Below are 144,179 nucleotides of genomic sequence, written 5' to 3'. Positions count from 1 at the left end.
AAAAAAAGAAAAAAAAATGCAGGAATTTCATAAGGGAGAAAGGGCACTCTGGAAAATGGGCTTAACATTCACCTTAGCCTAAGTGATCCTTTAATCCCCCCGTGTCAGCAAGCATCCGCCCTGCTGAAGTGCCCTCGAGCAAGACACTGAATCCCCTCAGCTCCCGGGGCGCTGCGGTGCAGCTGAAGCTCATCTTATAGTCAAACGTAACATAAACATAACGTTAAGTACGAATGCGTTTTTATACTCCTGCGTTGATGTGAGCATAGCATGTCGTTGAAATCCCGAACACCAAAATGAAACATAGAAGAGAGGAACAGGAAGCAGACGTGACGACAATCACCAGTAAAAACAAAAATGGATGCAAATATAGCAAGCTGCAGCTGGAGGAATGGGATGTGTTGGAGCAGCTGGATCGCCCCTATCAACCAATCAGAGTGTTCGACTCCGCGTAGACTCGATGCAAAGTGGAGATTCTTGTGCAGGTACGCAACACCTACACAGAGACCCTTTCCAACCCCAAATACGTGTCAAATAGTGTCAGATTACACGCAGAGACTCTGTTTTCATTAAAATATAATATGCGCTTGACCCTGACCTCTGACCTAACGAAAAGAGAATCTGTCCTTCAGGGATCAATAGAGCGTCACACATTATGGAGTGAGCCGGGGAGTGAGGTGGAGCACGGAGAGCATCTGGGTGCCGCAGCGAGGGAAAACATTACATTACAGCCACTAAAATATTTACTAGCCTCCGTCGGCTCCTGGGCCTCCAGTCTTCATCAAGTGCCAGGTCCTGCCAGCCGGTGTGGCCCCTGCTGTTTGTTAATGGACTTCATTCGCCGCCACGGCCTCTGACTGCAGGACGGCGGCTGCGTCGTGCCCTCCAGGCCGTGTCCAACCGCACACGCATGACGAAAAAACATGTTAGGGCTGTTGTGTGCAAAGCTGGATCGAGAAGAAGGGAGAAAAAAACATGTAATTCATTAAATCACTGATGAATCACATGAAAAACAGTGATTTAATAAATGAAGCGTTTTTTCTCCCTTAGGTGGGAAGTAACAAAGTAAAAATACCTTGTCACTGTACCCAAGTAAGATTTTCAAGCATCTGTAAGTTTTTCTTTCACTTAAGACTTTTTACTTTTACTCACTACATTTCAAAAGAAAAATCTATGCTTTCTACTCGACACATTTTCAAAACAGACTTGTTGCTCTCGGGGAAATCATCAACTGATTTTTTTTTTTTTTTTTTTCGTACCAGACAGCTTCCATCCCGGAAGCAGCTGATCAAGAGCCAGATGTGATTGGCTGCTTGTTCACCAAAGCAACACCAAAAAAAAGGAGGGAAAGGGATGGAGAGAAGCAACAGGAGAGAGAGAGTTAACTTTAGTGATTTGAGCTGCAGACTCTTTCTCATCTGGGATTCAGAGGAACGCTCAACAGAAAACCAGTTCAGAACATTAGAAATGACTTTTTTAGAGGACTATACTTTTACTTTTATACTTTAAGTAAATTTAGGACCATGTACTTTTATACTTTTTGACTTGAGTACAGGATTTAAAATGGCACTTCAACTTCTACCAGAGTATATTTTTAGATGAGTAATTGCCATTTCCACCTCTGCTCAGTGGTTATTTGCAAGCACGGGAAGACAAACCTCTGCAGTAAGGGAATTAGGGAACGCACACACTGCATAGACCGACGTCCACACAATGAAATGGAGATTATTTACAGCGCTAAGAGACTGTGTAGACTAAAAGACCGGCAAATTAGGGTTAATGCCGCGTGGAGACGCAGTGTCTGTGTCGTTGCTATTTCTAGATGTCTGCAGAAGGAAACTCACTGCCTCAATAGATGTTCAAGCCTTCGAGTCTTTTTAGGTGCAATTGTCTCGATTGATACTAGTGAGGAAACCTGCACGCTTTTAGCACTTTTGTTTCAATTCAGCTCCATTTAAGTCAAACTTTTATTGTCTTGTAAGGGAAATCTGGTTTGCAGGCAGGGTTTATGATGAAAAAAAAAACTCATAAAAAGGCGTTTTAAATGTATCACATGGGGGGAAAAATCGTATGGGACGGAGTCAGAAGCTCGATCTAGTGCAATAACAAAAGTGGCTCATCAGTGCTTTGAAACACAGCTGACCTACATGTCGCTTGAGAGAAGCTCTCTCTGAACATCACATGCTGATAAGACAGCTCCCATTCACCTCGCCGCTCCCATTCACAGACAGAGAGCGAGCTTCTCATTCAGACCAAGGACAGGCTCCGTCTGTCTGCCTCCCTCTTGCCTTTTTTTTTTTTTTTTTTCTTCCATTTTAAGCCTCTGCCGGCTAATGGTCGAATATGATGTGTATTTATTTATCTTGCTGCCGCTGTTGGCCTGGCAACGGAGACGCAGGATGAGTCAAACTGCTTTAGAGGACGGACAAAAAGAGACAGGGGTGTCTATATTTACCTCTTTTTCTCTGAATAAGGGCAACATTAAATATGAGAGATACTGATGATGAGGGAACAGAGGCAAAGAGGAAGAGGGCGATGGTAGGCTAGAGGTTACAGAAGCAGGTTTTCTCAGTCCGCCTGCTGTCTATTCATGTGGTGTCTTCATTAAAGTCCCCATGAAATGACCTCCCATGCTCCCATGCTGCACTAGTAGGCGTAAATATAAATTTCTAACTAATAAAACCAGCAGAACATTTGAACAATCTCACCCCTCCGCACCCCAAACTGCCTTTCTCTCCCTGACTCATTTTCCATTGGTTTAGACTTTTGAATGACCCCTCACTGCATTATGTCCCGCCCCAACATCCTGTTTCAACAGGAAATGCATCAAATCCAGGAAGTAAAGATGCCATTTCACGGGGTCTTTAAAGGAAGATCCACCCTCAGATCCTCCTCCACTGTTAAATATCATCAATTTGTGTTAAATGCCTTCCAGGAGTTATTTTGTGATGAAGTGTTGTGATTTACTTGTTTGGTAGTGTTGGGGATAACATGTTACAACGTAATGCGTTACTGTAATCACATTACTTCTTCCTGTAAAGGAGAAAATTAAGGCATTGCTGTTCCAATTTCAGTAATCACATTACAGTTAGTGATCTAACAGATGGGCTGTTACTTGTTTACATTATTTAGACTCTTTAACCTCTTTATTGGCATGGGCTAATAGGGTATCTATCGAAATATTCCCTTTGTCTTATCCTGCCTTCATGTCGAAAATAACGAAATAACGGAAATGTACATGAACGAGCCAACAAAGTGGTAAAAAACGACTCGGAAAGTCTGAATGTAATGCTGTAGGCTCTATCTTTGTTAAAAATCTTAAAAGGAAGATTTTGTGTCTGTCATTATTTAGACTGCTGGTAATGTGAGTTTAGCTCTACAATATTTATTGGCCCAATGCTGAGCACAGTCGTTTTAGGGTGTAAAGCAAAAGTAATGTAACGAGTAGTCTAACTAATTACTTTATCTCAGGGAGTAATAAGTAAAGTAATTCATTATTTTTAAGAAAAGTAATGAGTAATGTGTCATTTATTACTTTTTTCCAGTAGTGACCCCAATACTGTCATTTGTCATTTCCCTCAACCTGTCTCGTCTGCTTATGCTTCAGTTAGCGATTTCCTGCGTTTCCCAGAATGCTATTCAACAACCCCCAGAGAACAGACGCCAACTTGTTGGGAGCAATAGCCACAGCATAAAAAGAGGAAGAGAGCAAGAGTTTTTCCAGTCGAGAAAAAGTGAAAGTCACGCACCCTTCATTAAAATGTCTTGTAGCTGCATTGCATTCTGGTCTCTCTCCTGCTCCTGTGGGTGGAGAAATCGGTCTCTCTCCTCTTCTATGATGGATTTCTCCCTGTATGATTGTTGAACGTCTCTTGGTGCAAAATGGCGGCTCTAGAAAGAAGCCCTCGCTCTTTGATTCTGAGGGACTGACACCAAAACCTGACGTTTACCGCTGATGTTTTCGATGAAATGCTGAAACATTTTCTGCTATAAAACTCCATTGTAGCTGCTGGAAATACCTGGATGTGACGTCAGGTCGTCTACTATTGGACCCAGAAATGCAAGGTAGCCTACATCACCAATAGCTGTTTTTTTTTTAACATTGTTTAAGTGTTATAGGATGGATTTTTCCTTTAGGCCCAGTTACAACAGTGTTATTATAGGGGTAGCATCAAGCAAAAATCTGAGCTACATCTGTGTGCATGTTAACAATCCTTTGAAGTATTCTGTTTATCACAGTAAATGGCAAAGTGTGTTGGGATGCTGAAGTGCTGTTTCCTCCCACTGGCTCCCTTATTAGCTCTTTCCCCTGTTCTGTCGCTGAAGTGGCACAGTTGTGTCAGCAGTATTACTCATACCTGGGCTGGATACTGGGCAGGCAGGCCGGCTTGGATCTGCCTTAATCACCCACTTCCTGTTCCTCGGCGTGCCAGCGACCCGCTGTGGGCGGACACCGATGACGGGAAACAACGTAGCCAAACCAGCGAGGAAGAGGAGGGAGCCAGTCAGAACGCTTGACTGGGATATTATTATGCCTGCACAAATAGAGGAGAGATAGACGGGGAAGAAAGGAACTCGCAACGACATCAAAGTACGTAGACGCAGGATCTAATCGACCACCGCAGCACCTCTAAACTCTGTTATAATAATTAACGGATAGTATGAGAAAGATAGAGCATAGCAGACAGAATAAATGAAAGAAAAAGTTATACACAAAACCCTAAACCCTAAACCCTAACCGTAAACCCTAAACCCTAACCCCTAACCCTGCCCAGTCGTTGGACGAAGCAGGGAGAGTCAGAGGATATAATTTTAAAGACGTAACCTTAACCCAAAAGCCAACATTTTGAGCCAATTATTAAAATAAAAAATAAAATAAAAACCATTTTCATGCCCAAAAAAAATACCCCCAGAATGTTATTCTTGGCAGGGTGAAAAAGCCTCTGAAAGCCTCTAAATGCCACAACATTTAGACCAGTGGTTCTCAATGTGGGGTCCGGGGACCACCAAGGGGTCCTTGAGGGGGTTCCAGGGGGTCCCCAGCAAATTGATTAATTGTTAAACTTCAGCATTACTTCATTTAGAAGTTAACACAATTAGAGAATGTAGAAGAATAACTGTTTTGGTCACTGTTATCTCTCTACCTACAATACAGATAGTCATGGGATTCTGGACAAAATCATATCTAACAATAAAAATATTCTCAGATTTGGGTTTGAGAGACAAAATTTTATCAAATGGGGTCTGGGGCCCAAATGTGGACAAATTAGGGGTCCTTGATATGAAAAAGGTTGAGAACCACTGATTTAGACCATGATATGATAATAAAACTATCCATTGAAACCAAGGTTAACAATAATAATCATCATTAATTAATTAATTTATTCATTCATTCATTGTCTTTACAAGCTTATTCCTATTCAGGGTCACAGGAGGTTAGATGACATTATAATAACAATAATGATGACCTATTTATGCATACTTGTGTGGAATCTGATCAAAAGGTCACATTAGAATAATGTTAGGGCTTCATAGAGAACTAGTGTAGATCAATTCCACATTAAATATGTAATCAAGCAAACTGTCCATCATATCAGAGGTGGACGACACTGACTGATATCCAATTTTTAATGTATCGGCCTTGCATATTGGTAGTAAAGTAGTATCGAACTGATGAAGCTAGGGTGCGTTTAGAAGAAAAGCATCAATTATTTTCTGAATGCTGATCATTAAGTGGAGGTCACAGCTTATCCACCTTCTTATTTACGGCCACATCGCTGCTCACTAACAAATACATGTACGCTGTCACCCCAGACAACCGTATTCAGAGAGAGAGCGTTGAATACAAGAGACATTATGGAGTGTAAATGAGAGAGGGAGGCCAGTGGGAACAGACAACAGAGTGGAAAAAACCCTGCATCAGTGAAGTGGGCCTAATACCAGGTCTGCCTGTGTGGGCTGGATGTGCTGTTTTCTCGCCTTGTTCTCTCATTTTGTTATTTTTAAACGGCTTTTAAATGATAATGACTATTTATACTCCTCTTCAGTTGGCCGCGTGGGCTCGATGGAGACAGCAGGGATGATTCACAGCCGTTAGAAACCGCCTTTTGTCAACCACTGCTTCTCTCTCTCCTATGGCTCTCCCTCTCTTTCTATCTCTGTCTGTCCTTCTCTCTATCTCTTTCTTTCTTTGTCTCCCTCTGTTTCTCTTCCCTTTGTGTATCTGTCTCTCCTTCCATTGCTTGTCTCCTTCCAGAGCAATAATAGAAAAATCATTGTAGTCGGTTCAGGTAGCGGCTGCGTGGGGGAGAAGGACACGTCGACTCAAGGTTTATGGAGGAGCCAAAGATAGTCTTCGAAGGAGACGTTTCATAAGTCTCCAGTCTGACTCACGCTGGATTTAAAGGAACCAGGTTAAGTTGTCATTAAAAGTTTTTGAAATAGAAGGTGCCATAAAATGCCCAAAACCACAAAGACTGTGTGCAAGCAGTCTTTTATCCCATATGCTATAGAGCTCAACAGTGACCGCCCACTTTTGAACTGCTCCGGTTCCAGGAAGTGAATTTCCCATTCATTCCTCCATTGACATTTCAGAAAATCCTTATATAAAGAGTTTTAACCCTGGAACCAAGCCAACCAACAATCGTGACCATAAAACATTTGATTCGGAGCAAAAAATAAATAAATTGGAAAACGGAAAAAAAGGCAAAAAAAAAAAAACCTTTGCATTTTTTTCTGTTTCCCAATTTTTTTTGCTCCGAAACTCTTTCTATAAGGATTTCTGAAATGTCAATGGAGGAATGAATGGGAAATTCACTTCCTGGAACCGGAGCTGTTCAAAAGTGGGTGGTCACTGTTGAGCTCTATTACCTTTATAGGTTTTCAAGTGCAACGACACACCCTCTGGCAGCCATATTGGAGGTCCTCAGCTCTTGAAAAGAACGGCTGAGAAAAAGCTTGTTGCATTTCTAAATTTACTTTGCCATCTCAACAGTATGGAACAGACATGGTACATTTCTGTGCTGTTTTTGACTGGGAACTATATGATCATTTCATCAATAATAGGCTACATCTGGCTAATCAGCTTGTTAACCTGCCTGCACTGCCTTGTTAACACATCTGATTTGCACAATAGCTAACGTTATTGCTATTGCTTGTGTTAGTAGTGGCTAGTAGTTGCATGTTACCAGTTGTTTCACTAATTTGGCCTGCTGGCTAGTTAGCTAGCTAACAAAGCCAAAAACTGTTTAGTTTCACTGAGCTCTTCTCAAACTACAGTTCAGAGTGTTATGGAGTAGAGACAACTCGATCTCACACAAATACAGAAAATGAACACGAACTCTGGACTCGTATTATGTGAAAATAACATTTCTCCACCGCAAATTGAATTACGTTCCAAAGGTCGGCTAACAGTTAAGTTTAGGCAAGTAAAACAACTTGGTTAAGGTTAGGGAAAGGGCTTGGTCATGGTTAAATAAGAACAACCTTTGCTAAAAATGAAAATGTGACTCACGGTAGAAATGTCCTTCTTAAAGGCTGGGAATTGAACCCAGGTCACCGGCATCAAAGACAAACTCATCCGCCCATCCACCCCACCCCCCCACCCCCCTTTCCAGTGCGCTACTTCAATGTGACACTACTTCCTGTTTATAGTTGTGTCTCCTTCATGTAACAGTTTTGTGCTGGGAAAACAATAATTTTAACACTTTACGTGCCACCAACACGCAATTTGGTGTTAAGTCGCATTTATTTCACGTTTTTCTGTGAGATCAGGTTGAGTAGAGACTAGAGCTAAAGGAAGCAAATCTACTTTATCAGACTATTCACTTTTACTTGGAACGTTAATGAATTGAGCTACAGCCACACCACAACAATCATTTTCAAGTATCTCTCTCTTTCTAGCCTGGTTGTATTCAGACATTATTTGCACACAGTCAGTTCTCCTCCGGACCTCCATCATGCCAGCCATGGTTGCTAGGAGATTTGTGACACTATTGCTCCTCTTGCACTTGAAGTGGAATATTTGCTAGAGGCGTTGTTATGTTGTCCTTGTGTCTTCTGGTGTTTGATTATGTATTTGCTGTATCGTGTCTGGATCTGCACGCCTGCTGTGCATCTCACTCTGTTCAGTAGAGCTTTGTGAATGTCAACACTGGCTGTTCACTACACCTGACCCACTGAAGATCTGTCAAACCTGTGAGTTTCTGTCAAAATAAATGGTAGGAAGGGGGCAGTTAGAGGAGTTTGGAGGTTAGAGGAGCAGATGGTTGCTCAAAACTTAGACAAACTTGGGTAGGGGAAGTGAATGAGCAGTGCTATCCTCCCTCAACTACTACTGTTGAGGTGCCCATGATCAAGGTACGTAACCCTCCTATTGTGTTGCAGTCAAATCTGACCAATTTACAATTCTTGCTGTCATAAATATGCTTTTTTTGATCTGATTGCCATAAGGCTTCCTGACACCCTCTACACTAGGTATCAGAACACAACATTTTTGTTAGTGAGGGCTAGGTGTTTTATTCGAATTTAGGACATCTGTGTTGTTTCTGGTCAAATCTGGGCGGCCATAGAAGATGAAAGGGTATGACTATAGTAAAGAGCAAAGAGCACCTAATTCAGAGTTCAGAGTTTAGTTTTGTAACCATGTCAGCTAAGAGTAGCTACATTTCTAACAGTATCTGACATCTGTAATAGTAGAAACACAACATATGTCATTATGTGGGGCCATACAACATATGGCACAGTTTCAAAATTAGTATCCTGGCTAAATGTTTGTTCCCAATACTGCAAGTGTTGCTGGAATCTATTATTTTCCAGTGTTACCTGCCCATTCCATGCACCTTGTCAGTAGGTGAAGTTGTGCCAGAATTCCCTTCCATTACATGGATAAATGCCAGGTTGTGATAACAGATCAATATTTTCCTCTAGTCTTTACTACATTCATAATAATACATTAATTGTGGTTATTTTTCTTAAAAACGAGTGGAATAATTTCAGTTAAATGTGGGCTAGAGATTATAAATTATGAGAATAAGTGTATATCTTGTTTTAATGATTAGAAATTAAGTTTGTCCAAAGGTGTAACACAGCATGAGGCAGGAATCTAATGTTTAATGGTTGCTACTAAAGAGTTTTAAAGGCCTGCCCGAAAAAAGGGCGAAGCACCATAAGTGGGACCATGCCGTTGATAAAACACATGGTTTAACACCTCAGTGGCACCAGTGGAGTTTCTTATTGGCCGACAGTGGAAGACTGTGGCTGTACTGGGAAGCTCCTATAGGTGTGAATGTGTGGATCTGTATGAGGATGAAGCAGCTGGTGGTGCTGAAACAGAGCATGTGTCTTCTGTCAATTTTTTCTTGGATTCCCGGGATCGGAACCAGCAACTTTCCCGTCACGAGCCCGCTTCTCTAACCATCCAGACTGCTGCTGCCCGGATGCTCATGATAGTAAATGCTTATTATGGTATAAACCGTGGAAATCGGATGTTTCCCCTATCCCTTTGCCTGTATCTAGGACAGCTCACAGTAGCACGTGCGGCACTTGACAGGCAGCCATATCAGCACCCTGCAAATCCATCTGACTCGCACATGGATCATTGTGGGAGATGGGTGATGGGTGATGGGGCCCGGGGTGTTTTGAGGAAATGGAAGCATATTCACAACTTGTAAAGAGGCAATTCCAGCGTTTCGAATGGCCTAACTATTTTTGTCACCAGCAGCAAAGCTTGTCAGGTGAGGATTTGGTGGTTGTGATGGGATATCTGAGAGAATTGAGAGCACATCCACAATGTTGTTAAAAAAAAAGGCAATCCTTGCAATTTGAGCTTTGTAACTATTTTTGTCACCAGCAGCTCAGCCTGTCAGGTGAGGATTTTTATCCCTGCTTTTGTCGATTTCGGCGGCAGGTGACATCACTGTCTGGTGGAGTTATGGAGGAAAGTTTATTTATACCCGGGTTAGACTGGAAGCATTCTGCCTCAGGATCCTCTGTTTAACCCTTATTCAATAATAATAATAATAATTGCAATAATAATTACATGATAATGTATTCCTCACTGTAGGGAGGATCCACAGGGAGGTCAGAGGTCAGTCAGCTACAGAACAAACGCCCCTGGAGCTGGATGGTTTGAACATGGGTGCTCTGGTTGAAGCTGGTCTCCCTACACAATACGCCACCCGGCTGCTTTAACTTATTTAGAGGGAAAGCTGTCTAGGGTGCGTTCAGATGACACCTTCTGCACGTGTTTATGTTTGCTCCTTTTGTTTTTCTATGGCGCTCGGGGGATCGGTGCTCTCTCCTCTGACAAAACGATGCGCCTCACGTTCTTATGAGCGCACCATAGTTGAAACTGCTTCTACTTCTGCGCAGAATGATTGTTGGTCAGTTCTGAGATATTTAGCATAAACGATTTGACAAACAAGCTGGCAAAACTGTTTTGTACTTTCTGTCGTTTTAAATGTTTAACCTCAATAGGTTCTTTAAAAAGCAAAACAAAAAAAACACCACACAAACCTAAAATATCATTCAAAGATCATGAATATTTGGATAACTCAATGTCGATTAAAAAACAGCAAGAGAAAACCCTTTAATTCCAAGTTAAAAATGGCCAGGGTGACTACCTGAATGGGAAGGGAGGGTTTTTGTTTTTTTTGTCTGCCATGTAATAATCCCAGTAGTTGACTCTTCTTTTCCCCTCCCTTCCAAAAACCGAATTAGCTCATTTCCATATGAAAACAGGTGATTAGAAAGTAGCAACAAGCTCATAATCACATCACATGAGTGAGCTGCTCTGCAGAGTGTGTTATGGTAAACTTCAGACATCGTCATGGCTAAAAGTTGAATTTGCTGTCCATATGTCCGCTGTGTGGACTATTTTTGGAAAATTAGACAAGGTAAGCATGTTTTTTTTGTTTGTAAACGTGTTACAGTTCTCTGCTTGGGACAATAACATCTAAATTCATATTTGCATAGATGAAAACAGAAATTATTTGGAGTGTGGACCTGTAAGTCCCACAGTTAAATATGTGGGCAATTGCGCATGTTATGTTGAGTGTCCAGAAATAATTGGTAATATAATTGGTTGAGTGAAGGGCTGTAAGTCCCACATCAATGTGGGCATTTCAAAACCAGCTGAGTGTCGCATTTAGGTCGACTTCTAGCTGCATGGCATGACCATGACACGTTTTATTGCTGTCATTTCATTATTCACTGACATTGTTTCCTACGTTCAAAATAGATATCCTATGAAAGTATTTGTGTTGAATATTAATGCGTAACTACTCAAGCCAGAATTTGTCTGGTAAATGGTTGAAGCCATTGCAGTTTCCTTGATGTGTTTATGTATGATTAGGATATCTCACAGCCAAGTATGTGTGCATTTTTATGTTGTGCACAGTGCAGTGATATCTTTAGTCCACTACTTGAAGGGCAGGTTTGTAAAAACCCATCGTTTTGGACAAAATGAGCATTATGTAGCCTATGCAATAATCAAATATTGTTTTAGGTCCCCAGTAGTCGGAGCTCTAAGGTCATATAGTCGGTCATTTAGTAATGTTTAGGCTGTTAGGTCTACAGTAAGCTGTATGGCTGCACTGAGCACCACCGTGCCTCCAATGCGCTCGTTGTCTTGATATGTTCCTGAACCTTCCCCGACTCGCGGGAACACCGACCCCTCGGTGTTCCGGGACCTCATCATTTACAAATGAAGCACTGCATACCACAGCCACGGTCTGCTGCAGTAATCTGCCGCAGTAGTTGAAGGCGGGGTGCCTTGCTCAGGGGCATCGCAGCAGTAGTTACTGAGGGAGAGGAGACTGTTCGTCATTCACTTTCTCCATCCTGAGGAGGAAGAACCAGACTGTCTCAGGCTTCTCTGTACAACCAGACAGATAAACCTCTCAGACAAAGCATCTCACATTTACAGCTGTAAAAATGAGTCAAATTAATTTAATTTTTTTTTTTTTTTTTAATCGAAAAATTCATTTCTGTAAAAGTTGTACTTTTACAGAAGTTAAATGTGTTTTGCCAAAATGTCAGACTGTTCTGGAGCAAAGTCGAGGCCGTGTTGACAATATACGCCTGCCTCGCTGTGGAAAGTGCGTGGGCTGTAATAGAGAACACTGTGTATTACACACATACAGAAACACACACACACACACACACACACACACACACAGAGCAAAACCATGAGTCCCAAAACAAAGCTCTTCATTCTGGCCTGCCCCCCACTCCAGACATTCCTTCCCAGAATTCCAGAGGGCGTAGGTGGGGTCAGAGGTCCCAACGACACAAGTGATGGTTTTAACAGCAGGGAAGCATGTTAATGAAACCCCCTTCCACACACACACACGCACACACACACACACACACACACACACACACACTGAAGGTGGTGGCTGCTATGAAACAGAGACAGGGCTGTCAGTGATACAGATAAGTCCGTCCATATTACATTCAGCTATCTAGCCCACCAAAGATCATTGTGTGTGTGTGTGTGTGTGTGTGTGTGTGTGTGTGTGTGTGTGTGTGTGTGTGAGAGAGAGAGAGAGCGAGAGAGCGAGAGAGAGGCCTGACGAAGTGAAACATTGCCAGATAATGCATTTATTTACTATGCAAGTGTAGACAGTGTTAATTTTGAAGAAAGATAAATCTTTTATGATTAAAAGTACATTTAGTACATAGTAATAATAAGTAATAAAGTACATTAAAAGTACTCATTCTAAGTTGCTTTGGACAAAAGCATCTGCTAAATGATGTAATGTAATGTAAAGTACAAAATGAAAGCAAATGATGGCACAACAGATAGTAACTTGACTTTAGTTAACTTAATGATAATAGCAATTTTTTGCGGGTTGGATCCTTTATATTTTAGAGACATTCCAAAATGAGACGGTCACTATTTGAAAAAATGAACACGTACTCTTACAACATGATTGCTGCTATGAAGGTAAATCACATTATGGGAGACTATTTATAGTTCATCCTAAGACATTTGCTTGCAGAATAGTTCTGTTTTGACACCAGAATCATGTTTGTTTTCGAAGTGACGACTGATGAATTGAATTTCAGGTCGGCAGTATTTCTGAATGAAGCCCTTCACATGAATCCTCCGTTCGCAGTGTGAGGAACAAGAGAGCGGAGGAGTCTGGGGCGTCCGGGGCGTCCGGAGGCTTCGTGTCTGAGCGCCACACACTCCACCGGCCACCGGGGAGGGAAAACTCTAACAAGCTTTTTGATTAGCCGTCCGTCTGCCGGCCAATTAGGAGAAAATTAACCACCTGCCAGCTCACAGACCGTCGCAACTCTATCTCTCACTCACTCTCTCTCTCTCTCTCTCTCTCTCTCACACACACACACACACACATATGCGCAACACCCCTCCCACATCCTCGTCCCTCACTCTCACACAAACACACACGCATACACACCTTAACACATCACACACACACTCTCTCAGACAAATATACAGCTCTCCTGTACCAACTCTCACTCATACAAACACCAACCACCAACCCCTCTCACACACACACACACACACACACACACACACACACACACACTTAAAACAAGTGCCATGTTTGTTGGAGGAGTTGGTTTCACTCTCTCCCCCTCATATTTTTTCTAGTGTCAACTTCCACTAAACCCTCCCCCACCCCCCCAACACATACACACTCACACACACACACACACACTTACACACACATCCTCCAGGATAACAACATTTGGAGTGAGGCCAAACCTCATTATTATAATCATTAATGGGAGGTGTTATGGGGTGAGGAAGGTGTGTGTGTGTGTTGCCATGTGTTTCTGTGTGTATATTTCGGTATGTGTGTGTATGTGTGTGTGTGTGTGTGTGTGTGTGTGTGTGCATGAGGGTAAAGTAGGGGCGGGTGTGATCACGCTGGCACATCCGCCGACAGGAAGTGTTTTTTTGTTTTTTTTGTTTTTTGCGAGCCGGTCCATCTGTTGCTTCCGACGAGGTTCGGTCACAGCGTGTTCCCTGGGCAGGATTAATAATCTGGTCAGAGAGATAGAGGGAGAGAGAGAGAGGGAGAGAGAGAGAGAGAGAGAGAGAGAGAGAGAGAGAGAGAGAGAGAGTTGGAAAGTGTGATGGTGTAAGCAATGAGATTGTGGGGATTGGCAGTGGACATGATAGCATGGCTGGCATGCAAGAGGGTGTGTGTGTGTGTGTGTGTGTGTGCATGAGTGTGTTGTGCACAAGTTTGCACCCTTTTATGTCTATGAGCGAGCCTGTGTGCTTGTGGAGGCAGTGTGTGTGAGTGTGTGTGTGTGTGTGTGTGTGTGCAATTTTGGAACTTGTAACACGATCTGCGAGGGCAACAGGAAATTGCTGGAGTGGATGGAGGGGGAAGCAATGTGACATGAGACGGGTGGGTGTGGGGGGGAGGATGGGGGGTGATGGAGGGATGGATGGCAGAGGAGGAGGAAGAGAGGGGGGGGGGGTGGGGGGGTGGAGGGGGGGATGTGGAGGCTGCTGTCAACGCACTGTCGCTTGTGGGTAAGAGGGACAGGAACCGTTAGCAGAGGATTAGCGGCTGCGCCAAGTTTAGCCCCGCAACCTGTTGCCTTTATTTGCGCGGCCCTAAGAGCCTTACCAAGCGGCCGGAGGCCAGTGGGAACTGGGGCAGCAGCGCTCCGCACGCATCCCACACCCGGATGGGATGCCCATATTCGCTCGTATAACGGATGTGGCATTGTCAACAGCGATGTGTGTCTAGTGGGACGACATATATCGGTGTTAGTTTCCAACGTGTATAAGCGGAAATAAGTACGATTTTTACTGTCCCATAGCATAAAGTACGAATAATATATCAGAGGGTGGTTGATAGGGTTGCTGATCAATACCAGTGACTCAACATTTACTTCACCAGGTGCTGATTTCACGCTTTTAAAACTCAAAACTCACTTTCTGGCCTGTTGTCTGCTTTGGAACAAAAACTCCCCACGCATTGGCATTTGCAACTGCAAGATGGAGGATGGTGCTATGAGCGAGCACCTGGCGCCGCGTCGTGACACATTTCAGCTCCAAAAACTAAAAAAAGACTAAAAAGCCTTTACTTAATTTGGTTTAGTTTACTTTTTAATTGAACATGTTGATCTATTACCGCTTCACTAGATATTTCCGTTGGATTTCAGCTGTAATTAGCTAGCTTACTCGCCGCTGTTGTGAACATGTGACTTTATTGTTTGTGTCTATTACAGGCCACCACAGATCAAGAGGGTGGAAGAGGTGTGTGTGTGTGTGTGTGTGGGGGGGGGGGGGGGGGGGGGGGGGGGAGTTCTATCGATATTGTTGTAATTCCTACTGGTTGCAAATACAGCATGTTGTTATCAGCATAGGGCTTGTTACTCAAAAAAGTAATGTATTACTCATTGCTCATTTCAAAAATATTTTGCTTTACTTATCAATCACTTGGAACTGTGTTTTGTTGCATTACTTTTCTGTCACCAAAATTTGCATTTCCAAAATTCACAAATCAGGAAGTCAGTTCTCTATCGAGTGAATCCTGAGAGAAACCAAACAGCGTTGATGTCTAGTATTCATGTCGTTCTTTCGCTCAATAAAATCAAAGTAGTGAGAATACTTCTACCCAGAGAAAGTCAACTTTTATGCCATTTCTCATCTCATTTCTCAGCTTAGTGTGAGCGCTCGACTGCTAATTACGAGGAAAATGAATCTGGTCATGGTGGTGGGATCTGGTTTTTAGATCAACCCGATATTTAGAGGCGGTGCTAGCAAAGTATCTGTGACGTTTCTGCAATGGAACTGCAATCAGTCTGACATGGAGCCCGGAGACAGATAACAGTGGGACGGTAGGACATTATAGTCCTATAACCGGGGGTCAAACCGTGGGGTCACAGGTTTGACCCCTACAAAAGTCAATATCAATGTTGAAGTGTCCCTTATCAAGATCGGTGGCTCCCTACCTGCTCCCTGACCTCTGACCCCTGCGGTTAAATGTGTGTCTCATCAGGAATAAATATAGCTTACCAAGAGATTGTGTTGCATTTTGGTCACACCTGATTCAAATCCTGTCATATCCGTTATCATGGTGGGACATTTCGAGATGTGCCAGTCTCTGTGCTGAGTGGATGTAGAAGTTTCCTGGCCTGGTGCTGGTGAGCGGAGGATTACACGTCTAAAAATAACAAAACAATAGCACAAATACACAAGTGCTGTATCATCTCTAATGCTCACTGGCTACGTTTACATGCAGACTACTAATCTGATATAAACCTGAGTGAGGCAACACTCTGACTGTAGGAAATGTCACGTAAAGGCCTTAAGTCTGATTATTGTAAGGTAAGTAAGGTCATTATCAGTGTTTGTGTTGGTGTTTGTTTACACACATGACAATATGGCAAGTGGTGGCGGCAAAAAAATGACCCAAAAGCCCCCAAAAAGGACAACAACATGTTTTTATCTGATATGTAATCTTATTGTCATGTCCTTGTATGAGTAAATTAACAAGTAGATCCATGTAAACCTGGATTCCTGGAGGAAATCATGTTACTTTGAACCGCGTAAATAATTTATCGATCCCCATAGGGAAACTCTCTTTTCTCTTGCTCTCCTCCAGACAGAGGTCAGAGGTCAGGATCAGATATAGAACAGGAACCCCGGAGCTGGAAGGGACTCCTCAGCGGGGCTGATGCCTGGCGACAAGAGGACATGAACCTGAGATTATTCTAACTTTAACCCTCTCCTTAACTGATACTGATATTGGATACTGATAATCCTGTGATTGTAACCTTAACTTCAACCCTAACCTTAACCTCACTGGAAACCTTATGCCTCCTCCTGATAGAGAGGAAAACAAGATGTGTCACTAGTTTTTGAAAATACTGTGTTTTTTTTGACATTGTGGCTTGGCAAGAAACTGAAAAAGGGAGCGGAAGGTGTGGCTGCTCAGACTCAGGCGGCTCCACATTACTCCAGACGCATAATTAAAGCAGGAGTTGGGTTGACAGCGTCTGTGGGAAACGGCTGATGTTTGACTGTCAGCGGTGACCTGGCAATGAGGCTCATGAGAACAAATTAAGAGTTCTGTTCCAGTTGAAATATGCACCGCATGAAGTGACACCTACTATTACATAATGATTGACAGCACAGCATTAGAGCAAATTATGTAACATTTTAACGCATGAAAAAGCTAACTCAAGTCCATGTTTGACAAAAACATTTTTCACTGACTGAAGTCTCTTTATATTTTAGAGATACTGGATGGATGATGAACTTCAGGTAATGATTTTTTTTTCTTCCAAAGGATAAATAGCATTTTGGAATAGAACTCTTTAATAATGGAACAATGTAATATATCCCTCAAAGTATATACAAAGTGAAATAAAGCCTACAGCATTAACCATTCAATAAAATATTCATATATGAACTGTTTAAACCTGTTCTAGGCAACTTCACACGTTGGTGGCTCCAAAAATTTTAACTTCAATACCCAGAAATGCACACAGCTCGCTCATGTTCACCAACCGGCCGGTCTGTGGTGCTTTATACCGAAGGAAACCAAGGAGACGAGAGAGGAGAAGATCTAACGTTGGTGAGTCCGGCTTTCTCTGGACACTGGAGTGCTGCTCACTGCTGTTTAGGAGACAGTTGGGATTTCACTCTTAAGTTTTGATTCATCACTTCCCGTGGACGGGGCAGTGTCCATACCCGACACCATGATCTAATTTGGGCTAATGGGGCGAATCTACAGAGTCTCAGTTAGCAGGGATAGGATGCTCTTCTCTACTGCAGCCTCACTGTGCGATTTAGGTTCATAACAACTCGTAATTTGAATCCCTAACCAGGAGGCATATCAGAATCAGCATCATTTTAAAGTATATTTGCACATACAAGGAATTTAGCTTAGTGGTCGCTTGTGTACTTTGCTAAAAGACAGAGAAGAATAAAAGACAGTAATAAACAATATAGAAGCAGTAGCAGAAAAAGATCGATTGAGACTCAAATACAGAATGTAAGTAATGCACTGTAAGTATTCGCACTGTTTCGAATATTGCACTATGATGGATAAATAAATAAATTCAGTGTAGGAATGCAGTGAACTCCAATTCGTCACAGTGTTGTACAGCTAAATTCATAACCATCTCAACCCCGAAAATTATTACAGATGAACTACTGGTGTGAAGCTTTGAATCTTTGCTTTTACCTCCAGGCCTCTCAGTCCTCTGACCACACGTCCGCATGCCCTCACCTCCACCCGGCCCTCTCCAGCTCCCTGTATGGCCGGCCCTGTCACAGCCGAGGTGCGGTGGCGCTGAGGGTGCTGATGGGGTCTGCCAAACCCATCTACATGCCGGTCTAAAATTAGCCCCGGTAGTTTCCTGTGCCCCATAATCCCGGGCATTAAAAGTCGCGAAAGGCCAGGCCGCGGACAGGAAGAGCGGACATGAGACCCCCGGCGTGCCGCGCATTCCCCTCCCCGAGCTGTCGGTCACAGTCCTGCCGTGACATCACAGCGGCAGATTCTAAGTATAACCCCTTCCCCCGGCGCGGCTATAGTTGGCTTTAGGTTTTGACGGATGATATGGGGCGGCTGGAGAGGCCGGTCCCTTCGCCCGCAGGTTCACATGGTTTCATCCCCTACAGCGGCCAGTGTGTCCGAATCTGTCAAAGAGTCCCAGAGCAGGACGCTGAACTTCTACACTGCAGAAAATCTCCATCTTAATTATTGAGTCCTAAAAATGTAATTTTCTTAAAGTAAGTGAAAAACTCTGCCAGTGGGGTTAGATAATTTCACTTGTTTCTAATGCAAATCAACTTGTTTCAAGATTTTTTTTTAGAATTAAGTATCATTTTCTTGATTGCAGTGCAGTGATCTGCCTTATTCTGACTTGTTTCAAGATATTGACTCTCATTTCTAGGAAATTCCTGAAACAAGTGAAACTGCATTTTTCAAACTGTTCATGTCAAAGGTCACCAGATGCAGTAACCCAGATACTACAGTATTTACAAAGCAAACAACATGGCGCAGTGCAGTAGCAGTAGACTGATTATTAAATGAATCCATGTAAATCCCATTATAATCAATTGACGCCCCATGTATAGAGAAATTGCACTACTCCGAACCATGTAAACATTGTAATAGAAATATTGCCTTAAGCTGATTTCTCCCAGTAATCGGAGTATCAGTGTGCATGTAAACAGAATTCCCAATTTTTACTGCATACGTGCTGAACTGCTGCTGCACATTGGCTCCATATCCAAGAGGAATTATTTGGGGAAAAACGTTTTGGTCTTTTCAGCTGTCAGAAGTGATAAGGAATGGTCTAGCAACGTGTTGGTTGAGAGGCATTAGATTTCCTCTTCAAATACTACTGCTTATATAATCAGATTCTACTGTGGGCGGTGCAGTGGGTCAGCGGTTGGCGCTGCTGCCTCACACCGAGTAGAACCCAGATTCTATTCCTTTCTGTGTGCAGCTCGCATGTTCGCCTCCTGCTGCAAGTCAGGTGGATTGGAGACCAAATTTCCCATAGGTGTGTGATTGTCTGTCTATCTGTGCCTCCCTGCACTTCCACCCAATGCATGCTGGGATAGGCTCCTGCCCCCCACCATGACACTGAAAAGGATTTTAAGTAGTAAGTAGAGAAAATGAATGAATGAAAAAAGGGAGATTTGTGTGCAATATTGATGCAGGATAAACACATGAATGGGACTTGTACAGTGACTACCACTGTATACAGTAGTAAAAGAGGATATATGCTTTAATGGAGATTTCTACCATGGCTGCTGCTGTCTGTTTCCTATTTCTTTGCATCTCCCTTAGGGGCCTGATCTGTACGACTCCATGAACCAGAACAAACATCCGTCTTTAATGTGCGTGGTTGCTCTTACAGTTGGTTTTTGAATTGGTTTGTGAAATGATTACCCAGGAAACGGAAACATTCACCTGCACTGGATAAAGGGGGGGGAGGAGGGCAGCATGCTGGCACCTACTCAAACGCAGGAGACTTCTTTATAAATCATTTGCGTCAGGGCATGAGTGTGCAGGTTCAGCCCTTTGTTACAGGGCCAATGATTCACTCACTTTGTTCAACTGCATATCAGATTGTAGCTGCTAAGTTTCCATTCAGTATCTTTAAACTTTGCACTCAGAGGAGGTGAAGATATGTCAGAGAACATAACGTATTTGTATTTGTATTCATATGTATAATCCACTGTCTATCGTATGTTTTACACTGTCCTCTGCAAAAAATCTCCATCTTAACAAGTCATTTAGTTTATTATTGAGTCCTAAAATTCTAATTTTCTTAAAACAAGTGAAGAAGTCTGCCAGTGGCGTTGGATAATTTCACTTGTTTCCAATGCAAATCAAGAATTTTGTAGAATCAAGTGTCATTTTCTTGATAGTAGTGCAGTGATCTGCCTTATTCTGACTTGTTTCAACATACTGACACTCAGTTCTAGAAAATTCCTGAAGCAAGTGAAGCTGCACTGGAAACAAGCGGAGTTATCTCTCCTCGCTGGCAGAATTTTTCTCTTGGTTTAAGAAAAATACGAGGCTGAATATGAGGCTGAATGACTTGTTAAGATGGATGTTTTCACAGTGTGAGGTCCTGTTGACTCTGTATCACGTGTCAGCGCGTATTGTGAAACTCAGGAAGCTGTTAATGTGTCGCCAACACTGTTCCTTCATTGCACCTGACGATTAAAGCGATTCTGACTCTTAACAGTAGGTAATCACCGCGAGGCTGCTGTTCGTCTTACACGGTGAGTCACGCGCTTCGGTCCGAGGCCACGGCGAGCACATACATGCCGCACACATCAAGGGCTTAGCAGACAAAAAGACCTGCATGTGAGTCAACCTTTCAAAGTCCCACATTATAATCATCTGACGCCCCGTGTCTATTAACTTTGATCTATGAAAATCAATGCCTCACTCCCTGAGAATTAACACGTTCAGTCACACACACACACACACTGCTGTTGGTGTTAATCAGCATGTGTGGGAATGTCTGTGCAGAGCAGGTCGAGGCCGTCCTGAGCTGTGAAGCGAGTTGCTGCTTGCGTGAGAACATGACCCCCCCCCTCTTCCCCGCCCCGTCCTTCTGCCTCGCTGTGAGACTCATCTTCCGGGCCTCCAGGTCTTAGCAGGTACACGCCGCCGCGTTCGGCATCAAGTAACATATCTGGGTGCTTTGACGGCCGGCTTTGAGCTCCAGAGGACCCGCCTTCAGGAAGCGCCCGAGGGAGCGTTTGCGTGAACCCAAAACCCTCACCGTGGGGCGACACCTGGAAAAACCAGTCGGGCTGTTTACAGCGCGGCCGCAATCACTTTTGCTCTACCTGTTTAGTAACATTCTGCCGTTCGTAAATGATTGCCGCTCCCCGCCGGAGAACACCGTGTGCTCTGCGCTTTGTTATACAACCGTCGCGTGACACGACTTTCTAATTTTGCACTGGAAAGTAAGGTGGGAGATGTGTCGAGTGCCGTGGTTAACGAATAGCGAGATGAACCCATGATTCACGACGGCCGCTGACTGTTTTTGTTGTCGTGACTCTGCCTGCTGGTTAACACTCAACTGTACCGCAGGCGAAGAGACACTTACATAAACGTGTTACTGCGGACACACAGTCAAAACACCGACAGGCGTGTGAATGGAAGAAGAGGCATGGGAAGCAGAAAGTGTAGACAAAATAGCAATTTATTAATAACTTATCTTTTCTTTACATTCGTAAGAGAGGAGTGTGGAGGGGGTGGCAGAGGTTCGCCGAGATGGCTGCCTCTAGAAACAGGCCTTCTCTCTGGAGGGGGGGGACACGACCCTCCCAAGTTCTGGATTCTTTTCTCTCAACTTGACAAATAAAAACTGCATTTCACAGAGTTTTCCCTGAAGAGGCGAGGCGAGCAAAGCCTCCTGCTTAGTCCACATCTCAGAGACTTTTAACCCTTGTACACAGATGGGCGTTTCTCACATTGACCTCCAGAGTTTCCCCACAAGACCAGACACTCACTTTCCACAAAGCTACTTCCATCAGACTCAAACCTGCTTCAGCTTGAGATATCTTAACATTTATGCGGTGCCAAATTAAAAAATTGTTCCAGCACTCACTGAAAGCCGGTCCCATTAGAGACGGCTTCAGGTTTGGCTGATGTCTTTTTGTGATATAAAGAATATAATCTCCAGGATGCGGTAGAGTTGTGGAAAGCGGTGACAGCAGAGCGAGGGGAATCGCTCTGAAGGTTAATGCGATGAAACCTTCTGTGCACAAAACTAAGGCATACAACCAAGGTGACTTTGATTTGTGTGAGGGTGGGTGCAAAAACAAGGCCTATTGGCTGAATTCACACATAAAGCGATTATCAAATATATTACACATATACACATTTTTGCACGATTCTTGGAAAGCCTACTTGATTTTTGGCATAATCAACTTAAACATACTGATCAATATGCAGTTTGTTTGCTTACATAAAAGTAGAAGATGAAACAAAGAGAATCTTCAGTACCCACTTGTTGCAAAGGGTATATACTAGAGCAAGGCTTTACTGTATTGTCTCTTATATTAAGATATATACACAATGTATAAATGTTTCAAAAGACTCCACACATGTAAAATTGAGTCCAGTATACTGTGCCATCTAAACCTGGGGTGCTTCAACCCCACACAGGCAAGTCTTCACAGAAGACGAAGGAGATAACGCACCCCAAAAAGTCCCGGGGGTGCGAGCGCTAGACGCCCGCAGCCCCCAAAACAAAACATAAAAAAGGATTTTATATTGATTTCTATATTTGTCCAGTTCTGAACAATCATGTCTCTTTGGCACACCAGCCTAGGAACTTTGAAGAATAACGTACAACTGTCCATCAAATCACTTCGCGTTTCCTCGGACGCACTGACAAAAAGAGATAAAAGACCTCAGGAGTCCGACAGCGATATAGGGTTGGAGAAAGTATCTGTGCTCTCTCTAAATGACTCTCTTCCCCTTTTCTCTTTCTCTGTCTCTCATTTAGTCTGCAGCAGCTGCGTCTTGTTGTTGGCCAGACAGCGTTGGCCCTCCAGCGACTTCGCTCGGCAGCTGTCGCCTCAAGCCAGCTGTATCAATAACGTCAGGAGCCCGGTCACACGGCAGGCGACGGAAAAAAGAGAAACTTTTTGCAGCTTTTCCACCGGAGGCCCACGCGCCTCCGCTGCCAGTAAGGGGGGGGTGTGCGGCGGGCGCGCCCTCACGTGGACTCCAGGGGGTCCAGCTGGAAGACGTTGTGGTTGGTCGGGGTGGTGAAGTAGAGCGGCTGGGTGGGCGCCGCCATGCGGTTGTCGCACGGGCTCTTCAGGCCCAGCGTGCGCTCAAAGTCCAGGAGCTGGCCCATGAAGTTGAAGTTGGGCGAGATGTTGGACTTCTTCATCTTGACGATGTCGTAGGCGTCGTTCATGGACAGGTTGAGCTTCTGCATCAGGTACGCCACCGTCACCGTCACCGAGCGGCTGATGCCGGCCAGGCAGTGCACCAGGACGCCGCACTTCTGGCCTCGCGCCTCGTCTGGTAGAGAGGGAAGAAGACGGAAATATTACAGACCTCCGCCGGAATCACACAACCGATTCAGAGCCAAAACAAGATATAAAACGGTCCATTTGAACACTGAACCCATCTTCGTCTGCAGTTTTAATTTATAACCCGCTTGGGAGGCGTTTATTCAATCATGCATATGTGGTAGTGCTTCTACAAGCGTGGTAAAAGGCAACGTTTTTCTATATAGACAGAACAAAGCCTGTGATAAATGTCTGTCACATTCAAGTGAAGCTGTGGTGGAAGCTGGAGCTGGAGCAGGTCCAGGAGGGAGAGGAGCGGAAGTTATTATCCTGACTATCTCCCAGGCGTGTCAGTCAACAAACAGGGGCTGCGGCGGTAGCACATAAACAGAGCCGACATTCTTTCGTTTTGGCCTAGAGTAGCCGGCTGGGAAATTGACTATTACGGTCTATTAAACCATTCTTCCGCTCGCCAGGGTTTCTCTGACAATGGTGCCATTTGGGCGTGTAAACGTAGGAGTCATGAGGGCACCCTGTCAAGGCGAACAGGATGTCAACAGGGCCTGTAAATGGCTCTCTTTGTAATGTGGAGAGAGGGGGGGGGGGCACTGCCATGTCCTAGATTACTTTCAATGCCACTTCCTTCCTGTTGCGCTCAAATTACCGCCCTCCCTTTGCTCACTCTCCCCCTTCTCCTGTTTCAACGTGGCCCTTTGTGTCGCAATTACACAAGCCCCGGGACAACAGATAGGCCAGGATGTCTTCTATTGAAGTCAAATCATTTGTACACTGGGCATTTTAGCCAGCACTCCATTAGAGGCAGAATTGTATTCCTCTGCCTTAACACAATGGCCTTAATCTGCGTACTGTGTGCGTCCCGGCTTGATTGACTGATAAGACAGCGGCCAGGGACACCTCCTCTAATCTCAACTGCACAATAAGAACCTAAGAACTTCCTGGTCGTGATAAGGCCTATCACGTTAATAAGCTTATGCTCCTGACAAGGCCTCCGCTCACAATGCCTGCATACATTCATAATAATCTTGATTATTATGAATGCAGTGGAAAAGTAAGGACTAAGTGAATAAAAGCACATAAACAAATGCAGGAACTGAACAAAGCAAAAGGCCTGGGGTTAATAATTCTGCAGCAAGAGGAGTTCAGTGGGTTTTCAGTTCAGCAGGATTGCTTACCAATGAAGCTGATGGCCTCGGGGAAGAACTGGGAGAGATTCTGGCTCCAGTGATCCGAGATGGGGATCTGCTTGTACTTAAACTCCCCTGCGTTTTCAAAGAGGTTGGGCAGGTTGGGCGTCACGTTGAGGATGTACTTGATGCCGTACTCCTCCAGGATGTCCAGGTTGGTGGAGTCCTTGGCGCAGCCCAGGTACAGGTGCGGCAGGATCTCCACCGGGAAGGAGGGCTGCGGGTTGGACAGCGGGCTGCCGTCCGAGTCCGTGGCGCTGCTCGGGTCGATGTCAGACTCGATGTCCGAGGAGTCGGAGCTGATCCGCAGCCCGCCGAGGCCCAGCACCTGGGCGGTGGGGGAGCTGCTGTTGGACGAGCCGTCCAGGTTGGTTTCGCACAGCCCCGGGTACTCGGCTTGAAATTTGCTGAACCCACCTGTAAAATATAAATGAATGCATTAGTCATATGAATTCATATCACATAGGCTATTCATAACAGCCTACGGTACACTGCAAACGTGGGCATCTTAATGCGTAATTTAGACGCATTCAGTTATGAAATGTTATTTTTCTGCAATATTTCTGCCAGTATCCTAGGATGAGATAATTCCACATGTTTCCGATGCAGTTATCATTTTTCTGTCACTATGTTGAAACAAGGCAGAATAAAGAAGATCCACCAATAAAATGACTGATTCAAAACATTTTTGAAAGATTTTTTTTTGCGTTGGAAACAAGTGAAATTACCTCAACCCATTGACATTTTCACAAAATAATGTAAAACACTCAGTACTAGATGAACAGCCCTCCACTTGCCCCTTAAAGCCCCTCCACCTCTTTGCGCAAAACCCATCTGCGGGTTGTGAATGAACATCGGGGCCCTGAAATGTGAATGAACCGCACTCACCCTCCAGATAATAGGCCTTGTAGCCCTCGTCCTTCATCCTCCTCAGCAGTAAGCCCAACACGGAGCCCCCGTCCACGTTCTCGTTCCACTCCCGGCTGTACTCGTCGTACAGCACGATGGTGTCCGTCTTGCACCGCCGCGCAAACCTCTCCCGGTCCTCGCCGTCGGACAGCAGCGACCTGACGGGCAGGTTGCCCTTCTTGAGGCGGCGGAGCATCAGGCTCGGTATGGCCACGTTGATGGCCGTGTCGACGTGCGAGGACTCGTAGAGCTCCTGGGCCCGGCAGTCCATCACCAGCAGGCCGTCCCTGCGCGTCTCCAGCTGCTCCCGGAGCCAGCCTACCGTCTTGCTGATCGCCATTACCGTGTCGAGCTGGGCGACGGGCTTGAGCTTGTCGAGCATTTATAAGCAGGAGAGAAAAAAATAGATGAAATAAGAGAGAGCTGGACACTTCCCGGCTGCAGGCGCAGGGAGAGAGGCAAAAAAAAATTTCTGGGGATTCTTGCTCAGTCCGGTCCGCGGTGGCTTCAGCTCGGAAGGGCCCTCAGCAACACAAGCAACCCGATACTGACTGGAGCAAATTCGGTGTTTAAAAAACGAAAAAAGAAAAGACAAGATATAAATTCAGACGAAATTGTTCTGGCTCCTGTGTCCTTTACTGTCCGTAAGCGTCTGGGTGAGACGGATGAATAAAAACGCGGGTCTCTTTCACAGATTTCCCGACTGCGGGTTGTCTACACAAGCGCTCATTCATGCATCTGGCCGGAGAAAGCCCATGTTATTTATCAATGAGTCACACCGGCCTGCGACGCGCCTGACGCTTTCCACGCTCTTATATAACTCCACGGGTCGCAGCGCAAATATTTCTCCACCTTTATCTTCGTTTTTAGAAATCCACAGGACGGGGTTCTGTAGTGCAGCGGTGGATGTGAACCATGCGGTGTATGTCCTCCTCTTTCTGCCTCCGGCTGCCGTCTGTTCACTCTCCGTCTTCGTTGTGAATAGACTCTCTTCTGGCTCGGGCTGGATGAGCTCTCTGCGGCGCCAGGCTGCTGAATGGTTACAAACGGGAGGCGTTTCATTGGATACATTATGTCAGCCGGCCAATCAGAGCGGCCCCAGCGGCGGTCGCCTTGGAAACGGGGGCCGGATGGAACGGCCCGTGTTGATGAATTGTTAATGAGTTTGTCATTCACAAAAACGGAGAGGAATTTCCGCTCCGGATCAAGTGAGTGCAAACAAACAGAAGAACTGCAGGGAGAAGGAAGGAAGGAAGGAAGGAGAGAAGGAAGGGAGGAAGGGAGAGTGGCCATACCTCGGACTGAGAAAGAAAGAAAGAGAGAGAGAGGAAGGTGGGGGATCATGGGTGTAAAAATAAGTAGCCTATGCCTTAGTTTAATGTTGCAGGCCTATAATAATACACTTCACATTACATTTAAGACCTTTTGGTAACACTTTAAAGTGCAATGTGATGCGTTACAAACTGATTATAAAGACATATGAAGCACAGATAAACTGCTTTTCATTAGACAAACATCAGAAGATGAAATACAATTACACACTTCATCATACAGTATTCAACTCCATACACTTTTTTTTAACATTGTGTGTATTATTTCATGCTCTGATCACAATGATTATCATGCAGTCACAATGTTCTTATAATGCACTTATGATGCCTTATGAGCAACACCTCAAGTAAAGTCTTACCAACATTTTCATAACAATTACAATCAATTATGAGACCAATCTTGCAATTGAAATAAACATGAAAATGAAAACGAGTATGAGAACATACTGTAGGTCTGTGTGGCTGATTTCACAACAAAGAAGGAAACCACAACATTTTAAGACCTCTAAACGGAATTTAAATTCTTTATTAAACTGTATTCAGGACCTTTTAAGGCCTTGAGACTAAATTACATAATTCAAGGCGTTTTAGGACTTTTTCTCGTTTTAAGACGTGCAGACATCCTGTTATTGATCCCTGAGGGGAAATTCTCTCTTCTCTTGCCTCCATCCACAGTGAGGTCAGAGGTCATGTCAGCTATGAACAGCTGGTAGGGATTCAGTGTCTTGGCAAGGACACTTCAGGACCTCTCTAAGCTAAGTGAGTCCAAATTTGATCTTGTAGTTTTTATTATTGTGATGGACAGTAAAGATCAAGCTTTACTTTACCACATACCTCAGTTTTCCGTGCACTGGCACCCTTAGGGCTGTTTTACGCACTGGTGCGCCTTTACGCACGAGAATTACGCATTTTGGAACTCAACAAAAAGCAAAATTCTTGGTCACTTTTTAAGTTAAACAATATCTGCAGATGAAATGAATCGAAAAGAAATGGTTAATAATAGTTCTATAATCCTAGAATAGATTTTAAAAGGATACTACACAAATATCATACAGCAAAACCATAGTGAAGAAAGAAATAATAAATACCATAACGTATGATAAGGTCACTATACCACAGACACATTATTAAGTCCCTACAGAAATATAATGCTACAGTGCATTTCTACTTTAGACAATGCATGGAACATTTCTCATCATGCTCTGTCTTTATAAACCTGTAAAGTAATGAACCTCTGATGCTTCTGCTCACACAGCTCGGTAGGCTGACTGAATATGATTAAATAATTCTGCTCTATGGCTTTGTGAGCAGAGAACAGCGCCGCAGCTATTTCTGTCTCCGTAGCCTTCAGTGGACTGGAGGGCCTCGGTTTGTGTGGGTGGCGTTATATCAACACAATCTCTCTGCCTCTGTCTGTTTCTCTCTTCCACACAAACAGCGACAGAAATCACTGTAATATTCCTATAATATTCCTGTAGGGACTTATAGTGAGCTTATAATCACCTTATATCCTACTTTATGGTGTTTGTTTTTATCTCCTATGGTATTCCAATATGATATTGTTTATAGTTTAACTGTGAGTCTATAGAATCCTTACAACATTTATTATAGGATAGACTATAGTTATTGTTTATACAGACATACACACGCACACCAGCTAAAAAAGAAATCCACTATACTCTTCCTATATGTGATATGATATAGTATCCCTCTAAAATGTATTATAGGATTGTTATAGTTCTTTTTCGAACGGACACACACAGAAAGAGAGAAAGAGAGAGAGAGAGAGAGAGAGAGAGAGAGAGAGAGAGAGAGAGAGAGAGAGAGAGAGAGAGAGAGAGAGAGAGAGAGAGAGAGAGAGAGAGAAAGAAACACAAACATCGTCACGGGTGTGATTTTCCCTATCGGAAGCGGCGGGGTCGTTTCAGATCATTCAGTCCGGATCTGCGGGATCGCCGGTCCTTCACAGCCTTTTCACGCGGACAGAAGCGAAACCCGGGTCCATCCAGACTCATCAGCGGCGCTGATTGCTTCCCATAGAGCCGTTAATGGTCTCCCGGCCCATCCAAATGCATTTGCGCAATAAACAAAAGGAGCATTTCCACCGGTTGTGTTTTTAACCCCATCTGCGCCTTGCGGCCGTCTGTAGACGCACACAATGGCTTAATTGATGACCTGTTGATTTAATATCAGGCTTCAGCCTCACACGGTCTCATTAGATTCAGACTGTAATGACAACTAATCACCTTCATCACATTAGATCAGGTGACACTGCAGTGATCCCCGTGGGGAAACTGGGTAGATCTATCTATACAGTATAGATCCCAGGTGTTACTAAGCGTATTCTTGAAATAATATGAGTACCACAAATTCACACAAGCAAGTCTACAATGCAAATAGTTACAGTAGTTTTCAAATACAACCATTTCTTCTTTTAGTTGGATACCTTAAAGTCCCTATAGGAATATTATAGTGATAGGAGATACCATAAAAAATACCATAAAGTACACTAAGGTCCCTAGAAACTCACTATTGAGTGCTACAGACACACTTCATGTCACTATAGGATTATTATATGGATTTTTGTTATGTTTTAAACTTGGCAAGTCGAAAATGTGAAAAAAAAAAGTTCACATGTGGAAAAGAAACACTTCATCTAGAAAATGAAACTCCTAATGTAAAAACTGTCACATAACATCAGAAAACAACGTGGGTTTTTGCATAGTTATAATCATAAAGACTAGACATTACAACTGAAGAGGCAGCAAAAATCCCTGTTTATTTCATATCTGAGATGTTAGATGTGTAGTTTGAATTGGCTCGACTCTGCTGCCTGTACATATTCTGTACCTTCCAGACCAGCAGTGAACCGTGTCCCCTAATACTGACATCACAGTTTAATGTCATATCATATTCCTCTCAACAACATCCCATACTCTCGAGATGACAGTGCGGATTTTCCTGTAAAGTCGGCGTGATTGTTTGGGTCCAGATACAGAGCTGTTTTGACAGCGGCCTTATCTCCCTCCTGCCTCCTGTCTGTCTCACACCTTGGGCTCCAGCCGCCCCGAAACAAGATAGCATCAGTGTGGAGGAGTGGGCCGAAGCCTCGTTTCAATCACTGACAACACACTCCGACACACACTTTACAGTTTGGGGGCGTTTAGCAGACGCGCTTTTACTCTTTCACCAACACACAGGATCTGATGGAACGATCCCTTGTGCCTTAAAGAGCTTCTAATCCTAAAAGAATTTCAGCAGTCTGGGTTTCAGTGGAGAGTTTTAGTGTCCCATGATTAAAAAAGGCTTTTCTGCCATGATAAAAATAAAATTCCAGGAAACAATGAATACTTTTTTTGTAGATTTTTTTGTGTGACTGTGTGATTCGATTTTGGAGCAGGTTCAACTTCATTGTGAACACACCGCCCACTTCAGGCGGGGGGAGTCATGGGTCTATACTTCAAGCAAACATCTGTAATGGGAGCATTACATGACAGAAGATAACTGAGTCACCTGTGCTCAGAACGGGTGCGTCGACCAAAAAAAAAAGCAACTGAAAAACACACAAAACACAAAAGAGGCGAGACAAAAGAGAAGCGCAAGACAAAAGAGAAGCAGACAGACACAAAAGAGAAGAGACTAGACGAAGGCCCAGGGCTGAACGTCTGTCTCGTCTCTTCCCCCGAATGATTCAGTCAAAGTTAAAATATATTGCATGAGTGCAGACCTTCAAATCTTTTTTTAAGCACTAAATAACCTTGATGACATACCTGCTCTCACCACCCCCCCTATTTCCCTTGACACCTAAACCAAGTTTCTAGTTTGGTTCTCACTAAGAACCTCTGTCTCGGGATACAGTGCTGTCTTTAAATGAAGAATTAACTTACAAAACACATTATTTCTACAGTAAAATTAATGAATAAAGTTTGTGTTTTTGTGTAGCTGTGGTCAGGAAGGAACCTCCATCATATCGGAGGTGGATGACATCACTGGCCGATATCCGATATTTAATAAAAGGTCAATATCTCCCTGATATACAGTATCAGCAAACTGTAAATATCTAGTAAATATCATGAAATATCATGTGTAGTTGTGCTTGGAGTAATGGAGACTTGCCAAAACATGTACACACACACACACACACGCGTGCACCTATTTACACGCATGCATGCAGACACACACACACACAGTCAACCAATTCACAGCTGCTTCTTTTTGGTCGATGTGTGTGTGTGTGTGTGTGTGTGTGTGTGTGTGCCAAGTGTCTGTCATGCAGCATCCCCTGTGAAATGAGAAGGATGAATATTGTTTGTGGGCCTACTGGGTTTAATGGAGACTTGCCAAACACACACACACACACACACACACACGCTCATTCTGTCACTCTCTCTCAAACACACACACATGAACTCACACATACTACATCTCACTTTCTCCCACACACACACACACACACAAATATGCCAACACTTGCAGCTGCTTCCCTTCACTCAGTACCTGTATGTGTCTATGTCTATCTATATATGTGTGTGTGTGTGTGTGTGTGTGTGTGTGTGTGTGTGCATATTAGTATGCATACATGCCTGTGTCTCTGCGGTGAGTTAGCATATGAAGTGTGTAGCGGCCCCAGCGTTAACATTGGCCCTTTGCCCCCCCACCCCCCCCCCACCCAGTACGACAGCAGCCCCTCTGAAAGGAGCCAAGCTGTTCCTATTCACCTTCAAATGCATTCTGCTCTCTTTCACCAGCAACTGCCCCCCCCCACCACCCCCCCTCACTACCACCTCCCTGCTGTTCTGCCCTATTCTTCTTCTTCTTCTTCTGCCTTTCTGTCTTTTTTTTTTTTGCCCTTGGCCCCCTCCCTCCCTTCCTCTCTCACCCGCTCCGGCCAATTCTCCTTCTTCTCCTCGTCTCTCTCTCTCTCTTTTTGTCCCCCCACCATGAACTCTGTGACTCCGTCTCCGTCCGTGTGTCACACCGGAGATTTTTAGACAAAACCTGCGGAAATGATGCATCTCACTACTACTGTTGTGAAATATTCAAAATTACACTGGGGGAGGCACTGCATCATTTTTTGTTAGTCCATGTGTAACATACAATGTCTCAAACATAGCATTTTCCAGCATGATGTGGCACCCAAGGGGGGCGCTACATTATTTGTTTGTCATATTTTTATTGCATAATTATATTGAATTTGATTCTTGATTCTAATGTGTATAATGTGTAATGTGTGTATAATGTATGTAATGTGTAATGTAACCTGTTACACCAACAACTCCATATTTATTCCAGCATCTTTGCACTCTGCACCATTGCACTATTGTATTATTGCACTATTTGTACATAGTAGTTAAATGTTAAATGTTTAGGTTTACGTCTGTTCATCTTGTTGTCCTTGTTTTTAGCTGTATATCTATTCTGTGTAAGTATATTGAGAGCAACAAAAAACCGGAGTCAAATTCCTTTTATGTGTACATACTTGGCCAATAAAGCTGATTCTGATTCTGATATTTGCCTTGTATTGTATTAGACTGTATGTTGACACCTGCACCGAGAAATTCCTTTATCCGCCAAGTACACTGTACTTGGCGGATAAAGTTTCTGACGTGTGATATCTCCACCGATTTCACAGATTTTTACAAAACCTGTGGAAACGATGCATCACACCTCCTATGTTCATCAAACACCACGACTTGGAGGTTTGGAAACATGGGAGAACGATGCAGCCCGCCACTGTGTTGCGACATTTTCAAAATTACACACTGATCAGCACAAAGGCAGACGCTACATCAGCCGTTTGTTTTGTTGATCAGACCGTCACATTCGCTGTCTCAGACGTTGCTACATCAGGGAGACGCTACATTGTTCATTTGTTTGTCCATCACATGTGATATGTGAGACACTGCTGATCGGATTTTGATGCAACATGAAAGAAGATTGGCCCAATGGAGGCACTTCACCCTCCCTCCCTTTTCCCCGCTCTCTCCGTACTTTTCAATCATACATTCTCCTTAATGTTCAGGTGTTGAAACTGTCAGCTGTATATGTTTATATAACTCTAATTGTTTATATTCTACCTCTCTGTTTATATCCTAAGTTTTCCTTTGCTGTATTCTGTTACTATTTGCTGCTACAAAGTCCCAATTTCATGAAAGTTTCATCTTCTCTCATCTTTCTCCTCCTCTCCCTCTCTTTGTCCTTCTACCTATATTTACATTTTACATTTCAGTCGTTATCCGGAGTGACTTACAATGAGTTAATGATGATGATAATGATGTTTCAAGATGCGTTAGTAGAGCGAGCTTCAATCCCTGGATCACCAGAAATAGGGAGTGCAAAGGTCAGGGACACTTCTCTCTCTCTCTCTTTTTAACTCCCTCTCTTCCCATCTGCCCCCCCCCCCCCCCCCCCCCCCATCTCTCCCTCTCTTTCAGTAGCTAATCTCGTTGCCCTCCTCCTTGTTTCTTCGCCACCGGCTGCTCGTCTCAGACGGGGAAATCCTTTGTCCTCAAACAAAGACTCACCACATGCACTAGTCAGGTCTGGAGCTAACTCTGTGTGTGTGTGTGTGTGTGTGTGTGTGTGTGTGTGTGTGTGTGTGTGTTACTGCCTTATAGACTAATGATGTGGGCACATGACACATGCACAGGAAATGAGTATGGGTTATCATGCATTGTGTGTGTGTGGGAAAAAGAGAGAGATAGTCAGAAGGAGGGAGAGCAGCAAGATAAGGGAAGAGAGAGAGAGCGAGAGACAGAGACAGACAATGAGAGAGCGTCTGTAAACATCACTGCATTACAAACTGCTAACATCAGCACATGATTCACAGGGAGAGAGTTTGTGATATGGAACATTATGTTCCTGCGCAGGCCGGCACACTACAAACAAACGGCTCTCATCAATCATGTAGTCCTGCTCTCCTACAGCTGAGTCATGACTCACTCACCAATCAGAGAGAGATTAAAGTAGTAATCAGTGACATTTTCATATAAATAAATGTCAGTTTTGCTATATTCTCTATCGCCGACTGATATAACACACAATGCTGATTCAACCTATAGCCAGTTCATGAATGTTTTAACATTGTCTGTTCTAAACATGCAGTGTCTGGTAACTCTTTCCCTGGAAAAAAATCCTCTCCAGTACAGGAAGTGATGCATTTTACATTTCCGGTTTGTTTGGAATAAATAGAAGAAGGCCATATTCTTCAATATGCATGAGTGTAGCTTTGGTATTTTTCCACTATGTGCCCAAATATTAACATAACATGTGCTGAAACAAACTATAATACAGTCACAAGACTATTAACACAATTATCACTTCAGTGCATGTCACTTTGAAACATGCATAGGCCTTTTTCTATGTGGATTGCCATTCATTTTAGGATTTTTTTTGGTGTCATTTACCAGAAAACAGCAAATATCAACTTATTTCAAAGCTCTATATGATGACGAATGTGTGTCAGCCATCGAGAATTGAACCGTGCCAATTTTTGCACTTCCACCAAAACACGATGCAACCCGAACGCAATGCAAAGGCAACGCAGCACAAAGGCAACGCAACACGAAGGCAACGCAACACGAAGGCAACGCTGGCAGTGGATCCGCTTTCACCGATTTCAAACGGAAGATTCCCTCGATGGCTGATGGCTGCAGTGAAGTTTGAGAGTGAGCAGAGACAAAACACTGAGCTGCCAGGCTCCTGGTCACAGATAACAACCACACGCTTCCTTCTCTTATCGCAGCGCTGATGCTATCTGTCTGTACTGCAAGGAAGTAAACAGGAACAACACACACACACACACACACACACACACACACAGATATGAAGCATGCCACACCTGCGTCAGCTCATTCTGTACATGCTGTTAACTATCTTATTGCTTGTACTTGGGTCGACTGCTATGGGTTTTTAACGGCTGATACTGGTGCCAATAGTTTTGTTTTGAAGCTGCAAATGGTCGATATTTTGTGTAAATTGTAGTGACGATTTTTATACCAAGAAAATCCCCAAAAATGCATTCAGTGTTTCCCTAAAATGTAATTATTGGAAGGATGGAAAAGCCTCTGAAACAACATTTAGACCACTGGACACTGAAAGTCACTGTTGAAACACAGGAGAAGCAAAATAAGAATAAGAACAACATGCATACTTCAGTGTTCAGTGTATTAGCCCGATACATTGAACCAACATATTGGTGAAATCTTAGTTTGTGCCCTCAACAACACACATAGTTGAATATTATATGCTGAATTTACATCTGCAGTCTTGTGTAGCTCACTGGCTAGAGCAGTGATTCTCAACCTTCTTCATATCAAGGACCCCTAATTTAGTCCACATTAAGGCCATGAACCCCCATTTGATGAGATTTTATCTCTCTGACCCAAATATTTTTTTTGTCAGATATGATTTTGGCCATAATTCCATGACTATCTGTATTGTAGGTAGAGAGATAACAGTGAAACTATGATCAAAATAGTCATTCTTCTACATTCTCTAATTGTGTTAACTTCTTGTAAATGAAATAATGCTGAAGTTTAACAATTCATCGATTTGCTGGGGGACCCCCTGGAGCCCTCTCAAGGACCCCTGGCGGTCCCCGGACCCCATGTTGAGAACCACTGGGCTAGAGCAAGGCACTAACACTGCCAGGGTTAGGGGTTCAATTCCCATTAAATGTGTGCATTGGAGGTGCTGTAACCCTAATAGACAGGGACAGACAGGAACAGCACTTTGGTGGAGATTTTACAGCCAATGTAGTTTCATTCACTTTTTTGTCTGATCATTTCAGGATCACTGGCACATTTGTCACATCTACTGACACTATGACCTTTGACCCTTGCACTCCTTACAAGTAAGCTGCTTGCAATGTTTCCGATCCACAAATCCAAGCTTATTCTGCTGCTCTAGTCGATGTAACTTTCTGTGGATAAGAGTCAGTGAAACACCTAAAATGTAGAATGTAAATGTAGTGTGATGCACGTCTATCTGCACACGTGTGAGGTGCAGATTTGGGGGTTCAAACCTTTTTTCCCCGGGCCAGCCCGCGGTGAGATTCACTCTGCTGCTCCGACAGCTGCCGTCTCCGCCGCCCATACACACCCATTCACATGCTAATCGAAAGGCCCCTGCATTCACACCTACAGCACCGGGGGGGTCTGGGGAGCCTGCGGGGGGTGGCACACACACACACACACACACACACACACCTAGACAAGCATGCAGAAACACACACACACACATACACGGACAAGTAGGCACACGCACTTCCTGTGTTGTGCAAACTCCTGTCTGTCTTTCCCTCTTACATACACACTCACGCACACACACACACTTATTTCCTCTGTTGCAAAAGGAGGTTTGAGCAGACACACACACACACACACACACACACACACATGAATGATTTGCATAACACCATGTTCTCAAATTTGGTACTGTTTTACATTATTATAGATATTGATGATTATTGCATCGTAGATGTTTTACAACTAAATAATTAATCATTATCATAGATATTGGTGATTATGTACTACTCTATATTACATGTTTTCAAACTATGGTTTGAACATAAAGTGCTGTTTGTTGGTTTTGGACAATTGAACATTTTTGTAGAGCGTGTAATATTGTTTCTGATCAACAGTGATGCCAATAAAGTCATTGAAAAGTACACACACACACACACACACACACACACACACACTCCTAGGACTTTCAGGGAGGTTTCTGTCTCTGCCTCTGTTTCTCTCTTCAGCACACACGACCCAAACCAGGCACCCAGGTTCCTACAGCTGTTTCGTGAGAGCCCCAGACACACACACACACACACACACACACACGCACACACACACACACACACACACACACGCACACACACACACACACACACACATATACATACTCCCCGGTCTGAGCTCTGGGAAGACAATGGCGGCTCCAGTCTTATCAACAGCCCCATCACTCTGTCTCTGCTCTACGTCGCCTCTCTGTTGTTCTGCCTGTGTATCTGTGTGTGTGTAGCTGTGTGTGTGTGTGTGTGTGTGTGTGTGTGTGTGTGTGTGTGTGTTGTGTGTGTGTGCATGTTTCTGTCAAGACTAAAACTACAACCGACACAAGGGGTCAGGGATTGTGTAGAGGTTTGGTCAACTTCAATAGTGTCATTCTCTTACATAGCTGTGTGTGTGTGTGTGTGTGTGTGTGTGTGTGTGTGTGTGTGTGTGTGCGTGTGTGTGACCAACAGGGAGGATTTCCTCTTCGCTGGGTGTCCACTTCCCTCTGCCTTTGGCCCATTCTGTCTCTCTTCTGTTTCCTACCAGCGCTTCCTGACTCTGGCAGGGTGGAGCTGGCTGAAAAATATCCTGCTGTGTGTGTGTGTGTGTCTGTGTGTGTGTGTGTGTGTGTGTGTGTGTGTATGATTTCATTCATTTGTACAATAAAGAAAAGTGCATAAAGTAAACTGCAAGGAGGGAATTCAGGTTCATCTGCAGGTTTCTAAAAAGCCAAATTTAAGATGAACTTAAAAACACAAAACCATGTTATTTCTGATTGAACATAGCTAATTCTGAAACTATAAATGGACAGAAAAAGAAAAAGAGACGAAGAAGAGTAATTACTGGGGACATGAACTGTGTTTAGTACAGCAGACAGGATGCATGTTGTGCTACTAACCCTGTTCTGGATTAATCTAAGAGTGGACAAAGAAGCCTGTCATTACATGGTGAAAAATAAGACCTCTAACAACTGTATTTACCATATTTTCATTCTTCTTACTGCCTTAAATGTAGACTTCATGCCTTTTTTCAGACTTTATAGGATACCTTGTAATTACAGAGTCCACAGTGACTCAATTCTGCCATTGTTCTATTGTTCTAAGTGTTGATATCTACTTTAAGAGGCCCTGCAGCGATATTACCTGTGGGTTTTTTTTCTGTTTTTTTTTTTTTGGAGGAGAGGTGAGGCTTCGGTGATATTTTTATCTGTCAAGCCTTTTGTTTATATCAAAAGATCACACATATTCCATGTTAATGCCAAATCCGTCCCATAACACCTGGCTGCGAACCAAGTCAAAACACACAGACTTGGACCCACATCCAGGTTATTATGGGAACACAGGCGCATCCACTGTTGTGGTCAGTTGGATGTTCTCCACAAATACAGGCTGGATGTGTTGAAGATGAATGATGATCTTACTGTAATGAGTGTATTAGTCTGTATCCTGTGTGTAGCAAGAGAAACAGCCCATTATGTGTCTGGGAATTAACTCTTAGTTTATACATTTATATATTTCATGTACAAAACTCCTTCTCTAACTCGTCTGCTTCTCTTTATCTACATCTCCTCTGTTATGATTGGTATAGATTTAATAAGAGAAATCAATAAGGGATAAAGGCTTTTAACCTGGATTCACCTCATTAGTGAACTTAATGAAAAAAGATAGTATCCTTGATATTTTTTACAGTTTCATTGCAAAATGAAATCTCCACCGATAGAAAAATGTGACACCAACTCTGGGAAAAGGATTGCTGGCATGAAAGTAGAAGTCAATAAGGAATACAGTTGAATCTCCTGGCTATCTTAAGACTTTTGTTTACCGGATAGTAAATAATAGAATATGTAATCATCTGTATGTGTTTAATTCCTTACACCTCTATCATTAGCTCTTATTTTATTCCCTTTCTAGCACTTATATATGACCAATCAGGGTCACAGGAATGTTGTTTTGGCCTCTGACCCTTGACCTCCTTACAATGACTTGCTTGTAATGTTCATGATGTACAAAATGCAGCTTATTCCACTGTTGCACTCATAAATCACTCTGGATAAGAGCATCAGCTGAATACCTAAAACGTAAACATAAACACTGAGTAATGAGCTTAAGGTGGCAGCAGTTTTCACAATGTGGATATATGTACCTTGCAATGTTTTGGAATGAAAGTAATGAGTGTAAGTGTTGCAGATCGAGGCCAAATAGCATTCGCTAATACTTGTTATGGTTTGTTTTAGTGTGCTGACGTGCCAGCCGGGTGGGGCTTGCTATTCAGGACGATGCAATGTGTGCCAGAAAGTTTAGACAATCACAGGAAAGTATTTGAAAAGTCATGTTAGAAGACGTTTCTGTGATTGACATCTTTCACGATGTTATCTGAACTGCCCTGATGCATTTAAACCCCTCCCACCTGGTTCTCCCTGCAGGGTAAGACAAACATTCAGAATTATTTGCAAGTAGTATTTAATCTGGGACTGGTGTGGTTATTTTTTATGCATCTACTGACATCTACTAGTATAGGATGCAATGTAACTATAATATCTGCTATAAAAATAGTTTTTTATTAATTAGAGTGGGCGCCTAAGTAGAAATCTGGCTTGGATGGTGGAGGTTGGGGGGGCACACTACACTTAAAGCTGCACTAGACAACTTTGTACATTGGCGGCCCCAAATGGCAGTTTGAATTTTGAGGACTTCATTACCCAGAAGTCATGTAACTGTGTCAGTAAACTATCCTAAATGTGTCCTTCTTAGTGTCTGAAGAGGTGCAGCCATCGTTAGTGAGTCCAGTTTTCTCAGACAGAGCGCTTGCTTTCTGCTGCTTAGTAGAACGATTTATTTTGCTCTTAAAGACCCTTGATTTCCTTGAGACTTCCTTGATTTGATGTATTTCCTGTTGAAACAGGATGTTGGGGCGGGACATAACGCAGTGAAGGATCATTCAAAAGTGTAAAGGGAATATGAGTCAGGGAGTGAACGGCGTTTTTATTTGATGGGAGGGGCGGGATGGTTCAAAAATATGTGATGGGTTTATTGGTTGGAATTTTTATTTAAGCCTACTGCTGCAGCATGAGGTCACCATGAAAGATACTCTGTTTTCCAGGAAGTAAAATTAGTGGGTTAATAGAGTTAATTTCATGGGAGACTTTAAGTTTTGATCCCAGGCAATTTAATTTGGGCAAAAACGGCGAATCTCTGGAGTCTCAGTTAGTGAGGATTGGACACTGTTTGTGTTTTATGCTCATAAGACGGTGCATTTTTACATCCAGATCTTGCCTAGTGCAGCTTTAAGCTTCACTGACTTTGCCCCTCCAGTCTCTGCTGATGCACCATCATGTTTCCCTGAGCAGGTGATGGAAATGTCATGGTGGTGTTTTTCGGGGGGCGGAGGAGGACAAAGAGTCCTGTTGCCCTGCACTTTCCCTCTGCTCTAACGAAAACAGGAAGCGTAACGCTGAAGGGCGTCCCTCGAGAGAGAGTCCGCAAACAAACAGACCCGCTGGAAACAGACGAGTGCAAGCATGGAGAAAACAGGAAACACTGACCTGAGGGGGGGGGGGCAGAAAGGAGGAGAGAGATAAAGGGAGAGTGAGAGAGGAGGAAAGAGAGAGGAGAGGAGAGAAAGGGGACGTGTGCCTGTGTGTGTGTGTGTGTGTGTGTGTGTGTGGTTGTTCCTAGCATGTATAAGGCCTTTTGGTAGTATTGTGAGTCTACTTCAGTGTGTTTGCATGAAAGAAAAAAAGAAAGAAAGAAAGAGAGAAAGGAAGACAGAACGAATGAAAGAAAGAAAGAAAGAAAGAAAGAAAGAAAGAAAGGAGAATGAGGAGAAACAGAAGGAGAGCAAAAGACAAAGAAAGAGGTAGAGGGGAAGAATGTGAGAGCGAGACTGAGAGACAATGAGAGAGAGAGAGAGAGAGAGAGAGTGTGAGAGAGAGAGAGAATGAGAGAGAGAGAGAGAGAATGAGAGAGAGAGAGAGAGAGAGAGAGAGAGAGAGAGAGAGAGAGAGAGACTACTGAGTGGAATCCAGTAACAACTTGTCCAAAAAAGGCCATCTCTCCTGCATAAATCCACCTTGTTTCTCCGGGCCACACATCAGCCCATTCTGGGAGGGGAGAGTGTGTGTTTCCAATGCTGAACAGCTGTACACATACAGAGCACAGTAGACCTACACACACGAGTCCACCAGTGGAGTCAATACACCGACAACAGTCAAAACAAGACGCACACACACACACACACACACTTGCTGTATATGTGCTGGCCGCTCTCCAGCTGATTCAAATGAATGGGTTTGCATTCCATAAAGAAAGTGGAATTCAATATTCAGTTTTACATCCTATAAAGTTATGTAATCTATGGTGCAGAGACAACAGCACCTTGTATTCACTGCATGCAGGACAAACAACAGCAGACAACACATATCACACTGCATATACACAAAAAAGCATTTGATCATCATAAGATCAAATTCAGCTAAACAGTTATTGAATTGAATTCATTGTCGTTCCACAAATCCTCCTATAGCGCTCCTATAGCTGAAACTAGCCTCCTGCCATTGAAATCAATGGAATGATGACTGGAAGCAGACACTGTCCAGACTCAGCACCCATTGATTCAGCCCAGCCTCTTACCTCTCCTTTGTATTGTCTGGTGCTCTAATATATATATACACACACACACACACACACACACACACACACACACACACACACACACACACACACACACACGTTACTACAACTCATATGCCATTACTGGATTTTGAATGATTTGTATAACACCATGTTCTCAAATTTGGTACTGTTTTACATTATTATAGATATTGATGATTATTGCATAGTAGATGTTTCACACACACACACACACACACACACACACACACACACACACACACACACACAAACACACAGTCCTGGCCTGTTTCTTGGAGTTTATTGGAGTACTCCTACTATCTCTTGCTTCAATTATGCTTGTTTTTACCTGGATTTGTGTACTCTGTTTTCTGATTAGCACTTTGTGACCGTGATGTTGGTTCAGTGTGACTTGAACTGACTTGACTAGACTAGACATTCTGCATCATCACAGATTGAGTCCTCTGCACCTCATCAACAGACATGCGGCTGCCGTTGAGACGACGACAAGTGGAGCTGTGCTGTGGTTCTGCAGCCAGACAGCAGGGGTGTGTCCACTCTTGAGTGCTTCGCCAACACAAAGGTGCATTGTGTCACTATAAACCGCAGTGCCGGGTAAACAACACAGCCACGGCAACACTCAGCGTCACCCGACCCTGCCACAATGTAATGTAATGCACGTTGTCTCACCTCTTCCTGTTTTTTTAAACCATTATGCATCATGGTGTTTCTTCAGTGTTCTCGACCGAGCCGAGCTAAAACCACAGGTCGAAGTACTGAAATACGTTCACTCTCGTCATTGTAATTGCGTAACTTGTTTGTGTACTTGTACTTTATTGAAGTCAGTAGTTTCACTTCAAATGAAATATGTTTTGACTTAACTATTCTACTTTGCTACATTTTAAATCATATCCACAAATGTTGTAGGCTCTCCATAAGCATTGTATCAGAAACTGGCGTAACTGTAAATTACAAAAAACCTCTGAAAGTTAACTAACTTCAAGACTAAATACTCAAATTTATCCATGATAATAGCTTAGTTAACATTAGCCATAATTCCAGCTATAATATTATTGATTTGCATTAGTCTGGTTGTTGTCTGGCTCGGTTGCTATAGCCTTGCTAGCTAGCTGGACAGCTAATAGCAACAGGAACATCAGTGTAGTAACGTTACTGAATAAAGGGAATGGGCTTTTTTTTTTCAATAAAAAAACAAAACAAAAGAACAATGACATCAGTTTCAAAAGCTTATATTTTAGAGTACTCAACATAGTCTATAAAAACATGCAGCATCACATATTTTACTCTCTGGCAAGTGAAGTGACTCTCTCTACACCTGGCCACAATGAAATGTCTTCAAGGAATTGCCTATTAAGACAAATATGTGCCTGTATTGAGAATGAAAACAAAAGACAACAGCAGGCCGCGTGACAGCGGATGATGAGGTCTGAGTATGTTGCATTCCGGCGCCGCGTGGCCTCCAGCCAGCCTCCATAACGTCCCAGCTATCTGTCCAGAAACCAGCAACCACACGCCAGGAAATGAGTCGAGACGTACGAGTTCAGACACGACCCCTCGCTTCTCGACAGCTGTTTCAGTCCCACACACACACACACACACACGCACACACACACACATACATACACTCTTGCGCAGTCCGGAGCTTCCCATGCACTGAGGCTGAAGTATGGGAGGAATGTGGTAAACACTGGGAAAGGAAGGAGGCCCCGAAGCAGAATGGGTAATGACCCCCCGGAGCCGGGGATGATGGGATGGCGAGCAGGATGAGGCCCATTATGTGGTTGTTTGTTGGTGGTTTGATGGTTGTTGTGTGACCTTAAGTGAGGAGGCCCTGTAATTAGGTCGCTGTCGCAGTTATTACTATGAGCATCCGGTCGGTGGGACAAACCAGAGGAGGACGACCTGCGGACTGCAGCTCAAGCCTGGAGAGTGGGTGTGTGTGCATGTGAAAGAAAGGCAGGCAGAGAGTGTATGTTTGGGGTGGGGATTACAAGAAGAAACACTACATTAGAAGAAAAGGTGGTTTCAGAAATGGGTGTGCTAACCCCACATTCACACTGCAAGCAACTTGGTAGATGTGTCGCTCTATCTTGACTTAGGCTCAGATTGCATCTATGTAGCAGTCTGCAGATACAATGTTTTGAACAGGCAAATCATGTATTTTTGCTGCTTTGCTATTGCATTTCCTAACGTTACATCGTTTTGATGAGTTGACATAGCTAACCAGCAAGCACTAATTAGGTATCAATCAAAAATGATCAGAATACTCTAAATTACTTCAGACCTTAACAACAACCCTAACTTAGCTGGACACAACCATTCTCTAAGCTTCATTTTCGAGACGTTCCTGTGTAGTCTTTCAATTAAAAGCTGGTAGAGAACTGGTAAGCTCTGAATAGCTGGGATCAACTTCTCCATTTTGCACTTGTCAGACAGAACTATTGTTCATGAAACAAAATCACATGAGGAGGGAAACAAGGAAGCGTGGAAATCTGATTGGCTCTTTGAGAAAAGTTCAGCCGTGGGAAACTGTTTTCAACCGACAAACTTGTTCACACATTGGCTGTATGAAAGTAAAGCAGGGGTGTTGGTTGAGAAACATACAAAAGAACATACAACCTCATCAAACCTTCCCTGGATAAAGGTTATAAAGAGAGAGAGAGAGAGAGATCCTACAGAGACACACAGACAGGAATGTGATTGCGACAGCACTCTCACGCACGACCACCGAGAACATACGGCACAGTTACATTTGCTTTCTGGGACAAAATCTTCATTTTAGCCACTACACAGATTTATCATCAGCAAGTCATGTATTGTGAGTATGGCGACGCTCATCTCAGCTACAGATGACTAACACCTCCACCACATCCTATCTCACTTCCCACACCTCCGCCAGTCTGTCTAGTTTCCTTATGACAAGACTTCTGCATTGGAAAGACCGATTTAGCTTCACAAGACATGCAACAGTATGGTCTACACAGTTTCTCACAGACAGATAGACAGACAGACAGACAGGCAGGCAGACAGACAGACATCCATAGGCCCCCTTTAAACTTCATATTAACATTAACAAGTATTCTGACCTGGCTAGCATTTACACCTCAATTTTACTTTTTATTCTTGCCAGAAGGGCAAGCATCTACATGATGTCTCTTAGACACTGTAAGATTTTCATTAGGTCCTTGCTGAACTGCCATAATAATAATAATAATAATAATAATACATTTAATTTGAGGGCGCCTTTCAGGACACCCAAGGTCGCCTTACAATGCATAAAAAAGAGAAACACTCGAAACAGATAAAATAAATAAATAAATAAATAAATAAAAAATGTCTGAACTGCCAGTGGTGTTAAGCTTTATAGTTCAGCTGATGGTCGACAAGTTACGTTTTCACATTTCTCTACAATTCAAACAGCTTGTGGAAGTGTTCAGCTAGTAGGAAATTCATTTCAAGTTCCTTAGTTTCCTGATAAGGTAAGAAGTCACAACATTAGATTGTTTAATTTAGACTTTGCATATTATTTGTTGGACTTCTTTGCTGTAAGTAGGCTTATTCTTTTGTGGGATTGTAACATTACTGTGTTTGCTGTAATGTCAGTTGTAGTAGTGAGCTATTGGTGATTTGATTTGATTACATTATTTGCAAAGACGCTCACAGCTGGCAAGCATGCAACTATAGCGCTAAGCTAGTTTTCACTTGATGACATTAACATGCATATCCCATGTTAAGGTGTGAAGAGGATTATAGATGTTTAGATATATACGCCCAGTCGTATACATACACAAAGTATGTATGACCAGTGTACTTTTGGCCCGCTTCAGATTTCCTCTCTTCTCTCCAGGCCTTTCACATCTCTAAAAACCTCCCAGTTCCCCAGTTCATGTTGAGTGAATCCCGAGGTGAAATCGACCACAATGCGGCCTTGACATGACTCTCCGGAGGGTTCTGGGTGTTCCACAAATGTTAGCGAAGGGCAGGGGGTCTGGTCTTCACAGCAGAAACTAGAACAGACTCTGCTTGACTTGATCCCCCTTGCCCCCTGATTTGGAATGGACCACCCAGGCTGTCACTCTCTTTCTCTCTCTCACACACACACACACACACACACACACACACACAGTGGGTCACCATTGTTCAGATGTCTGGAGTCGGTCCAGGAGAACAGGACTCGCTCCACTCCGTCCCCTTGAAACAATTAGCACAAGGGACGACCTTTGACCGAATGAGCTACGGGGAAGAAATGAACTTCGAGGAACACACAGGAGGCTACAGAGCCAGGAGTCTTACACACTCCTGAAGATAAACAATGACCAGGGTTTTGAAGAGGGCGGTTAATTTGCTGGAGCTAAGAGGATGTGGTCTCTATTTAACTGTTCCAAAGTCGAGATCAAAGACAAAAAGGTAATCCAACATTTGCGGTCAAAGCCCCTGAACTCTGGAACAACCTGCTTGAGGAAATACAATTAGAAAACTCTGTATCTTCTTTTGCAAATTTTTTAACACAACTGAAAACTCATTTTTATAAACTTAATTTTTTATAACTTTTTTTTTTGCTGCGGTAGCTTTGTTAACTTGCTTGTTGGCAGTCCAATATCGGTTGTGAATTTTGCTGTTGGTGTTAATAGAGCCAGCAGCAATCTGCCCTTTACTATAGCTGACTGATTGTTGCTGTTTGCTTTGATCCTGTTGTTTCGCACAATTTTGTAACTTTGTTGAGAAAAGTGCTTTAAAAATATAGCTTTGATTATGATCGTTATTATAGTTAGGATTGTTGTAATGCCTCCTTAGTTTTTAAATGTCAGCAGATTGAAAATGACTTCACCGTCGGTCTTGGTTGTTTTGAATATTGAATATTGAATATTGTGCATCAGTGTAGGTATCATTTAGCTGATTGTGTTTTCCTCATTGAATGGTTGTGAAGTAAACTCTACTTCATGCGACATACTCTTCAAAATGATTGCTGATATCAGTGTGGAAATATGCTATCATTTGTTTTTGAACTACAGAGCAGTGAGTTTTATCACATGTGGGCCACGTGTTGCTCCACCACAGTGTGAAGGACTGTGAGGCAGATTCAGAGTTACAAGCTAAGCCTAGTTTGAGCGCTAACAGCAGTTTTCAATGGAAAGAAAAGACAGTGAAGAACCAGGCTGCATCCATGTCTGGAAAACTGTCCAAACATGGGTGGAAAAGTGGGATTTTTTTTTTTTTGCAGCACAGAGGCCAACTGGTGAGAGAGACCAGGTCAGAATTAACATTGAAATTATATGAAAGTAATGATTGCTATCTGGTATAAATGACTGGACAAATATCTTGTAAAGAGCCACACTGCCAGCCAGAACACAAATACATTTCTGTGTGTAATACAGTAAATTTGCAAACTATCGTATGAATGAAGAGTTTCTTATTTGAAATATAGATCCATTTTATTCCAAAGTGCAGACATTTCTGTAAATTGACCTTCAGAGAATGTAAGAGAATCTAGGCCAGGAACCACATATATAGGTCACCACTCTCACTGCATTCATTTTCTTTCCCTTACTTGTTCCTTATGCATTTTGTTGTTTTTGTACCATTTGAAGATATTTGTGTCATTGTTTGCCATCTTGATTTCTTTTTTTCTTTCTCTTTAGAGGTGAAACGTTTTATGAGCCCCTCAGGATGTTTTTCTCTCATCTTCAGTTTGAATTTCTTGTTTTTCCTCTCTCTTGTTTTTATCATTTATGTAACTAAACAACACTACACTAAATCAGCTCGAAACCGTGCTACACTACACTAAAGTGCACAAAACTACACATTAAACTAAACCAAACGCCTTAAGAACACAGGTTAATTCCTCACGTCACATGGCTCCAGCGTGACCCTGCTGCAGGTCACTTTCACCAGCGTCCTAAAAAGACTGAGCTTGTTGATCGGTGAGTTTCGGGCGGTTTCTCCCGTCAGCGTCCCAGCAGCTGTGACAGTGACACAGAGCGGCAGCGAGCAGACGGACGCTTTACGCTAAGAGTCGACAGCCGTTGGCCAAAACCCCGAGATGCACCGATTACCGCTGTCACCGCTCGGCATCCTGGGCCACCAACTGTCGCCACACTGAGCCTGGAACATCACACACAGAAGACAGGCTGGCACGTGGGCACACACACACACACACACACACACACACACACACACACACACACACACACACAATAGTCCTAGTCCTACAAAATGCATCAACCCTCTTGCTCATCATTTATCTAGTCATGCATACATGCCACTCCATAAACAGCCACCTTTATAGTCATTCAGACATGCTATATTCATCAATCCAAGAGCACACGTGCAAGCACCCCCCCCCCCCCCCCCCCCCCCTCACATCTTCCAAACAGACACATATTTCCGTTCCCCCTGCGGCCGAAAAGCCAAACACCCCTAATCCTCGGCAGTGGCGCACTGTGTTCCCCCTCCTGCGCCAGTGACGTCAGGGATTTGAACCAGACCGGGGCTGGCGAGGCTGGCATGCCAAGCCTCAGCACCAACCCCCCCCCCCCCTCCCCCCCTCCACATATCCCTGTCCGACCCAACTCCCGGCGTAGCCAGCGCTCCCTGGCTCCTTCAATCCCATCAGCCCCGGGGGGCCAGCTGCCCGCGGGTCTCGTGCATGGCTGCGGCGTCTTAAAGGATCTCCCCGCCGCTAATGCCCCTTAAGCACAAAGCGCTTCAGCCGAGGAAGGCTCAGCGCTGACGGTGCCTCCCTGAAGATCAAACGTCACCGTCCCCGCGGCCGGCTGCTCTCCGGCTGGCCCTCTGCCCGGCCCGCATGCTCCAGCAGGCTGCTGGGGGAGGGAGGGGCGGGGGATTACTGTACCGGAGCCAAAGCTGACTGTATGGGCTATAGGAGGCGGCCAGAAGGAGAGAGAGCGAGGCGAGGCTGACTGACGTCTGATGGGACGTGATGCTGAGGAGATCAGAGGCCCAGCTGCCCGTTTTGTTGGACTGTGTGAACGTCTGCGTGATGGTGAAAGGGGGATTTCAGTGTTGCATTGTTATTGGATAATTCAGTTAACTTTAGTTGTTGCTGAGTTTGGTCTTCCGGGGAAAAGGGGATACAAAAAAACAGGGATTTCCCCATTCATTTTAGAGTTGAGTGCATTGAATTTAGTCAACCAACAAAGGGCATGGATCTACACATATCATCATTGTCAGGTGAAAACCTTGCATCTCCAAATTGTCAACTTTCTGTTTTATTTTTAGCTTGGCGACCATGTATTTTAGTTTTCCAATGGGGTTTGAAAGGGTTTCATAAGCCCAAGGGTTGTAGAACTTCCTCGACCCATGGAGGAATGTGAAATCCTTAAATTTATGTTAAAATATGAAAATCACCAAACTTGGAGTTATAAGGTTTTACACACATATGAGCACACACACACACACGCACACACGCACACATCCTTGAGCCAGCACTAGTCATGTGAGTGACGTAACAGTCAAGATAAAGTTTGGGCTTTGCCGGTTGTTCACATTGCCCACAGCCCAACAAAACTGTTCCATGCTTATCGTTTTTATTTTATCTGTTTATCGGCTCCATGTGAACAAACAGTTCTGTAACTCGCTTCAAATAAGCCCTTATGTTTAAAAAAAAAAAAGTGCTGAAACTTGTGTGTTTATGTGACAACCCACTTCCTGCCTTCCTGGCGCCTGATCATGACAGAGCCACAACAGAGGCCTCTTTCCCATCTCCCCCTCTGTTCAGGAAGAGCGGCTGCGAGGTCACGAGGTCACAGCCTGTTTAGCAGAGTGGGACAGCCGGTGAGACGCGGCCAGGCATTCTGGGTATGACAGGACCGGAGGCTCCTGATGGCGCATGACTAATAGTTCAAAAGTCTTTCATTAGATCAAACACAGGGAGGAAACCGGCTCTACAGTCGAGGTTTAGCCAGCAAATCCTCTCGGACATTTTACCTGCAGAGAGACACAACATCTTTATTGAGGCCGCGTGTTTTTCCATTATGCTATTACCACATCATTCAGTTAGACTTCATGCTAGTTAGATGACACACACAATATGAAGTTCAGTAACCAGGAAATAATTTCGATCTCTGCCTCAATGTAAGAAAAGCTCTTCCCAGCAAAAGGCAAAGAAATCTTTGTGCTCTCTTGCCCCGTGGTCCAGTTTAATAAAGAATTAGACAGACTGATGTTGATGTTATGCAACAAGTCGCCATGGAGACTTGTTGGAGCGTTTTAGGGAAAACAGAATGATCTGGAAACATCAGTGGGTTCATCGAGGCCAAAACAGTCAGACCAAAATAAGACGTATCCGGGTGATGAAATGTGACCAATGAGAGCTGGGGAGGATCAGACAGGAAGAGTCCTAATCAAATCAATCAATTGACCGAAGGAGGACTCTCCCCTTCGGTCACGGTATTGACGGGTTTCAAAATGGGCGGGATCACCTTCTCGCTATCAATCGCTGATGGATCTCTGGTCCGATGGGAGCTCTTTGATGCCAAGAACAAAGAGTTCCTATTGGGTTACACAGGTCAGGATTGATGATGCGTGAAATCAAGCCTGCAGAGGGGAAAACAGGGGAAGACCCTCTCATCCCACGGGACGATTACTGTGTTTCTCCCAAACACGCCGTTGCCCGAAGCTCTTTTGGAAAAGCGCTTAACGTTTACGTCCACGAAGGCGGGCGAACCGCCGGGTGAAACTTCAAAGCGGCGATGCGAGGTCACAGATGCAGGTCAGGGCCTTCTAGGATCGGCCAAAGGCAAGGACGAAAGTGGATGGGCCTTTCCTGCGTCGAAGTCACCCGACGCGGGGCGTTCCTTCAACGTCTTGAGCGGATAAAAGTTGCCGTTCATCATTTCGGGAAGCAGATAGGAGCCTCGTCTGACAGCGCAGGCCCACTCATCTGAAGCCTTTGGCTGCCGTTTCTCCCTTTCTCTCGTCTGTCGTCTCCTTCCTCTCTCGCCTTCCCCTCCCTTTCTCCAGTCTGGGGGATAGACTCGCTGACAGATGGGCCTAGGACATCCGGACGCAGGAGTGTGTGTGTGTGTGTGTGTGGGGGGGGGGGGGGGGGGGAGGGTGGAAGGAGTGTAGGGAAGGGTGGACCTGGAGGGAAGGAAGGGAGGAGAGAGGGAACAGCAGCAGCGGTTGCCAGGTACAAAGTCTTCCTCCTCGCGGGCAAAGGGGAGATGTCCGATTACGGGAATGAAGGGATGATAAAGGGGTGGAAGGTAGAGAGAGGGTCGGGCGGATGTGGGAGAGAGAGAAGGGTGGGTGGGTGGGTGGGGCTGTTTGGGGGTTTGGGCTCGCCAACACCTGGTGGGGATTAGAGGGAGGAGGAGGGAGGAGGATGAGGAGGGGTGGAGGAGCTCTGTTGTGCTCTGTAGGACAGTACCTCAGTACTTTGTTGCCACTTTGCAGGATTAGAGGCTGGGAGTGGGCGTTGAGGAAGTAGGGCTTTTTCACAACACACACACACACACACACACACACACACACACACACACACACATTCACAAACGCACCTCTACACATGCACACACAGTCCAAAATACTGCACACTGGGATATCAGATGAAAACCATTCTCACAGCAAACTGGTTCCAGTTAGAGTGTGGAAAGAAGACCAGATCAGCCTGTATTACTAAACCCAGCCCAAGTACTATTAAAACACACACACACACACACACACACACACACACAAACAGCGAGTCTCAGGAGGCTTCTTGTCCCCCTCTGTCTCTTCTGGCCTCAATGTTCTTTCCAAGCGGTGATGTTTTGAAAAGAGGCTTTCAGAATTCTGCAGTGCTATTAGACTAGAGAGCGATCAATTTGTGTCATCAGCTGTCCTACTTACCTAAGCGTGCCCTCCTCAAAAAGAACAGTTACCTAAGTGTGCCCTTTCAAACATGTTGCCTGCCGCCGTGTTCCTTCTGCCGTTAGCGAACACTTTGCCGAGAGACAGCAGGCCACCAGCGGTATCTAAAAACATTACAGCACTTGTAGCGGCTCTAAAGCTAAATGGTGAATCATTTTAGATGATATGCAGCTAAGTGGCAGCTTTGTGTAGATCGGTAAAATGAAATCACATGAAATATGATACAAAAAAAACAATTAACTACTTTCCCTGTTTCCATAGGAAGTGAATGTGGTGAGACTGTGTGCAGCTACAAATCACTGCACAGCGGATGAATACGTGGTTGCTTACCTGAAATAGTTCCAAAAATAAACCTGGCTACAACAGCTATATTGAGCTAATGACATTTTATTCTTAAATGTTTGAATCTACACACTATATAATAAAAAAAACACCAACAATTTTTTATTACTAAAAGATCAGTTTCCTTACTTTGGATGATGCTAGTCGCCTACTATCACTCAACACAGTGGATGCTAACGTGTTAGCATGGAGCGCCTGAGCCAATGATCTACCGGGGACACATGGATGATTATGTTCTCATCACTTAACAGGTAAGGCGACCGTGTCCGAAATCTCCCCAAAAGTTGGTGTACTCCTTTAACAAGAAATGAGCATGATGAGGTACGATAAGAGGAGGAAGACATGGGGAGAGGGTGATGTTATTTAGGTGGGACAGGAGAGAAGGGGGGGTGGGGGTGGGGTTGCGTCTTGATGAGAGTTTTCAAGTTACAAAAACAGATTGGGAGTGACTTGGCCGTCCTGACATTCACTGGAAAGGTCAGCGGACCGTTGGGGAGCCAGGAGGCGGCGGGCTGCGGTTCTGACACCAAACCCTTAAAAGTCTTCCCCATCGCACGAAACTCTGTCATTTCACATCAAGCTAAAGCAGGAGATAGAGACAGGTTCTGATGTGCTGCGTGGTGGAGAGGGAGACTTATTGTAGAGAGAGAGAGAGAGAGAGAGAGAGTTTGAGGATTGATGAGGATTTGAGAGAGAAGGAGAGATGAGGACCGAACAAACAGGTTAGCGACCTTTTTAGGCTGACATGAATCTTTATGACCTAAATTCATGCTATCATCATAGTAAGTGGTATCACTGGTGTACGTTATATAATGATGGGGTCTTTTAAGGAGAAAAACATTAAATTAATGTGTTTTTGAAAGGATGATTAGATATTTTTTTAGTATTTGTGGTCGTTTGACTTATATGCTAATCACCAAATGGAGGTCACACCTTTTTAATTATTACCATATGACTGAACAGAACATAAGAAAACATAAGAGAAGAGAATAGGGCAAGAAAAGAGATAAGAAGGGAATGAGAGAAGGGGAAGGAGATGACAAAATACAAGAAAAGATTGAGAAGAACAGAGAAAAGAAGGGAATGAGAGAAAGGGAGGGAGAAGACAAAATACAACAGAAGAGTAGAGAAGAATAGAGAAAAGAAGGGAATGAGAGAAGGGGAGGGAGAAGACAAAATACAAGAAAAGATTGAGAAGAATAGAGAAAAGAAGGGAATGAGAGAAAGGGAGGGAGAAGACAAAATACAAGAAAAGATTGAGAATAGAGAAAAGAAGGGAATAAGAGAAGGGGAAGGAGAAGACAAAATACAAGAAAAGATTGAGAAGAATAGAGAAAAGAAGGAAATAAGAGAAAGGGAGGGAGAAGACAAAATACAACAGAAGAGTAGAGAAGAATAGAGAAAGAGAAAAAGAAAAGAAAAGGAAAGCAGCAAAAGCGGTAAGCAAACAGCAGAGTGAAAGGAGCAGAGGTGTCCGTGCCAATCCAATCAGTGAAGGTAAATAGGATGGAGGGATGAAGGAGGGAGGGGAGAAAAACAAGGGATCAGGGCAGGCGGATGACAGGAGACTTCGCTGTCACGTACCGGGAAGAGGGCTGCAGAGAGGTGCATTGTGGGAACTGACCCACAGGCCAGAGGAAGCTGAATAGAGAGGACTTTGGCTTAGTGTCGTGAAAGTACGAGAACGGACTCAACTCCGCCGTCCATTCATAATAATATCTAGTAGAAAATCACCAACTGGAGACTTCTACTGCAAAACACTACTGTATATCCATTATCAGGAAAAAAGGCAATCATTTTCTTAATTGTACCATTCAACAAAACTAATGTTCATTTCATTATATTAAAAAAAATACCCCTCAGATCTCACTCTTCCTATGTAACCCTACTTTTATTGGTTTACAGAAAATGTAGACCACAAAGTCACAAACAGGTAACCAGAGGATATTGTATATTATGTAAAGAGTAATGTACTGTAGTTCATTTCCAAAATGCTGTACATCCATTTTGGTGAAAAAAAGAATCATTAACTTGAAGTTTATCATTTAGCATCTTAAAATTATAGATGATCTAGTCCAGTGATTCTCAACCTTTTTCATATCAAGCACCCTAATTTAGTGCATATTAGAGCCCCAAATGGACCCAAATCTGAGAATATTTTTATTGTTAGATATGATTTTATCCAGAATTTCATGACCATCTGTATCGTAGGTAGAGAGATAACAGAGAAACTAGGATCATAACAGTCATTCTTCTACATTCTCTAATTGTGTTAACTTCTTGTAAATGAAATAATGGTGAAGTTTAACGCTTCATCAATTTGCTGGGGGACCCCCTGGAACCCCCTCAAGGACCCCTGGTGGTCCCCGGACCCCACGTTGAGAACCACTGATCTAGTCTGTTAAAAGGTTATCGTTTTGCTTATCAAGGGCTTAAATTGGCTACAAAATTTTTAAAAGCCTGAATTTGCCCGACTAGAGTGAAGTTGCCTCCATCTTGCTCTGTTTGTCTCTGTTCATTGTCTTTGCATGTACTCGTGCCGCCTCTGTGTATTTTTGTGTGTCTGAATGCAGGTCAAGTTGTCAATATGTCTCTGCACCAGTGTCACCGAGGCATCTGCTGTTCCTCCTGATGAAAGTGACTCTGACTCTGATCTGTCCTGCTCCTCAACACGCAGGTAAACCAGAGAGAAGAGAGTAGTAACAAACTTAACCCGCTGTGACCGGCCTCTGTGATCCGCTGCCACCCTCGCCTCACAGGGCCACGCACCGACAGACTGTGACAGGGGGCTTAGGGAAAAACCATTAACCGGGAGAGGATCCTCCAGTCTGCAGCCAAACACATGACTGAACAGACACATGGTGGCCCGGTGAGAGAGGGAGGAGGGGGGGGGGGAGAAAGGAGAAAGCGAAAGAGAGACAGAGGGACAGAGATGACCCGACTGACACAGTTCCTCACGTGAAGAGAGAGAGAGAGTATCAGGCCTTCAGGATCTTTCAGGGTCTCTGTCATTCACACAGCCATTTAGCAAGCTAATGAGGGCTGACATTTAAGAGGATGTGTGAGAGATCGGTTACTTTGCTATCCTCAAGACATGCAGAGACAAGCCCAGACACATTTAGACTGGACTAGTTCAATACACCACTATGGACATTTACATGCACATAAATGTGATATGTGATTAAGGCAAGTAAAGGCTTGGTCACATCTGATTTTGCCCAATAAATTATCTTTGTTCTTCCCAACAAAATAGACTATGTCATGTGTGATAGGGCGGGCATTTCAAAATTTGAGGAGGGAGCTAATAGCTAAGTTTATTTATATAGCACATTTCATACACAACGGCAATTCAAAGTGCTTTACATAAATAAAAGAAAAATAAAGACATAGGTAAAAAGACAGTGCAAAAAGAAAAGTGAAAGTGCATTAAAATCACATTTAAAAGAAAATATAAAAGATAAAAATAAATAAATCCCTAAATGTGTTAAAAAGCCCTGGCGAACAGAACAATTTTTAAGCCCTGATTTAAAAGATTCTAAAGTGGAGGCAGACCTCAGATTTCCTGGAAGTTTGTTCCAGGCATGAGGAGCATAAAAACTACTAGCTGCTTTTCCATGCAATGCTATGCTCAGTGCCGAGTCGTAGTTAGCAATTAGCTACTAGCATGCGAGTTAGCTAGTATCGCTAGGGTCACTTAAAAACATCTATGCACATAATTATACCATCTAGTCCTGCCTGACGACTGACTGAAGCCACGCTGCATCTCTTCTTTGGTGGTTTGAGCAGTGCTGTAGAAACCTGGATGAAGTGACACTGACACAGTGACAGTATCCTCCATGTTGGATTTTCTTTCAGAGGTCAGGATGCCCAAAGCGGCATTTCTATTGGCCGGCTGTACAATCACGTGAACTCTGCATAAACACAAAGGGGCAAAATTGCTTTGTACCCGGAAATGATCTCTTTAATTCGCTGTTTGCCTGGTTTACAATGGAAGTGAATGAGAAGCAAAGCAAACTTTCACACACTTTGGTGGACCTGACGCATGTAAACAGCCACTGACACAACTTATCTATATAAGTCTCTAAATAATTGCAAGAGAGTGAAAACTGTATAGACTAATAAACAAGACAATCCCTGCCAAATTGAATGACATGGTTAATCATTAGAAAAGTGCCGGATCTAGGCAAATACAACAGCGGTAGTGACTATTAGACTGATCATGTGTGTCAATTAGGGACACTGTGTCTGTGTGTGTGTGTGTGTGTGTGTGTGTGTGTGTGTGTGTGTGTGAAGGGTAAATGGGATATGCCAGTCAGAGCTTACCACCCACAACCCAGATGGCGCTTCCCGGAAATCTGTGTTCCTCAGTCTCCATCGGGGCCAGCACACACACACACACACACACACACACACACACAGACACACAGACAATGTAACCATACTCAGGCCAGTTATTCTCCCTGCTGAAGTGTCCTTGAGCAAGACACTGAATCCCTACCAGCTCCAATAATCAATAAAGTATCACATCATTATTATTATTATTTTTTACCATTACTTCCAGCAAATAGGATCATGATAAGGACAGCAAGCCAGAAATGCAATAGGTAAAAAGATTGATAAAGTATGGACTGGAGTTCCTGATTTTAAGGATATCAAAAAACAAACAAACAAACATAATAATAATAATAATAATAGTGAACTCCTTTCTCTTGACAGAGGATAAACAAACATGGGAGTCCATGACAGGAGATCCCATTTTCCAAACAGGTTGCGGGAGGGCGGGCAGGAAGGATGTGTGCTGCTCTGGAGCGACCTTCGACCCACATGGCCCAGGACCAATAACAGGCCAGGATGCCAGGAAGTCCGCTGCTTCCTTATCTGGGGGTCGGAGACGGCCTGTTCCCACGTTTTGCCCTTTATCCCGGAGAAAAAGGAACCAGATAAAACAGCCGATAACCGAGCCGCGGCGGAAGCCCGGCAGCGTTTATGGGAAGGGAGGTGGAGGGTTTTTTTTGGGGGGGGTTTCTGGGAAAAAGTGAGAAAAAAAAAAAAACTGCTGAGATTGATGTCCGTAAAGTCGATTGTGTGTTACTTGAGGGTCATATAAGAGTGTGAAACAGTGGCTGGGTGTTATTTTAACCTCGATTTGTCCCATGAAATTTGGCTGAACAGCATTTTTCGGCACCGTTTTGATTCACATTCATACGTTCCCACCTGAATGCTGCCCAGTTATTTATTCACTTTCCCTGCTGCTCTGGAATTTGAACTGGCAACCTTCTGGTCACATGAATTGCTAATTTCTCTCATTTCTAGGCTCCTGCTGCTCCAAAAGTGGCATTAGTAGTATTAGTAGTAGTAGTATTACTTGTATACTTTGGAGTTACAATGTTTAAGCTTGAGTAGGCATGCATTCTCTTACATTCAAACCTGCCCAGCTCTTCGCCAAAATGTGAATAAAGGAACTCAATATGATCGCATTTCAAACTCCACATCTAAATGTACTAATTCCGCTGTTATCGAGAAAATCCTCCTCATCGCTGCCAAAAGGTACATCTAAATTCCAACGCCCACCTGTGTAATTGCCGCTCATTTCAGCTTGTTCCAAAAGCACGGTGCGTTCGCTTCCTTCGCCGATGCAAATCAAGCGGTCTCCGGTGGTTAAAATAGCTGTTTGCTTTGTGCAGCGGAGGAAATGGTTTGCTGATGGAGCAGACGGCGTAACAGCGTAACAGAAAACATTTCAGGGTCAGTACAGCTAGACATGTTATGCAAATATCTTAACCCAAAGGTATGCAAGTAAGAAAAGGCTTCCAGTGCTTAATGCAGTTAATTAGTTTTTCCTAGAAAATGGCAAAAGGCTTAAATGGAAAGTACTGTCGCCTTAGTGGTTTATTGGAGGGTAAGACGGTTATGCCGATATTAGCCGGTCATATGTAATGTAAATCAAACTATTTGGGATTAGGTGCACCGCGCGCACAGGAAGATTAAAGGTCCCATATTCTCCACTGTCCAGAGTTTTATTTTATGTCTTGAGGTCCATTCAAAGCTGTGTGTGTGGTGTCATGAACCAGAAACACTCGCAATCCATTTCTACACGTTCATTTTCCAGCATCTCTCTGAGCCTTACCAAGAACAGGCTGTTTCTGTCGCCGTGTCTTTAAGGCTCATTAATATTAACGACCCCTCTGTTCTGATTGGCTAACCGTTTCAAGAGTGAAACGTGAGACGGCGCGGCCCGGCGGCTACAGGTAGGGAAAACTCTCCGGTAATAAACAATGACAACCGCTCGACCGCTTTGAAAAAAACACTTTGTTAGTCTATTATTTCTTACAGAAATGATAATTTGTGACGCCACAAAGTTACGGAAGTCCAAACGGCTCGTTTAGAGGCTCGGTTTCCTAATATGGATTGTGTGGATTTGATATTCGTCGTTTTGATACTTTCACCATGTTTAGATAGCACATCCAACTCCTTTATCATCACAGAGGCAAGGGGAGTCCTGTTTTACATGATATGGGACCTTTAAGGAGAAACAAATGGCATTGTATCGGTTCACGGCGGCAGAGAAAAGGGTAAACTGTTGTCAGAGGCCTCGTGTGCATGAACCCCTCTGTTTCCTGTGTGCGAAAGAGAGGAACAGGAAGGTTGAAAGAGAGAGAGAGAGATAGAAAATCAACTCAGGGATCAAATGACAACAAACAGATCAGGCAGGAGCGGAGGTCCCTTTGAACCTTCCCTCTGCGGAAGTCAGCTTTTTTTTCCTCCGTGCTCTCTCTCTCTCTCTCTCTCTCTCTCTCTCTTTCCCTCACTCTTTTTATCCCCCCCCCCCCCCCCTTTCCACCGGAGATGAGCTTTCAACACACAAAGCCCTGTAAAAACAGGCCGTGAGTGTTTCGGCTGAGGCCCGTCTGCGAAGGTGTCACAGCATGCTACGCTGCGTCTGGTGAGCGAGGGCCGAGTGTCCGCGGAAAAATGTGTTTCCGCTCGTTTTTGTCCTCGATGCGTGTCGATGTTTTGCACAAGAAACTTAGCATGGGGGAAATGCGCTTAATAAATGACAAGGAGACTAATGTATAGCATGACAACTTTCTCATAGAATCAATGGATGATTGTGGTTTGAGAGGATTATAAACAAGATCTGAGTTTATTATGAGGCAGCTTGATAGGTTACTACTTTGATTCTTTGTAATCCCATTAATATCTTGTTATGCCATTTTAAAAGCCAGTGATTAGAAAACAATACCCCAAAATTTTACTGATTTTGTTATTTTCTTAAGATAAGACTACCAGCTAAAAGGCTTAAAGGGAAACTCCACCTTCAGATTTACACTGTTAGATGTCATCAATCTGTGATGTTCAGTGCATTCCAGGATGTTGTGATGAAGTGTTGTAATTTACTTTTTTCTCTTAACCTCGTCAACTTCCTACATTTCCCATTTTTTTTAGGTGGAGAGAGAACATCGATAGTGATAGCACAGTAACAGCAAGACAGCGAGAGTTTTTCCACTCAAGAAAAAGCGAGACTCGAGCTGCTTAATGAAAGCACAACCTGTCTCTCTGCTGCATTGCATTCTGGTCTCTCTCCTGCTCCTGTGGGTGGAGAAACTGGTCTCTCTCCTCTTCTACGATGGATTTCTCCCTGTATGATTGTTGAACGTCTCTCGGTGCAAAATGGCGGCTCTAGAAAGAAGCCCTCGCTCTTCGACTGACACCAAAACCTGACGTTTACCGCTGATGTTTCAGATCGCTGAAACATTTTCTGATATCAAACTCCATTGTAGCTGCTGGAAATATCTGGAAGTGATGTGACGTCGCCTACGATTGGCCAGTTATCCACAGGAAGAAGAAAAATACACAAAATGGGCTCGATTGTAAGGCACATCAGAGCTGATTTTCACAGTGTTAAAATATTTTAGGGTGGATTTTTCCTTTGAATGTGAATGCAACATTCAAGTGCATGCTGCAGACAAAGAGGTCATTGTGGGAAATGTTTATATCTTGCACTGTTCCCCTTTGCACTGCATGTGAGCTGCTGCTGTGTCAGTAAATACTGAGCTACTTGTAAGCTGCTGATATGTCTCTGCACCACCAAGACATCCTGTGCGTTTATCCTGCTCGGTGGAGAACAGGGATCCTATTTGACCAGATCAGCAGTAAGAACTTTACTGCCAATCATGTAAAAATGAAAACCTTTTTTTCACGAGAGAGTCAACGGAAGCAGGTTGTAAAGCCTTCTGGCAAACAGGCTGAGGCCAAGTCAAATAGACATAAAACACAAACAGAAGAGCCATTAGATGAACAGAGTGCAGGTTTCACCGTGTACCTGTCCCCTCCTGCACCTATTTGAACAGGTGTCACTGTGTGTGTGTGTGTGTGTGTGTGTGTGTGTGCGTTAGATACACTACAACTAATTATTGTTAGGGCCATATCCTGAGTCCGTCTCACTGTAATTCAATAGGCGTGGGTGCAAGGCCCCTCCTCTCCCCCACTATCTCCCTCCTCTTCTTCTTTCTCTCTCTCGTCTGTCGTTCCACTCCCTCCTTTGTCCCTGGCCTCTGTTTATCGCCTCGTCCCCTGAAGGGGGCTAAGGGGGGGAATTTCCTAAAAGATAATCCTTCTGTTTTTCAGCGAGAGACAGGAAGCGGCAGCGAAGAGAAGAGAAGAGGAGGAGGAGGAGGAGGAGGAGGAGGAGAGGAGCAGGAGAGAGGAGAGGGTCTGTCAAGTCAGCTGGGAGCTAAAGATAATGTTTACCTTCCGCCTCGCGACGGTGTTGTCGGCTGCGAGGGAACAGCTTTACCATGCGGGCCTCCGAGCCAGAGAGCCACAGCTGCTTTCAGCCAGTCTGGCTCGCTCTGAAAACACAAAACACACACACACACACACACACACACACACACACACACACACACACACACACACCCGCCCCTTCCCCATGAGCACAAAACCACACTCTCTCTCCTCCAGCATTCTTTGTGAAGACGTGACATACTGACGTTATATACATACAGAAATGCACACACACACACACACACACGGGTTTGGCTGATACCAATATTTTTGTATTGAAGCAGCCGATAGCTGATTTTTACCATCTTTAAATTTTTCATTTTCATGCTAAAAAATCACAGGAATTCAGTGTTTCCCCCAGCATTGTGTACTTATCGGGGTGGAAAAGCCTCTGAAACAGCATTTTAACCCATTATGGGACACTAAAACTCTCCATTGAAACCCAGACTAATGAAATGTCGCTAGTGGTTAGCAGCAATTTAAAGCAGGGAGACCCACCACACCTATTAACTGCTGATAGAAACTCTGGGATGCATTTCTGCCTTTGATGAAAAAATAATTTACAAAAAACATTAGTGAACAATTAAATAAAGGACAAATAAAACAAAATTTCCCTGCAGTTTTTCCAGACTGGTTTCATGTGTGGAATCAGTGAGGAGCCTCCATCATATCGGAGGTGATAATAAAATTTATAATAAAATTTAAATTTAAATTTAATAAAAGGCCAATATCGAGAAACCGACATATCGGTCTACTCCCAACGCACCCCTCAACTCTGCTTTTACAAAATGATCTGCGTTCCACAGCCTGGAAACCAGCAGACAAACATGTAAACACACACACACACACACACACACACTTGCGCTGTAAACCCGGACCATGCGTTCTGCTCGGCGGTGGGTCAACAATCCCAGCTGTGAGAGTATCAACAGGAAGACCCGCCTCCAGGAAGCTATTAACAGGTTATGGGATCAGACTCAGAATGCACTGCAGCCACACACAGAGGATTTACACTGCGCTGGTGTGTGTGTGTGTGTGTGTGTGTCTGTAAAAACGAGGCCTGTGTACACATAATGAGGTACAAGTGGAAGTGAAGGTGGAAATTGCTCTTAAAGTGTGTGTGCGTGTGTGTGTGTGTGACAAATTCATGTGTCTGTGCTTTTGTACACAAGAGGATTTGTAAGCGGGTTTGTATGTTAGTGTTTGTGTGTGTTCTTGTACTTCCACCCTTCTGAGAAACAGTTTGACTTCTAGACATTTCTGTGAAGTGAGGTCATTCTGGCCGGTCCTCGCTTCATCAAGAGGAGAGTTTAGATTTAGAGGAAGAAAAGAAAAACCCTGGGATAGTCGTACGCTGTTAGAAACCATCAATTTATGACATTGAACGTGCTGCAGGAACTATTTTGTGCTGTAATTTACTTCTTTGGTGAACCCACTTTCCCTCAAACTGCCTCATCGACTTATAGTTCGGTTAGTGATTTCCTACGTTTCCCAGAATGCTTTTCAAACGCCCCCAGAGAAGGTGCGTGAACTTCATTCAGCTGTGGTTTATACGTGTAGATGGAGAGAGAAATAGCGATGGCAGAGTGAGAGTTTTTCAAGTCGAGAGAAAGTGAGAGTCACATCCCTGACTCAAACCCCAACCTGTCTCTCTGCTGCAGTGCATTCTGGTCTCTCTCCTGCTCCTGTGGGTGGAGAAACTGGTCTCTCTCCTCTTCTACGATGGATTTCTCCCTGTATGATTGTTGAACGTCTCTTGGTGCAAAATGGCGGCTCTAGAAAGAAGCCCTCGCTCTTTGATTCTGAGGGACTGACACCAAAACCTGACGTTTACCGCTGATGTTTTACATCCTGAAACATTTTCTGATATCAAACTACACATTAATACACCACCAAAGAACAAAATGGACCAAGAAATGGAAGATACATCAGAATATATGTGTGTGTGTGTGTGTTGGTGCTGTGTAAAACCGGGCCTGTGTGGATATAATGAGATAGAAGTGGAAGCGAAGGCGGATGTTGGATGAAACTTACATGCTAATTTTTTTGGCAAATTCATGCGTCTGTGTTTTTCAATCTCACCCTGTTTTGTTAATGTAGCATGAAACCCCCAAATCCTCGTCCACTCCCACGATCCTCCTCTTCTGTGGGTGTGTTGGATCGCTCCCCCCCCCCCCGGCCCTCAGCCTCTCAGCGCCACTTTATGTAACCGGGAGGGAGGGATGGAGGGATGGAGGGATGGAGGGAGGGAGGGAGGGACAGCGAAGCCAGAGGGGAAGGGAAGGATGTGGTGGGGAGAGCAAACAGCAGCCAGCGGACAGCTCCCCCCTTTGTGTGGCTTTTTTACGGCTTCCTCCCGACCCGGCCGCATCGCTCACCACATCTCCGCCGCTGGAAAAACATAAACAGCTAAAGTCTCCAGGCTGGGGAGAGCGAGCCAAAACACTTCGGTCGCCGGCGGAGACGTAAAACAGTGACACGTATCGCACATGCAGGCGGGAGGCTGGAGCGCCACGGCTGATGCGGCGTTAACGTAAATCCATAAACTGACATGATCATGTGAACCGGGTCTTTCTCGAGCGGTGAAGCATTTTAACATCAATAAATCGTTCATTTTGAGACATTAGGGTAATTACTGTACTCTAGTGGCCTCTAATCTGCATTTTACACTGTGAGCCACCGGGTCGGATTTGGTGGGAAATCTGCTTGGTGGCTTTACGGCACAAAACAAGAACTGTTCCACTTTACACAACTAATACACAACTTTGTTCCTGTTTCACGATTATATATATTCATAGTTTTAACTTCAAGTTATCTCATCTGAATGCATGTTGGCTGCTATCAAAAGCTGTTATTTATGGGGTGAGATGCCAGGGAGGAGGAGGAGGAGGGGGCACAGGCATGGATGTATTAAACTAGATCCTCTTTGCAACAGGAAGCAACAGGGTTTATGGGAAAAGTGGTCTTAATTTTTGAGGATCACTAGCACTAACAATACCAGTGATGTGAGATACAGGCTGCCAATCATCTCAATCATGGTTTATGATAATTATACCGACAGTTACAGCACTAGAGTGTAGTAAGTAGAAATAAAGTAAGAAAAATATATGAAACAGAGTCGGTGGTTTGTGCCTACTGGTCACCGGTCAGCGTCAGTCCTCAAGCATCTCATCACTGAACTGTTTTGGCCTTCAGATCCTGTTCATGACTTGGTTGAAGGGACATGGTCAGTAATCTGAAACCAGCACTTCAGCTCGGGGGAAATTTGATAAATAATATCTATTGGGAAGCACAGACGCTCACATGATGTCACATATTCAGTGGTTTTACAGTGGATGGCAACATTAAGATATAGAGCAGAGAGACAGACTGTATATGTCCAGTCGAGGTGTTGGGCTGAAGGCAGATTGATAATAACTGGATGAAACCTGACAAAGATCCACGTTGGATCTAAACCAGGGCGTCTGCAGGTTTCATGAAGTTAGAGTTCAACCTTTTTAAGATCTTCTTAATACCTGTCAGAATGGAAAATAATAATAATAAACACGTCAAAATGAAAACTGTCGATCTATCAGATTGATAGCTGATTTCTCACTGAAAAACGACTGAATTTAAAATGCTTAATTTAACAGTATCCAAGACCTTTTAAGGCCTTGAGTTCAGATTGTATAATTTTAGACATTTTAAGTCTCGCAGACACCCTGTAAACAATATTCGTTTTTGTCACATAAATAGCTACGTGTGAGGGTTTACCAACTTTAGAGAGATAGAAACAACATTGATAGCATTAGTGCAATATATACTATTTATTCATATAAATATCATTTATATGAGAGGACATACATAAAATTACATGGCATTATGCAGAGATGCAAAAGGACAACAATGAAAAAGCTTATTGCAGAAACATTTGCTAAAACTCACATGCTAATCTACAAGTATACACATGTACACAGATGCCAAAAAACATGCGAGAACACACACACACACACATACACACACATACACACACGCACACAGGTCATACAGCAGCCAAACACCGTCTGTTTTCATAGCTGCAGCTGTCCTGAGTGGATGTTACATCCCCGTCAACACACACACACACACACACACACACACACACACACACACACACAAATACACAGACACACACACACACACACACACGGAATGTCCCAGACAGACTGTGCTTGGCTGTACAGCTGGATATCCTTAAGAAGTGCAGAGAGACAGAGAGGAAATATGTTGGAATTACACACACACACACACACACACACACACACACATACACAAACACACACACTTAGACCACGCCCCAAATCCTGATTAAGCCATTGACCCCTGAGAGACCACCATGGTGGAGATTTAGAAATACAAAAGTCCAGCAGTGTTGTGTGAGTAGGCCTGGGTCTGGAGGGCGAGGTCGTCTTTAAGTGAAACGGGCAGGAGAGACGTTCCTCTCCTCTCTCTCCCTCCTCTCCTCTCTCTCCCTCCTCTCCTCTCTCTCCCTCCTCCCCCTCTCTCCTGACGCTCGCACATCCTTGAGAACCTGGGACTGGTGGAGGAGACACTCCTTCAGCTTGTCCTCCGTCAGGGTGAGGCGTTCCTCCAGCACCGACACCGTCTGTGTGTGTGTGTGTGTGTGTGTGTGTGTGTGTGGGGGGGGGGGGGCGAGAGGGGTGAAGGGAATATGGATTTAGGCATGTAGCTGTGTTCTTATCCAGAGCGACTCACGATGAGTGCAAGAGCAGAATAAGCTTCAATTCCTGGATCACCAACAGTACAAGCAACAGAAAGTCAGTAAATCGAGTAAATAATGACAAAAGTTTCACTATTCCTGAAGCACTGGACAGTCAACCTTCTGCAGCAGTCAGGAGCAGCTGAGCTGGAGCCGGTCTGAATTTATTATGATTTCAATATTAAACTCGTCTATGCTGCCTTTTTGTCCAGAGTTCACAACAAAAACGAGATGCCAGTCTTCACGTGGCGACCCTGGCTGAATAAAGAATAGACTGATAATGTAATACTTTAACGATCCCAATAGGGAAATTCTATTTTCTCTTCCCTTGAGAGAGGTCAGAGGTCAGAGGTCAGAGGTCAGGGTCGGCCTCTGGAGCTGGTAGGGATTCAGGCCCAGATTCACTAAAGGTTTGTGCAGGGAAGAGCGTGAGCTATATCACCAAAATGACCAAAATCAGACTGCCATATTGCTCACTAACCATGTGCAATGAGTGGAAAGTTTGTCTAATACTGCTGGGCAAAAATAAAGCCTGAATTTTACTCCCTGCCGATAGCGTGGGTTGCCAGGTTGGCTGAAAACTAACCTGCGTGAGAATATCCAGCTGTTGAACAATGTTCTGCAGGGTGGAGCTCAGTCCCGCCGGATGACCGGAGAGAACTTCCAGCGGGTACGTCTGCCCTCTCTCCTCCTCCTCCTCCTCTTCCTCCCTCCTTCCTCCTCCTCCACCGCTGGCCCCAGTCTGGCTCCCTGCAGTCGAACTGGCCCCGCTGCTGCTTTCATCCTCCTTCCATCCTTCCATTCTTGAACTGGCAAGGTGACGCGCCGGCGAGCCGTCGGAGTCGTGACCGTTGGCCGCCGCCTGTGCGGTCGACAAGTGTCTCCGACCGTTGAAGAGCTGGAGATGAAAGGAGAGGGAGAAAGGCTGATTGAGTTTCACTGCATTGTGCTTCGGCGTATTGGTGCGGGTGTTTTCTCTGCCACAAGTGCGGCGCTCGGGACTACAATGAATATCGTCCTAGCCGTCTTCATCAAACGCATTCTATCCCACAAGAAACTCGCATTTAATCAAAGCACCATTGTGACACCCGGGCCCTTAATTGAGGGACATGCCGGCGAGAACAATGGGCTCTCGACATAATAAACCCTTAATGGCGCCTTGAGCCTCCAACCCGCTCCATCACCCCGCTGGAAACTTAAAAGTAGAGAGAAGAGAGGAGAGGAATAAAACATAGGAGTATTAATTAGCCGGGCTAATGGTGATACATAATGCTGCACGGGGTTCACAGACATCCTTCCTGTCTTATTGTTCTGTCAGTGGAGTGGGCCTTGAGTCTGTTATTACCTGGAAGACTAAAGGAGCTGGATGACTCACACTGCTGGGTTCATGACTGACTGACTGACTGACTGACTGACTGACTGACTGACTGACTGACTGAAAGACTGACTGAAAGACTGAATGACTGACTGGCTAAAAGACAAGGTTACAATCCCACTGTAAGACCACTGTTTTGCTACAGAGCAACGTAGTGAAAAATCTGTTTTATTTGTATTTGACCTTTACTTTTACAGGGAGTTTTCCTGGCAAAACAGTTCTCCTTTCCATGTGTAAAGAAAAACAGAGACCTAAAGAGACTAGGCCTAACATTATTAACGATACCATAAAGTTTTTCTTTGTTCGTTAAAACCTTCATTTGGGAAAGTCGACTCTGCAAGGCAGTACAGTTGAGTGTGTTGCTCCTTCACTTTCAAGCTGGTTCGGGTTTTGAACCGGCAACCTTCCGGTCACAAGTCTGCCGCTCTAACCTTTAGGCCGGTGGTTCTCAACGTGGGGTCCGGGGACCACCAGGGGTCCTTGAGGGGGTTCCAGGGGGGTCCCCAGCAAACTGATTTATTGTTAAACTTCAGCATTATTTCATTTACAAGAAGTTAACACAGTTAGAGAATGTAGAAGAATGACTGTTTTGATCATAGTTTCTCTGTTATCTCTCTACCTACAACACAGACAGTCATGGGATTCTGGACAAAATCATATCGAACAATAAAAATATTCTCAGATTTGGGTCCGAGAGACAAAATCTCATCACATGGGGGTCCGTGGCTCTAATGTGTGCAAAATTAGGGTCCTTGATATGAAAAAGCTTGAGAATCACTGCTTTAGGCTACCCAGAATTCATGCTCGAGTTACCAATGAGCTAACTGATTGATCAAAGTGAACGATAACAGGCCAAGAGCAGATGCTTACAAATAAACTTTAAACTTAATGTAGTTTTTAGTTTATTAGAGCCATCTGAACTCTTTCGCTAGCCCGGTAATATCCTTTTTCTTCCCACCTTTGTCAGGTACAGTACGACAGTGCAGTGCAGCTACGATTGCAGAACAAAATAATCGGCCTTTGCTCCAGATCAGCGTTCACACATACTCTCAGTAACACAACACAAACCACGGCGCTCTGGACAGCTGTACTCAGATCAGTGTCTGGAGCCTACACATATCCAGCAGCAAGTGAAGCGAAGCCGGGCTTTCTGCCAAAATAGTGCTAGTGGTGTGGGTGTGTGTGTGTGTTGTGGTGGTAAAGGGTGAGGGAGGGAGGGTGTGTAGGGGGGGGGGGGGGGGGGCATGAAGAGGAGCAGAATGGGTGGGGGGGGGGGAGAAAATGAAAGAGGGAGACGACAGGAGGAAGGAGGAGGAGGAGGGTGTCACACATTCCTGGCCTAATGCACGGAGCAATCGATTCCGGCTCGCTTCCTGTGCACTGTCCTCACTTCAAAGAGACCGAGGAGGGAGGGAGGAGAGGAAGGAGGGATGGAGGGAGGAGAGGATGAGTGTGTTTGTGTGTAAGGGGAGGGGGGGGGTTACTCTAAGTCCTGACTGGAGGTGAACAAAGCTGTCAGTGTGCGAGTGGGGAGTCTCTCTCTCTCTCTCTCTCTCTCTCTATCTACATGCATTCTCGCTCTTTATCTTCTTCCCTCTTTATCACCCTCCTCCTCCTCCTCCTCGGCCACATCTGGCCCACATCTGCTCTGCTCATTTACGCTCAGCAGATCCAGACCTCCATCAACCCCTCGTTCCCCCCCTCCGCCAGGAAGTTTGGGTGCAATCAAAAGGTTTAACAGGCAGGATCCTCCGGCTGGCCCATGTGTCGGGCGCTGGACAAACACGAAGCGCGCATGCACACACACACACACACACACACACACATGCAAAACAACTGCGTGCAAACACATTCAAACGCACACACATTTATAGATTAGAGGAAACTTTATCCGACCCCCCCATCAGCAGAGAACAGGATACAGAGACGTGCAGCATTCAGCACATACATGGGACTGAAGCTAAAGCAACATGTGATTACAGCGAAGTCTTGAGAAAGAACACATGTGCAGAAATGTGAGAACATGCAGATGTGCGTTGTTAGTGGTTCACTTTATCAAATTTACTGACAAGGGCAACATACATACAGATACAAGACCAGATGTGTGAATGAGCACACACACACACACACAAACAACACGCCTTTTTGGGGCAAAATATTGCAATGCAAAAATGTGACAATACGTATCGTGGGGCAGAAAAATGAATCGTGATATTAGCTCCTCATACTTTAATTTTAATTTTAATTTTTTTTTCAGTGTCTATTCTCATACGGTTTTTAATGTCTGTATGTCTTTACGTTTTGTTTTTTTCTGTGTCCATATGGGTGTTTACTGGATGCCAATCAAACTTCCCTCTCAGGGATAATAAAGGTTATCTTAATTCTTGTTGTCACTGAACTTTATTTATTCCATCGTATCGTGGTTGTATTGAATCGTGAACCTCATATCGCGTATTGACTCATATCGTGAGATAAACATATTGTCCCATCACTACTTCCAGCATATCTAACATGATCTTTGTAAGGACAGTAAGCCAGTAATGTAAAGGTAAACAAACAGGTGGATTAAGTGTAAGATTAAGGGTGGAGTCCCTGATTTCAAGACACAGTGCTATAGTGGGGTATATAAAACAACAAAATACTACTACTACCACCACCACCACCACCACCACCACCACCACCACCACCACCACCACCACCACTACTACTACTACTACTACTACTACTACTACTACTACTACTACTACTACTACTACTACTACTACTACTACTACTACTACTACCACCACCACCACCACCACCACCACCACTACTACTACTACTACCACCACCACTACCACTACTACTACTACTACTACTACTACTACCACCACCACTACCACTACTACTACTACTACTACTACTACTACCACCACTACCACTACTACTACCACTACTACTACCACTACCACTACTGCTACTACCGCTACTACCACCACTACCACTACTACTGCTACCACCACTACTACTACTACTACCACCACCACCACCACCACCACCACCACCACTACTACTACTACTACTACTACTACCACCACTACTACTACTACTACTACTACGACTACTACTACTACTACTACTACTACTACTACTGCTACCACCACTACTACTACTACTACTACTACTGATGATGAGTGTCCTCTCTGAGACGACACTCTCCTGCCAGGCAGTGTGGAGTGCCCGGGGTCGTGGCTCATGGCAGCCTTCGGTGGCGGTAACGTGTTGCTGGCGCGCTGCCAGCCGTGGTTTCCTGTCCGGTGGGAGCTGAGTGGGCGGCGGGGCGAGGCGAGGCGAGGCGAGGCGAGGCGGAGCTGGCACGGCACGGCGGAAACCAGCCGTGATAATAAGGGGGCAGCGGGAGTAATGTGTCAGCGCTCCGGTGATGATAGTAAGGCAACAATGTCCTGAGTCCCGTCTACGTGGAGCGGGGAGCGGGACGCTGCTGTGCGTCACTAGACTGTGTGGAATACAGAGAACTGGCACCCAACGCCATGCTGGTGACGTGAAAACAACAGGAAAAATGGCACCGATATCGCCTCTACACTACCAGTCAACAGTTTGGACACACGCGTTTTTCTTTATTTTTACCATTTTCCACATTTTAGAATAACAGTAAAGACATCAAAACTGTGAAATAACACAAATGGAATTATGCAGTGACCAAAAAAAGTGTTAAACAAATCAAAACTATCTTATATTTTAGACTCTTTAAAGTAGCCGCCCTTTACCTTGATGGAAAGGCAAAGGCTTTGGAAAGAAATTCATACATAGGATCAACTTCACTATTTATATTTGTCTAAGAAACAAATTTCAAGCATTTAAGCAGAAGCCTTTAGATCAAAATGGCTTTAAGAGAATGAAAAACATTCAGTACATTCAATCAGGTGTGTCCAAACTTTTGACAGGTAGTGGATAGAAGTTAGCTTGTTGTACTTTAGTAAATCAAGTCAGTGTTTGACAGTGTGCAGGTACATTATTACTCCATTCCTTGTTTTCCCACACTTGGCTGCACTTCAGTCTTTGTATTGAAGGCTTCTCATCAAATACAAACTTAAAGTGAGAGAGGACGCAGGGTCGAGTGTCTAATGAAGAACCGGGTAAAACACTAATCGACGGCTGTTTATTGCTGATATTGTTGATAATGTCAGATAATTGTTGCGGGCCCTACTTAACATTTGGGCGGCAAACACAGCAGCGTTATCTGAAGAGCAGGCCGTGCTTTAATATGAACAGCGGCTGTGATGTTTATGATCAAAAGGATCCTAAGCAGAAAACAGATCAAAAATAGCACCTATCCCCCTCCGTTTTTTAAATCGAATCACACTGATGTCTGATCAAAAACAAGATTAGCATGAGCACCCGATTTAGCCGCTCTCTCTCTCTCTCTCTTGGCAGGCAACCTCAGACACTAAAATGTGACCCTTAAATAAAAAAAGCTGTTTGATCTTAATTGAATGGCCTCTCTGATGTTGCGCCTCCCCTCTCTGCCCCCCCCCCCACCCCCCCACCCCCCGGTCTACCTGAAGCCACATATTCATCTTAACAAAAATGTTTGATGTTCATTACTCATTTAAAAAAACACTGATAATTACATCCTCTAAAATCTTTCTATCATGTCCTCTTCAGAAAGCTGGTGACTTTATCATCTGTTTTTGGAATGAAGCTCTTGACCTTTACCTGATCATGCTCTTGCCTTATTTAAAAAAAAAGTCCTACCTTTTCTATTTTTTCCCCCAGCACTTCTCTATCACGGCAATATCTACAACATCTTTTGTCAGGCCGCCTGCGCCTCTGACTCTTGCGCTCCTTACTTTCGGTTGCTTGTCATGCTTGCTGGTGGTCTTTGGAGTTTACTCTTACTGTCTGAGGCTCCGGCTAAAACGACTAAAATGTAAATTGTTAAAAATGTAAATGAGCGCTCCTTACAAGGCGGCGTGTCACGATGGTCGGAGCGTCCTGTCCTGGCACTGAAGAGGACACAGGTGGGCTCTCAGCCTTGTGATGTTCAGTATTCACACAAAGCCGCCTGCCCACGAGTACCTGATGCCCTGCTAACGCCAATCACTGGCTATTTTTACACGCACACAATAATGCAACTACTGCCAATATTAAGCACTACTTAAAACAACAGTGCGGTTAAGCCATTTACACGATTCTGTAAAGTGATACTCCTCTCCTGATAATCCAGTTTACATGTAGTTATTGTAAGTATTTAAACAGAAAATGACAAAAAAAAGCCCAATCTCCCCCCCCTGCTAGGTGGAGGACGGTGCTGTGGGCGAGCGAGCGGCGTCACGACACAGAAGCTTTGTTCTCACGCCAAAAAAACCAAACAAAACAAATGACAAGTGAGTATTATTATTCCAGTATTTAGCATGGTGATAACAAACCTCTTCATCAGACGCTTCTGCTGCATCTCTGCTCTAATTAGCTAGCTTACTCGTCTCTATTGTGGAAATGTGACTTTATTGTTTGTGCCAATTACAGGCCACCGTAGATCAAGGAAGGGAAGTTCTGTCGATGTTGTTGCAGTTACACAGGTTGATAAAGGTCAGAGATCACTTAGTGCACCTTGAATGCCAGTAAAATCACACTTTAATAAAACTGTGATTAAACTAAGAAACTAACATAACACAATCATAACATAATCACAGCATTATTGTCCTAATCACACTTCTTTATGCACATAAAAAAGTGCGTAAACGTGGGCATTAAATAATTTATCTTCCAGGCCATGGCTAGTCATCACAAACATGCACACACACACACACACACTACAGAGACACACATATGCCCACATACACACACACACACACATAGCGGGCAGACTCACAAACACACACCATACGTGATACACGAAGACAAACGCATATATACACACACACACACACACACAGTCAAATCAGGCATATTTATGAGCGCTTTCGGCAGAGTGGTTTGAGTGCTTCGAACAATCGGCCAATCAAAAAGGTCTCTGGGTGCTTGTCTGTGTCGCTCGCCGCGGTGCAGACAGGAGACGGACTATAGGCGAGCGCGGTGGAAACCTCTCATTTACTTCCTCCTGAGCGTCTCGGCCGGCGTGCGGCGACGACGCGGCAGCTCGTTACACCGCACGCCTTCATCTGAGAGGGAGCGACTGGTAGGAGGGTGCTGAGAGAGAGCTGAAACAAAGACATCTGTGTGTGTGTGTGTGAGTGTGTGTGTGTGTGAGTGTGAATGAGTGAGCCCACATGCTATTCCGAAACAATTCGATTGGGTTCCACACAAGTATGCATGAACATGTAGTATTATTATTATTATTAACCTGAGTTTCTGTGGAAAGTTTTGGTGTCCCATAATGTTTCTAAATGCTGATTCAGAGGATTTTAAAAACAAAAAAAACAAATACTTGCAATATTTAGGAATGTTTTGGTATGAAAATGGTCAAATATTGAATATCGGCACAAAAAAATGTTCGCTTTTGTCGGTGCCAATTCAAAAATATCGGTATTAACCATCAAAAACGTTTACTGTGTACAGGAGTCTCCATCATGCAACCTCTCCCCTCCCTTCCTGCATCGGAGCGTCGGCGTGGCGACGGAGATCGGCCTGCGATGGGAAGCGAGCGTTTCCTGGTCACAGGACGCCATGTAATGCCCTTAATAAAGCAGCAGGCTCCATAGTGGGAGGAAATCCTTCAAAATCAAAGGAGGCATTAGTCGGCCCTGACCCCCCGCCCCGGGTTCATTTTCCTATTTTCGCACACCAACACACACACACACACACACACACACACACACACAGGCAGATGGTTGCCCCCTCAGCACTAACACACACATGCTCATGCATACACATAGAGCAAACACATACATGAGGGCACACACACACACACACACACACACACACACACACACACACACACACACACACACACACACACACACACACACAGCTGGAGTCACTCTCCAAAAGTCTTTTACACCGATCATTCCCTTTCCAGTCTATCAGAGTGGAGTTTCCTTCGGCTTCATTCCCCAGCTGTGCATCACCAAAACAATAAATAAATAAATAAATTACCACTGCATCGAGAACATAGGAAATAAAAACCATAAACAGCACAATTTAGCACAATTTCTCTCCACAGCAGAGAATCACAGTCTTAACAGTTCGACTTAATGTGTTCACTCAATCCAAACAATAACTGTTTTATCCAGAATGTCCTCTAAGACACAAAGAACTGTGTTTATAGGAGTATAGTATGATACAGTGTAGTAGTTTATGTAGTATGAGTAGTAAGCATCACAAGACAAGGTTTTAAGCACCGCAAACGGCACTAAAATCAGAACTTGGACCAAAATGGGGAAGATGTAGAACCAAGACTAAAAATATCTCTCCAGGCATCACTGGTACATAAAATGACAGAGGAAACAGTGGAGTTGGGGAGGTCGGGGCTGCAGAGCCAAGCAGCAGCAGCAGCAGCAGTATTGTAGTAGCAGCAGCAGCGATAAACACAATTCTGCTTGCTGTTGGACAAAAAAAACCCACATGACTGCAGAAAAGTTTTTCAAGAATGAGGAAATGAATGCTTATTTTTCGATTCACACTGAAATTATAAAATTGGGCTTGTACAACAGGTTTTCTGGTCTCCAAGGGTCATAAAACTGACTAAGCACATAAATGAAGTCAAATTTCATTTCAAGTTAGAAAAACACATTCACATCCCCCACTCCCACACCTCCCTCCTACTTCCTCTAATATGCACCTGTCTCGAATTTACATGCATTGTGAATAATGAGATTAAGGTTGATTAAAGCATTTACATAGTTTGCAGTAATTTCTCTCAATAACCCAAGTTGACATGGATTTCTTTGAAAGCCAATACGATAGAGGTTCCTCTCCAAATGTGTTTTTTATTATCATTATTTTCATTATTATGATATCACATAGCTGAAGAGAGAAATCCCTCCAGTGCGGTGTGGGGATATTTTACTCAACGGCTTCAGGATGGCGGTCTGTAAACCTGCCTCACCCTGCCTCAAAGCTGAACAAAGCAGCGTTTTTATGTAAAAATAATGTAAAAATCTGATGACATTTGGTGTAGTTGGACTGCAGCCTTCATCAGATAAGATGGAGAGATAGGATGGAGAGATAGGATGGAGAGCCCATGTAAACATTCCCTTTTATTTGCCGACGAACAGGCCGACCGCTGGAAGCCACCTGAGGTGATATCAAATTTAACCTGGAACAGCAGTCCGCTTCCTGTGTGGTAATAAACAGCCGACAGCACCGCCCTCCTCCCCCGTCCGTCCCCGACCTTTGACCTTTAACAGGAGGTCAGGTGGCAGGTAGAACTGGCGAGGGATCTGAAGCCTCCGCTTCCCGTTGGGCTCGCCAACACGCCACATCACAGGATTCACTTCCATTCATCTCTGTCACACTTAATTGTCATGTACCCAGGTGCTCTGTTGGACAGCATGTGAACACACACACACACACACACACACAGCCACGTGCACACTAGTGGTGAGCAGACCACACACACACACACACACACACACACACACATAAAGACACACACACATACCACACCCTTGGCATATTATTCTGTGTTTCGCACAAGCATATACCACCCAAACACACACAAAGACTTAAGCATGCACACACACACACACACACACACATATAGTGATACACAAAAAGAAGCACACAAGCACACACATAAAAACAGACATACAAAACAGGCAAACACACACACACATATAACTTTATAACTTAACAGAAGCACACATTCACACATATATAGGCCTACAGCCTGCACACCCTCAGATATGCATGCACACACACACACACACACACACACACACACACACACACACACACACACACACACACCACTGATCTGATCTAACAGGCTCTGAGTCTTTGTCAGAGGTGCGGCACTGTTGACGTTTTTTGAAAAGCCGGAGCTGAAAGACGAGCAGGAAGCCGAGAGGAGCTTCATGTGGCTTTGAGGAAGTGGATACATCCTCTTTATCTCTCGCCCTCCCCCCCTCCCTCCCTCCCTCTCTCTCTCTCTCCCTCCCTCTCTCACACTCTCTCTCTCTATCTGTCTGTCTCCAACATCCGCACAGCAGCCACCCACACACACTCAGACTAAAATAACCTGCTTGGCGGCCGACTGCCATTAAATACAGTGTGTTCTCTGACCGCGACACACACACACACACACACACACACACACACACGAAGGGGGACAGTAAACACCTCGACCACGGCCAATGAAAACCAGCGCCGTCCTGCCACGGTTCAACGGCAGCCGAGCCGGATATCTGTAGCTGTGGTACACACACACACACACACACACACACACACACACACACACAAACACAGTGATACACACAGGAGCGTGCAATCACACACACAAAAGCACATAATCATGAACGTAAACAGTGTAAAACACATAAAAGCAAGTAATCTCACAAAAAACACACTGAAACACATCCTGGAGCACACACACACACACACACACACACACACAGTGACAAACCCATAGAGCTACACACTGAAGCACACAATCGCACATACACACATAGAAGCAGGCAATCCTAAATACACACACTCCGATGCACACAAAGCACACAAACGTACACACACAATGATCCATGCATAGAAGCATGCATGCACACACACACACACCTTCACAGACACACACACACACCTTCACAGAAACATACAAATGCAAAATCAACACAGAAACACTCTATGTGTTCATGCAATCCATAACCAGATAAAGGTTTATATTCATTCATATATATATACACAATCAAATGCAAGCAACCATGTGAAAGCCAAAAGACACACACACACACACACACACAGTCATAAAAGACTGTTTTCTCCCTCTATAAATGCAAACGTTGATTCATAAATGCCGTGTCTGTTCTCTCAACAGTCCTCAGTCCTTCATTCATAACCAGTCCTCCTCATTCAGAGGCTTCACCCGTCAGGTCTCCCCCTGCACCATGCTGCCAGCGTTTTAGCAGCCATGACTATCCTGACAATTTATGCCCAAACACACTTTTTCTGGATGGAAGGTGTGGACTCAACACCTACGGCAGAGGAGACACACTCCTGAAGGTGTGTGAATACCCACAGATGGAGAGAAAGAGAGCGAGAGAGAGCTTTAAGTCATCATAGATAAGTGTGATTATGTACCGATGTATAATTCATGTTTTCAAAGCAAATCATTTATTATTTCAACATGGTTTGAATGTATAAACTGTTGTCTGTCGGTTTTGAAACTGCACATTTTTTTTCAGCAGCTAATTAATTCGCTGGATTGAAGAGACAGACTATGAGAGAGAGAAAGAGAGAGAGTAACAAAGAAGGAAACAAAGAGATAGAGAAGGGTCGGTAATTAATATGATGATAGGGAAAGATGGAGTGAGAGGGAGAGGAGAGAAGAGGGAGATGCCGACACAGCGGAGGATGGGGCGGGTGTGTGTGACCTGAGTGACACGGGAGGGCGGGTGATAGACAGTCTGAGACGACGGGGAATGATGGAGAGTGAGCGAGACAGAGTGAGAGAGAGAGAGAGAGAGAGAGAGAGAGAGAGAGAGAGAGAGAGAGAGAGAGAGAGAAAGTGGAAGAACGGTGTATAATAGTCTGGAGATGAACTCGGCACTCTGACCCACTTCTGCAGGATGAATGAGAGAGCGTCTGCTGCCGAGTCCCACGAAGAACGAAAGATGACTCATCGCCCGCCACTGAGGGGGGTGGGGGGGGTGAGGGGGGAGAGAGAGAGGGAGAGAGAGAGAGAGAGAGACAGAGAGAGAGAGAGACCCCTCTGATCGAGCTGAACACTTATACCCGAAAGGAGGGAGAAGCACAGAGTTTTCACTTAGCCCCTCTTCCCGGGTGCCACAGACGTCATCAAGCACCGCCGCCTCACAACAACAACAACGTTCCCGGGTTCGATTCCCCGCCCCGGTCCTTTCTGCGTGGCGTTTGCATGTTCTCCCCTGTGTTCTCCTGGGTTTCCTCTGGATGCTCCGGCATCCTCCCACATCCCAACAACATGCAGGTCAGGTGGATTGGAGACTTATAGGTATGAATGTGAGTATAGACTCCAGAAAGACTAGCAGTTGCTGAGGCGTCAGTTAAGAGATCCTGACATGGGAATATTACAAAAATCTTGTGACATGTGATTACAGCTCAGCTAATGTGTAAAGGTAAAATATTAAAGTTTTCGGTCCTGTGTAGCTCAATGGGTAAAGCAGTTATGGGTTCCCGCCCATGCTAAAAATGTGTGTACTCGTGATACTGGAAGGCTTTGGATGAAAACATCCACCAAAAAGCATTCATCAGGCTGTTCAATGTTCATTCAGTGTTGTTAGGCGCTTGCAGTGTTGGCGTGGAGACAGAGGCTTTGTTGGGCATGGAGTGGAGAGTTCGTGGGCCAGGAAACGGCGACAGTTATTCCACTGTTCGGCTCAAAATGCCTTTAATTAATCCCAACTCCTTTAAGAGGAATGAGTCACACCGAAGCACAAGTCGTGATCTGGACTGCCGCCCGCTGAATGAGCCCTCACTACCACCAGTTGTTTGGCTCAAAAACAAGAGACTAAAGTTCACGCTGAATGGACTACAAATCTCTATTGGTGAATTCAAGACAGGATTTGAAGGATAGGGCGATCCTACCATTTGTATAGACTTGGAGACATCTTGTCAGTTGAGAAGTTTATTACTGCAGTTAACGTCTAAATGAGGAGGGCAGAATTGGAAAAGCGGGCTTTAGTTGCACTTGTTGAATATTTCATGCATTCCTTTGGTAACTGAATGTCTAAAACCCTCAAAAGCTCAAAGTGCTCAACACAAAAACAAATGAAAGACAGAGTGAGGTGCGAAAGGATCAAAAACTTGAGCATTATGCAGCACTTACAATGAACATGTTTGGGCTATACACGCTTTGCCAGCAAACCCAACAAACAAACTGCCTCAGTATTTGGGAAAAGGCAGCAGCTGAGGATTGCTTGAAGCTCAAGAACCAACGAGTTTGGGTTTTTTTTAAGACTCATACTGTGATATCCCAGTTTCATTGGTCGGGGAAAGGGCAAGAAGTCAGGATGCGTGACAAATTGCAGTCATGGCAGGACCACCACACTCTTTACAGGTGATGAGGTGAAACAGCGGTTATATCGTCTTCGTGTTGTTGTCGCTGTTGTTGTCATTCTTGAGGTTGAATGGGCTGGTGTCGCTGTGCCTGGACCTGTCACCGGCTTAAAGAGGATATACTCCACCCCCCTTATGTAACGTCGAAGATGAGTCATCGCCGAGGGACACGGAGGTTACGCCTCCTGCGGCTCCCATGAAAAGCAGAGGTATTGTCATGTCAGAGGTGTAACAGGAAACATACACAGATCGAAAAACACAGAACCGCACACAGACACATGCAAACGCAGAGGCACGCACACAGAGACACACACACAGCTCCTATGAAAAGAAGCCGCATGGTCAAACACACACACACACACACACACACACACCAATTGCTGTGCGACTGTACGAGTTAGGTCCAAACAAGGTAGTGATGGATTGACACAAGACAGAAAGAGGGAGAGAGAGAAAGAGAGGGGGGGGGGGATGGAGGAAGAGGGGCAGGTGAAATGACTCATGCATCTTCAACTACGGTTGTCTTAGTCAGATGGGAGTAAAGGGATGTTCAAGGAATATACTGACAAATATTTCCTTTGTTTCAGATACATATTGCAAGATGTGAAGAACGGTGTCAAAACTACAGCATCTCTAAGCATGCAGTATGAAGCATTTAGGCAAAGTGCAACCATCATGACAAAGAGTCAGTCCTTTTATTAACACACGAACAGCTGATGAGTCACTCCCTGGCCTAGAGAATAACCTAGCTAATAATAACCAGAAACCTGACACCAATACTAATATACAAACATTATAGAGCTAATGCATGCTTGGGTCCATCTCTTAGTCATCCAAAATGTTACATTACATAATAGTTAATATTTGCTGATGTGCATTATTTAATATTTGAAAAACCAAGATCATTACATCCTCTAAAACATTACCATTTAATAGGTGAAGGGCTAAATGTAGCTGATAACTTCAAAAATATTCAATAGTGAGTTTTACTTTATAGTCAGATATCATTTTTCATCACATTTTTCTAAAGGGTGGATATACTGTATATTATCTTCTTCATAAACAATTCCAACAGTTTTGGTTACATTTCTTCAATGATTACAACAGAGACATATGAATGTGTGTGTGTGTGTGTGTGTGTGTACGTTCCAGTGTTGAGCACAGGTAGTCCATGCAGCGGTAACAGGCAGACAGGCTGCGGCGGAAACAAACAAGCAAGCGTGGCGGTGCAGCGATAATGCATGAGAGCAGGAAGCCATTAACATGGCATTACCAGACCAACGAGGGGCAGGAAATTAAACTGGGCTGCCTGAGAGGGTTCTGTCCCGGCCCGCCCTCCTGGGGGGTAACTGATTATTACGGCCAGTCGCGGCGAGGTCGCTCCTGTGGATGTCCTGTGCTCCTACATATTTTCCACTTAAAAATTCCATGTTTCCAGACCTACATTTTTAGACACAGCAGCATTGTTTCACTACAAACTGGTGAAATCACTAATACTGAGTGATCTGTACAGTTTCTGTCTTGGGACCAAACATGCAGTGTATTAGTGCATTTCCAGTATTTTTTGTGTTATCATACTTACATAGATGTGGAAATGGTCAAAATCATTTTCCAGATTTTTGCTTACTTTCCTGACCTGCACAGGAACTCGCCATGTGTCTGAGAGCTGCATGCACAGTGCATATGGGTCACTACAGTGTGACCAGTGAGACAAACGTGGGAGTTAATGTGGTTCACTCTGGGTACGGGGGAGAGAAAGCATTAGCGTGGAGTTAAGAACGTTTGAGTACAGCTACTGAGGCTGAGGAGCAGCAGCCGAACTGAACCCATATTCCAGGACGGTCCCCATCCCGTCCCGCCCCTGCTGCCGGAGTGACGCAAAAGTTTTGAAGCGCGCTGACTGAAACCATTACTGTCAAATTTAAGGCAAGTCAGTGTGCTGGCTACGGTTGGTTTGCACGGCGCTTCACGCAAGAGTAGTGTGTTTAACAAAAAAAAGGCACTGTCTCCTGCTGCAACGAACTGCACCACAACAGTTTTTTGTTGTATACTATTTGTTGTGTACACATTTTTAGCAGTGCGTCACAAACAAGGAACATCAAAGTGAATTGATACTGCTAATGCTTTAATTTGATAGGTCAGGATGTGATGAACGCCTCCTAAAAATGACGTGGCATTAGCACAGGTTAGAGCTGCACAATTCATCGTGTATAACTGTGCATCGTAATTCTATTTTTCCACAATTAATAACTGTAAAATACTGGAATACCGGAAACATTGTAACATCTAATTGAGCAATGTTCGCTGAAAATCAAACGGTCAAACTGTTGCTATAAGATGCCTGAAGAGCTGTATAATAATTTTGCCCCTCAAATCATGGAGGCACAGGGTCAGGCGGGTCCGAAAGAATTTGACGCACTTCTCTCTCGCTTTACCTGACACCGGCCTCGTCAATCATTAACCCCAAACAACTGCCGGGTCCTGTCACGACTCTCCTTCCACCAAGATAAGAGGGTAAAGAAAAAGTAACCTCCGCTCTCCTGGATTATCAGGACAACACAAGGGCACTGGAAGTCCTAAACCGAACAACATGTTGATTTTATTGCAGATTGGGTGTACCGAGTCAAGGTCATAGCAATACAAATAGTCTTTGGCTTGGCCTTTGTTTAGCATTAGCACAAAAAAAAATAAAAAATAAAAAAAAACTCCAGCTCCCTCCCTCACCAGTTTCCTCTTTGATCTGACATTTAGGTGATAATTGTACCTTCACTGTGAGTCACTGAGGCTCTTCATCATCAGAGAGAGAGAGAGAGAGGAAGAAACAGAGAGAAAGTGAGAGTGACAGAGAGAGAGAAAGAGAGAGAGAGAGAGAGAGAGAGAGAGAGATAAGGCTGCCATTATATGAGGCTATGGTTGATGTGGTGGGAATATGTTGTCCTAACAAAGCCATACTTCACTCTGCAAACACCCACAGAGCAAATACACTCGTCCCACACCGGACAAAAGCCCGGGTCGCCAACTTAACCCCATGGGTGCACACATACACACACACACACACACACCCGCACCTGTTACATCAATGTACACACACCCTTTTATACACAGGTTAACAGATGTACTCACACCTAACACACCCATGCAAACACACACACACACGCAATCCCAGCCCTTATCCTGATGCTGTTAATGGCTTTCCGCAGTCAGGTACAATTCCATTGTTTATTCGCTCATCTGTGTTTAACTTTAGCCAGGTTTTTTTTCAGCCCTATTTGCATACCCCCCCCCCCCCCCCCTCCCCTCACCTGTTACTCTGGGCTGTTGCCACGACCTACAGCATGTACCTCACCTTCCACATGTCTGTTGCTCTGCAGAACCGGCTCATTTATTGTCAGTTCCTTGCTGTGACTTTAGCACCTTGCGTCCCCCCTTCTGCCCCCGAATCATATCCCATATCTTCCTGCTTTACTCGCTCAAGTATGCTCTTATTAGTAGTAAAGTAGTAGTAGTAAAGTAAGTTAAAATAAGCCTCAGCTGTTATTTTTCCTTATCCGTCTTTGCAATAGTCTGTATCCATCTGTTGATCCTGAAAAGGGGAAATCCTCTTACCTCTTGACCCACTCCCCAGAGAGGTCAGAGGTCAGGCTCAGCTGCAGAACAGCGCCTCTACAGCATTCAGTGTTTTGCTCATGGACACTTCAGCAGGGGGGGCTTGAACCTTGGCCTTCCAAATGGCAGTCCAAGTTCACTGTGTGTTAGTGGACAGGTCCAAAGAATGGTGCACATGTGGATAAGACTAAACTGACAGCTGCTCTCTCCACTTAGAGCAAACCAGGAAGCGGTGGCATGACCTCCGCAATTTGCAATCACGAAATTAAATGAAGACAAACAATTTAGACCTCCAGCCCAGATGCTAGATGTCTAGAACGAGGTTATTTTTTCCTCTTTGCTGTAACTTTCTGTTCCTTTCTTTATTTGGCTCTTGTACATACTATGAGTCAGTCAGCACTTCTGGTTCCTCTTGTTTCACTGCTCCCTCATTTTTTCTCCCTCTCTCTTCTACCCTTCTTCCTCTTTCTACTTCTGCTTTTCTCACCGTTGCGTGCAAAGTGGCAGCGACTCTCTTTATTATCCGACTCCCGTGTGTCTCTGGGTGTGCCCTATAATAACCGTCTGATCGTCAGCCACGCCGGCCGCCTCTGACTCAACAGCTCAGACACAGAAACGGGAAGATGACGTTCGAGATGAATGTCTGTTGTTAACGCAACAAAGCGAGGCAAAATATTTTGAAACGTACAAGTTCCCTATGTGGCATGAATCACAAAACAAACAAAAATGAAAAGAGTAATAAACATGGGCCCTCTATGTTTGCTGTGTAGAGTTTTCATGTTGGATTTACAGCAAGCTTCCAGTCGGCTTTACGGTGAGGTTTGTCCCGTGCCGAAGGTGTTCCTAACTTGCCAAGTTTTGTGGTTAAGTTCCTCGCCATGTCTAAAGGCCCTGACACACCAGGCCAACGGTCGGCCGTCGGCCAATGTCGGGCCGTCGGTAAGCGTCGGTGTCCCTAGTTTTTGCGGTGTGTCCCGCACCGTCGGCACTAGTCGGACCCTGTCGGCGGCTTTTCGGCCGATTGAGCATGTTGAATCGGCGTCGGAGCCCGTCGGTGAGAGAGATCACTCTGATTGGTAGTTTGTTGTTTTGCCTCTGGATGATTGGACTGATAAATTCCTTCAACATGTGGAACTGAACAGGAAAGAGCCAAGCGAAATTTTTAAAATCGGAGGTTTCATTTATCTCCAGCTCTCGACACAGGTTCGGGAAAGCCCCTTGAGCCTGTCGCTGGAGTATCCGTGATTTCACCCATTTCGTGCGGTTTCTCCTTATTTTTCGCCTCCGCCTCTTCCTTTCTTCTTCCACAACCAAAAGACCAAGGGCTGACAACGCCAGTGCCATTTGCAACTTCTTATCAGACATATGGGTATTTCCCCTCACACAGGCGCAGAACGTACGTGCTAGTTGGCCGTCGGCTGTAGTCTTTGCGGTGTGTTCAAGTGCAACTTTTTGGACCAGACACAGGCGACGTGAGGCGACGCAACAGTCCGCCTTCGTCGCCGCTGGTTCTTTGACGTCGGTTTGGTGTGCCAGGGCCTTAAGGTGTTGCTAACGTTTTAAACTTCTGAAGTGATGGTAACTAGCTGAGTGTCATGGTAAGCTTCTGGTTGTGTTTGAGGCAATGCTAACTTTCATGCTCATTTCTGCTTTATGAAAAAGGAAAACAGAAAGATTGAGGAGTTATGTCTTATGCGAGGAAGCCAGGATTATTAAAATGATAAAACTGTATGGAGCATTAGCTAAAAGTAAAAGGACAAACATGGGAACACCGCCTTGCAAAACACAATTTCTGCTAATATAAGCTGTATTTGCGGCTATAGATTCAGTGTAACATTCTTTTAGTAGAGATCTGAATGGATTCACAGCAGGTTTCTGAGAAGAGTCTCTCCTGTTAGAGGAAATAAGGCTTCCACTGAAGTCCAGTCACTCCCATCCCAACCAGAGGTTTTTCCCCAGTCTCTTTCCCACCCAAGTCTCAAGTGGAGGCGAATCCTCTCACGGTGAGGAAGTGAATGAGCGTCATTGTGGCTTTGCATGAGATTAGCCCATTTTAAAGCCCCTTAGTAAGATTTACCCGCATTATTCACATTTTAATGGACATTTCCACCCACACATACACATGCTGACTCAAATCAAAATCCGTGGCAATGAAATAAGGCGGCAGGAGGCTTAACGCGAGGGAAGAAATTTCGGGTTCATTGACCTCCCTCAAGTGCATGTATTGTGTGGATACAATAAGAGTATTGAATGTATTGAAGAGGGAAAACACAAACAAGCATTGCATCTGTTTGGATATTGTAAGAGCGTGAAATGAATAATATCGTCAGAAAGAAGTTCCAAAGTTCCTTTAAGGTGGATGTATTTTGTCACAGTCCTTTCCAGTCAGTTCCAACGCATTTTCACACTGAAATCATTTCTGACAGTGGACAGTCACACCAACAATGTTTGAATGTTTTTGTGGCAAGGATAAAACACAAAATGCTGGAAGGTTAAGAAGCCCAATAAGCCGACCACTTGCTTAAGCACAATCTTAGCTCATAGCAGGTCATCTCTCGTAATGCTCCTTCCTTAGGTTGTGCTAGTTTCCAGATCCGGTTATGCAACGGCTATATAGTGCAAACAAGCAGTGGTGAAGCAAAGGCCCATTAAAGACCCTGTAAACAAGCTGGTGTCTGCTGAGAGATGACGTCCAATGAAGTTTCAGTATGTGTAACACAAAAAAAGGGGAAGGGTTTCTTCACACCCATTCATTTTACACATAAACACTTGCATAGGACTATTTTGTTGTTTATATGAAAAGGGGAGATACCACTTTACTTTACAATGGCCTTATTCCAGTGGATTAATCTCTGTATTAACCTATGGAAAACATTTTAAGCACACAATAATAGTGTGCTAGCGCTTAATGAAATGTGACAAAATGATGATACAACACCTTTATATTCACATTTTATCCATTTAGCTGATGCGCTTACTGAGAGCGACTTACAATGAGTGCAAACATAAACTTACCATCATTTCCTCTATCACTAACATCACATGTGACCAGCAGTAACCAGGGCAACGGTCAAAGTCATAGTTCCCTTACAACAGATTTACCAATTATTTTATTTGTGTGATCCTAATGATTCTGTAAGAGAGAATCAGTAGGAAAAGAAATCAGAGAAATAAGAGCTAGGGGGAGAGTTGGGAACAGTTTGTTTTGGTAAATTCAGACCATATTAAAGCAAGTGCAGGAGGAAGATACAGGAGGGGGGGGTGCAATTCAGCTCACAACTCCTATAATAACAGACAGCACCACCACATACAGATCTGATACATTAACAAAGTTTCTTGCCTTATATTCACACAGGACTTTCTGCTGCTAGACACAGTGAAATATATACATATATATATATATATATATATATATATATACACTTTTTTTTTTTTCAAACACATGCGTGCGCTGTGCTGTATCCATACTGGCATGTTAAGGTTAAGTTATGTTCACAGTTCAGTATGGTATGGGTATGATAGAAGTGTGCTGCCAAGGCACCCAAACATATTTGGCACTGACCCACTTTCAAAAGGTGCTGGCAGAGTTACATGTTGGTTTCTGCATGCAGGACCCCAACTACTGAGGATTCTAGTGGCAAAAAAAATGGTGCTGCTATTGAAGTCCAACCACAGTAAGGCCAGTACAGGTACAGATCAGCAATGGGGCAATAAAAATCTGCCACAAATGAACTAAAGAAGCCTCTGGGAAACGCTAAAGACAGAATAACAATGAGAGAAAAAAAACATCTGAAATAGGGATGCAAAAGAGGAAATAAAAGAAGAACAAAATGACTTTTGAGGAGGTACTCCACGTGTAATTAGCAGTGTGTTGAACTTGCTTCACTAAAGTAGTGGTAGCACTAGATGGGAGTGTATAGTGAGTTAATATTGCAGCAGTTAGCGAATACAAGCCTCAGCCAACAAGAGCGAGAGACTTTAGTGGCTGAAAAATATGAGCTATTGGGCTCGTTAATTGAAATGTCAACAATCATTCAGCCCTCCCACCCCCGCTACCCCCCCATCCAAAATGCCAACCTGTGGGAAACGCTGATCGGAGATGGCTAAATGGATGACAAGAAAGGCCGGGTGATTGGGCTAGAGAGGTCGTCAAACATTTTTTTTTTTAAGTTAAGCAGTTAGTGCCACCACCAGCGAGCCACATCACAGGGAGGGGGCGCTGGAAGGAGGACGTCGGGCTGTTTGATTGGCAGCTGGAGCGGCGGGGGGTGAGAGGTCACGCTGCGCTCCTGCCCTTCACAGTAATGGCGGGGGGGAGCAGAGAGAGATGCCCAAGGTCCTGGCAGCCGCAGGTGGGCTTTGTGCTCCGCCATCACGGGCCCTGTAGCACCAACCTGCATCTCAGCCCGCTATCACAGGGACAAACAACAAGCAGCTCCAAATGGTTTGTGTGTGTGTACATGTACTGTATTTTCATACCAGTCAAAAGTTTTGACACACCTGATTGAATGTTCTCTTAAAGCCATTTTGATCTAAAGTCTTACGCTTAAATGCTTGAAATTAGTTTCTTAGACAAATATAAATAGTGAAGTTGATCCTATGTATGAATTTCTTTCCAAAGCCTTTGCCTTTCCATCAAGGCAAAGGGCGGCTACTTTAAAGAATCTAAAATATAAGATAGTTTTGATTTGTTTAACACTTTTTTGGTCACTGTATAATTCCATTTGTGTTATTTCACAGATTTGATGTCTTTACTATTATTCTAAAATGTGAGAAGTAGTAAAAATAAAGAAAAATGCATGTGTCCAAACTTTTGACTGGTAATGTACAGTATGTGCATGTGTGTGTCTTCCCACCTGTGCCTCTATGCATGCTACAGCTTCTGTGCTGATGTGTGTGTGTGTGTATATTAAAAAGGGCATGCATGAGAGTGATGGAAAGTGATGTAAGTAAAAGTACATGTGCGAATATGTGCAGAGTGTGTGTGTGCAGGTGAACAGGATGTGAGGAACATGTGTGCGTGTACATTGTGTAAAGAGTGTGTGCATATGCGTGTGAAATGTGTGTGTGCTTTATGTGTGTAGAGGTGTTGGAAGGCGATGTGCTGCCACAGTCACGTTTCAGGTGAAGTAGTGTGGCTGCTTTTACTCTGCCTCTGCACCCTCAACCTCCTACAGAGAGCTGGACCTGAGGGAGATCTGTGTCGGGTCACGTTGTCGCTGCTCTAATAAACACTCAGTGCTTTCCAGGAAGTGTACAGTAGAGAAACAGAGTCATATGGGTGTTATTTTGCCTTGAAATGACCAATCACTGTGACTAAAGTAATGTAGTGTGGATAGTACAGATGAAGCCACTGCAGAAGTCTCACATTCGAGTGCATGCTTGTTTCCACCAGACAAACAATGGTCTCACAAGTAATAGTTTTGTGCTAAAATATGCCTTTTCAGTTCTATCTACAACATCTGAAGAACACTAGATTGTTGTTCTACTAGTAGAGGAGAGTTTCAGGGCAGGTGCAGGAGGAGGGACTGTTTTGATGCCAACCACTGTTGCCGGATTTGCTCTAATGACACAAACTTGACAGAAACCAGGTCAACAAACACAGAGTTCTATATATTGAAACCAACCAAGTCACGCTGAAGCCCGTCTAACAGACTGCCCACTAACATGCATGAAATACACCACATCCTCTGTGCTTTCCTCTCCATGAGCACAGACTCGACAGATAACAATAATTGCTAACAATAATTTTGAATGTGTAGGGCTGGGTGATATGGCAAAAATGAATATAACAATAATCCTAAGAAATCATTTTGATATCAATATATAACAATATCTGCTAACTGATGTCCATCGCATTGAACTGCATGGTAACATAAAGTATGATAAAATTCTAGTTTTCCCTAATTTGTTTCAGATCTCATTTTGTGATAAATTTAAATTAGTATATGTTTTTTCTCATTAATTTAGACAACAGAATTGTCTATCACAATAACTTGATATGACATGATTCTACTGAAAGACAATAAACAATAATATTTAATTACTCCCTAACCCTACAGCTAAGTACATTGTACACCGCATTATCCGCGTTGGTATTACTGGTACTGGTAAATACTTGATATTAAGTAGTCAATGTGTTGTATGTTGTCGACAGTTGTGTATGATGTTTACTGTGCTGGCCCTGCAAACTGAATTTCCCACAGGAACACCTCTGCTGAATACTGGTCTGGGAACTTCTGGTGCCAACACTGTGTGGCAAACATCCGACTGGTCTTTCTTTCACTCTTCTGTGTTTCTCCCTTTACTCGGTGCCTTTCATCTCCATTGCTGTCTTCTATCCCTTTGCTATTTTGTTTTTGCTCCTTGCGTTAAGCCTCATCCCCTCGAACATCCTATTCTGGTGCCAGCACTGAGGGGTCAGATTAGGCCCCGGCTGGGAGAGCTAAATTGGGCTGACATCCGCCGCTAAGATCCTACACATCAAACGACGGGATGCACGCTGACTATGATAGATTTCCTGAGTGCTGGAGGTACCATGCAGTTTGTGTGTGTGTGTGTGCCTTTGTATCTGCATTCACATGAACTGTAATCTACAATGCACACACTATATTTTTGGACAGTGTCTGTACAAAGTTTGTAGAGCATGTGTGTAATGCACAGGTCATTACAACTGTGATGAATGAGCTAGTGGCCCCCGCGAGACAGACGAACGTGCCTTCAAATCAATCCCTGGAACCAAACAGCTCCAGATCTCATTTCCAATCAAACCCCTCCTCCGAGATGCTTAACAAGATTCAAGGTTTTATTCCTCTGATTAATTCCTCAGTAGTTTTAAACAAATCCCCTGTCTGAAAACTGGTAAGCTTACATACTATGCGCTTTACAAGATGTTGCCAGAAACAAAGATCTACAGTTGTCCATTGTGTCCAAAGCTGATTAATCCAAATGCCAAAATCCACGTTCGGCCCATTTCTCCCAGCAGAACTTTCCCAGCATCCAGACTCAGGCTTTGAGAACGTGCTAAAATATTGCCAAGAGCTCACCATGACTCAAGTATTAATCAATCAAAAGTAGATGCAGTGTAGCATAGGTGAGTTTAAGGCTAAGCAGTGCTGAAAGTGGGTGGTGGAGGCGGGTGGTTCTGAGGTAGCAGAGTCTACTTTTTGAATTTTCTGGAGATGCCATGGGATTAATTCAACACAACTGCCAGGGGAGGAGCCCACTTGGTAACCCCAGTGACATCCCTGCTCTCACCCACCTCCTCTAACATCAAAGCCAGGTTTCCATGTAGGCGTTCTCTCTAAATAGCACAAGGGATGGTTACATCAGATCCTGTGTATACTGCTAAAATATCTCATCCACTGCTGCCTTGAACAACATTGTGTTTAGGTTCTCAGAGTTTACCTTTTTGTGCAAATCGCAGCGTTGCACTTCTCATCTTTCTCACACTGAACAAACTGTAGCACATTGGTATATTCCTCTATTTTATCACATTAGTCACATTCAAGGCAAAACTATTCTACAGGCTAAATTGCTCCTTTCTAGTGTCTAAACTAGGCTAACCTACCTAGCCAGGCCAACAATAAAGGTAAAGTAGGAGTAATGCAAGAGGAGTTTCTTTAACACAAGATTACATTGCCATAAACTGACATTAATGAGTAAGCAGTGACTGAACCTTGCTGATCCTACCAGCAAAGAGGCAGAAGGTTAGACGCATTTCTCACACCAACACTGGAATGGGGAGTATCAAATATGGCTGCTTCGAAAAAGGTGTGAATGAAGCCCCCTAATTTTAGCATCCAGGGGGCAAGATCGGCTTCCAGGGACCCTCATAAATAACTGGGAGAGTCAGCGGCCGGAAGGAAACAGGAAGAAAGGGGACGCACTGGAAAGCTGAGGCATCCTGGGTATGTGAGAGAACTTCAGTTGGAAAGTATGACACTAACGCACACACATGGGTAACAGTGCACACGCCTGCACCAAAAACCAGCTAGACCACACACACATGCATGGAAAACAATCTGGAGGGGGTTGGGGGGGGTGCTTAACTACATACACATGTCTTCCCCCACACCCATAAACACACGTTTACATGCTTAGATATGACCTCAGGTCTGCACCTAGTCGCTCAACAAGGGTCAAGTTAGGTCAGCCTGCATGGAAGCTTCTAGAAGTGAGAGCAACTTTGACAAGAACAAAATGGAAATCAGGGGAACAGGAAGATTGACATACAGTTTACACCCCAAAATGTCCGGAGCATCATTGATGGGGGATTTCAGGCATGTACACAGAGGGTCACACACAAACAGACTGATAATGTATAATATATCCATCATGTTATTATTTTAATGTGGGAAAAAAAGTTGCATATTGCAGCTTTAAAGAGGACTTTGTGGAGGAGAGAGAAGACTCCAGAGTGAGGAAAGGTCCTTCAGGGCAAACCTTTGAGAGACCGGAAAAACACAACTAACAGTGGAGCCCTTCTTGTCTTGTTCAGTTCACCACCTCCACAAGGGCCAAGGGTTAACTTGAAACAGGCCCAACCTTCGGGCCCACTCTGACCTGCAGCAGGTGGATCAACAGACTGACAAGTGTTTCCTCCTGGGCCCTTACGCAGGCCGAGGCTATTGTGCTCTAGAGTGAGTGGTAGGAACAGAGGAAATGTCTATCATCAGAGTCTTGCGTTGGTTTAAAAGCAGGCGGCAGAATGGCCTACTGGTTGGGACCACATACAATAGAGGAGAGGCTTTGGTGGGAAAGAGGTGGGAAGTAAAGAACAAAGATGAAGAGAGGGAACAAAGAATACATGGAAAATGTAGGAGATGCAGCAGCAAGTCTCACTGGTCAGGGAAACCGTCCTTTAACCGGAAGATCACGGGTTCGAACAGCCAGGTGTCGAAGTGTCCTTGAGTAAGACACTGAACTCCCTACCTGCTCATTCATTTAAAGTCGCTCTGGATAGGAGCATCGGCTAAATGCATAAAAGAAAAATGTGTTTTAATGTCTTGGGCCAGGTCAAGGGAATAAGGATATGGTGCAGATTTGTGGAAAATGTGTGGGAATCTTGTACGCTCTTTGGAATTTCACAAATACACAAGTAACCTTCATCAGTGTGCGACTTTCTGAGTCTCGAAGGGTTTGGTGAGAAAACTTGGTACACATTTTAGAGGTTTGTATCACTTTTATTTTTGTTGCTATGGCAGACAGACATGTTGCCATAGGATGTTCTAGAGCTGACTCCAGAAGCACTAATATTGAAAGTATACAAGTTCACCTTCAGCCACCCCAAAATTGAGAGTAGCACATGAATCTGGCTGTGAAAATCGAGGGTGGGAAATACTCTCTGCACCCACGACGACTACGGTCGAGGCGCCTTTAAACAAGGCATTTAACCCCAAAAAATATTACGATTGTACTGGGCAGCTCCCAGATCTGAATGTGTGCAACTGTAAGAATGTGAAGCAGAATGTTGCTTTCATGGTCAGCAAATCCCTTCCCTGGATAAATAGAAGGAAAACTTCCAGCAGATACTGTCCTTCACAGTCCATCCACTGCAGCGACTGACACGCATCACTTGGCATCGAAGAACATATGACACCATATGAATTCCAGGGAGAAGCTGGAGGTAATTAGATTCCTGAGGCCTAATCAGATTGATCCATGTCAGAATCAGGGACATCACTGTGTCACTTGTTGTCCAGGCTTCCTCGGTGATTGCCCTCACATGAGCCATTCCATACATAATTCCTGTAATAGTGTCACAAGATTATTGGATATTAGGACCTCTCGACAAGGGTTATGGCTGTCAATTCAGACCCGGGCCTTTGAAGTGATGCAACCAATTCTCCAAAGGCGAAGGGACTTTCTAAAAATAACATAACTGTAGAGAGAGGAATAAATGGGTGACTTCCTTTCATTAGGCTCACTTAAGCGTTCAAATATAGCTGGTCACAAGGGGCCTTGGACACAAAGGTGGCATGCGGACATATTCATGGAGAGAGAATTGTGTTGGGTCAGAGTGAGGACATTTATGCAGAGTTCCCTATATTTACACAGCAGAACCCTTTACCATAGGCTCTCTTTAATACAACATCCTTGCATTGTTTTTCCATAGTTTAATGTTACAGATGTACAACTGAAAGGTTTAATTCTAGAACGTTATACATGCACTTGGAGAAAATTGTTACCTGATGTTATTTTTATATTATCATTATATTTCTAAAAGTACATAAACTGATTATGAAATCTGAAATTTTGTGAGCAAAGGTCACAAAATAGATAATTAATAACTTTAACTATAACTAACAGTGAGTTTTACTTTCATGCCAGGTGTCTTTCTGTAATGGTTAGTGTCACTTTTTTCAAATGGTGGATATCTCATTTTAGAATAAGACACTTCAATTGTGGGTGAACTGACAAACTTAAGTATCGTTCATGAATGTAGAATTGTAAGTAATGTAGAGTTATTCAAGTCCCATCACAGTCAACAGTAAACTGTCAAGTGATACTATAAGCAGCCTACTGTAACACTGACCAGTGACATGTTGTCATGCACTACTGAATGAGTTATATAATGCTGGACAGCTGGACAGTGGGTTAATACTTTAAGACCGGTGTTGTGGCCAAGGACAATGAATAAGGGTGCAAGAGGCTGAGAAAGACCGGAGGAGAAACTGACAACAAAAGGCAAAACCACAGGAAGATTTCTTTTAGATTTTTTTGTCTTTATGCTTTGTTTGATTTTTAACCGCCTCTGGAATTTTTGGGGTTCTCTCAACTGCTCAAATTGGCGATTTCCCCCCCTCTTCTTCTCTCTGTGCTTCATCATTTAAACTCAACTTAACTGAATGAAAAGATGGGCAGGATTTGTACTCAAGGAAGTAATGCATTGCCATATGGAGAGCGTAGGTGTGTGTATGTGTGCAGGACAGTAGGAGGTTAATCTTTCCAAGTAATCTCGACACAGATCCAGAGATAAGCGTGACTCACATCCTTTTACCTCACTGAGAAAGCCAACCTGGAGCTGACTGGACGTAAGTAAACAACATAGACAGAGAGAGAGAGAGAGAGAGAGAGAGAGACAGAGAGAGACAGAGACAAAGATGGAGAAACAGGTGACTGAAACTTTCACAGAAACCCCAGTACTTTGAAGTTCATCTTCATTTCCTGCCAGCAATTCTAACAATCACATGAAAGGCAAAGAACAAAAAAAACCTCTGAATGGCTCTGTATTTGCACTCTCACAGAGGAAGTTATCAAGGACTAAACGCAGTAAAGCCAGCGACTTCTTCACACAAATATCACCTGAGAATTTCAAAGGCACTGGTGCACACAGGAAACTGCTGAAACGAGAGGGCGTCCATGAGGGGAACTGGACCGGGCCGAGCTGCGTTGCCACACAAATGCCTGCTAATCAGCTTTAGCACTTGAGCTAATACCAAAAGGACTGCAAAGCACCTGTGGGAAACTCATTTTCCATTCAGAATAAGCCCACTGCTAATTGCTAATGGCCCCAATGTAAGACAATGTGAGCTCTAGGCTAGCCCTGATCCCCCTCTCAGACTATGCTAGCTACCTAACCTTCCCCATGTTCCCACACATACCGGGCTCACGGCCACCACAAAACACTTAATTATCTTTAACTAAGAATTTTAACTGAGACTTGAGCCAACAAGAAACAATAATAATTATAACAACAACAAACTGTTGGTACACTTTGTCTAACATGATGAAAAGACATTTTTGCGAGGCAGTCATGGCACCTTTTGATGCAAAAATGGCATTTCTTGGCTGGTAAAGTCTTAATCTGATTAACTTCAGACGAGATCAAAAGATCAAAGAGGGTCACCGAGGTCCGGAAACACAGAACAAAACGATCATAAGATTTGCGCACAGTAGCTCACGTAGGCTACTGTGCGCAAATCCTCCATCTCTAAAAAGGAAAAAACGTGATTGATAAGCTGACCTACATGCTGTGAGTTCAAGGTTTTGGAAGTTCTCCGAGACGGATTAGGGTATCAGGTTAGCGTTAGCGACAGCCAAGGATCGAACAGCAGAGCCGGGTGGAATGTGGAGTGCTCTTTAAACTGCCCCCCAGTTTGCTCTCCTCCTCCCAGGGGCGTCTGAAGTGCCCACACTGAGAAAAGAGGCTCCATCAGCTCAGAGTAATGGGAACAGAGCTGGGATTCCCTCCCTGCTGTCTGCCATTTACTTCCTGCTCATGCGGAATGCCCCGGTGTGACCCGATGTTCTCATGTCCACACTCACACACACACACACACACACACACACACACACACACACAAACACACACACACACAAACAAGGTCTTGACCAATATCTTCGGAGTATGTGATCTGTTTGTTCTTTCTTTCTTTATTAAATTAGTATTTGTGTCATTTGTTCTGCGTGGATTGTGTAGGGTTAGCATGTTGTGTGTGGTGCAGTATAATTTAGCAGTGTTATAATTAAGTGTTATAATTAAGAATGTGGGACCTTGTAATGAGGTCATAGGTCATGCAGAGAGGGTAAGTATCACATCCTGAGAGACTGACAAGAAACTGACTAATACTTAAGCTGGAATAACCATAATAATCCAAATATTTTGAGTTTTCTCAGTCCTTGGTAGGATTTGGAAGAGGTTTGGTTCTGTGTTCTAATAATAATGTGATGCTTTATTGGGCCTCTCCACAGGGAGGTCAGAGGTCAGGTTCAGCTACAGAACAGCATCCCTGGAGCTGGTAGGGATTCACTGTCTTGCTCAAGGACACTTCAGCGGGGGGGGGGGGGGGGGGGGGGGGGGGGGCGCTTGCCAACACAGCAGCTTGAATTTGGGTCTTTCAGTTGAAGGGCAATCTATTTTTTCTGATCATTCCGGTAACATGTTTGGTTTAGTTCATTTTAACTAAACTGGGAACTGGTTTACTTTTCCTTTAGTTCTTACTTGGCGGCCAGTTTGATTTAAGAGCCGTTTGATTTAAGTACTAAGACCTAATTTGGGAAAGGGTGTTCTGTTAGAGGTGTGAGGTGCGAGACACAAGGTCAAGGGGTTAAAGCACATTCGTGGCATGTCTTCCACCCCAGGCATGTGGCAGGCTGGGCTGAGATTACCGGCAGGAGGAAACCAAGGAGGAGGAGAGGACCGATGCCTGGCATACCGTAGATCCACACACCACCTTCAATTATAGGCTGAAAACTCATCTCTTCAAAACGTACCTCACATCAAACTCACCCAACTGAATCATATCCCTTTTCCTCTACTAACTCTAATTGCTCTCAAAAACTTTACTTTCTACCTCGGTCCTTAGCTCTTCATTTTATTTCTTTTGCAAGCACTTGGTCATTCTGTGGTTCCTGGAATATTATCAGGGCACTAAAAGAGTCAGGTAAATATAAATGTAACATGCACAGAGAAGAGGGCAGGCTCTATTGGGAAAAGTCAAGAAATGGGAGGTCAAGAAAGAAAGAAGAAGAGAGGGAACGAAAAATGGAGACTGTAGGAGAGGTTGCAGGGTGGCCTAGGGTTAGAAAGATGAAAGATGAATGCAAGAGAGAGAAAAATGAAGTGAGGAGATAAGTCATGACAGAGAGTAAAGAGATATAAAGAGAACAGAATAGGTTTAGAGAAGAGACCGGAGGAGTGTATACGTCCAACAATAAAGACCCATTTTACTCATCCATCAGCGGGACTGCGGTGGGAGGTGGGGGAGGCGGGGGAGGCGGTCCTCCCTCTCTAGGGAACAGGGAGATGAATGACTTCCTAACAGGTGGACTGTGGAGTCTGATGGGGGGAGAGGCGGAGGGGAGGTGGGGGTTTAACCTGGGACCGAGGCGGTGTTGGGTTACAGCTGCACCTCCGGAGAGAGACCGTGACCCCGCGGCTTTCTCAACTCACAGGAAATGGATTTGTTTTCCTATCCCTTTCCCAGTAATCCCCCCTTCACACACACACACGCACACACACACACACACACACACACACATATGGGTGTGTAGACACATATACAAGCACTCACAAACGCACACGAAGATTCCAACATGTACATCCGCATGCTTGTACGGATACACACACACACACACACATACACAAAGACAAACACACTGATGTACATACATGTGTGCAACAACACATACACAAGCACTCTCAAATGCACACAATGATTCAAATGCACATACACAAACACACACACACACACACACACACACACACACACACAAAGAAACAAACAACACGATGTAGCAGGAACACACGTTAGATTTGGATGTGTTTTCACTTCCCTTCATCTTCTTGTTGAGCATAAAATATGGATTTCAGGCTTCAAACACACAAAAAATGAGACGGACACGACTACTCTCAACCCACCAGCCCGCTATAAATGGCATCAAAAAAATATCCACTCTGAAATGCACTGAAAGCGCGACCCCTGTCTCAGCTGACCTTCGCCCACCATCACCCGAGGTCTGCAGGTAGACGCCTCTCGCCAGGATGAGAAAAAAAAAAAAAAAACATAATTTTTTTTTTTTTCCAGAAAAATCAATAGTTTGTTTTCCTACGAGCCTAGATGAGCGCTACAGAAATAAGCCCACCCAGCGGCAGAGCCATGAGGCGTCTGATCTGCCCACGCGGTTCACCGGGCCACATCCTCTCTGCCTCCACTCGGGGAGAAAATAGCATCAGCGAGAGCAACACTGCCAGATAATAAGGTAGCCTGCTTTTCCCACACACACACCAGCGTTTCCTTTGCATCCGTTTAGCTGCGGCGGTCGGAAAATTGCCCCCACAGCTAGCAAAAATGTAAATACAATGAATACAGTACATCATTTGGCCTTAACGCTTAATGTTAGCCTGACCATTCCAAAACAATATTAATTACATTTGAAATGACAGCAAATCTACAATTGTCCATATATGTAAGCATAAATATCCAACCAAGTCTTAAATTATAGCAACTACTGGTACTGAACCTGAATCTCACACACACACACACACACACACACACACACACACACAGATGAAAGATTTATTTATGTCCACATAAATACAAGCATACAAAGGACATAAACACTATTAATGCAGTCGGATACTGAGTCAGTCAGTTACATAAGTGCCTAATTGGCAGCCACATTGTTGCATATACACACAGGATGAAAACAGTGGCAGGTCGAAGGATAACAGACACACACATATACACACACACACACCCTTCACAGATATAATATGCGAAGGGATGACTTGAGGAACTGTGGCCCAATACGTGACACTCTGTTTTTGTTATATGGGAGAGAACGTCAAAGTCAAACTCTTTGCCAAAAATCTGGCAGTTTAATGATGCCTTGCTTATCGGCAAAATATACAAACCTCACAGGAGAAGACTTAAGATCTTCCCTGAGTGGTTAGGGTTTACTGGGATATTTGGCATACAGACCATCACACAGTCAACTTTATTAACTGGTTCACCTGTTCTTCCTTCATCTCTATCTACCAAAATACATCAATGGAGGGGCGGTAGCGAGCGAGCACATCAATTCTAAAGTTGACTTTTTACTGAAGTTTTATTATATCTGTGCTGTGTTCCAGCCAAAGGATATAGTGTCCCTGGTGCATTCACATACATACTCCGGCTCGTTAACCTTGCCAGGTAAAAAGAGTGTAAAGAAAAAAAAACATACTCATTGTTGAGAATTCAGTCTAAACGACCTTCACTGGGGCATACATGAAGGAGAATGGACCAGGTAAAAGGAGAAAATCTGCAAACCGAATGGCTGAATACTTGCAAGAGGAGAACGAGGTTTCAAAGAGCAAGGTGGGGAAAAAAAAAAAAAAGATGATCACGAGGGGTAGATGGAGCGCCATGAAAGGCTTTTGTTCTATCCCTCTCCTCTCAAGGACCTTACAGGCACGATCACGACAGCATAATCAAATCTCGTGTCCGGTCCTCTTTATCTCATCCAAGTTCTATTTTTATCCTTCACCCCCCCATCACCCATCACCCCAGGCAGGGACAAAAACAGCAGCGAGGGAGAGACGGCGAGCAGGAAAAACAACGGCGTCATTTGCCTTTCAGGTGTCCCCGGTACCTGTAATAGACCTGCCCGGCTATTTTTAGCCTCCTGCACGGACTGACTGTCAGCACGTTCCCAGTGGAGGCCCCGCAGGATACAAGCTGTACCCTTGAGAGAGAGCACGTTCAAAGGGTTGGGGGTGGAGGGATGGAGGGGCGGACATGCAGAGAGGGAAGCCCTGACAGTCAACAGAACAACGGTAAACACCTGAGAGAAAGGCATGAAGTCTGAGGTGAACATGAAGGTATATGATGGCAAGAAAATTCATGACAATAAGGCTTATTTCAAAGCACCTCCGAAGTCCACATAAATTTGGATGATTTACAGGGACACCATCTTTGAGGGGCGGGACCTGAGCTGAGTGTTAGCTGTTCACATGACATAAACGTACCTAAAAGGAAAAAAAAAATATATATATATAAATATTCACCACTATCCAAATATACAGGCTTTTCTGCAGTTTAAGGGATAAGACCTTTAGACTTTATGTGATATTGACTGGTAGCGACACTAGGAGCCAAACCCCAAAAAGTGGAAAGACGCTGAAGACTGGGGAAAGATCATGCTTCATGTTTTTACCGCTGCATTCTTCAAAGACAAACAATTTTCGCTATTGAAATTAATACGTCCGAGTTTATGTATTTAACCAGAGGGTTTTTCCAGCATAGGAAAGTTGACGGCCACCAAAGCCTTTTCCTTTAGCAGCCATCCAGCCAGGTGAGAGTGTTAATTTCACAATTCGGTATATTGCAAATTGGTTTGACTTGACCTTATTTCTCGAAAGCGACTACTGAAAAATCTAGCTACTTTTTCAGACTTCAAATTTGCCGACTCCTTAAGATTTGGCAACAAATTCAGCATGAAAAAGTCTTAAAAAGGTCTTGAAACTGATTTCCTATATTCAAAAATTGAAAAGTTCTTGAACACTGTTATATACACTATTTAAGTCTTTTTCTATTTAAGTCAATTTAGTTTGAAAGGCCTTAACATTGTGAGAAATCAGCCCGGTTATGCAGACCCGTATTCTCATAGGATGTTTTCTATTTTTTCATTCATTTTCATCTAAATCAACTGGTCTAATCAACCGGTCTTGAAAAGTCTTAGATGTACCTTGATGAAACTCGGTACGGCTGATGCCACTGCAAATTAGCATATATAACGTCACCTGGCCCTCACAACAGGGACACCGACAAAGACCCATCTTAAACCAGGAGAAAACCCGAACCGGCCTAGTGTGTTAAAAACTCTTGAGCGGTGGATGACAAATGATGTTTCCCACCATGGTCCACACATACAACCTACACATACAGTACATAGCTGTGGTTTTGAAGCATGCTGAAACTGCGAAACAAAACAGAGAAGGAAGAGTGCTTTGAACCCAACAGTCCAAGGGAGGAAAAAGCTCTCCTCTTGATGAGATGCGTGTACTGCAACGGCAAGGCCCTCCGGCAACAGCTCCTGCTTCCCATCAGTGAGTGTTGCGTAAGGTTGAGATAAAGAGACAAGAATTGAGAGGGGAAGAGAGAAAGGGGAGAGACAGGAAGGGCGGGTGGGTGGAGGGGAGGCGGGGGGATGGGGGCGGCGGGGTTGAAAAGGGACGGAAGGGAATCCGAAGAGAGAATCCTCCTGAATTAGTGATAAGGCTTGCCCTCCTCTTGTATCTTTGATGAGGGAGATCAAGTTTTTTGGCCACTTGCGTGCCAGCGTCAAGGAGACTGGAGCCAACGGGCGCTGGGAGTCTGGCGGCAAGACGGGGCATTGTGGGACGTGCGCGGTGTCCCGAGACGGGTTTCCGCTTTGACTCCGCTGTCTTTTGCGGGGCGATCGGGTGGTCAGGAGGCGTCATGCAATATTCCGGTTACCCAATGTCCCGTCAAACGCTTAAACAAGTAACGATTACGGGAACTCTGGCACCAAGAGCAAACCCTGCCTTACGGGTATCCACTTCAGTCAATACAAGTGTTCCAACTATAGGCGAGCTGATGTGAAGTGCACGCATGCGTTGTGTGCACGCATGTGTGTCAGATCGGGTCTGTATGGGAGCATGTGCGCCAGCGAGCGTCCAGTCTGACGGTGGGCGCGAGAATGCGTGAGTACGTACGAATGTGTGTGTTTGAGTGTGTGCCATGAGTGTGTTTGAGCCTCTGAGTAAGCGTGTGAAGGAGAGTCTATGAGTGTATGAAAGTGTATTTGTGAGTGTGTATAATTGCGTGTGTGTGTGTGTGTGTGTGTGTGTGTGTGAGGCTGTTATGCAGCCTCTGAGAGCCCTCGTCCCGGTGGAAAGTGAACCTTCCCCCCTCGGAGCCGTTACTATCTTTAGCTCGTTTCCGTCGTGTCTTGTCACTCGTGTTCTCCTCTACAGCACTTAAATCTGGTATCTAAACCTCCGGGCCATCCAATATCCTGTACTTCCCCTGCTCAGGAAGCTTGGGGGGGGGGGGGGGGGGGGAGGGGTGGGGGGAGGGGTCGGAGGGGGAGGGGGGGTGTACATGCACACACAGTATGATTACACAAACATGCATGCTCTCACAGAGTTGATTGCTGTACATGAAAGCACCCAAACACACAGTTATAATGATAAAAAGTAAAAATGACTGCAAGGCACACTCTCTCTCTCTCACACACACACACACACACACACACACACACTTGCACCGATATACACTATCTTATACATGCTCCCTCACACGCAAATAAACGTTCATACACTCATTCATACAATGTCACACACAGGCAGAAGGACGCACAAACACACACACACACAGACACAAGTGCATGTTGTCTGCTTACACACACACACACACACACACACACACACACACACACACACACACACACACACACACACACACGCCGGCTGGGGCCTGAGACAGGAGGCCTGGCGGTAGGGGACACCTTGTCTGGTCAAACCGGCGTCACAGCTAACGTCTACAGGGACACGGGAGACGGCGGCAAGTAACCAAATCTAACCTTCTGCTATCTAATCACCTCTTATACATACACACACACATGCACGTACACACACATTAGAGAGTATTACTATACTTGTGAGGAACCTCCATTAGCAACATTATTTCCAGAACATCTAACCTTGACCCTCACTACTACATGCCTAACCTTAATTCTACACTTAACCCTAAACCCAAACGCAAACCCTAAACTAGCATTAACCTTTACATTCATCTTTAATGTAACAATTACATGAATTCAAAACTGAATCCTAAAAACTAACCCTAAATTTGGCCCTAAATAGTGAGAACCAGCAAAATGTGCTCACTAACCTTGTGTGGATATTCGGTCCTCATAAAGAGAGAGGTGCAAGAGCACACACACACACACACACACACACACACACACACACACACACAGACACACACACTATAAGATGCCACTGTTTTCCTTGGCCTCATTTCACGCTTGCCATCCTTCATGTGTTTCTCAGCTGACTCGATATCTGTTCGGTGCAATGGGTTTGACACTCTGCGTGTCCTCGCCTCCTCTCTGCTGCCACTCAGCTGGAGGAGAGACTCAGGCTGGCTGATGGTACACATACATTACTATGTGATACATTACAATACCATCATCATTATATTTTATGGGTTTTTTTGGTGTGTTTTTTCACACAAAATAACTTTTTCTGCAGATCAATTTTCAATTCCATTCAATACATATCACTTAACAAAAAGAGACAGGACAGTACAGAGTACCTGATTAATGGAGTTCAGATTTCTGAGTTTTACTTATTTTGTCAAAAACAATATGAAGAATAAACAGTGTGAATAGAGGAGTAGCCTGCGTAAATTAATTGGTCGGTCTCTTAAGAATATAAATACATTGTTGTTGATTTAGTACTGAACTGTATAACTACCTGCAATGTACATAGGGAGATAATAGTGGTGAGAGCGAAAGATTAGGGCTGTTCTTCTACATCCTATAACATAATTTCTAACATAATTTTGTGAATTCTAGTATTATTATAATTTTTTTTAATTCTAGTATTATTAATGTATTCCTTATTTTGTTGTGAGACAGCCTGAAGCCCCATAAAGGACCTATGGGGGAGAACCACTGTCATAGAGTCATGAACGTCTCATTAAGTGTAGTTTGTATCAGAAAAATAGCTGAATAACATCAAATTGTTAAACCATTAAAAACAAAAAATTATTGTGTTATCATATTCTGTTCATGTTCTCAGCACTATGGGGGACAAACAGCCACAACAGAGAGACTGTAGCAGCTATTACATTTACACTTTACACATTTAGCCCATGCCATTATCCAGAGTGTCTTAAAAAGAGTGAGCAAGAAGTGTTCAGTGTCTCGCTCAAGGAGCCACAGACAGGAGCTGATGGACACACTGGCTGCTGCTGGATCAGTTATGTGACTTTGTGGTTACAGGTTGTTCTATCAAACCACTCGGTGGAAACTGAGGACACCCCGGGCTTCTCTCTGCTTGGCAATGACGTAACGTTTGCTACTACTCCATTCAGAGGCACTGAGCCCTGCTAATGCCGCTAGCTCACTACAGAGCTTAATGGCTAATGCACAGAGAGAGAGAGAGAGAGAGAGAGAGAGAGAGAGAGAGAGAGAGAGAGAGAGAGAGAGAGGACAAAGCCACAGCCGATGTCACATCAGTGTCATCATGTTATAACTGACGTCACCCCCTCTGTCCATACAGACTCACTAGATGCAAGTCAAAAAGCGTGCAGAACTGTTACAGTGTGCACATACATGTGCATGTAGACAGAAAAAAAAACAGCACACACGTGGCTACACACAACTTTATCCATTAACCAACATGAAATCACACAATGTGCAGGCCTCGTGCATGATGTTGCTTCTACAGCAGGCTTTGGTGAATGGCATCCTGTGTGCATGTGTGCACACATGTTGCACAAACAAGTGAAAACTAGCTTAGCGCAGGTTACATGCTTGCCCCTGTGAGCATCTTGGCAAACAAGCTATGTAGATTAATACAAACCCAAATTAGCCCACAATGGCGAGCAACTACAGCTGATGGTAACCAAACTGAACACTAACAAACAAAAGCACATAAAACAAGTCGCCACATTGTCAAGTTTTGAAAGGGTGACCTGAAAAATGAAAAATCAAATCACCAACAATATCTCACTAATACAACTTAATAACTAACTAGTTAACTGCATGTTACTGCTAGCATGCACTTAGCAAGGCCTACTACACTGATGCTGCATCCTCAACCAAGGATTAAGCGCGACAAGTCCGATGCAAAACCTAATATGCAAAACCTAAATCAAGCAGTAAAATTTCACAACTTGCCTTATCAGGGAACTTAAACCTAATCTTCTACTAGCTAGCCAAACGCTTCCACAAGCAATTTGAACTGTGGAGAAACGTGAAACAGAAAAAGCGGTCTTCCCATGCGGCTGCAGTGAAAACTAGCGGCAGCAGGAGCATCAGCTGGTCTAGAAAAGTTACCACTGGCATTTCAGATGTGGCATCGGGACTTAATGAAAATCCTACAGTCTCTTAGCCACAAAAAACGACATTAAAACACATGCACAACTATGTGGACACACTCGAGTTAAGAGCAATTCAAGTCAATAAACCCCCCCCATGTGCACACAACACACACACACACACACACACACACTAAGAGGAAATGGCCTTAAATTAAGGACACAAAGGTCATTGATGGCAGCGGGAACTGAGTGCAGGAAAACACCCCCCCCCCCACCCACCCACCACCTACCTTCCTCAGGCGTTTTGCATCTCCCGTCCCTTCCCTCTCTCTCTCTCTCTCTCTCTCTCTCTCTATCTCTCTCTCTCTCGGGCTCTCTCACCCATCTCTCTCTCTCCCTCTCTGTTTCCGCCTACGCTGGGACCCATTAGGGCGATGGAGGGGAAACATGGACGCAGGGCGGAAGGGAAAGCACTCCGAGGAGGTCAACAGCAGCGGAGGGGAGGGGAGGAGGAGAGGAGGAGGAGGGGATGATCCTGAGGAGGATGAAGAGTGGGAGGAGGAAATGACAGGAGGGAGAGAGGAGAGGAAAGGAGGTGAGAAGGAGATGAGAAGAGGAGGACAATGGGCTGATGGGAGGGGAGGAGGAGAGGAAAAGAGGATGAGGAAAGGACAGGAGATGAGAGGAGGAAAGGAGGAAGAGATGAGGAGGAGAGGACAGGAGCGGAGGAAAGGAGGAGGAGAAGGAAAAGAGTACAGGTGGGGAGGAAAGGAGATGGAGGAGAGAACAGGAAGAAGGAAAGGAAAAGATGATAAGGGAAGGGCAGGAGATGAGGAAAGGAGGAGGAGAGAAGGAGGAGGAGAGAAGGAGGAGAAAAGGACAGGTGGGGTGGAGGACAGAAGGAGAGATGAAGAAGAGGAAGAGAGGGAGAGGAGGGGGGAGAGGAGGGAAGGAGGACAGAAAAAGGAGGAGGACAGGCGATGAGGAGGGTAGAAGAGAAGGAGGAGACGAGGAAAGAGGAAGAGGAGAGGAGGAGGAGATGGCATGAGGAGCAGAGGAGGGAGAGGAGAGGAGAGGAGAACTTGCGGTGATGGGACTCAGGTGATGAGAGCTGACAGGAGGAGCAGGACTGGGGGCTCCCTGCTCTGAACCCCCACCCCCCCACCCCCACCCCCCACCCCCACACACACACACACACACACACACACACACACACACACACACACACACACACACACACACACACACGCCAGCTCATGCAGGCTGCAGCAAGCTGGCAAGAAGAGGCAAGGAGAGGGGATGGATGTGTGTTTGATTGAGTCAAGGGCTGTGTGTGTGTGTGTGTGTGTGTGTGTGTGTGTGTGTGTGTACGTGTGTGTGTACGTGTGTGTGCGCTTCCGGAGTGTATTCGTATGTGTGTACAAATGAGTCAGTGGGCATGTGAGTGAGTGAGTGAATGAGCCTGAATGTGTGTTTACGTATGTTTTTTTCATTGTGTGTATTCCTGTGATTATGTGTGTGTGTGCACGTGTCAGTGGAAATGTGGGCGTGCTGAGCGTGTGTGTGTGTGTGTGTGTGTGTGTATGAGTACTTCTGGTGTCTATATGTGTGTGTACATGAATCAGTGGGTATGAGAGTCCGAGCATATAACTCTGTGTGCGCACGTGTGTGAGTGTGTGTTTTTGTATTTCTGGGATGTATGTGTATATATTTGTATGCGTGTGTATTTTGGGGCTTAATTAGGTGTAAGAGTGTGTGTGTGTGTGTGTGTGTGTGTGTGTGTGTGTTTGTTCAGGACGCAGTGAGCTAGTTAGACAGGCCTAAAGTGAGTGTGAGTGTGTGTGTGTGTGTGTGTGTGTGTGTGTGTGTGTGACCAGGGTGCAATGAGTTAGTCAGTGAGTTAAACAGGCAGGCAGAGCTCTAGCTAGTCTATTATTAGGGCTGCTGCTGCTGCTGCTGCTGCGGCTGTTGCTCCCTGGTCGGGGACCCCTGGGGGCCCGGGCACCGGCACGTGGATCCCCCCCCCCCCCCCCCACGCCCACGCCCCCACCCCCCCCCCATCTCTCTCTGATCTCTCTCTCCATCCCTCTCTGATCTCTCTCTCCTTTCCCCTGGCAGGCATGGGCCTCTCCAGTCAGCCACGCTCGGACGACTCGTGCAGGGAGCGCAGTGAAGACCACCTCCCTCAGTGAAGAGGAGGAGGAGGAAGAGGGGGAGGAGGAGGAGGAAGAGGAGGAGGAGGAAGAGGAGGGGAGAGAAGCAGCCAAATCTGAGCGAGACCCTGCCGCTCACGACACGACTCAAACAGTATTCGCAAATACTTTTTCTGGGTTTTTTTTACCGTTCCAAAGGTGCGGGGCGAGCGGGAGTTTTGCCGCATAGGACAGAATAAGTTTAGACAATCACATTAAAATGTTTAAAGTAGTAATCTGCAAATTTGTCTTTATTATTCTATTTTGGCGACATCATTGGTGCTAAGCGGTCATTGCTGTGGTGTTTTTGCACTGCACTGAGACAGTAGACGTAAAAGCTTTCATTAACTGGATATATGATAAATCACTATTGTGGTATATCAATCGGCAATAGAGAGTAGCAAAACGGACATTTATTCATCAATCAACTTCATGGATTATTACTTTAAAGATCAATTGAATGGCTTTTCTTAGTTTGACAATTTACCTGACACTATCCGAACAGTCCTGACTGTGTAAACCCCACCCATCTGGTACTCCGAGCGGGTCAAAACAAACACTAGCCTCGTCCGTGTTAGTGCCTCGCTCTTCCCATCGAGCGGCACAGTAAACATCAGAACCGTTTCAAGTCATGAATGGCTGCTGCGTGGCGGCGTGTTCGCTGCAGTCGTGCACCAACGCCACTTATCTGACTTGGCCATCATCGCTCTAAATGACTTCCACTTGACTTGGTCCATTCATGGCTTTCCTCCCACACAGCGGCCGGCGGCAGCGAGCGAGACGCCGAGAGAGAGGAGCGGGGCTGCGCGTTAAACAACAAATATGAACACTGAACACTACTAATATGAATCATATGTGTGGACGGAGCTTTTTCTTTTTTTCTGGGCTTAAAAAAAATGAAGCATGGGGAGATAATGAGATGCTAATTCTTACGGTTGTTCAGTTTGAATGAATCAAAAGTCAAAGTCAAGTTTATTTGTATAGCCCTTAATCACGGCTGCAGTCTTTAAGGGCTTCACAACATGCACATTATAAAAACAATAAATGAACTTCCAACTGAGGAAAGATCTCAGAACATTTCACGCAACTTGACTTGTAGGATTCAAAACACCACTTGTTTAAGAAGCTGAAACACCTTTTATAAGTAAAAATTGCAGGCTGTTGCGAATTAAAAAGTACCATAATCAATACTGCAATTTCAATATTTGTTCAATTTCTTGCGCAGCCCTAGAGAGGAACAGTATATTATGTAACACTGCATTTTCCTTTGTGGTGCAAAGATTATATCCAGATAAAGAGAGAGAGAGAGAGTCTGCACTCTCATTCATCACCTCTGCTTCTGCACATATCAACAATGTCAACAACACATAAAAGATGCAGAAGTGACATGTGTGTATGTGGAGACCTCCTGTCTTTGAAGTGACTGAGACAGGTCCCTCCCTTCGCTTCTACAAAGAGGCGTCAATCAGCATCACGCACCAACAAGTCGATGGTTCGTACATTAACAGCACCAAGCGCTTCCTGGTTTGGTTTCTTTCATTACATGCACTGAAGATAAGTCGCTTGTCTGAAACGCACCTTGCTCTTTGGAATAAAACGGAGCTATATCTCACACAAGAATCCTCTCATCCTCGTTTTTTTGTTTCCTATCACTTACTACTGGAATATACTGTATGTTGACATTACTTTTGCCACTCCTCTGAAGACTTTTGTTCAGAACAGTGATCCTGCATTCGATGTTGGATTGTCCAAGCAAGTAGATTAGCCTAGTTTAGACAGAAGAAACATCCAGTATAGTTTAAAGATTAGAGAAGGCAAACACAGGGCAAACACCTAAATGTCCTAGCACTTCGGTCTTAAATATTTCGCCATTGGACCTGTATCTTGCATCAGAAGCCAGTCATTCTCATTTCTTTGATAGCGTGGAGGTTTAAAACCTGTACGTTAAAACCTACCTACATCAATCTCGTGTTTCTACTTGTTTATCCAGGATCAGCATTTGTGTAGTAAGCGCATAGCGCTAATTCACATCCAGGATTTGAACTTGCAACATGATTTGAACTTGCTACCCTGGTGCAAGACCTGATCAAGGCCCTGTGGCCCCAGGTGAGTCCCCACCAATAACAAAGAAACCGCTGAAAACTCAGTGGCATCCAGAAGGGTGTTGGGTCAAAAAAAAAAAAAAGAGGGCAGCCTAAAAGTGAGAGAAGCAGGCTTGTAAAGGGAAGGTGTCTGGTTTGAACTCCCAGACCAGCTGGAAAAAATTTGGGAAGGGAAACTAAATGAGTAACATATTCCCCTCTTTTCTAAAACTTGCGTTAAAGTGACTTGGAGCAAGAAACGTATCCCCCAACTGCTCCAGTGGCCGACACACTGTGGTTGCACTGGGCAGCTCCCAGGTGTGACTCCCAGGTGTGACCGTGTGGAAGTGCATGAATGTAAAGCAGGGTGTTGCTGAAATGGAGCATGATGCTCAGTAAAACCCTTCCAAGGATAAATAAAGGTAAAAGAACAACAACATGAGGACAGCTGACTGCTGTGCCCTCCTGGCCTCTCTGATAAGTGAGCGGGTCGCTGTACAAACACAGAGGCAGCACATATAAAGTCTATGTGCAGAACTTAAGACTGGTCTGCACTGCCACCTGGTGGTCACGAGGCATCACCACATACACAAACTATCCCGTCCTCAGTTTGTTTCTTTGTGTAACAATTAGGGATGCACCGGTGCCGATACCAGGCTAAAATGGAATATCGGTATCGGAGATTTTACCCAAGACTAAATGTGATACCGAAAGCCATGAGTAACATGTAAGAAATAAAAGCAAACTGTCTTGATTTTATGCATTTGTGGCACATAGAAGCCTGTATTTCTCAAACAGTGGGAAAAACAAGGATTTTATCTCAATAATTTTGTCCATTGACCCCAAACTAAGGAAGTAAGCCTGCACTGTTCAGTAAAAGTAATGGATCGGATCGGTACTCAGTATCGGCCGATACTTAAACTTTCATACTCGTAATCGGTACCGGCATTGAAAAAGTGGCATCGGTGCATCCCTAGTAACAATGTGAACACAGCAAATTTCACAGGCACTCACTTTTCATTTCAGCGGTAAAAAAGCAGCAATATAATTCTGCCAGTAAAGTGGGTGGCAGGTAGATATCGGTGCTGCCGTATGTTTTTTCGCATGTTTTAATCGCTTTTAGCGGTGTCCTTGTCGTTGATGGTGTTATCTGTTAAGTTGCTTGCCGTCTCCAAGTCTGTGGAGCTTTACTGTCTCTTTCAACAAAACCGTTTTATTGTTTTCTGTTGTTTTCTGAACCGCTCTCATCTTGTCTCCCTGTTTTTCTTCTCCCCTTTCCACCCAAAATCCCCCCATCAAGAGGCTTTTTCCCTCTTGCCAGTCTGTCTTGGTAAATAAGAACTTGTTTTAATTGACTTGCCTGGTTAAATAAAGGTTAAATAAACGGATATCCAGTGAAGTATGACTTGGGATGTGGCCTGCTTTCTTGCAGCTGTGTGATTGGTTGTAGGTTTGCTGCGGTGGCTTACCGGGGCGTTGTAAACAGCCTGTCCCAGCTCTATGACATGAGGGTCAGCGGACCGGGTGTCGGCCACCGTTGGACTGATCTGCGGAGGAAAAGAAAGAAGTTGGCATCTGACACAAAAGTGGTAGACTTCTTCCCTTTCAACTTCCCACAATGCATTTCTCCACAGCTCCCCTCGAAATACCAAGACAAAGTCAGCCGAGTTAACATCTTACATTGTGGGTTAAAGCTGATGTTGATGAAAAAAGTCATAGTGAATGATGTTTTGATCATTGTGATCGCAATATGAATGCAACTGTGGACCAAGCTTCTACTACAAAACATGAATCTCCCTAAAGAAAGGAAATAGCATTTGGCATATTTTTTGTAATAAAAAAAAAAAAAAAAAAAAAAAAAAAAAGAGTACACAAATGTTCCATACCTGAAAAATAAAAATGTTTAATGTCATTCTTCTGCTACACAGTAGGGTTCCTCTACCATACAAGCTATGATTTTTTGTTAGCACATGAAATATTAAATATTTAAGTCACAGATTATGAGATACTTACCAGATATTAGAGAACCAGAACTATTCATTTTATAGCACGTTTTTGTAAACCCTGTCTGCAAACCACACGTCCTTTCCTTTGTCACTGAACTGACCTCGATGGCAGCGGGCTGTGGGAGGTGGAGGTGCGGTCCTCGGGGGTGGATGTCGGTCAGGTGGGGCGGGGGGGGCGGGGGTGGACCTCCGTCTGTGTCGGCGCAGGACGTCCTGGTAGTTTTTGGTGTCAAAGTTGGTCCTCCACATTAGAACCTATACAAACATAATGGCTGTCTTTCAAAGGCTGTGTGGATAGTCATTTAGTGGATAGTTCTTCATGCTAGGGCTGAACAATTAATCAAAATTTTATCGAAATCGCAATATGGCCTACTGCAATTTTCAAATCGCAGGAGGCGCAGTATTTATTAAAGGCGAAATGTGTGTCAAAATACCATTTTAAATTAAATATTGTCGTGCTGCAGAGACGTCCTGGCCTACACATCATATTCTACAGACTTAAGAAAACATCTTTGTTTGGTACAGATCCCCGCAAAAATCACACCATAATCATTTTAATACGTTTTTCAATGAAAATGAGAATAATGATGTAAAAATTATCATTCCCTCCAATATCGCAAATCATATCGCAATTGCAATATCAATCAAAATAATCGCAATTAGATATTTTTTCAAAATCGTTCAGCCCTACTTCATGTTCCTCATATGGTTCTTTGGGATATTAAAAGGTTCTTAATTGTTAGTTATTGGATGGTGGGTGATGGCATAAATGTGGAAAATAACCAAACCCCTCCATAGTATATATTGGGCAATTGCAAATGAGGCTATACAAGGGCAGATAGAATAAAAACACAATGCAGGTGTCTAAGCAAAGGAGAGCATTCTGAAAGGTTCTTTGTGGATCCTATCCCTCCAAAGAACCATTTTCGCTTCCAGTTCACACCTTTATTTTTCTGTGTATAGGGGGCCGGAGGACCAGCAGAGCTTCTATCACCAAGGTTCCTCACATGTTTTCAAAATTCCACGTTTTAATCTTAATTTCTTGGGCACATTGATATTATTGCCGCTGTATCGGACTGTACATCACAGTGTTGCATGTTTTCCGAAGTGCCAACTGTGGAATCCCTATACACACAGGTAGTTTCAGCAGTTTTCCATAATGTGATTTGTAAAAAATGAGCTCCAACAATGCTGATAGTTCCCATAAACCACAGCTAGCTGCCCTTTATGGTTGCTATACTAATTTAAATTTGTGGTAAAAAGGGGAGCTATTTAGTCTTTATTTTGTCTCCTGATTCCCCTGTTTTTTATGTATGTGCATTACTTTGAAGACAACTTTTCATTGACTGCACAAGAGTTGGGAACACTGCATAAAAGCCATAATACCCATGAAGATGTTTTTCCTGTAATTATGGGAACAATAGAGAAGCCTAGATGCATCATTAGTGTGTTCATAATCACAGTAAAGAACGGCCTCTGGGGTTTTGTCGCTGTAATGATATTCTCTGAAACATTACGGCCAGACAGATGAACAGGGGGTCGTCATGTAGCTGTGCAGCACCGACCTGACCGTCAGCTCCGCCTGAGGAGAACAGATCTCCAGCCCTGGAAAAGGCCACTGTGAGGACGGCACCCTGACAGAGACAGCAAACAACATGACAGTGAATAAAAACACTTCCAACCACCAACACTCATCACCAAGGACTAAGGCTGAGAAATCTTGGAACTCTTTCAGCACAAATGCCGGTTTTCAATACTTGATACTGTTTTCTATATCACGTCAAGTTGATTCCCTCAGTGTAAATTCCCATAAACAAGAAGAAAAATTACTTCTGTTTTTCAGAATCCTACATTTTGAGGCTTGTTGTTGATGTTGATTTCTGAAAAATCAATATTCATACCAAATATCACTACAGTATCATTTTTCAGAGATATCATTTTTTTTAATACCCGCGTCTCAGGTCTCATACGGTGCTACACCAAACACATCTTAACTAACTAAATTGAGTCTTTGATGTTAACCAACCTGAAGTGCAGTAGGGTATGGTGGGGTTTACCATAATGAACAATCTGACTCCAATAAGCCTCCAATAAGCCCCAATATGAGAAAAGTAATGGAATCCATTTAAATAGTAACTAGATCTGAAATGGACTCCCTTATTACTACATTTTCCAAAGGAAGTTGGTATGCTTGCCTCCGTCTGAAAGGTTGATTTTGGTCTGCTTCTCTAAAGTTAAATCAAGCAGCTTATATGACAAACTGCACACATTTTTTACAAGTTAGAAAATCAGGCTTGTGACTGGAAAGTTGTTGGTTATTGCTCTTCAAGAAGAGTATGCATACTCATACTGCCCAGCAATACCCTTTCCTAAATATATAAGGGTTAAAAAAGGGTATCTGGACAGGAACAAAGTCTCTGCTGTCTGTGGATGAACTGAGCTGTGCTGTAGCGCCACCTTGTGTCCATGCAGGGTGTAGATAAGGCGTCCCTCCAGCAGGTCCAGGATCTTCACTGTGCTGTCACTGGAGCCACTGATCAGGTAGTTGTTGGACGGATGGAAGGAAAAGCAATTGATCCCCGCACTGTGGACTGATTCAGAAGTCACAGGGGTCAAAATCAAAGTCAAAATCATTATCAGGAAAAAAAACACGAAGAGGTTTGTTCCAGAATGAGCCAGCATTTGAAAAAAGCAACTCCTTCTCGTACAAAATGGTTGATGGCATAACATTTAAACAAGCTATAGCACCCTGTAGTGAAGAACAGTAGGTAAAAGTAAAAGTCCTTAGTTGACAAAAAGAGAACAGCTTTACAGACTGGCTCACCTACATTTTAGAGATAATGACTCTTTAAATCATTATAGCTCTGATATTTGTGGCATTCAGTGAACTCGTTGCAGCTTTTCTACCTTGATAATGTTGAATTAGCTTGTTGGTCCGCAGATCCCAGATCTTCAGCGAGCTGTCGGCTCCAGAGGAAGCTATGCAGGTGCCGTTGGAGTTGAAATCGACAAACGTCGCTGATCTAGAATAACAAAGACTGAAGTCAGTGGAGTCAGTCACCTCCAGCAGCTCAAGAGGCCGGTGTGCAAAGAATACAAAACAGCGCCCTCTACTGGACAGACTCTCAGGTGAATGTTGACATACAGTCCATGAGAGTTTTAGCTAATTTCATCATCAGATAATCTAATGTTATGTCACTGACTCCTATTGCTTATTAATAATATATGTGAGTTGCTAAAGCTACTCCGGAGGACAATGTGCAAGAAATTAATTCACAAGGAAAACTTCAATGGCTAAATAGTGGAGCTTTACACAGAATCGGTCACAGGTAGTGCTGATTTTGTCAAGAAAAATAATTCAATGATAATCATATTTTACACAACTAAGACCTGACAAACACTAGACACCATGAACTTCAAATAACAATGACTAGACTACAGTTATTCTGCTTTTACATCGATGAAAATGTGACAAGACTGAAATTTATTAGGTGACCAATGAAAGCCAATGAAATTTTTTTAAAGCCAGTCTTTATATTCAGTTATGCTTTTGCCTTTAGCTAGAAATTATAAATTTAAATTTACATCGCTCCCTCATGACATTTTTCACACTGTTTGGGAACTATTAGTGGCTCTACTTAAGCCAATATAGACATTACAAAAGAGAAAAACTAAACTATAACGTCCAGAGATCTTCTCAACTACAACTAAACAAAAACTAAAAATGGATTAAATTACTAAAACTAACAACATTTTAGTCACAAGACCATAACTAAAACAAGACTAGTCAGAAGAATAATAAGAGAGCCGGGCCAGATGTTTTGCTCTTACCCTCCGTAGTCGCTGAAGCAGTTGATGCTCTGTCTGCTGGACGTGTCCCACAGCCGGACGGAGCGGTCGTCCCCGCAGGAGGCGATGAGACGCCCGTCTGGAGAAAACCTGCAAGGACAAAGAGAGGAAACAGTGTAACACATTTCTCCACAGGTGAGTTTTATTGAGCACACATGCTCTTTTCCAGCACCTTGCTGCTGCACATTCCTGTAGTTAAGGACAGATAGAGAGCGTCAGAGTGGCTGCAGGCGAGCTAGAGGTGCGTCTCTCTGTCTAGACCTGGCTCCCAGATTCAGCTCAGAACTAGATTTTGGAGCGTCGACGCGGGAACAGACCACCACAACACAGTGTTTTCTGGCATCCATGAACACCAGGAGTGACCAGCTGATCTTTTATTCGTCCTCCTGTGTGTGCACTAGTGGAGTCACATGCCGCGCAGCAAACTCAGGCGACAACACTGCCACCACAGTTCAATACACAAAGCAGGAACAACAGTCTAAACATCAACTTTTGTGGAAAGAGCATTCATATTTTTTGTTCGTTATCCCCTTCTAGAAGACTAACAAATTAATAAAACAGTTATTTTTCATTCACTTGTACATTCTACGTTCTTCTACATTCATCCGCCACACTGGCCGGGAACTTTCAGGACGACATTTGAACACCTCAGTTATTTACAATCTTTTGCTTTTGCCCGTTCTCAAACTTTGTCCCTGCTGGCCACCGTACACTCTATCTGACCGTGATCCATCACATCAAAGTAAAACAATGGCTCCTGATTGGCTGCCTGTTAAGCTGCTCCAGACAAAACAGCAGCATCTGAACTGTTTCTTCATGATGAATTGCAAACTTAAATCGATTGTAGAAGTTAGAGTTTTAAATTAAAACTCTAAATCTGCTCTTGTCTCTCTATTGAATGTTTCACACAGTGCCGGATTCTATACATGAAATAGCATTGAAAACAGGTACAGATGCCTTTGAAAAGTGGATATCCATTATTCCCGGCAGGTGATTTTTTAGTTTACCAGCCTCTTTGGCAGGTGAGCTGAAGAGTTCATTTCAGACGCTGCCTCAGTGGTAAAAGCTATTTTTTTGTTCTGGAATCTGTGACATTCCACAGGCAGACACTAAGACACACACTCACACACACACACACGACAACACCACCATGTCCCGGTGCGGTGCTGGCGGCTACCTGGCGCAGCGCACCCAGTTGGTGTGCTGGTTGAGAGAGTAGATGAAGCGCTGCCGGTGAACGCTCCACACTTTGACCGACTTGTCGTCCGACGCCGTCACCAGCCGCTGGCCGTCGTGGGAGAAGCCAACGCTGCGCACGCTGGCCGTGTGCGCTTTGAACACTGTCGACTCGCCTTTCCTGCAACACACACACACACACACACACACAGTGCTGTTAGTGTGACTTTCTATGCGAGCAAAAGTTATCCATTAGGCCAAGTTCTTTTCACTTGTGTAACTACTTTATCTCAATCTATAGTCAAATTGGAATTCGAACCAGCACGAAGGCTGGCTGCAGGCGATAACTGCATAAAGCTTTGCATGGATCCAGCCTGGAGGATAGCAGTCTGCCGACAGAACCTGTCAGTCACCTGAAGTGGAATTATGTGACTCCACTAGTGAATCAATGTTGAATTTGTAATTGAAGACTGATCTGTAGTCTACTGTCTGCTCAGCTGTATGTTCTGCCAGCACTGTCACGATACCAGAATTTTGACTTTGATACCAATAGGGCTGGGCAATATATCAATATTATATCGATATCGTGATATGAGACTAGGGCTGAACGATTTTGAAAAAATATCTAATTGCGATTATTTTGACTGATATTGCAATTGCGATATGATTTGCGATATTAGAGGGAATGATCATTTTTACATCATTATTCTCATTTTCATTGAAAAACGTATTAAAATGATTATGGTGTGATTTTTGTGGGGATCTGCACCAAACAAAGATGTTTTCTTAAGTCTGTAGAATATGATGTGTAGGCCAGGACATCTCTGCAGCACGACAATATTTCATTTAAAATGGTATTTTGACACATTTCGCCTTTAACAAATATTGCGCCTCCTGTGATTTGAAAATTGCAGTAGGCCATATTGCGATTTCGATAAAATTTCGATTAATTGTTCAGCCCTATATGAGACTAGATATCGTCTTAGATTTTGGATATCGTAATATCGTGATATGGCATAAGTGTTGTCTTTTCCTGGTTTTAAAGGCTGCATTACAGTAAACTGATGTAATTTTCTGAACTTACCAGACTGTTATACTGCTCTATTATTTGCCTTTACCCACATAGTCATTATATCCACATTACTGATGATTATTTATCAAAAATCTCATTGTGTAAATATTTTGTGAAAGCACCAATAGTCATCCCTACAATATTGTCGCAATATCGATATCGAGGTATTTGGTCAAAAATATTGTGATGATTGATTTTGTCCATATCGCCCAGTCCTAGATACCAATAATAAGTTTAATATCTAAACATTTGATACCACACAGGTTTTGATATATTGGTTAGGTGTGTCTTTGTGTTCAGTTTTTCACTCCTGGCACCAGTTTATCAACCAGTTTCAGTTCAAGACACAGTGGACTCTCGGATGCTGTCGCCATGTTTTCAGCTGTTTTGGTTGAATTCTGCACTGACTGCTGCAGTCCACTGTCAAGAGCCAGACTGTCTATTTCAATCCTTTTTCTTCTTACAACTATTATGATCTGGTTGACGAAATGGATTTTCAGCTTGCAGAACACATATGTTGAAAGTATTGTATAGTATTGTATTGTATATAGAATTCAGTCGTTAGCAACCGTATTGAATTTGCATTGAAATTTCTGTTATGGTGACAACACTATGTCACTGCACTGTCCCCCTGCACTGTATGTGTGGTCCTGTTGCCTCTGTGCCAGTTTGTGTTGCGTTACTATGCAAGTTGCCGTTATATTTGTGCACCAATCTGTGCATCAGACCATTTCCTGTACACTTTTTGTACTTAGTGAACAAACTGATTCTGATTAAAATGGCAGAAGTGACTTGAGCCTACATGCAAGGCGTCCACAGTCGGACCGTCCTGTCCTTGGAGGAAGTGGCCACCAGGCTGCCGGAGGGGGAGAACTGCACCCCCGTGACGACGTCTTGGTGGCCCACAAAGCGGAAGGCCCTGGCCTTGGGAGCCAGGTTCCAGATCATCAGGCTCTTATCCACAGAGCCTGTGGCTGGAGGGAGGCACGAGAGAGACGGACCAAAAAGATTCAGAGAAGAATTACACAATAAAATGTAGTCACTACAGTCGACTGAGATGATCCGAAGGGGAATGACACTGAATTTAAGTATTCAACCAAATGACATAAGGTATTCAAATACACTATTACCGTACCCACGGCCAGTTCAGTTTACATTGGTTAACATTCAATTGTTTTTCACAGTCATAGATGAGAGAAGAATATATCCTGACCACTAATGTTATGTTAGGGTGGCTTAGTGACTATCTGTAACCGAAGGCTCAGGGGTTAGATCTCTGCCAGTGTGTCCATCAACTAAAACTAAATACATGATATATGATTACAGACAATTAATTGCACGGCCTCACTGCCCAATGATGTAGGAATGTAGGAAAAATTGTAGTGACAGCAGTAAATACCCAGTTGTTCGCGGTTGGGGTTGAAGTCTGCACAGGTAACAGCGTCTTTATGCCCCTTCAAGTGTCTCTCGAGGGTGGGGTCCTCCTGCAACCACAGTGTTCACAGTCAGCCAGGCACAGCCAGCCTTTCTTCTGCAGTATTACCAAGCAGCGGTGCCTGGAAGTCATTTTAGTTTTGGTCCCCGTTTTGGCCACAGTGACGGTTGGACAGGCTCTGGTGAAGATTGCAGTTTTTCTATGGACACCTCAATCATGACAAATACATTTGTTTTAACTATTAGGGCTAAGCTTATGTTTTGGAGGAAAATTTGGCTATTTTAATTATATTTTTGTTTTTCATTTCCACTTTCTGTCAGTGGAGGTAGTGCTCCTGCTGTGGTGGCAGAGAGGAAACACTGAGTTTCACCGTGTGTGTGTGTGTGTGTGTGTGTGTGTGTGTGTGTGTGTGTGTGTGTGTGTGTGTTTGACAGAGCCAGGTATGCAATGCCTTGTTGTTAGTGGAGAATTGTAGGATCTGTAGAAAGTCTCTTCTTCTTGGAAAACATTGCCTGCTTGTGCATCTCAAACTTCTCTGAGTTTAAGGATTATATCACATGACACTGAACAAAAACTGAAGAGCAGTAAACCGGCTGCTATGTAGTCTGAACTTGCTAGAGGACCCAAAGTATTTCTGACAGCCCCAAGCAGCAAATCCTCTTAGAGGCAGCTAGCAAAATTAGCCAACTTAGCAACCATTAGCATCCATGCATGTTATCAACCCAATATTTTTTGCTCATGAGCCTTAAAGATGATATCAAAGCAAGCATACTTACCATAACAGACGCCATTGTGCGCGCTGATGTGGATAATGCTTAAACATGCAAAGCATTTGCTCTTTAACAGAGCTAATCTTGTCTCAGGGAAAGTTGCTGCTCTGCACTTCCATGTCTGTCAAACAGTGCGCCCTCCAAACTCCCTCAGACCTGGCTTGTCGATCCCCGATGATTAGATGTTTTACTCGATAGACCAGTAAGGCCGATAGACGCTTCCGCAATCTCTGTTGACTTCGACTTTTGCAAATTATGCTTTAAAATATTTCAAAATGACTTTTTATGTTTGGAGGTGGACCTGATTTTCACTATTTCCATAGCTGGTTAACCGGTAGCTCAATCTTGTGGCCAGGAAGACAGCAGTGCTGCATTCCCGTCACATGGGGAAAGTGGTAGATATGAGCTTCCTACTTGAAAATACCATTCACGAGAGCTTTCGGGTGGTAAATATTACTTGAAAATACCGTTCACGCCAGCGTTTAGGTGGTAAATACTACTTGGAAACTCGGGGTTTGGCGACAGATCCTGATTTATCGAATATCCTGAATACCGAACATCCCCATCAAGGAAACACTTGCGGTCAAGTATAATGAATGATATATTAATATAAAATAAAAACGAACAATATGTACAGAAATCTTCAATAATGCCGTCTGGCGGCATTAACGTGAGGCAGTTTGAACGTGTGGACACTTCAAAATCGTTGCTATTAATGTCGTTTCGACGGTTATTCCTGTGTGACTTGAATGCAGCATAGCATCGAGGTGGAGCGTCCCCCGCTGCTAAGCAACTAGCCAGCCCCTCGAAATCAAACAGGGATGGACGAGCCGCGCCGCAGTATCAGCTTCTGTGATTGGGCCATGAAACTGGACAGACCAATCAGTGCCGCGTTTGTTAAACTTGGAAATTGATGTTTGGTATGTCGGTTTGAAAAGATGTCGCTCAAGCGGAGTATTGGAAGTACAGAGGTAAATGACAGAATTACTGTTTTTTTTCACCAGCTAGCTGCCATTACCGCGTTAGCAAGCATAGCGGCTCTTTCATGTACTGTATGTCCAGCGTCGGCTAACAAAAACAAATGAAAGCTGTCGTCAGTGTTAAGTTACCATATCAACGACACCGTGCACCTGCATGAATGCTCCCTTGCTGGCAAGCTAAGTTAGCTAGCTATCGCTTACTTTAGCTACCAAGCGACAGCTTCTGGTTGTTCAGTTCTAAAGCTCATGTTGTCTTTTCAGTACATGAAAAAAAGGATACCACAAAACCCCAAGTATCAACACGTAAGGACAAGGCTGGACACAGGTATAATTTATATGTGCAGATGCACCTTATAATACATTATACGCCTTTGGCTCTGTTTATACCTCAAAAAGTATGTCTTATAACTGTTTGCAACTGAAAATGTGTCTCTTTATTATTTATGTTACCGGTATGTCTCATCTGATAGGATGCAGTCTATCAAAGTATATGGAGAGGCTGGAAGAGATGAAAAAAAGTAAGTCTATTTGAAGAGGAATCAGAAATGACAAGGATACAACAGGTGGTGTTTGATTGTGACATATCACTGAAATAGGTGCATAAAGATGGCAGCCTCTGGTTTTGATGTCATTACTTTTTTACGTCACCATCCCACCGTTTAAAATGTCCAAACATTAACCTCTCTGTCTGGGATTCACATTTCACCTCTGTGGCATTCAGCTGACACACTAGGCGGGAGTGAACTGAGTAGGTCGGGGTCCAGTGTCCTGCTCAAGGACACTTCGACGGGACAGATAGCTGTTGCATGGATCAAACGTGTGACCTTTCAGTTACGGGATGGTTTCTCTAACCACTAGGCCACACTGCTGCCCTAGATTTTTGGATTTGAGGGCTGCAACAAGCTTGAATGACATCAGTCCAGGAGGTTACCATCTTATGAATGTGGTCCATTCTACACAACTGTGAAAAGGCTGATCAGATAGCGTAGTTTGGCAGGAGGCTGTAAAACTCGCACATGATCCCATCACAGCTCAGTTTGTCCTTACCTATCAGAAAATCAAGAGCGAGATGAGCCCTACTAAGCGTCTTTTTCTTGGATTAAAGTGGAACTGAACTATTTGTAGTACACTTGAATTAAGGTTTGCCAACTTGGCACTTGTTTTTTTCCAAGGATCTGTGGGTTTCTCTTCCCTGTCAGCCCGTGCTCTTTGAGAGGTAAACCGGAGAAGCTCTATCCCACTGATATTTTCCAGCCTAATGACTGGGTCAGCCCCAGTTGAATAAGCACTTTGTAGCCGGTGGCCATTTTGTTTTGGCCTCTTGGCCGATTTCTCAGGGATAAGCAACACTGATTCCTTCATTCTCCAATGGCTGATTGTACTGTTGTCCACAATTATTCCTCTGTGGGACTGAAGCTGTAGCATTAGGATACACTGTTCAGGTGCCAACAGGGGCTTTTGACAGAGGGGAGAGTGTGAGATAGTGAGGTCACGCTGTGGGTCACATCAGTATCAATAGCAGTGATAAAAGAGAGCATGGGCAGGCTGGTTTGGGCGTAGTTGGGGCAGCATTGCCTGGAAGGTAGCATGGGAACAGATAGGGTAGAGCTGAGGTTCAGTGAAGTGTTGGTGTTGGAGGAGGAGGAGGAGGAGAAGGAGGACCTGCAAGACCCGGGTGAGCCAGACGCAGTAGGGCTGCACGATGACGGCTAAAATGATAATCCCACTTATTTTGATAGATAGAGATTGTGATCATGATGATTAGTCTTTGTGATTTGAGGAGCAAAGTTTTTTTTTACTGCGTCTTTTGCATCTTCCTGACTATTTTCAACTACAGCGGATATTCTAAATGAAATTACATTTTCAAGCCTGTCATCAGGGATGTAAGGTTCCTTTCTCCTACATGCTGTCTTAGATTTAGTTTAAGTGTTTGCGTCTCTCAGATTACAGGTATCGAAAGGATGAACTCTTCAAACGGCTGAAAGTGACAACGTTTGCACAGTTGGTAAGAGAATTAAGGTTTTTTTGGGGGGGGAGTTTTCTTGTATTAGCCTGATGTTTTCTCATCCTTCATGATTCTAGTGGAATGTCCAGCTAATGCAAATCGTTTTTTTGTGGCCTGCATTTTGGAGGAAATGAAGGCAGTGAGAAAACTTGATCCGTTTACAGTGTTTAATAATTGATGGAATACTTGTGGCGATGCACTTTTGCACTTTAGCCGAGAATACGGATGGATAGCTCTGAATTCCTTTAGCTTGGTTTGTTACATTCATTTACAGACTCCACAGTACCATTCTCTTAGCAGTTTTTCTTCCTAGTTCATGTTTGTTTTATTGACAAACACATTTTTCACACCAGATACTTCAGGTAGCGTCCGTATCAGACCTGAACGAAAGTGTGAATGATGGAGATTCCCCCGGCCCAGAAGGTAACAGACACAATTACTTATTTACGTAAAAAGATGAAACTTTATCGATCCCCATGGAGAAATTGGGTCATTGCAGCAGCAAAAGGAATAGGATACAACGGGGAAATTGATCAAATTTACAAATTGACAAACAAATCAATAAAAATATAATATAAACAATTGTAGGGTCATATAAACATATACAGCTGGCAGTTTCAAGAGGAATATTTGCTGAGTAGTCATCAGGCCACGTCTTCAAACATCTCTCAATTCATTTTTCATTCTAAACATCCTATTGTGAATTTTGCTTGTACACAATCATGAGATTTATTCAAATTAGATTTACATTAAATTGGACTTAGGTCATTAACGGTTTATGATAAATTGGATTTAGATTATTTACAGGTTTATGATAATTGGATTTACACTCCCTGTCAAAGTTTTTCTTTATTTTTACTATTTTTCACATTTTAGAATAACAGTAAAGACATCAAAACTATGAAATTACACAAATGGAATTATGCAGTGACCAAAAAAAGTGTTAAACAAATCAAAACTATCTTATATTTTAGATTCTTTAAAGTAGCCGCCCTTTGCCTTGATGGAAAGGCAAAGGCTTTGGAAAGAAATTCATACATAGGATCAACTTCACTATTTATATTTGTCTAAGAAACACATTTCAAACATTTAAGCAGAAGCCTTTAGATCAGAATGGCTTTAAGAGACTGAGAAACATAGAACATTCAATCAGGTGTGTCCAAACTGTTGACTGGTTGTCTAGGTCATTAACATTAGTTCTACATTGAATTAGGGCTGAACGATTTTGAAAAAATATCTAATTGCAATTATTTTGACTGATATTGCAATTGTGATATGATTTGCGATATTAGAGGGAATGATCATTTTTACATCATTATTCTCATTTTCATTGAAAAACATTAAAATGATTATGGTGTGATTTTTGCGGGGATCTGTACCAAACAAAGATATTTTCTTAAGTCTGTAGAATATGATGTGTAGGCCAGGACATCTCTGCAGCACGACAATATTTCATTTAAAATGTTATTTTGACACACATTTCGCCTTTAATAAATATTGCACCTCCTGCGATTGTAAAATTGCAGTAGGCCATATTGCGATTTCGATAAAATTTCGATTAATTGTTCAGCCCTACATTGAATTGGATTTCGGTCGTTAACATGGGTTATACAGTATGTTAGAATGGACTTAGGTCACTGACAATCTGTTGACCCCCTCTCCCCTATTCCCAGACCGCCTGTCTGTGCTGTCCGATGCGGAGGTGGAGCGTCTGTCTGAGTACACCAACGGCTCCTCCCAGGCTTCACCCGTGTCGGTTCACCTCCTGGACCACAGCAGCGAGGCGGGGGACGCCGGCTGCTCCCCCCGGTCCACGCTGCAGAGGTAAGGCTCAGAACTCAACACAGCCTGTATCGACTGTAACACGCGTAACACAGCGTATGCCATGTGGCGGACGCCCCTTTATACAAAGCACCGCACAGTACCGCACTGGCATGTATTTTTACAGTGTTCCCACAGGCTTGGAAATTCCTTGTGAAAGTTTGTGGGTTTGGGAAAAATACAATAAGGCCTTGAGCATTTTTGAAAATGAATGGATGGCTTTGAAGGTACTTGATTTTTTTTTTTATTAACAACATCCAAATTCATCAGTATGCCTCAGGTCTCTGGACTTCTCGCAGCACTCCACATCCTGAGGAAAAATTAAGACCTTGAAAGTGTGGGCTGGCACCAGTGGGAACTGTAAATTCACCAGCCACCATTACCATTTTACAAGCAAAATTGATGTTCAGCTCCAAATGATGATTGGTTTCTTGCCAAAGTAGCTGGAAGAGGAGACAATCTTACCAGCCAGAGATTTACAAATTCAACAGCAGTTGGCCGGTGTTAAATTCTCTCCCTACACCACACAGATGCATGCACAAATCTAAATCCTTCTCACTATTCTACATATACTGGCTATAAACACCTTACATTTACTACATTTACTGTCATACACACACAGACACAATCGCCCTCACAGCCACACCCATCACTCAACAATCACAAGCCGTAACCCACTAACCCCAAGCACACCTGTAACCCTACACCCAGCATATCTGTGTCTGCACCCCACTCACATACATCCACCTCTGTGTCCCAGCAGAGACCCCCCTCCCCCCCCCCCCCCCCCCCAGCTGCCCCGCTGCCGCCCCCTGCCATCCCTGTTTCCCCTACTGTCTACCTCTCAATAACCTCCCTCCATCTGCTGTTGGCGTCCCCTCCTGTCGGACAGGAACCCCAGGGGTGTAACTCTATCTGTGGCCTCTCTAACGGCACAGCATTTAGATCACCTTCACCTTTTCGGGGGGGGGCAGAGAGAGAGAGAGAGAGGGAGAGAAAGTAGGGCAGTGCTACGGTAAACCTACACAAGGGGAAAGTGGTGTGCTTCCACAGCGTTGTTTGGCTCAGTTCCACACCTCCATTTGCTGTGGTGAGTCTTGTTCCTGGGAGTCGGTTTCTCGGTTTCATGTTTGGATCTGAAACTTGCCGTTTAATCAACCCCTCCCCCACGCCTTTATGAAACAAAGCGAGTGGGGTGAGCTGTACTGAAGCATCACTGACTGCCACAGACCGAGGTAAAATAGTACTAAAGGAGGAAGAGGTTGCGCTTAAGTGATGGATATCTTCATGAGCGCTGGACCAGAAAAACACATGAATTCCATAAGAGATCCCCAAAAAGGATTACAAAAAGCAGCGATCCCACAAATAAGGGTCAAAATGAACAATTACTTGCATTGCACTAGGTTTACTGAAGGGCACACAAACATCACAAAATGCTCACATGTTTTGGCTAGCAAGTCTTCAGTAATTAACTTAATGATAATAAACTTTATTTGTATAGCGCTTACCTAAAAAAACGGAGATTACAAAGTGATTTACATACAAAAAAACCAACCAAAAAAAACAGAATGAATGGAGCAAAAGGAAGAATGAATGATAAGGGTTCAAACAAATTAAGAAAAAAGATACAAGGAATAAAAAGGGTAGTTAAAAATGAAACATTTACATAAAAGCCAGTTTACAAATGGGGATTTAAGAAGGGATTTAAAAGATGATACTGATTTGGCTAACCTCAGCTCCCTGGGTTACAACCTAGGGCCTCTAATGGCGAATGTTCTACTTCTCTGTGATTGATTGATTTTGCCTGGCATAGGTTGTAGAATCTGATTGCATACAAAAATGCCAACAACGCCCCAGGCAGTAACATAACGAAATAAAAAACCTTTAAAAACAGTATTTCGGGCACAGTTTGAGTCGGGTCGAGCAGCCTCTAACCTTTGACCCCTCACAGTGTGATCAGCGGTGTGGGAGAGCTGGACCTGGACAGGAACGGTCAGAAGACGGTGAATGTGATGCCGGCGTCCAGCCCCCGACCGGATGACAGACCCTACCCTGACTGCCCCTACCTGCTGCTGGACGTCCGGGACCGCGAGCAGTACGACCACTGCCACATCGTCAGCGGTAGGTGGTGGCAACATGGAAAACACTGGGATGTCCATAGGTGGGACATCAGGGTTCTTGGGGCTTAAAAGCAGGGCATCAGACTCACTGTTCAGTCAACCGGTCACAGGACTTTGCCGGCCAGTATCATAGCAGCTAAAGGAGTTTATAGAACAGAATACAGTGGTATTGAATGATCAAACACTGGTTGGCTGCCTGACGAAAAGTCTTAAATTTGGTAACTTTAAGGCCTAAATTATTAAAATACTTTAATGTAGATATTAGAGGATTAGATTAATACAGAACAGGATTTACTAGTGCAGTATGCAAAACATGTTATTTATTCATTGTATCTGCTTTATCAAACACAACTGGACTTGTCCCTTGACAATCAATTTCCTATTCCTATTCCTATTTTTTATACCTATATATTTATAGTTTCTGAAATGTAATCAGCTGTGTTCAGTCAGAAACATGATGTTTTTTGCCAGCTTTGATTCTTTATTTTTGTTTTCCGTTTCTTTACAAATTTAGCTCCAGGTGGCATTAAAAGGTGGCTCGTGTTCATTTCAAGCCATGGAAGTTTCTAACAATAGGAGAACTGTTCAAGGATTACTGGTCTGGTCACATGACCATTATGAACTTCATTATGACAAACTATTATATTGCAGCACTGCTATGTAAGATGTTTTATGCACATAAAGGCCCTTTTCAGGGATATATATATATAGAGTGGTGCTCAAGTCAATAGAGATGTTGTCAGGCTTGCTGTCTTATGTTCTGTTCTACAGTGCATATTATAGTACATTCTTCAGTTTAACTTGGACAGTGGTGCGTCCCATAACCCCTGGTAACATATGGTCTCTTGCCCAAAATAGTGTAATATAACGGACCTATATCTTGCATAAATAACCTCTCATCCTCATTCTTTAATACTTACTGGGCTTCCGAGCAATTGATACACCCGTCACATGACCTGGGTGGAGTGAACCATGTAAAATGGACAGGCTGTATTTCAATGTATTTTTATCATCTCTATCTTTGTTTTCATCGTCTCTCTTCCCTGCAGCACACAGTTACCCCATCGCCACACTCTCTCGAACAATGAACCCCTACACCAAGGAAGTGCTGGATTATGTATCCTTCACTATAACACAAACTACTCAAAACTCTTCCCAGTCCTCTCATTTGTGTGTTTTTTTTTCTGCTTGTAATATAACCTCAAACTCCAGGCTATTTTGAGCGTGTTTACAGTATATCTGTCTATCGACTCGTCTGGCCTTAACCCACGTTCTGTGTAGAAAAATGCGGCGGGGAAGATCATCATCGTGTATGATGAGGACGAGAGGATGGCCAGCCAGGCAGCCACCACCATGTGCGAGCGAGGATTCGAGAATCTGTTTATGCTGTCTGGAGGTAAGTTCCCTCATCGCTTAACCTCTCCGGTCTACTTCCTGCTTCGCTCGGAAGTAATCCAATCCACGCTGAAGATGTCGTCTCATGTGTCCTGATGGATCACCAGTAATTGGTTTTACTTGGGAGTGGGGTTGGAGCGAAAACCTAGTGCAATACACTGACAGTGCATTCTGGTAAGTGCACTTCATTGTTAAGGGAAAAATCAATGGCCAAAATACCAGTTAACAGAAAATCTAGTAAAACTGAAGAAATTGGTTTGTTCTCTTAAAATATGTTTTTAAGGTGGTGTCAAGTCATCCTACACAAGGTTTTATGGCACATATTATACGTAATAACTTATAACAGCAGTGGTATTGCATTATAGCATTGGGACTTGGCAGGAGAGGGAGCCCAGACAGGTTGAGAGAGACCTTCCACTCCCAAGTACAAAACCAACAGCCAGTTTACCAGTAGACAGGATCTGATGTAACTATCCCTTGTGCTATTTGGGTGAGCGTCTACCTAGAAACCCAGCTTGGATGTTAGAGGAAAGAGAGGTGGGTGAGGGCAGGAATGTCAGTAGGGTTATCAAGTGAGTATTTCCAAAAAAACTCATAGGAATAACATATAAGAGTTAGAGTGAGTCCATCTTTGTTTGATTTTTTTCCACTTTAACGGTGATTCAGATCGTTACCCTGCTCTGCCGTCCTCTCCCAGGTCTCAAGGTGATCGCTCAGAAGTTTCCAGAAGGGTTGATGACGGGCTCCGTCCCGGCCTCCTGCCTGCCGTCTCCCACGTCAACGACGGGGAAGAAGCGCTACATGCCGCCGCAGCTGTTCCAGGCAGCGGAGAAGAGGTGGAGATTTACATCGGACGAGCTGGCCAAGATCCAGCAGCAGCTGGAGGACATACTCATCTCCGGTGACTCCAACAGTAAGACCACGCTTTAAATATCAGGCTGCGTAAGGCAAGATTTTAGTGTTAAGCGTGGCCGCGTTAAGTGTTTTAGTGTTAAGTGTTTTAGTGTTAAGCGTGGCCGCGTTAAGTGTTTTAGTGTTAAGTGTTTTAGTGTTAAGTGTGGCTGCGATAGAGGAGAGCAGGTTTGTAAAATTCCTACAAGGAACGTAAAACACATTCTTTATCTTCAAACTTTATTTTCAAATTTAAATTTTGTCTGGAAAAATATTTTTGCAGCTTCTAGGTTTAAACCAATCAAATGAAAAAGCCTGAAAATTAGAAATGACAATCATTGTTTGGTGTCCTCACTGACCTCTCTGTCTGTGTTGTGAGTAGGTGTTGCAAGTCAAAAAGGTTGAAAATGAACTGCAGCATCCGTTACTGAAGCTCACTGTTGGAGCTTGCCAGTTCAGAATATAGATTCAGATAGTTCCCAGTATCGGCCTTTCTCCCATAGATGGAGTCAAAGTGCAATACATGTATAACAATCCATGTATGAATGGAAGCTACTGCTGCTGTTCAGTCCACTGTGCATCATTCAAATTCAAAAACAGGCTTTTTATAGTTTCAATTTACATTTTGAACTGAGCAAATGAAGGCTTGTGACACAGTGTTAGGAAAGTGGACTCTAGTAGTTTGGAGGGCTGCACCACTGTGATGGAGAAGCTTCAGCAAATGCAAGATTTTAACATTATCGCCTTTACTCCCTGACATAAAAAACGAACATGTCTAATTTCTTTACTTTGGTAGGGTGTTAAAATGATGCTGTCAAAGACGAGGATGTTTTTATGCAATACGAAGCTTAGTCTCCAGTTTGGGTCAGAGAAGCAGAGGCGATAACGTTGCGACCTTTCGTTTTGTTCTCACTCCTCCAACATTTTATTTCATTTATTTTATTTAGCCTTTATTTTACCAAGAAGTCCCATTGAGATTCAAAATCTCTTGGTGGCGTGTCCTCTGTAGCGTCTGGAAACCGCTTTTCAAACCTCTATAGAAAGTGAATTGACCCTAACTGTGTGTGTGTGTCTGTGTGTGTGTGTGTGTGTGTGTGTGTGTGTGTGTGTGTGTGTGTACGCTGCAGGCCGCATGTCCAGCCGATTGTCGTCCAGCAGCGCCCAGTCTAAAGCGTCCAGCGCTCGGAGTCGACAGAGTTCCTCTACAGCTGGGAAGGACAGCGCCAGGGTCCAGAGCAGTAGACCCTGGAAATAACACACACACACACTCACACACACACACACACACACACACACTCAAAACATACCTCCAGCACAAATAAAGTCCATTTATTTCAGGTTAAATGCCCCTTTGAACTTCCATGATATCCATCCGTCCATAACTGTCGAGATGCACAGCTCTAGTCCCAGTCTGTTCTGTACAGTCAGAGGTGGGCCGGACAACACTAGTTACTTTATTATAGCAACTTGGAAAGAGTCTCTGATTTTGTTTTTTTTATTATTTTTTTCCATGGGTTTGTGCCCTTGTGAGCACATGTTCACAGTAGTAGTGGTGCAAGGTACAAGGTGGAAAAAGTTTGTTTTTTAATCTACTTTTTACAAATTAAACTCTGCAAGTTGACTTCTCCTTATCAGCTGTCCATAATGTAACGATAACTTGAACAGCTTCTGAACCCTTCTTGTCTTTTACTCTACAAGAATGATTTTTAACAAGGATTATCACTATTTTAATCACAATAGACCATTAAGTAGTTAAAATCAGTGCCTCAATCCATTGTTCTGAGCACGGTTAAGGGCAGTGGAATATTATCACTCACACCTTTAATGTGCACTGGGTAGATCCTTTGTGTGCAGTTGTGCACACATATATATGTGCTATATATATATATATATACAGTATATGTATAGTATGTATTGACTGGCGACCAGTTTCAATTAAGACTGACATTTTCAGTTGCACCTGGCCATAACAAAAATGTCTGTTTCTGCAACAAAAATTCTTAAATTTCGCTTTTAAAATTGGATGCATTTCTAAAGAGGAAATGACAAAGCAGCTCCACTAATATTGACCAAGCTTCAGTCTGCAGCTCGGCCAGCAGACACCTCACACCACAGCGACCTCTTACCTAATAAGGTGACGCCATAGCCTGGCTAGTGTCAATTGAGGCAGTGTAGACCGCAGTCAAATTTAAAGAAGTAGAATTATTTCAGACATTGCAAATTTTGTCTCTGCCTTAAGTTTTAAAATTGTATGATTCAGTCAGAGGCTTGGCCAAAAGAGGCTTCACAACACAGCAAAGCAGTTTAATCAAATTAAAAATATTTTTACCTTAATAACTATGTCATACAATGTACAAGAAATTAAGTCTTTGCCATTAGTTGCGATAAGACATAAAAGTGTTTTTTTGAGCTGCAAATTGAATTCTACCTTGTTAATCATCCATAATGTAACAATTACCTGAGTGGTCTCTGACGCCCTCTATCGTCTTTTATTGGTAACCGCTTCCTTCTGTTTGAGAATGATTTTGTTGCAGTAGTGGTAGCTGTATTTAAACTAGAGATTGTTTGTACTCTGCCCGCCTCTGACAACACTGAAATGACTTGTTTCTGCTTCATTTTGAAGATGAATTCCCCTTAAGGACAGGGTTCCTACACCGGTCTGGAAAGTCTGAGCAAGTGTGGAAATGACTTGAATTGAGAATTTTCAGTTCTTGAACAGTTGGAGAATTGCACGAAGTCTGTAAAAGTATGAGGGGGGGGGGGGGTGATGTTTTCAGTCCTGATACATGTATCTCTACAGATTTTATGTTCCTGTAGACCCTCTGTTGTTTCACGTGTTGTAAAACTTCTTCTGAAAAATAATCTTCGGCTTTAGTGTGATACGGCAGTCTTTACCCAGCCGCCATCAGCATACATTTTGTTTTAACACCAAGCAAAATCTTCAAATCCAAGAAAAAGAAAGAAAAAGTATGACATTTTGAGATGGAGAGTGTGTAGGAACCCTGTAAAGAGAACAGACAAACTTAAACTGCAGACTCGGTAATCATGACAGAGTGGTGCATAGTTACCCAGCTCTACTTTACTCCTTCACTTCTGTGGGTTTATCTAAGACTGTAGTATTTTCACCCTTTTAATGTATTCTATTTTAAAAATATTTTATAAATTCTTTATGTTTGAATATTTGCACAGTGCCTCGTCTGTGAACTTAACTTGAGAATTGATGGATCTTTTTGCACTGAAGTTAACTTATAGTTGTTTCATTTAACACTATTCTAGTCCATTCTCTTTTGTCAGTGCACTCATCTGTACACATTATCACATATTTCAGTAGATTAACTCTTTATTCAACCGTTATTTGCCTTTGTGTTTTAACGATCATATCTCCAGATAAGTACAAATTTGTCCCATCAACGCATCAATCAATTGGCGCTCCTAAGAGACATTAATTTATATTGCTGGGGAGAGAATAATCAAATGCAAATATGACATAAAGGATCTGCTGGGAATCTATGTATTAAATGTGAGATATGTACACTTAATGGAACAGAGCATGATCTATATTGTAAAATGAAAAGTTGTGCTGTATTTTTCCTTATGCTCTATTTTCTCATGCTGTTGTATTTTGATCCCTGAACCGATGCAGAAACAGCCTTTTTTTTCTGCCACTTCTGCTTCTGCTTCTGCTTGCTCTTATCTGACTGATGTGTTTTTTTTTCAATACCGCAAGTTGCGATCACACTGGTTAGTGGAGGCCTTTATGCAACAAGTACATACAGCAAAATATGAAGTGTCACTAAGGGAAGGAATTGGGCATTATGACTTGACTGTATTGATAACGAGAATTACAAGGAGCACTTCTGTTCCCGCCGATCCATTCAAAAATGTGAAAAACAGTATTGCTTTGCTAACTGCTAATGTGTGGCCTTCTGTGGTGTGTTGTTGGTATGTCGGTTGCTTGTTTTTTGACCCTGTTGGAGAAGCAGAGATAGAAGTTATACAACCAGTTTGAATTTAAGTGATGTTGGTAGACCAGAGGTTAAAAAAAACAGGTTTGGAGCCGGATGGTCGCCAGCTCAGATCCCAGACTGGCAGGGAAAGTGAATGAGACACACTGCTCTCTTCAGCAGCCACCGTCAAAGTGCCCTTGAGCAAGGCGCTGAACCCTCAATCTAGAAGTAGAAGACTTGTACTGGGCAGCTCCCAGGTGGAAATGTGTGAAGCTCATTGTTGCTGAAGAAGAGCATGGTGCTTAGTCAACTTTCCCCGGGCCACAATCAGAGTGTTTAAGTGCATTAAATGTAAAGTATGGGCTTCTCCAGGGCCGTTTTCTGATGAATGTGTGTGTTGAGCTTTTAACGGCCACCTCCAGTACTCCTGGATGCCTTCGGTGTTGTTCACCATCAGTCTTAACCCACATGAACTAATTGATCACAGTTACATTTTTTTGTACATGAATGTCAAATAATAAAGTATATAATTGTATGCTGTATTTCAAATTGTTTGGTTATTCATATATGGGAGTCATGAAATGGTAACTAAAGATGGTTAGAACAAAACATTCATGTACTTTAAGTTACAGTTTTGTGCACACAATCTTATTTTTGTTATAGCAAAGTGGGTCTAGTTGAATAGCCTACTTTTAGAGAGCAACTCTCCCAGTTGAGCAATTTTCTAAACAAATAGCCTTTTCTTCCTCGTTCCTGATTTAGATTTTATCTAAAGTAAAAACACTTCTGCTGAAGTCAAATACAAAAAAAATAGCATTTTTTTCACACCAGGAAAACCAGATAAATTGAATCAGGCCAAAATCTCAGCATAATAAATCAATGAGATCCCCTAAGCAACTATCATGAGAAGATATATGACAATATTGACATTTTGCAACCTGGTTGGACACAAATCATTTCACAGGAATATTTAAGGATATAGAAATAATGCTGATTGTATGCAATGACAGAGATATTGTGAAATGCGGGATAGCAAACGAGATGGAAAAGCAGGTTGTTCAAAAGACTAATTGCAGCTTTGAAATACACAGAAAGATCTGAGCCTGTGCATAATGCTCTGAAACTCTGTGCAGTCTAAAATCACAGAATACAGGGAAACAGCAGGTTTTCAGAGTGATCATTTATTTCTCTGTTGGTGGTGTTAATCCATTAGTTGGTGTTCTTGTTGGTGTGATCCATGATGGCCATCAGAGCCAGCCAAGTCTCCTTGGCGGTGGGCAGGATCTGATTGGCTGGCAGGATGAAACCATAGCGACCGGTGTCCCTCAGCTCGAAAGTGTAGGAGTACTTGATGCCCTGGTTGTAGGTCCAGTCAATGGTGCCGCCGCTGGCTTGGTCTACAATTAAAAAACAGTCATTTTGAAGTGTTTAGACTTTACATATAATGCAGAGGGCTTTCAGGTGACGTAAACAGGCAAGATTGTAACCAGTGTTGCAGAAACTTACAGATGGTGTTGATGATGCTGCCGTATCTGTAGCGAGTGCCGTACAGGGAGGCGAGGTCAGTGATGGCCTTCTTAGCCAGGCTATGCTGTAGGAAGAAATTAACATGGTCATATGAAAGTTTCTTCATATAATTCTTATATTTGGTATTATCCAGAACGACCTTACAATGCATACAACAGTAGAATAAGCTTAAATTCTTAGATTTCCAACATGACAGGCAAACCATTGTAGAAAGTGCACAATGTCCCCAAACAAGAGACGTAACAAATACTACATTCTATGATCATGAATAATAGAGAAGTGCAAGGTAAGAAAATGAGAGAAAAGCTGAAAAAGCAGTTACCACCAGACTTAATTTGACTGATAATTCTGCACCAGTTTCCATACTCATTCATAAGTTGCATACAGAGAAACCATTAATCCAAAATGAAAATTCCTCCTGATACCGAAGCTTTCTATGTCTTCATCGTGCCCCATAGCCCATAGACATGTACACACCAGCTCCTGCTGGTCCTTGACAGGAGTCCTGGTGTAGCCGTAGGGGTACAGGAGCATCTGGGAGTAGGCGTGGATGGAGACGAAGGCCTTAATGTTGCCGTGGGACGTCACAAAGTCCACGATGGACTTGACCTCGGACTCAGAGTGAGCCTTGGGTCCGTGGTAGGTCTCTGAGCAGGGGTTCCTGCTGGCACCGGGTCCTGAACGCAAAGACAACAGAATGAGATAGAGAAACTGCAAGGAGATGGAGGCCTAAAAGTCAGGTGCATTGATGCCACTGTCAATAAACGAATGCTTTGCGGTACATTGGTGCATTCCAAGGACGAGGAAGAGACGTACCTCCAAAACCAGCGTCCCAGTTCCTGTTGGGATCGACTCCAACACAGGAAGAGCCGGGGTTGGGCTTCCTGGTCTTACGCCACATACGGTTCTGCAGAAACACATCAGATTAACTCGTCACAGTTTGTTCCTTTTGGTTTGCGGACTGGACAAAACGTACAAAGTAAAGTTACAGAGCCGTAACAGGGAAGAGCGTCCCATCTCCATAATTGAGACGCTCTAGATTGGCCTTATTTGCCCAAATGGAGTTCTGGTGTCGGGTAAAGACACTTTTGAAGACAAGTGAAGAATTGAAACTTAAGAGCAAAATACAAAGTGTCTCCTGTTAGACCTTTTTCCTCTCTCATCTCTTCGGTATCCTTTGCTATAAAACATCACAGACTGGCTGGGTTGGTAAACATGAGTGTGCTGTGTGCAGTTTACTGACATCACACCACATGATTTCTGGGTATTGAAGCTTTTGCTGCTATTTAGAGCCGCCAACATGCAAAGTTGCCTAGTGCAGCTTTAAGTTACCTGCTGTCCTTCATTTCATGCATCTATTATTTTGTGAGAGTAATATCTCATTTTGGCAGGAAACAATTCTATAAATTGGTTAATGAACATTTCTAGCTGCAGTTTCTCTGCATCTTGTCCTCCTGTCAGCTTGTAGTCCTCTCTGAGAGACTCACGGAGTTGTGGGTGTAGTAGAAACCATCAGGGTTGGTCACAATCTCCAGGAAGATGTCCATCTTGTTGAGGATGGCGGTGAGGACAGGTTCACGTCCGTAATCAGTCACGATCTGATCATCGCAGTCGAAAAGAGAAAATATTCAGTGTAGCAGATTAGTGGTCAGTAGCCAGACAGATGGTGAAGGGCAATTTGTGAGCGATGTGAAAGCTATCTAAGCACCTTCTTGGCAAACCAGGTGCCGCTGGCCTGAGTGACCCATTCTCTGGAGTGGATCCCGGTGTCGAGCCAGATGGCGGGGCGTTTGGTTCCACCGGTGCTGAACTAAGAAAGGCAAAGGGAAAGGTGCAGGTGAACAGCGGTCCAAAGCGAAGAAGACACTTCAAAGGGTTTGAGTTCTAGGAAATCACAAATGTTTTCTGCGATGAGAAAAATGGACATCAGTAGCGTATAATACAGGTTTTCATTGTACTACATTTGAAGAAATAATGCCCTGAAGCTTGTCATTGAGATCATCCAGTATATAAAAGTATCATCATTTTGTCAAGCAAAGACATAAGTTACCTGCTATCCTTTAAAAAGTGCCATCATTTATGTTGCTGTCAATCATTTTGTAAGAGTAGGAGTCACATTTTCAGTGTCATCTGTTTTTTTTCACCTTGAGCACGTTGATGGGACGGCCCTCGTAGCTCTGACCGATCACCATCTTGCTGACCAGGCTGGGGTTCTCAGCCACCAGCATGTCCTGGAACCTGTAGATCTAAAAGAATTGATCTTGTATTTCTCATCATTATGGAGAGCAACTATCAAGCAAAAATTAATAGAAATCTATTTCGAAGACACATCTAAAAAATATTTACATTAGGAGAGCATTCAGGACAAATTTTCCCTCTAAGCTGTATCTAATAATTTATAACTCTGACCAAATAATAATATATTGTCAATCATCAGTAATTTCTCCACTTGTCCCCAGAAATGTAGTGGATATAAGTGGGTTTTGAAGTTTTGGTAGCAACTGATATTAGTTGCAGGGACTTTGCCAAACTTTAGGGATCAGTGAATTGACACGATTGACTTTACAACCTAAATTTAACCTTGAGACTAAAGCAAAGTCTGTAAATCTATGAAGCAAATATGAGTGACAGATACTGTCACTCAATGTCAAATGGAGCCTCATTTATAAAAGGTTGTTCCACACAAATTTTGTATTTCTGATCAAAACCAAGCCAAATTTTTGATTCATAAAAAATGTATTGTGATGCCAAAATCCGTGGGCTACAGGAGTTTTCTAAAATTTTCTGAAAGCTAAAGTTAATTCTTATCTAAGGTATGAATGCCACAAATATGATTTTAATTTTTTTTTTATCCTTTAATTTGAAACAGTCATACAATGGAATCAAAGATGAAGTCAAATAGCAGTTTAATAAATGGTGCCCATGTTAATAATGCAGTCGATGGGTAATAGATGAATCCTGTTGCAGTTTGTTTCACTGACCTCGCTGATGCTGTGGTAGTTGGAATAGTCGAAGCTGTCTGTGTTTCTGGGCTGAGCGGCGCGAGCAGCAAACTGGATCTGCTCCTGTTCCTCATCCAGCACAACCTGAAGGGAAATGACCACACATCATTCAAGAACACTATCCAAACCGTCATTAGTCAGTCAGAATGAACCTTATAGCCACTGTAGGCACCAAGTCATGAGAAAAAACAATGAAAACCAGGTGTAGTAAATACAGTTCGCCGTCACTATTCCTAAACCTCTGCACCTCGACCTGAGAATCCGAGCCTTCTCACTTCCTCCGTGACTCTTCTGGTTCTGGTCTCTTACCTGCAGGTCTTTGATCATGATGGAGTATTTGAGCTCCTGGGCCTCCAGGTAGACTTTGACGGCCTGCAGGCTGTAGAAAGGCACCCTGACATCCACTGGGGTGGCAACATCAGTGGCCTCCCTCCAGAAGTCCAGCTGAGAGAGAACACAGGGACACCAGGCAACAAAGTAAGTCAAATGAAGTCAAATTTATTTATAAAGTGCTTGAAAAAAAAAAAAAGTTTGTCAGAAAACGAAATAAAGATAATAAATAATAAGCACATCACCAAGCTAGGAGACCAGGGCTTGTGTGTGTGTGTGCTATGCATTTTATTTTATTTAATATTTATTTTATTTTGATTTTCTATTTGCAATTTGTGTTATTATTATTATTATTATTATTATGTATGGCTGACCTCGAGGTGGTCCATCTCCTCCAGCTCCCTGATCAGAGACAGCTGGACTTCATCCTTAGCAGTGATGCGAAGCACCTGATGCCTGTGAGGAAAACACAAACCACAAGACTTTACTCAACTCAGAGTCCCAGAGCCAGAGCGGGGTTAGCACAGACCGGTTTCTCAAGACTCACTTCTGCTTATACAGCGCTGGGGAACAATATGAAGATCAATAAGAGTGATCATTTATGTTGTCGATCATAACTTGGAGCAATAAGGCACTGACGCTGCATGGACATTTCACTCCACCTCTATATTGCCTTTTAAATTATGTCGAGCAGCGCGAGCTTTCTATGTGATTTCTTAATTGTGTGCTCGTTGTATTGATGTATGAGTGTTTTCTTTAAAGATTAGAGAGGCTGCTTTCAGTAATTAAACATTTCCATGGTGAACTGTGCCTTTGCAATACAGTTTCATATTGATGCTGCGGTCCCGTTTCTCTCTTGTATAATAGAAATAATTGTTATTAGTGTCTACACAGCGTCTCTCTTAATGGGGAGACGCACTTATCGTTTCTGCTGCGGTGGGATCGCTGCAGGTATTAATGAACTCAATGTTTTTTTTTTTTTTATGCGCACCCATCCGCTATTAATCAGAATGTTAATTTTTACCCGCCCCATCACTAGTCTGGAGGCTTTGGTTATGGTGGAAAAAAAAACTTTTCACAGCAAGTTAAGCTGCTGTAATGAGTTTTCTTTTGGATTTCACTCTTCAATTTTGATTCCGGATTTCTCACCAGTGACCATACCTGACATTAATTTGGGCAAACTGGGTGACTCTTTGGTGTCTCAGTTAGTGGGGATGGGACGCTCTTCTCTATTGCAGTTTTCTATCCACTGTGTGATGTAGGCTGATAAGACGGGTATATTTTTACATAAAAACCTTGCTTTGTGCTGCTGAGCCCTTGTAAAAAGCCCCTGATGATCCACTTAGTCACCCCACTTATAGGCTACACTGTATATATTCTCAGGATTCTCTTCTTTCTTTACTTCCTTGTCTCTGACGTTTGATATTTAAATTCAATTTGTAAAGCTTGATTGTTGCTTGTTTGTCTGTCTAAATGCTTATATATTGCACTGCACCAACCTCACCAACTCAAATTGCTAGTATGTGAAAATGTACCTGGCGAAAATAAAGAGTCTATCAAATATGTTGGGATGCACACTGTTCCCTGTGCTGGCCTTGCAGACTCAATATATGAAGTGGACAGTAAATGCCAGATTACATCACTGTATGGGAGGAGTAACTGAAGATCATTAAAGGTTGATTCAGAGAAATTGCAACCAAGGAGATAAAAAGGCAATAAACAGGGAAGGATTAATATTGGCACTATGAATTCAATTATAATGTGTCTACACCCTGTACATTCAGTAATACCCTACAAATCCAGCAGTGAGAGGCCCCGGCGGGACCCACTTACCCCTCGAAAGTCTCCTTGCCAAAAACGGCCACGAACAGCGCGGTGAGCACGAGCAGCCCCTTCATCCTGACCTGACAGACTGAAACACCGGGGGATCAGCTCCAATTTATATGCCTGGACCTGCGTCACGTGTCCAAAACCACGACCTTGCTTAAGGTGATGGAGGTGTGGCAGCGGCTGGTCCTGTTCCCACACTGGCCTGCAGATACCAGACCACAGGTTCCTTCGCTTTTATTCTCTGACAAAGCTGTATTTAGTTCTTCAAGGGGTTTTGGTCAGGGTAATGGTTCTATGTGGAACCATAATGACACATAGAGCCGTCTAATTTGTGAAAATAAAAAAAACTTGCACATTGAATAAAGAACCCAGTGTGGTTCTTACAAAAAAACCTTGATGTGGAGCATTTTGAGTATACATAAAGGGTTCTTTAGAGCACCATAGAGGGTCTATGTAAAACCAACCATGTTGCTATAGAGAACCTTTGTAAAACGGTTCTTTATAGCACCAAAAAGGATTCTGCTATGGCACAAGCTGCCTATTAAGAACTATTTTAGAACTTTTTTTGTTGAGTTTGTTATCTTCTGCATGCTTTATATGAATGCCTTCATGAATATGTATGACTTTTACATGAGAGCTTTTACCTTCCTTTTACCATATGTGATGATGTGAGATGTTTTTATAGGCTCTTTGTTCCATTGGTTTTATTGGTGTGCAAATGACTTGTAATGATATTTTATAGGGAAAATGAAACTCTGAGTCTAAATTCACTATCACTTGGCTTGAAGGGCCGCTCCGAATTCTGTTTACAGCTCGAGTTTGAATCTCACTGCTCAACAGGAAATTATAGCTGTCCAAAGTATGTTTCAGCTTCCTCTTTGTTGCTGTTGGGGCAACACTGTAATCAGCATGCAACAAGGAGCTAAATTTAAACCAGCTGCCTAGGACACATGTACACTCTGCATGTTTAGTTAGCAAAGGAGAACTTCTAACAGCGAGAGAGGAGAGGACATCTTGAGCTGACAGACTTTAAAATATCACATCTCCTACATTTGAACAGTTTCACTCCAATGTTTGAAAAATGTGACGCCTACTGTGACAAATAGAGCGCTGGCATGAAAATAAAACTCATATTGAATATTCTTGAAGTTATTAGCGATCGTTTGCCTTCTATTTACAAAATAGTCACATTTTATCATGATTTTCAAATATTGAGCAATGATCACCAGATAAAAAAATTTCCACCCGAAATGGATACACAGTGTTTTGGAGTGAAACCATTAATTTCCTTCCTTCCTCGAACCTTGCTAAGTTCTTATCACAAGATACATATCAAAAAACGTTTAAGGTCTGAGCAGCATGTAATCATTTATAGACTGTTGGTATGATAGCAAAGTTAGCGATCCTTGACGTTACTCACTAACACGGCCTCTCTCCACTGTACATGTTCCACAAGACATGAGTCTGTCTTGCACAATCCAGCTGATAACGCTGCAGAGGAAAAGTAAAGAGACAGGCTGGTGTTTCCACACCTGCTGGAGGGTTTCACATTCACAGAGTGTCACAATCAGAATGAAGGAGAATGACTAACACACCTCTGGAAATGGGACAAAAACTCTCAATGACTTCATATGTGGTGGAGCAGTCTAGTATTTATGGAGACTGTCCTGCAACTGAAAGGTCACAGGTTCGACTCCCACAAATGTGTCCATCAACAGCCATGTGTCCTGTTGAAGTGTCCTTGAGCAAGTCACTGAACTAAAGTCGCTCTGAGTAAAAGCATCAGCCAAGTGCCTACAACACATACTGTACGTCTTCTAGTAGATGCACATTAGCGGCCCCAAACGGCAGCGAGAGGTAACTGCTTCAATTTTGAGGACTTCATTACCCAGAAGTCCTGTAAGGTGACGCCAGTAAACTGTTTACCAACCTGTGTCTGTGATGCTTTATACCAAAGGAAACCAAGGAGACGAGAGAGGGAAAGATCTAATGTTGGTGCTCACTGCTGTTTAGGAGACACTTTAGATTTCACTCTTAAAGCATAACTCCGGCCTTTTTTGACACTATTTACCATCATATTCAGTCAATTCTGACCAAAATCTCACCAACTGCTTCACTGTAGAGCTACTTACATCTTGCTTGCCTCATCATCTAGGAGATAATGAGGTAAATATTGGTCTTTTGGACCCACAGTGCAATCGTTTGGCTTCAGGACACTTGGATTATGCTGTTTGGAGTCATTTTACAGTCATTTTTGCCCTTTTTTGGAACTCTAAAGAAACGGTCTCCATTCACTCCAGTTCTTTTGGAGAAGGCTGAAACTCGCTGTGTGTTATACTGACATACAAACTTCACCAGAGTTTCAACTGACATCTGGATGAGTAGATAATGACATTTTAATTTTTGGGGGAACTATTTCTTTAAGTTTCGGTTCCTCACTCTCTGTGTGGAGAAAGTTTCCTGCAACTGATCAAACCCCGACACCAGAATTTAATTTGGGCAAATGTGGTGAGTCTACACCTCCTCAGTTAGTGTGGATGGGACGCTCTTCTCTGTTGCAGCTCCACTTTGTGATTTAGGCTAAAAAGATGTGTGTATTTTTACATAGAAATGTCATTAGTGCGGCATTAAGACACCTTTTCATTCAGCTGTAGTCTACATATCAAAGACTGTAGCTCACTGCATCATGCACATTGACCAGGCTGTTTTCATTTTTGACTATTACTGCACAAATGACTAAACATCTCTGGAAAAGGGGGAAAAAAGAAAAGAAAAAAATAGAAACTTGGAACCTCTTTTGCTACAGATGTTCATTCCAAAGCCGATAGATCAGACATCATGGTGAGGCAAGGTGGGGCTGAAAGAGAGCAAGCATGCTCAGCAAACCCTCTCTCCCCGGATGAGTAAAGGTTAAAAGAAAACCATCCCTCCACCGTCTGAGCTGTCTGGGTGTGACAGCACTGTTTCCGCTGAAGGGGCCAGCGGTTCATAGATGCTGTACACAGGCAGAGAGTCACTAACCACACCATTACACACTTCCTGTCTCTGGGTGATGATACTGCAGCTGTTTGAGAGTGTGAGGCTGTTGGGAACACGCCATGAAATATGTTCCACATCTGAGGACTAAACAGCTGTGGTGTGTGTGTGTGTGTGTGTGTGTGTGTGTGTGTGTGTCCAAGGCTTATATCAATACATATTGTGTACAGAATCAATGTTATTTAATACATAGACGATTGCACTGATACACTCAACAGCATATGTATCCAATTCTGTGACTTTATAAAAAACAAATCATGTCAAAAACATTAGGATTGGGTCTGAGAAGCCAAATAAATGTGATGCAGCCTGTCCAGTATCCAAAAAGTCACAGGTTTGATCCCTGCAACAGCTAATGTGTCAATCAACACACATCTCATTCTTGAGTTAGACACTGATGTTCATCTACTATAAGTTCCTCTGGATATACAATAGAAGTACAATACAAACATGGGGAATGTAAATGTGATTGAGAAGAGACATTGTTTGAATAAAGTTAAATTTTGACAAATATCCATTGCCTGAATAGCCTTGGGGTGTTTGAGTGTTGGAGAGACTTCCATTAAGAATTCAAATATTTCTCAAATGGAAAAAAAATCTAATATTACTACAGCAGGTTCAAGCTATAATACTTTTCTTTGTTGATCTGAGTACACGCCCCTTCCTGCACGCTGATTGGTTGTCGTGAGTTCTATTGGTCACATCTTATTGGTCGAGCTGAAGATCTCTCAATAGCGGAAGTGGCCCCTTGTACATTCAATGAAAACTGAACGGGACCTCCAGAGTGAAAGTCGCGTCAAGTTTGACAGAGATAGCCAGGATAAGTCCGGAGATGTGGGCATTTTACCTTCAAAATAAAATCATTATATTTGATTGAGTCTTTAAGTGTATTTTTGGCAGCCCTACGATACCATTTACCAACTTACCAACACTGCATAATATTGTGCAGTGTTGGTAAGTAGGCTACTTGCACTGCATGTAATTAAACTAGTAGTTTAACTACATTTTTGCAGTAGATTGATGGTACTTTCACTAAATGCATATCTGGGTTGTGTTTTTAGTTGTTTATTACTTTTTTGTAATTTTGAGGTGTACTTAACAACTGCAATTACCAGCTATTTTTGGCTATAAAAGAAAAGAAAACTGTATTTTTTGCTCCTTTTTCTGCTTCTGGCAGCCAGCTCTTGTGACAATCAGAAACACAGAGAACAGTCCTTGCACGTTATTTCAAATAAAACAGTTTTAATCCTAATCAGTGGCATTTTATGTTGTTATGGCCTCTTGTATTCTATGGCATTGCAGTAGTACAATATCTGTTTAGAAAGGATTTTAATTCTGTTTTTTTTATTCTTTAGTATTAGTTTACTTATTCTCCCCTTTCAATTCATGTTGAAAAAAATGTTGGCGAATACGGGTTTTATTTTGAAAGTATTGACCGGAAGTCTCGCGTTTCATTCTGTTTAGCTTGACATTAGTGCGGAGCTTGACAATAGTGCGGCGCAGGACCTCCGAAGTGAAAGCGGAGTGAGAACCGGACGGTTTTGTCCTCTTCTCTATCAGTTTTTGTTTTTGGCAGCAGCTTCAGGATAAGCTCTGCTCTTCTTCTCGTCAAGTAAACGCCGTGCTGACAAAGACAAAAATGGAGATAGAGAGAGAAGTGAAGAAGGTAAGATTCCCCCCGATAACACAGACTGCCCGGGGAACGCCCTGAAAAGGTGTGCCTAGCATGGGGCAGGTGGCGAGAACAGCAACACTTTTATCAAACACAGAAATTCCCTTTCGATGTCTACTTTTCATTGCGAACAAGTCTCAGTGTCAAGTTTTTACATTTACTTTGATCAAACGGCGGTTAAATGACCCACATAACGTTACAAACAACGGTTTTCATTAACTGTGACTTGGGCGAGCTTTAGGTGGCTAAGTTAGCTGGTGGGCAAAAATTAGCACTTGTCAGTTGTATGATTAACTAAACTAAACTGGTGATGTTTTCCGTTAGTTGCCTTTCAGCTATCACAAGGTGGCCCCAATACGTACTGTTCTTACTTCTGTGGAGAGAACTCTGCACCATACTCCGTTCAAAATTCTGGCAATTTCATGTGACCTTGCTTTTTGGCAAATGTATATCTCCATTAAAATATGACTCAAGATATTTATGGAATCACTACAAGCCACTGGTAAATTCGGTGTGAATATGATCCACCAAACAACACTTATTTCAATCATTTTTCAGCTTTTAGAATTGGTTGGCACTGCTCTCTGCCGCCCACTGCGGTGTATTTTGGTATAATAAGATTGCAAGAGTAACAGGAGAATCGGTTGTAAAAGTTACAATTACACTGGAAATATGTGCTGCTTCGTGAATATAGATACGCCGAATTAAAGAATGGCTCCCGGTGATTCTGAAAAGGTCTTAAGTCATATTGTAAGGTGCACATATCTGCCGATAAGGAAGTTTAAAATGAATTGTGGGAGTTTTGAATGGTGTAACATTGGCTCCATACACGAGAGAAGGGCACGTATCAAGGCTGCTGTCGAGGTAACGTTAACCTTAAAACGTTGTTGGTTCTGTGAAGGTGAGGACTGTCCTGTGGCTCAGGCTGGGATCACACTTAATGAAGGCTTCAATGTGTTGCTGTCCGATGGAAGTTCATTCACTGGGTGTTGCATGCATTGGATTTATTCTACTTATGCGTTGGTGATGCATGGGTAAAGATAATGAATGCCCTCCTTGAAGTTTTCGTGATGAATGCATAACGGATTAAGCACAGCAGGGAAACACAATGGTTATGCATGTTGTGTGCAGCATCAATCATACAATAATCTGCAACTTAAAATTCGTCATTATTCTGGCTTCAGTTGTCTGTACAGGTAAAACAATATATGAATTAGGTACTGTAGGTTGCTATAATACTC

At 43.6% G+C, this 144,179-nt stretch overlaps 6 protein-coding genes across 6 annotated transcripts in view; 2 read left to right on the top strand and 4 right to left on the bottom strand.

Annotated features, from left to right (window-relative positions):
* Positions 1-18,380, bottom strand: part of LOC139931898 (solute carrier family 23 member 1) — a 123,225-nt gene extending 104,845 nt beyond the window's left edge. The window contains exon 1 of the mRNA XM_078283033.1: positions 18,195-18,380. Within this exon, the coding sequence (XP_078139159.1) occupies positions 18,195-18,380 (186 nt within the window). The remainder of the gene's footprint in view (positions 1-18,194) is intronic.
* A 3,295-nt stretch (positions 18,381-21,675) lies between these two features.
* Positions 21,676-26,661, bottom strand: dusp6 (dual specificity phosphatase 6). Its single transcript, XM_071925524.2, has 3 exons — positions 25,615-26,661; positions 24,715-25,143; positions 21,676-23,531 (listed from the first exon to the last, which is right to left on the bottom strand). Exons 1-3 carry the CDS (start codon positions 26,015-26,017, stop codon positions 23,218-23,220), a joined length of 1,146 nt encoding a protein of 381 aa, XP_071781625.1. The 5' UTR covers positions 26,018-26,661; the 3' UTR covers positions 21,676-23,217.
* A 37,570-nt stretch (positions 26,662-64,231) lies between these two features.
* On the bottom strand, positions 64,232-118,724 carry poc1b (POC1 centriolar protein B). The gene is given in 13 exon segments (XM_071925541.2): positions 64,232-65,011; positions 65,712-66,023; positions 109,544-109,621; positions 110,182-110,262; positions 110,264-110,335; positions 111,646-111,714; positions 112,538-112,671; positions 112,988-113,103; positions 113,912-114,019; positions 115,107-115,286; positions 116,980-117,151; positions 117,577-117,661; positions 118,389-118,724. Coding segments are annotated over 13 exon segments (1,617 nt in total). The 5' UTR covers positions 118,404-118,724; the 3' UTR covers positions 64,232-64,816.
* A 596-nt stretch (positions 118,725-119,320) lies between these two features.
* Positions 119,321-128,849, top strand: cep41 (centrosomal protein 41). The gene is made up of 11 exons (XM_071925533.2): positions 119,321-119,353; positions 119,624-119,687; positions 119,833-119,880; positions 121,306-121,367; positions 121,721-121,790; positions 123,041-123,191; positions 125,140-125,309; positions 126,358-126,425; positions 126,590-126,704; positions 127,401-127,616; positions 128,722-128,849. The coding sequence occupies exons 1-11, from the start codon at positions 119,321-119,323 to the stop codon at positions 128,847-128,849; spliced, it is 1,125 nt and encodes a 374-aa protein (XP_071781634.2).
* A 3,338-nt stretch (positions 128,850-132,187) lies between these two features.
* Positions 132,188-139,777, bottom strand: cpa5 (carboxypeptidase A5). The gene is made up of 12 exons (XM_071925518.2): positions 139,651-139,777; positions 138,234-138,432; positions 136,775-136,856; positions 136,380-136,514; positions 136,050-136,154; positions 135,213-135,314; positions 134,777-134,878; positions 134,556-134,666; positions 133,885-133,975; positions 133,546-133,745; positions 133,048-133,132; positions 132,188-132,938 (listed from the first exon to the last, which is right to left on the bottom strand). Exons 2-12 carry the CDS (start codon positions 138,296-138,298, stop codon positions 132,751-132,753), a joined length of 1,266 nt encoding a protein of 421 aa, XP_071781619.2. The 5' UTR covers positions 138,299-138,432; positions 139,651-139,777; the 3' UTR covers positions 132,188-132,750.
* A 2,978-nt stretch (positions 139,778-142,755) lies between these two features.
* Positions 142,756-144,179, top strand: part of tes (testis derived transcript (3 LIM domains)) — a 16,801-nt gene continuing 15,377 nt past the window's right edge. Inside the window, exon 1 of the mRNA XM_078282941.1 lies at positions 142,756-142,932. Coding sequence (XP_078139067.1) covers positions 142,906-142,932 — 27 coding nt within the window. The 5' untranslated portion in view covers positions 142,756-142,905. The remainder of the gene's footprint in view (positions 142,933-144,179) is intronic.

This window comes from Centroberyx gerrardi, chromosome 4, assembly GCF_048128805.1.
Source record: "Centroberyx gerrardi isolate f3 chromosome 4, fCenGer3.hap1.cur.20231027, whole genome shotgun sequence".
In the NCBI taxonomy this organism is placed as follows: domain Eukaryota; kingdom Metazoa; phylum Chordata; class Actinopteri; order Beryciformes; family Berycidae; genus Centroberyx; species Centroberyx gerrardi.
Note: the sequence above shows the minus strand (reverse complement) of the source record. Positions and strands in the feature narration are given on the sequence as shown.

Excerpts from the sequence above, each read along its gene's own strand:
- cep41 (XM_071925533.2), top strand. The coding sequence starts at position 119,321 with ATGTCGCTCAAGCGGAGTATTGGAAGTACAGAG. Across the intron at positions 119,354-119,623 it reads GGAGTATTGGAAGTACAGAG|TACATGAAAAAAAGGATACC; the intron begins GTAAATGACAGA and ends TTGTCTTTTCAG. Across the intron at positions 119,688-119,832 it reads AAGGACAAGGCTGGACACAG|GATGCAGTCTATCAAAGTAT; the intron begins GTATAATTTATA and ends CTCATCTGATAG.
- cpa5 (XM_071925518.2), bottom strand. The coding sequence starts at position 138,298 with ATGAAGGGGCTGCTCGTGCTCACCGCGCTGTTCGTGGCCGTTTTTGGC. Across the intron at positions 134,879-135,212 it reads GTCCCATCAACGTGCTCAAG|TTCAGCACCGGTGGAACCAA; the intron begins GTGAAAAAAAAC and ends TGCCTTTCTTAG. Across the intron at positions 133,746-133,884 it reads CTGGGACGCTGGTTTTGGAG|GACCCGGTGCCAGCAGGAAC; the intron begins GTACGTCTCTTC and ends CTTTGCGTTCAG.
- dusp6 (XM_071925524.2), bottom strand. The coding sequence starts at position 26,017 with ATGCTCGACAAGCTCAAGCCCGTCGCCCAGCTCGACACGGTAATGGCG. Across the intron at positions 25,144-25,614 it reads CAAGGCCTATTATCTGGAGG|GTGGGTTCAGCAAATTTCAA; the intron begins GTGAGTGCGGTT and ends TATATTTTACAG. Across the intron at positions 23,532-24,714 it reads CGAGGCCATCAGCTTCATTG|ACGAGGCGCGAGGCCAGAAG; the intron begins GTAAGCAATCCT and ends CCTCTCTACCAG.